This window comes from Chinchilla lanigera, unplaced genomic scaffold, assembly GCF_000276665.1.
Source record: "Chinchilla lanigera isolate Chin_1 unplaced genomic scaffold, ChiLan1.0 scaffold00014, whole genome shotgun sequence".
NCBI lineage: Eukaryota > Metazoa > Chordata > Mammalia > Rodentia > Chinchillidae > Chinchilla > Chinchilla lanigera.
In genome coordinates this window covers 30421579-30536290 of record NW_004955415.1, presented here as the reverse complement: position 1 = coordinate 30536290, position 114712 = coordinate 30421579, and the positions used below count along the sequence as shown (strand labels likewise).

Here is a 114712-nt window from a genome sequence, read left to right as displayed (position 1 = left end):
TTAATTCCCTACCACTCTGTTTGTAACTCCATACTGTCTGTACTGTTCCTTTGCTATTTTGTAAAATGTTGTCTGTCTGTTAATATTTTCCTCCTTTTATTTTTAAAATAAAAAAATAAAAACAAAAAAAACGAAAGAGCACAGGAAATCTGTCCACACACCAAGACCAAGGAATCCAGCTGAGGGCCTGGATCCCACGGAAATGTCCTATATGAGTCCAGCTTAAGACCTAGAGCTCATAACAATGCTTCCCATGAGTCCACCTGGAGGCCCAGAGCCCATAACAATATCCATGCAGGTCTCTTTCACAGATCTGCACTGTGAGGGCCCAAAGGTCAGTACTGGAATCTAGGAAGTCTGTGCCAGCGGGATGAAGGAGCTGTGCTAGCAGGCTGAGGGATCTGCACTGGAGCCAGGAGGTGATGCTCAGAAGAACCAGAGCTCCCCCATAAAGGTACCACAGCCATCCTCAACAACAGTGAGGTCCCAAGCTCCTCCTATGATCAAGATGGCCAAGTTCCCATTAGGGAAGCCAACATAGCAAGATTTTCTAGGAGACTGGCAGTGCACCATCTTCCCCTCCAGAGCCAGGAAGCGACACTCAAAGTGAGGACCAGAGCTCCCCCAAAGTGAACCAAAGCCATTCTGAGTGCCAACGAGGTTCCAAGCTCCTCAGAGGATGAAAACAGCTGAGTTCATCAGGAAAGCCAGCATGACGAGCTCCTCCAAAAAACCAACAGTTCCTTATAGCTTCCACAAGCTCCAACAGCCTTCCTCCTCTCCCAACATCCTTCTTCTCCTCCAATTCTGTCTGTTATGCCGCTGGCAACAATCCCGAGGGCTTCCTACACTCAGCACCATGCTTACTCAGTTCAGCTTGGGGCTATAAGTTGATTACCAGTTGTCAATCCACTACAGCTAAGATCTGTACATTTCAGGAGAGTTTCTCAACTAAGGCAAACTGTGGGAGCACTGCACTCCAGCCACTGTGGCACACACAGAGGTACCTGGAGGTCTATGGGGTCTGCAGCTTACACCAACCCATCCAACAACAGACAGGCTTGGGGAGACAGATGGACGGCAATAAGCAGAATCTGCTTTGAATGACCACTGAGCAGAGTGGGAGGCATAACATTTACTGCAAAGCTTGTGTATGTTTGAAAATTTTCACAATAAAACACCAGGGGCACATATCGTGCTCACACCTGCCCGCACCCCTGCACAGCGCCTGTCCCTCCTCCACTTCACCCGCTGCACCCTCATCTCCTGCACCCTCAATCCTGCCTCTCCATCTCCCCTCTGCCAGACCCTTTGCCTGCTTCCAGGCCCTCCAGGATAGAGGCTGCTGCTCTGTCTCTTTCAGAGAGACCACCGAGCCTGAGCTCTGCTGAGCTAAGCCCACACTTTGTGCTAACACCAGGCCTGAAGGCTCAACCCAGCGTGCTCAGAGTCCCAGCTCCTGCCCACTGCATCCAGCCTCTGACCCCTTCAGGTGATGTTTTATGTGCTTGCCCATTCTTATTGCAGTTTTACTTAATGTCCACTTACCACGATTATCATAAAGAATTCCTGTCCCCCAACTCCACTATCTAATTCCTCCCTCTACTAATTCAGACCAGGAGATCAACAGCCACACATGCAGACTGACAGCTCCTTCCTCCTTCCTCTGTTGGAGAAAGATGCTCACCTCCTGGGCTCCACCTGAAGACTGTGGCTCGGTCTGGGGTGCGAAGCTGTCCAGGGCATTAGTGGCTCCTCCCAAAGTTCAGAGTCCAGGCACCAGGGCAGAGCCATCACCTGTGGGGCCACATAGACCCAGACAGCCAGGTGAAGCAGCTGCTCTCTGGGAATCACGTCACAGTGGCAAGATATTTGCCAAGGCCACCCGACAGTGTGCAGAAGGCCCAGCCTTGCCCTAAGCCACCTAACCCTGCCACCGCAGCACATCCCAGTGTCCTGACACACAGGCCCTGCAGTCACGGCCACACAGCTGGCTCACATGCCTATAGCTCGCCCCAGCTGCTGGATGACCTGTGCCTTCTTCCTAACCACATGGAAAGGAGTGGCCCCAACAGCTGACCCATGGCACGCAACACCCTCCTAAGACAGCAGGCCTGGAGAGAAGCCAGTCCTGCCCTGGAGGTGACCAGACTGCCCAGCGCCACAACATCCATTAAACCAGGAGACTGTAGGCACAGCTTCCTTGACAGACCTCTGCCCGAGCACAGCTGCAAAGGACACCCCTCAAGAGCTGGTGTACCCCACAGGGGCTACATGTCCTTGTGGGTTCTCAACTCACAGTGTGGGATTGGAAGTAACTGTGCCCTGGTCAGCAGGGTCCCCATCCTATGATGACCTGAAAACACACTGGTAAACTGATCCCACCTGCTGATTCCTGCGATCCCTCTTCCCACCCCAGCCAAGTCCACAGCAGGCCTGGGTGCTGGTGGACATGGCCGCATCACTCCTAGCGCTGTCCTGCTGGGTGCAGGCAAGGGCCTAGGGTCCCAGAAAAGCTGGCCATCTTCACCCTAGTGTCACTGTCCTGGATCACTGTGAGGCAGAGAGGGATGGTTGGAGGAGAAAGGGTCCAGCTCTATGTCAAGAGTCCTGCACCTGTTCCACGTCCAGGTCCTATTCTAGCTGGACCTGAGCCCTGGCTTTGGCAGTCACATGGTTCCCAGCTACCTTCATCCTCTCTGTCCAGAGAGGAAGAGAACCAAACAGCAGGCTAAGGAAACTGCATGAGGGGAACTCAGAAAGGAAGCTGAGACAAGAATGCAATACAGGCGCTCTCCTGGCCAGCCCACCCCTGGGAAGCTCAGAAACAGGAACAGATCCCAGCCCAGGACAGACAGGGAACAGGGCCGGGTGGCTGTGAGCTCACACCCCAGCCCACCAGGGAGGTGGCCAGCTGGTTATGGCTCCGGATCTTGATGGAGGGGTCGCTCTGGGTGAGGTTTACTAAATCCCTCAGTCTAGACACAGACATGGGGTGTTGTCACCGTGTGCAAGCATCCATTCCAGATGTCCATCAGGGACAGAGGAGCAGCGCCCCAGTGTGGCTCCCCAAGAGGAGAAACAGGAGCAGCCTATGGGCTCTGATGTGCAGCCCTCAGCGGCCCCATCTGCCTGCCCATCCCTTGGTCCCCACAACAGGGTCATGTCCCTAGAGTCCAGATGACAGCAGATCATTCCTGCCATGCCAGAGACCCCTGGCTCCTGGATCCTAGCACAGCAAGCCCCTGCCCCAGGCCTGTCTCTGGCTGTACCCTCTGCTGGCTCTGAGTCCTGGTCTAGGCAGAACTCAGGTCTTCTCGGGTCCCAAGAGCCCTCCAGCCAGTGTCCAGTGTCCTGGCCTCTATCCCCAGTCTTTCCGTCTCCTTCCACCAGGTCTGCCATGATTCCCTGATCTGAGGTGTTGTCACCCATCCCCAAATCCCCTCCCTGAAGCTGGGGCTCAGCCACTATCACATGGGGCATGTGGGCTAGAAATGGGGACAGTCTGCTTGGACACCTACCCTGCAGGTCACAAACACCCAGATTCCAAAAACCACACACACACACACACACACACACACACACACACACACACAGTATAAAGCACCTCATTAAGATTCATCCTGAATCATGAAATGACATTTGGTATAAAGGTTAAGTAGACATCTTATTAAAATAGTGTCACCTAGCCGGGTGTGGTGGCACACACCTGTAATCCCAGAACTTGGGAGGCTGAGGCAGGAGGATTGATGCAAGTTTGAGACCAACCTGGGCTACAAAGTGAGCTCAAGTGCAGCCTGAACTGCATAGCAAGACCCTGCCTCAAAAAGACAAAATAAGTAAATAAATAAAAGTAAAATAAAATGATATCACTTGTTCTTTTTACTTTCTGGAAGTTTAAAACCACATATAGTTGGTGTCACCACTCTAGGGGTCCCCAACAGGTGCCCCTTCCAGGCTCAGCTGCCTGTGCCCGGCTCTGGCCTGGACCACCTGGCTGGGAGTAGTTGTTGGGAGATCTGTTGACTGACTGATCATGAGTCATTAAGGAGAACCCCTGTCCTTTCCCAAGTGAAAAAGAGTCACTCTTCCTTGGCAAAGGAGTTCCTCCAAGACAGGGTGGGGCCTGGGCTCCCCAGAACCTCTGGAATCACCTTCCTCCTCCCAGGAATCCCTGCCCTTGGCCCCGGAGGTCCCTGACCTCCAAGCCTCCTAGGAAGCCAAGACTTGTCTCTCCACTTTGCTGTAGAAGTAGAGTTCTGAGTCACAGGACTTAGGTACCAGAGACTTCTGGAGAACAGGGAGACAGAGCCTAGGTGAGCTGAGGATGGGGACAGGTAAAGGGGTCAGGAGGAGCTGGGGAGGTCATGGTAGGAGGAGAAGGGAGGAGGTGCCCAGCCTGGAGGAGAGAGGGACAGAGGAGCAGTGGCTAACAATGGAGTGGACAGCAGAGGGAGGAGCCAGAGGAAAGGAGGGGCTGGGCTGGTAGGCTGGGAGGACAGCAGGGAGGGAAGGGCCTAGGGCCTCAGAGCATAAAGCAGGGCCACCCCAGGCTAGCACTGCGGCCTCTGGATCGTTGCCGTCTGTGTTCTACAGCTCTGGCTTCGTGTCCTGCAGACATGGCCTCATCTCTGCGTGTCTCTCTGCTGCTCCTGGTTTCCCTGGTCTTGGGTCTGGCCATGACAAAGAGCTTGAGCCTAATGGAGGAAATTGAAGATGGAGACATTATGGACGAGGAGGTACAGTTTGTGGTGGACTTTGCCATCCAAAAGTACAACATGGACAGCAAAGACCAGTACCTCTTCCGTGTGGCACAGGTGGTACGCGTCCGTCAGCAGGTGCGTAGTCATGGGGCTGAGAAGGACTGCCCAGGAGGCTCTGTCCGCCTGCACACCCTGCCACTCCCCTCTCTCTGCTCCCTGTCCCCCGCCCTGCCCTGTCCCTATGCACATGGGCTGCATGCTGTGTAGCATATGGCCTTGTCCAGGGATCCTCCCCGGGATGGATGCCCCTGTATTTCTCACCCATCCAGTCCATGGTGTTTCTCTGTCCCTGCAGCCCTTGGTGGGCATGTCCCTGAATTCCACACATGAAGCCTGGCCTAGATTCTTACAAGCTATGTCTGACACCTGGCCCTTAGACCCGGTTCCCATCCCAGCTGGCAGGGACACCAGGTGCCAGACCAGGTCAGAGTCCCCTGGGTTAACACCAACCACCTCCTTCTCAACTGGGATGCATGTGAACTGTGAACCAAGTGACCACAGAGCAAGGACAAGGACCTGCTCCTGTTCCCTCTGTTCCTGACCTCCACACCCCTGTCCTTCGTATCCCACTGTCACAACCTCAGATCTGCAGAGCGGGTGCAGTGGATGCAGAAGGAGTGCTGTGCCCTGCGCCCGTCCCTCCTGTGGCCATCCTAGGCCACACAGACCCTGCTCCTGGCTCCCTATGGTGCGTGAAGCTGTGTCAGGATTGTGTGTATTCTCCTGATTCTTGGGATGCAGTCTGCAGTGGACAGTGCTCACTCACAAGGATCTGTTCTTCAGTCCCAGGACCAGGCTGATCTTAGGAAGCCACACTCACACCCAGTTGCCACAGAGCCTCATGCCATTTGGCCCATGTCCACTGAGGACATTCCCATGCACTGCAGCCCATCCTGACTCAACCTCCTCTCCCCTGGAACATCTGCTCTGTGCTCCTGACCTTGGCCTGTCAGGGTCCACCCACCTGGGGTCACAGTCCTGAGCCAAGGGGGATTCCTAACAAGGATTTTTGAGGTGTGAGGGTGCTTATAAAATAACATGGGCTGTTATTTTATTGATGTGGCCTCCCCTTGTGTGTGTTCCCTATGATGTCACACAGTGAACCACTAAGGACCCTAAAAGAGTCCAGAGAGTCTCCACTGTGAGCCTCAAGTGTCCCTGTTTGCAGCAGGTTTCCCCCTACTGCTGCACCAGGGAAGAGGACCCTGTGGGCGGTGGACCAGGTCCCTGAGGGATCAGCTGTGCTTAGTACTCAAGCCTCAGCTCTCCTGGAATAGCATCCAATGGGTCCTGTTGGTCACAGAGCCTGCTGGGGTGGACCCGCCCTGCCTCCTGGACAGGAAGTGCTGGCTCAGCACCCTGGCTGCTCCCCAAGGCAGCTTCCCTTCCAGGGCCCAGATCAGAGGGTGCAGCCCAGGCTCCTACCTGCCCGTTCCCTGTGTCTGTCTTGCTCTGCTGCATGAGACTCCTCTTTGAAGCTCCTTGGAAGGGAACAAGTTGAATATAGGACGGGGCCATCCCACAGGCAGATCTGGTGCAGTGTGGGCTGGGATGGGTTTGGCCCTGAGACCTGGCAAGCACCAGTAACTGCGGCAGTGAGGTGGATGGAGCAGAGCGCTGAGAGTCCTGCTCTTCCGCCCTAGGTGGGACTTGGCATGAACTACTACTTGGACTTGGAGATCGGCAGAACCACATGTGCCAAGGACCAGCCCACCCAGGATGACTGTCCCTTCAGTGAGGAGCAGGTATGAGCCTGAAGTGGGCAGGGGCAGCACAAGTACTGAGGCAGTGTGTGTGTGTGTGTGTTTGGGTGTGAGATGGTGTGTGCGTGGGTGTAGGTATATGTGGAAAGTTGCATGTGTGCGTACATGTGACTGATATGGAAGGTGAATATGTCCACATGTGTATATCATGTGCACATATATGTCAGTGGAGAAATACGTGTGTGTGTGTGTGTGTGTGTGTGTGTGTGTGTGTGTGTGTGTGGAGTGTGGTGGTCAGGTGAGTGTGTGGTGCCTGTGAGTGTATGTACAAGCACATCTGTACACACGTGGGGTACCAGAGCAGCACTGTGCACACAGGATTGATTTGAGTGCTGAGAGGCACCCTGGGAAGTGGGGTGCTGGGAGGTAACCCCTCTCTTTGGGGCGCTCCTTCTGGGTACAAGGGGCAGCAGCAGGGCTAGTGGGGAGGAGGAGGACTCTGGGAGTCCCAGCCTCGCCCCAGCCACAGCCAGGCTGAGCAGGTCAGGCCTGAGAGGGCCGAGACACCATGCTGCCCTCAACCTCAGCCTCTCCTGACAGCCGGGTCCCTGGAGGCCGCGCTCTGGGCACTGAGTTCCTGGCACCCTGCCCACCCCGCCTGTCCCTGGGTCCCAGGCCTGGTTCACCCCTGGGTGCCTCTCAGTGCCGCCCTGGGCTGAGGTTGGGGCACTGGGAGGAGTGAGTGCCTGCCCTGCCTGTGCCTGCTGGGCTCCTGGCCCTGCAGGGCCGCTCCCTGGAGGCTGTGGGGGATGAGCACCTGGGATTCCTGAGCTGGGGACAGCACCACACAGGGACTTCCCCTCCACCACTCCTGCTCTCTGATGTTCATGTCTGGGCATCCTCCCTCTCTCCTGAAGCCACACTCACCATCCCTCTCTCTTCCTTTGACAGATGCGGCTCTGCTCCTTTGTGGTCGGCTTTAGGGCCTGGGAGTACTACTTGGAACTGACAAGCTCCAGCTGTCACAATGCTTGAGGTTCTGTTTTGGCCAGGACACAACGACCACCCCTTACCCATGTCCCCTGCAGTATCCCCAACACAGCGATGGAGTGCAGCCCTGGTGCAGTCTCCTCGGTGCCTCAGTACCCAGGCTCCAGGACAGCAGGCTCCTCTGGGCAGCGTGGGCACCCACGAGCTGTCCTTTTCCTTTCTCCTGTGCTTCTCAACCATACCTGTGGGGGAGGGGTTGCACATGGCCACCCCTGCCTTGCTCAATAAAAACCTGTAGCATGGGGCTGGGGATTTAGCTCAGCGGCAAAGCGCCTGCCTGGCAAGCGCAAGGTCATGAGTTCAGTTCCCGGTACCAGAGGAAAAAAATAAAAAATAAAATAAATAAATAAATAAATAAATAAATAAAAACCTGTAGCAGCTCCCTTGCGTGGCATGGTCTCTGGTGCCAGGGAAGGGTTGGGGGAACTGTCCCCACTCTTTGGATCTGTCCCCATTGCTCAGTGCTGTCTGAATATCACATGGTCCTCGTGGACACTATCACAGATTGGAGGTGGGGCAGAGTCATGGTCACAGAGGGCCTGCACTTGTCACCATCACCCATTCGTGTGGGGTCTACCCTCCTGCCCACTCCTTCCAGCTGTCTGCAGGGCCATGGCTCTGCCCTGGGGACCAGGCTTGGAGAAAGTGACCTGGCCAGCCATCCAGGGTGTCCTCTCCATCCCAGCCTCAGTGACCATCTGAGCAGGGCCCCTTGCCAAGGTCTGGCCTTGGGGCTCCTGTGGCTCATAGTGGGGTTTTATTTGACTGCAGGCTGAGAGTCCCTTATCAAAGTGCTTGGGACCAGAGTGCTCCAGGTCTCAGAAATCTATGCGGTTGTGGGAAATCTCCACATACAATGGGACCCACGTCTGACCACCTTGTTCATGCACCCTGAAGCTAATTGTTGTAGTGTGATTCACTACAGGAATAAAGCTTAAATTGGAAGGTCAGAGGGAGGACAGGAAAGAATCCAGGTTGAGTGGTTGGAGGGGTCACCCTGATACGAGTGTTCAGACTGGCCCTCCACACAGGCAGGAGGCTGTTTTCAAGGACTGGCTGGCAGGCTGGAGTCCAGGTGGTCAACCATGTGTCATCATTTTGTTCATAGTTCTGGGATCTTGGTGGAGGAGGGATGGTTTCCTTTCCAGAAGAGGACTCTGATTCCATGAGGTCTCAGTCACATGGGGCTTTGCTTCCCTGGAATCCAGGTGATCACAGATTCAGAGCAGTGGCTGGAGCAGTGGAGGCTTCTGGGAGTAGCTGTACATCACTGTCAGCCTCTCACCTTGTGTCCTCAGATTTGAAGAGGATGAGACCTGAATTCAGGGATGATCAACCCTTTCCAGCCAGATCCTAAATGACCACCACTCCCCATGCAGAGCTGAAAGGAGCTCTGACCCCGGATTTACAGTGACAAGGACATGAAGGATGGTAGAGCTGTGTCCTGCTGTTAGTCACCTATCAGGCCTCTGCAGCCCAAGTGAAGGGCCATGGTTCAAACAAAAATGATGTTTAAGGCCCTGCCTGTCCCAGAGCAAAATGCAGATCATACTGGTAATGAGCAGGTAGCAAGCACCCAGAGATCTATCTGTCTGAGTCCCTATGGTGGCCTCTGACTCTGTCGTGACTGTATCTCTCCCCTCTGAGAGAGTTTATCCTCCTTAACCTCAAGGAGGAAGAGACAAAAGTTCTGTCATATTTTTTAATGTTCATAACTGCTGTACTCTCTGGTTATATTTTCCCATGAGTGTTTGAGATAGAGTGTGCAACTGAACTACCTTCCTTTTACTGTTAAGGCCAGTTAAGGTTTCTCAGGTGTTACCTCTGAGGACACATGAAGAGCCTTTTGGCTCCCTTAGACCCTTACCAGCTGTGTCAGCTGCCCAGGTGGACCATGGCCTTGCATGACCATTGTGCTTTCTTGGAAGCACTGGCACACTCCCCTCTGTGGTGAGTCCTTTAGCACAATGCACACTGGAGGACTCCTAGTCTCTGGAACTCAACACTCCTGGATCAGGAGGTTGGGTGACTCACTGCATGTGCAAGACCCTGGCAGAGGGGATCCATCATCCCTGTGTCCTGGATGACCTTGGAGGACCAGATTATCAGCTGTCCTCTTGTCCTTTCATCTCCTTTCACTTTGATCTCCAAGCCTCAGTTGCTGAACACCTACAAGGTCAATTGCACCAGTGTCCATGCAGGCAGCACAGCTTTTTTTGCTGTAATTCTCCCTGGACACTTGGAGTCTGTGTCAGATACCATCCACCTCACCAGAAATGGGCTGTCTCCCCAAAGTGCTCCTCAGATTGTCTGTTAGAAGTCATAACCCTGGGGAATGTGGACAGACCACACTTGCAAAGTATTTCATGGAAAATACAAAACAAAGACACCAAGAGCAAAACAGCATCATAGTTTCAGATACATAATGAATAAGTTTAGTTATGTAAAAATTAGAGTCCTTTTAGGTAGGATATATTTGCTTACACTTATGACTTTCAGGTCAATCATTTTGGAATGCCTGGGTTTAGCCATATTTAATTATTTTAATACAATTAGTAACACACAGCTGGGCATGGTGGCTCATGCCTATAATCCCAGCACTAGGGAGTCTGAGGCAGGAGGATTGCCGCAAGTTTGAGACCAGCCTGGGTTACAAAGTGAGCTCAAGGCCAGCCGGAACTGCATAGTGAGACCCTGTCTCAAAAAGACAAAAAAAATTCTAATTAGAAACACACCCTCACAAATGTCTACCTTTACAATGTTGGTCCTGGGGGTGGGAACCAATACATCAAGGTGTTTTTCCTCAATTCTATATTTTAGAAGGCTTGTACACTTAGGGAGTGACATGCATTTGACATACAAGGAAGTCACGAACAAACAGCAGCACAGTTATATAGAAAGATTTACATATCAACTTAACTTTTCACTTTTAAGGCAAAATTCAGAATGCCTCTGTAGTATAGCTGTAATCAAGTGATTTTGTACTTAAGACATCTTCAACAGTAGTAACAAAAATCAGAGAAGGGCTTTGGATCTCCTACAAGATCAAGAAGCAGTGTTAATGACCTCAAATATTATTATTATTATTATATTATTACCTGATATAGAAGTGACTCATTTGTGCAATAAACTATTGAGTGATAGCCAGTAGATGTAGACCATAGTTAAAATGACAGTACTGTCCACGTGGCAGTTTCCCTGCTGAATGGTACTGAATGGCATCAGAAATGTTAAGTTCCACTGACTATTTCATAAATTCAGGTCCAGATGCTGTAAGACATCACTTGTGTAAGACAGCACTTACTGGTTACTGTGCATGCATCACACTCATGCATCATTAGTTTCACAGCCTTTGCACATTCTCATAGCATGTGTGGTCCTTGCATTATACATCTCTAGTAAATATATAATAAGTGTCACATATCTAGTAATAACCTAAAATAATATTTGTTCACTTAATCAGAGTTATAAACTGAACATTTAAATAAACTCATATTCTATTAAGACTCAGTTTTCTTGGTAATCAAAAACCAAAAGAATAAAACAGAAGAAATTAACTTAATTTCTGTAAATTTAGATTAATTTCTGTAAATTTTTACTGAGTGTATTAATATTTTAAGCAAACATTGTTTTAAACAACAGTAATGTTATATATTTGGTTTTTAAAAAACGATATAAATAGTCAGTGAAATTATAAGCAGCCTTATCACACTTAGAAATTTTCTTTCAGAAATTTCATCACTGGCCAAGTTTTTATGATTTACATTCACTTTCTGACCTTTCCTCATCTTTCTTTTTACTTTCTGGCAGGTCAACTTCTTACCAGACAGATCTTATCTTGCCAAAAACACTCTTTTACTCATGTCCTTCTTTACTTCCCTCTCTTCTTTCTGCCTTTTCTTCATTTGCAAAATTTGCCTTTAAAATAAATTATAAAATTTCTGAATTTGGAAAAATTATTCTTATTTTCCTAAGATAAAATATGCTCGTTTGCTGGGCGGGTGGTGCATGCCTGTAAGCCCAGCAATCAGGAGGCTGAGGCAGAAGGATCATTGGAAGCTCGAGACCAGCCTGGCCTACAAAGTGAGCTCACGGTCAGCATGAACTACATAGTGAGACCCTGTCTCAAAAAAGACCAAAAAAATGTTCTTTTAAAATACAAGTGTATATACCCCTTTTATAGAATTATATATTAGAATTTTAACCCTTAGTGACCTTATGTTTAGTGAGACTCCAGGAATAAAGCAAGCCTAACCTCCTTTTTAAATTAAGTTTATTGGCACAATTTAGATATACATAATGATCACATTCAGTACAGGAAGTTTGTACCTGTACATGATATATCTTGATTCCTCTATTTCCCAGTACCCTCCCCTCCATTCAACCCCCCTTCCTCTCTTTATTTACAAAGCTTTATTTCCATTTTATCCTTATTTTTTCATTTTTTCTTTTCCTATCCTTCCTTTCCCTCTCTCCTCTCCCTAGTTCCCCTTTCCTTTTGCATATTTTCTTCCTATTTCGAATATCTACTATTCTTTCCCTTATTCCCTTTCTCACTTGAACATTTTCTTCCCATTTCCCAATATCTATTATACATTTTGGTCCTTATTTACACTTTCAGTTTCTCACACCAGAGAGATGATATAATATTCACACATGTGTGTCCGATTTATTTCATGTAAGAGTGTGGTCTCAGGTGCATCCATTTACTTAGAAATGCCTCAAGTTTAACCTTCTTTGTGACTGAACAGTACTCCATTGTATAAAAACCCTCTTTTTTTATCTGTTCATCAGTTGATGGGCATTTGGGTTGTTTCCAAGATTTAGCCATTATAAAATGTGCTCCTATAAACATGGGTGTTGCATATATCTTGGTGGTATGATGCTTTTACTTCTTTTGGGAAGATACCAAGAAGAGGAATAGCAGGAGCAAATGGAGCCTCCAGTCCTAGTCTTTTGAGGAATCTACACAACGATTGCACCAGTCTACAGTCCCACCAACAGAAGGGTCCCTTTTTCCCCTTTTTCCCCAGAACCCCTCTAGTACTTGTTACTGGTTGATTTCTTGATAATAGCCATTCTTTCTGGGATGAGATGAAATCTAAACATTGTTTTGATTTGCATTTCTTCAATGACCAATGACGTTGAACAATTTTTCACGTATTTATTTGCCATTGATATTTCTTCATCTGAGAAGTGTGTATTCATCTCAGATGCCCATTTAAAGATGTCTCTTTAAATTTGAGGGGCCTGTTTTTTTTTTTTTTTTTTAGTTCTTTATAGGTTCTATACATTAGTCTTTCATTTGAGGAACAAAGGGCTAAAAATCTCTCCCACTCTCTGTGTTGCCTTTCACTCTGTTGGAGATTTCATTTGCTGTGCAAAAGTTTTCAATGAGATCCCAATTGGTGATTCTTTGTATTTCCCATACAATCATGGTTTTTGTTCATGAACACTTTGCCTACTCCTATAGCTTCAGGAGTTCTACCTATTCTCTCTTCCATTCAGTTTTCCTATTTTATTATTTAGATGTTTAATCCATATTGATTTTAGTTTAGTGCATGGTGATAGACGTGGGCCTAATTTTAGTCTTCAGCATGTGGAAAGCCAGTTTGGCCAGCATCATTTATTAAAGATATCTTTGTTCCAGGGAATGTGCATGGCCTCTTTGCAAAGATAAGGTGGCTGAGTGTGTTTAGAGGTGTCTCTGCATCTTCTAATCTATTCCAATGATCCTCAGGGGTTTTTTTTGCCAATATCATGCTGTTTTTATCACAGTAGCTCTGTAGTATAATTTTAAGTTAGGGATGGTGATGACCCCTGTCTTGCCTTTATAACTTGAATTGTTTTTGCTATTCTAAGTCTCTTCTGGTCCCAGGTGAGTTTTAGGCATTTCTCTAGTTCTGTGATGTATGCTAATAGTATTTTGATGGGGATTGCATTAAATCTGTGTAACAATTTTGAAAGTATGGCCATTTTCACTGTGTTGGTTCTTACTACATAAGAGCAAGGAATATCTTTCCATTTTCTGATATTCTCTTTGATCTCCTTTTTCAGAATACTGTAGAGTTTTCAATACAGAGATTTTAAAAATTCCTTTGTTAGATCGATTCCTAAGTATTTCATTTTCTTGGGATGCTATTGTGAAAGGTGTAATTTCCCTAATTTCTCTCTCAGTGCATTTGTTATTTGTGCACAGAATTCTTTGGAGTTTTGAGTGTTGATTGTGTAACCAGCTATGCAACTGAATTTGGTTATTAAATCTAAAAGTCTTTTGGTATTTTTTTGATTTTCTATGTAGAGTATCATGTCATCTGGAAATAATTACAATTTAAATTTTTCCTTTCCTATCTATATTCCTTTTATTTCTTTCTCTTGTCAAATTGCTCTGGCTAATGTTTCCAGAACTATATTGAACAGGAGTGATGATAATGGACATCCTTGTCTTGCTCCTGATTTTAGAGTGAAAGCTTTCAGTTTTTGACCCCTTAGTATGATATTGGCTGTTTGTTTGTTATAGATGGCTTTCATCACATTGAGATAAAGATCATCTATTGCAAGTTTCATAGGGTTTTTATCATGAACAGGTGTGGACCTTGTCAAAAGCTTTTTCTGAGTCTATTGAGATGATCACATGGTTTTTGTCTTTGGCTCTGTTGTTATGGTGTATTACATTTATTGACTTGAGTATGTTGAACCATCCCTGCATCCTTGGGATAAACCCTACTTGATCACGCTGTATAATCTTCTTGATGATATGCTGCCTTCTCTTTGCCAGTGTCTTATTAAAGATTTTTGTGTCTATGTTCATTAGGGAGATTGGCCTGTAGTTCCCTTTTTTGTTTGGGTTGCAAGCCCTGAAGATCCAGAAGATGGTTGGCTGCAGCCCATAAATCAGCATATGGTTGCACATTTGGACACTTTTCTTCCAAGCAAAATGTGTGACCAAGTGCATTGCCCAAGGTTCTGCCTACTGTGAAGTAGTCCACTGTGGACCCCTTGTCCACTGTCCAGGGATGTCCTTGACAGGGGCTGTAACACTGCAACTGTTCACTTTCTGGTTGAGCCTGCATAACATGTAGAACCATTCGTAAGCCAGGCCCTAGTCACCTCTTCCTCTGTCGGCTGATCATACGGAGCACCCAAAGGCCAGAGAGGCATGCTGGGAGACAAAAGGCAATACACAGAAGGAACCAGGCCATTTAGGTAATTTCTTCATGTAACTTACTTGTACCTTCCTGATCTACCTTCCTGATCACATATATACCACTTCCATGGTATTTAGATGGGCTGTTACTGTGCATGTCCAGCTTTTTGATCTGGTGGGTCATCGAGCACCTAGCTCATGACAGGTAATTCAGGTCAGTCACATAGTAACCTCGTGTCCCATGCTCAAGTGTACAGTTTCCACTAAGGCCCAGTAGCAGACCAGGAGCTCTTTCTCTAAGATATGTAGCTACCTATAGATGATGCCAGAGTCTGCTCCAAACCTGTGATGGTCTCTGCTGTGATTCCCTTTATGGACCTGCCAGAGGCCCTAAACAGCAAAGGATACACCCACTAGGGAAACTAGAGTGCTTCAAAACAGGTATCCTTTCTACTTCTTTCCCTTTTTATTGTATCCAGGCTACAAGCCTATAAACTAGAGCTACGCACATCCAGGGTGGGTCTGCCCGCTAGGTTTGCCAGCTTCTGCGTCAGTCATCCATAGACACACCCAGAGCAGTGCTTTACTAAACTTCCACACTGTTCTTACTCCAATCAGGCTAATGCAACACAGTGAATGTCACATCGCCTTTCTTCATGGATCTCTAACAGAAAGGTGAACACTTGCCAGTGAGAACAGGATCCTGATGCATGCTGAGCTCACTATACCTCTCTCCACTGAGTACATGCATGAAGCCAGGCTCTACCCCACAGAGGGGAGAGCCCTGATAAGCTGAGATCCTGGGCAGGGCTGGGCAGGCAGGAGGTCTCAGTGAGGCCTGCTGCTCCTACTTGGTGATTCAGACCTTGTGATTGTTGCTGCAGTCTCCTCCACTGCACGATGTGGGAAACATGCATTATAAATTTTGCTGAAGGATGTGATTGTTCAATCCACAGATGACTGACCCAGCCCTGTGACATGGGCTGGAGCTACAGCAGGGAGGAAGCAGATAGTGTAAGGACCCAGGGAAGGATGTGGAGGTGCACAGAGTGATGATGCACACCCTAAACCCCTCAGGCCTGAGGTCTCAGGATGAAGGGTGCTTGGAGCTGGCAGCGTATCAGGCAAAGTGAGCCTGTGTGCAGTGTGATGGTCCCCGGGGTAAGACATGTGCTGCTGACAGCACAGGGACCAACCCAATGCCTCAGAAAAAGGCAGTGAGATGCTCCTGGGGACCTGGCTCTAAGGGAGGGGCAGCAGGAGCCCCTTGTGGCCTCCCACAGGTACTGCTGCCTGGTCATTCACCCAGGTGACGGACACAGTCACACTCCCCTAGGAGCACACACGACCCCCAGACAGAATCAGACACACATGCAATCACACACATGTACAGGCACACATATACACACACAGTCACAGCACACACACACACTCACACACATACACACACCTGCAGCACATACACAGCATCCCTTATGACAGAAGTGTACATTATTATGGAGTAAATTTGCTCTACAGGTATTTCCAGCTCTGAGCTTCCTCAAATGTACAAAACTCTTCATGTCTATGGCAAAATCCAGAACAACTCCTTGCAGGATGAGAAAAGTCAAAGGGGTTAAAGGGTGTTTTCCATACTGGTGCTTGCAATATACATGAGGCTCTGTGAATCAATACAAGCTACACTCCTAATTAAAGTATAGAGGATTCCTGAATGATTCCACTGGAAGTCTCCTCATGGAGATGGCAGTACACATTAAACAGGCATAAAACATGGAAAATACCTGCAATACAGAAGTTGATTAAATCTTTTTCAACTCTCACAGATGACTTTGATCTTTGGGCCCTTTGTTTTCAGGGAGAGGGCATAGCACCTGAGTGGCACCTTCAGAAATTGAGTCCTCTGCAGACAAATTGGGAGACACGGATCTAGATTAATTCTTCACTTCCTCTGGATTCTAGAATTGGGAACCTAAGGAAATGGATGGTGGTAATGGGATCAGGTTGACAGCTGAGGAAGGAAGGGCTGGACGGAAATTGATTGCTTTGGAATTGGTGTCGACATGAGCTCACAGTTTTCAGTGTAGAAACCAACAGACAGTTGTGGTCATGTGTGTATGTATGTCCCAGCTCTGTCACCTAAGAGGTTAAAACAAGGAGCCTCAGCTTCCCACTATGTACTTTTTGGAGGCTGGAAATTCTTTGTTCAGGAGCTGTTTGTGTTCTGCAGGATGTTGGTCAGCATCTCTGACCTCTGCCCACTAGATGGCACTAACATCTACTTCCTGACGGGGACAGCCAAACCTGTCTCCAGACAGAGCCAAATGAACCCTGGACACTAAAGCCCCTGGGATGAGCAGCGCTGATCTTATCAATGAGTAGCTCTGCACTCAAGGATGGTTCAAAATTTTACAGCTTCAGGGACTGGACCAAGGACAGGGAACTCTGAACCCGGACCCCTTGTTAAGTCACAGAATAGGGGCAGAGTACAAGAATGAGGGGACATGTCTACAGGACACTAGAGCCAGCTTAGGAGGCTCCTGGGACCAGCCCTGAGGTCATGTAAACATTGTAATAGATGATAATAAGAGTACAAGTCCATGAATAAAATGAGAAACTGAGTGTCAGTAGTGGAGAGACAGATGACTGATGGATAGGTAGGTGGATGACAGTTTTCTTTACTGTATAATGAAAGTCATTAATAAATATATATTTAAATGAAGACATTAGAAACACAACAATTTGATAATCATAACAGCAATTGACTCTGGCAAGAATTATCACTGTATGCTGACCTTAGAGAGTATAGGTTTAATAAGTATGAAATAACTATATGTAACAGTATAGCCCCATGAAGCACCTACTGATTATAAAAGGGAAAACAGTAGCTTTTCACTAGAGAAACTTGGAGGATCCAGTGGATCCTGGGTCAAAGTCAGCACATGGTAGCGCAGGGACAGACTGATGGCCTCCTACTTGTGGCCTCCTGCCATGATGACGTGAGGAGCCAACCTCCTTGCCACAGTTTCTCTAAAGGCCCAGCACAAACCCCAACTGGGGACATTCCACAAAGTGATTGCCCTGTGCACTTCCAAAAGATGAGGTAACAAAGACAAGGAACACCAAGGAGCTGTTCAGGATGGGAAGAGACTGAGGAGGCCCAACAACTAAATGCCCTGAACAAATTCACAAACGTGGTCAGACACCATGTGTGCTGTGATCCTGTCATGATGGCAGTCACTGGCCTGAGTTTGGCTAAGAGAATGCCCTTGACCTTAGTACATGCACATAAGAGTTTCCAGCTGGGGAAAACTGTATTCATCCCCTCTACATCTGTGTAACACAACATCCAGCAGGAAGGCGAACTATGTAGGCTCACAGTCTCAAGAATCCAATCCATGGTTGCTTGGCCCGCCCGCTTTGGGGCTTGTGACCAGGCAGCTCTTCATTGTGGGGAACAAAGCCACTCACCTCCTGCCAGTTGTGGGCTGTTACTGCAGGGGATGGGCCACGTGGACAGAGAGGTGTCAGGGCAGTAGGGGGTGGCAGTAGACAGCCCAGGAAGCAGAGAGGAGACCTCTGGTGCCATAGCTGTCCAACCTCCAACTCAGGCAGCACAGGAGTAGCCCAAGTTGGGCAGCAGCATCCAGTGCAGCCCTGCGGGTCCCAACCACCTGGTTCCCTGGGGAAGGGCAGGACTGCGGATGGGAGGGAGGTCACCGCTCTCCACCACAGTTGACTCCTCTGAAGACACAAGTTCTGTGTTCCAGGCCCAGCTCCCCTGGGCCATCGCTCTGGCTTCCTCTCAGACTCATTCAGACAAACCTACTCTCTACAGAGCTTCTCTTTTCCTCTAGTTTCAGAGACATTAGAAACTCTAAACTCAAATTCTACTGTCTGGATTTTTTCTTCTTTCTCAGTGTCCCTGGGCCAACCTCTCTTCCCTCTCTAACTGGAGCAATTAACTCCAATTATGTAAGACATGCTCTGCTGGGAGGAAATGCTGGCACTGTCTCAAAAAAAATAATAAAAGGAGCTGAAGTTTAAGAGCAGTAATCCTGATTCCACTGCCATTCAGCAGATGCCTGTGCCTGATCCGTGCCAGGCACCGGGAAGAGAAGCAGACAGACAACAGGCTGGAGCTTGCACTCGGTGGGTAGAAATGGCAAATATGAGAGCCGCACACACCAAAACTCAGGCGGTGCAGTGAAAACATAAACGTGGGGAAAGAGAGAGAGGAGGGCATGACTTTAAATGGTGAGGTCAAACAAGGCTCAGGGGAGGCGGACCTCCGTGCAGACTTCTGAAGGGGTGAGGAGGCAGCCACAGACCTGCAGGACGAGGACCCAGCTGGCCAAGCGCCCTGAGCAGCAGCACCCCAGCAGCCTTGGGAGCTTCCAGAGCTATCAGCCTAAGTAACCCTTAGTTACTGTGGGCTGATGAGGCCTGCAATCTCCCAAGCAAGTGGACAGGGAAGGGTTAAATAAATGGTACAAAGGAAATGATTTTAGGGCTCCAGGGGGAACTAACTCTCTTACAACTTTAATATTCTCTGAGTTTAGCCAAACACTTCTCTGGGCAGCCTGTATTTATTTGGTTTATGAAAAAAGGAGGGGGATACTCCTCAAGAAAACTCAGGAATCTGGGCAGGACTTCTCCAAGTAATACATTATGTTAATTTAGGAGAACTATGTTATCTCCAGGAAAGCCTTTACAGCAAGAGTGAGATGCCTGCAGCTATAGTCTCCTTTAAATTAACTGCGGTTGGAGCCAGACGTCTTTAGTTGTGGCCTTATCTTGTCCTTTGAGGTGTTATAGTTTTATAGGGCAACATAGGCTTCAATGGTGACCAGAGTGACTCACAGAGGTTTACTTATTATGAGTCCACTGCCTATCTTTAGACAAGATACCTAAGCTTTAGACAACTCACAAGTTAACCCAGAAAGCCAATTGGTTAATAATAAATCCAGCTCACAGCCACTTTGCAGTGGTCTCCAACACAGAGCAGCAGGGACAGCAGGAGAGGATGTCACAGCTGCGGCAGGCTGTGCTGGGCCTGGGAGCCACTGGAGCCTTCATCTTCTCCTCCTAGTGATCAGGCCCTCCTCCCCAGTTGGGCAGCCATGGCCACTGGGGACATGGAAGCTCAAGTGAGTGGAAATTCAGTGAGCTCACAGGAGCCTGGGTCAGAGCTAAGATCTCGAGGGAGTGTGAAGCATAGGTGGGGTCCTGGCTGAGGCTGAGGTTATGAAGGAGCTCCATCCCTAGAGGCGGGCTGAGTGGATGTTTCAGGGTCAGGAGGCCCCGCCATGGTCCAGGTGGCCAGGCCACAGTGAGCTGGGCAGACAGCAGGTTCTAGGTCTGTTCTGAAGGCACAGTGGAAGTTTCTCTGACACTGGGCGTAGGGTACAGAGAAGAGCAGTGACATGATGGGGATACCCAAGGTTTCAAGGGCAGTGCCCAGAAAGCTGCAGTGGCTGCCCTGATGTGGGGAAGCTACAGGCAGGAGGTGGAGGGGGACCCAGAATGCAGCGGGGTGTGGCAGTGGGGTGTGTAAAGTCACCAAGGGGAGCTATAGAGCAGAATGTAGGTGTGGCGCTTCCTGCTGGAGACCCTGGGAGACTCAGAGGACAGCTGGGTCTCAGTCCCTTCTCCGTGCTCTAAACCATGCCTGAGGCTGGTGACTTACAGGAGGAGCAGCTTATTCCAGGAAAAGCGGTTTAGGAGCGTGTTGGTTTGGAGCTTATTTTTGCAAGGTGAAACAATATAATACAGGGCACATATTTTATATGATTACTTAAAATAGTCACCCAAAGAACGATATACAAAAGAGTGCAGGAAATCTATCCACACACTATAGACCAGGCAGGTGCTTGTGTCGCTGAGCTATATCCCTTGCCAGGGATAAATCTGTCCACACACTATAGACCAGGCAGGTGCTTGTGTCGCTGAGCTATATCCCTTGCCAGGGATAAATCTGTCCACACACTATAGACCAGGCAGGTGCTTGTGTCGCTGAGCTACATCCCCGGCCAACACACTATAGACCAGGAATCTAGGGCAGAACTTGGATCCCACGGAAATGTCCTGCATGAGTCCAGCCAAAGACCCAGAGCTCATAACAATGCCTCCCACGAGTCCACCTGGAGGCCCAGAGCCCATAACAATATCTCATGCAGGCCTGTTTCGCGGATCTGCCCTGGGAAGGCCCAAAGGTCAATGGTAGAATCTAGGAAATCTGTGCCAGTGGGATGAAGGAGTTGTGCTAGTAGGTTGAGGGATCTGCACTGGAGCCAGGAAGTGATGCTCAGAAGAACCAGAGCTTCCCCAAAAGATACCACAGCCATCCTCAGCAACAGTGAGGTCCCGAGCTCCTCCAATGATCCCATCAGGGAAGCCAACGCAGCAAGCTTCTCAGGAGACCAGCCATGCACCAACTTCCCCTCCGAAGCCAGGAAGCGATGCTCAGAGTGAGGACCAGAGCTCCCCCAAAGTGAACCAAAGCTATTCTCAGTGCCAATGATGTCCTGAGCTCCTCGGAGGATGAAAACAGCCAAGTTCATCAGGAAAGCCAGTATGACGAGCTCCTCCAAAACAACCAACAGCTTCTACCTTTTCCAACAGCCTCTTTGGTTCCCAAAAGCCTCTCTTCTCCTTCTCCAGTTGTGCCTCTTATGCTGCGGGCAACAGTCCCCAGGTGAGCCTCCCACACCTAGCATCACACTTACTCAGTTTAGCTGGGGATTATAAATTGACCACCAGTTGTCAATCCACTACAAGGAAGTTGGAAGTCCAGGAGCCTCTGGGAAAAGAACAACAGCAACAAAAGATGGCACTGCATTCTCAAAATCTGCCCAGTCAGGCTCCCAGTGATACCCAGGATGCATCTGGAGCCAGGGTCCCTGCCCCTGTCCATATCCAGTGACACCCCCACCTCACGCTGGCTAAAGACCCGCTGTGTCTCTCCTCAGAGACCAAGAAACTCCTGAGGGCAGGACCCACTCCCACTTGGTCAGAGTCAGAATCTGACATCAGATGTACATTGCTGTGCAATGAATGGATGAATAGATAGACATAGAATCAAGAACACTTTTCATGAAGGACCAATAAATATGAGAGGCTTGCCTGAAGGGATCCGGCATAAAGCCTGTGAGAAGGAGATGCTGCCTATCAATCCAGTTCTCATTGCTATAAGAGAACAGCAGAGACTGAGTAATTTGCAAAGAAAAGCAATTTACTCAGTTCCTGGTCTGGATGCCAGAAGCCCAGGATCAGGCAGCCGCACCCAGTGAACACTTTGAGCTATAGTGTGATGAGGCCGCAAAGCAGCAGCTCGGTGAGCATGTATGGAGCAGGAAAGTGTTCGAACCACAGCACCACCTGTTAGGCAGCAGCGCTGAGGATCCCCAGCCTATGTGACAGTGCTGAGGACGACACCCACAAATATTCACACATCAGTGAAGCCCAGCATGTGCCAGGACCCCTCGGTCTTTGTCTGGACTCCCCAGGCCTGGCTGGGCCAGGCCTGCTGCTCTGGCATTCTGGATCAGGAAGCCTGAAAATGCCCCTCACCCACGCTTTGGTTCTAGGAAGAGAATTAACTGCATGAAGGTTTGTCCCATGGTGAAGTGCATCATGCCCAGAGCATTCATTACAGAACCCAGACAGAAGGAACTGAAAGTCCGGCATCAGAGGAAACTTCAACCAGGAGGAGCAGACAAACCTGGGATCAGAGGCTGTCACACCCCAGAGACAAAGCTCAGGAAGGGACAGGAGGGGAGGGGGCAGCAGTGTTACAAGCATGGCAAACAAGGTCGGGTTAAAGCACACGCGTGAACTTGTGCATGGGCACGCAGGCCCACCCACACATATGCACACGTAACTTACAGCCTTATGGTCCTTGTGTGTTCTTCTTTCTCTTCTGTTTTTTAAAGAAAGTACTGAACTGATCTTACTCTTTAAAAACCTCAACTTGTATTTTCACATATGTGGGAGAGTTGGGAAAAGCTGCTCTTTCTCTTATAAAATCTGGGTTTGCACCACTGACGGTGGAGCCTTTATTCCTTTCTGGGTTCTGCCTGAAAGAAAACACTAAACCCTAACCCTACGCAGGTTACAGTGGGGCACTCCTATAATCCCAGCATTCAGGGGGCTGAGGCAGGAGGATCGAGGATCGCAAGTTTGAGCCCAATCAGGTAATTTAGTAATTAGAGAAACCCTGCCTCAAAAATTTAAAAACTTTAAGAAACTGTTGGGTATGTAGTTTGGTGCAAAAACCCTCGGTTCAACCCCCAGTAACGGGGTGTGGTGACAAAAAGACTGGCTTTAGGGAAGAAGGAAGGAGAGGGTAGAGGAGGGGTGGGGTCCCAATTTAAAAGAAGAAAAAAGGGAAGGGAAGAGGGAGGGAAGAGAAGGGGGGAGGGAGGAGAAGTGCAAGGCAGCAGCAAAGGATGGAAGCCATGCAGAGCCGCCCTTCCCATGTGCTCTGTGTTTTGGGGCGCAGGCCAGAGCCCATCTAAGAGCCCCAGGGAAGCTGCATAGTCAGGGACAGAGCCCCGAGTACGCAGGAAAACGTTCCCACCTTTTGATTCCTGTGGATCCCACCTTCCCAACTCAGGCAGCACAGAGCAGATCTGGGGTCCAGGGACACAGGAAAGCTGGCCACCTTCACTCTGGAGTCACTGGCCTGGGTTACTGTCAGGCAGAGAGGGTGGGGTTGGTGGAGAAAGGGTCCAGCTCTCTGTCCGGAGCCCTGCACTCGCTCCTCTTCTGGGCCCGATTCCAGCCAGGCCTGCTCCGTCCTGAGCCCTGGCTTTGGCATGTGATTCCCTGCTGCCCGTGTCCTCTCTGTCCAGGGAGGAAGAGAACCAAACATCAGGCTAAAGAAACAACATGAGGGAGCTCAGAAAGGAAGCTGAAGCAAGGATGCAACACAGGCGCTCTCCTGGCGAGTCCACCCCTGGGAAGCTCAGGAACAGGAGCAGATCCCAGCCCAGGACAGACAGGGAACAGGGCCAGGTGGCTTTGAGCTTGAGCTCCAGGGTGCTGGTCGGTTGGCGACCGCTCTGGTTCTTGATGGAGGGGTCGCTCTGGGTGAGGTTTACTAAATCCCTCAGTCTAAATATCCAAAGCGCCTCATTAAGAATTGCCCTGTTTCATGAAATGATATTTGGTGTAAAGGTTAAATAGCCATTTTATTAACATGATTACACCAGTTTTTTCACTTTCCTGATACATCTACCAGAAGTTTAAAGCCACACATGCTCGGTATCCCAGCTCTGTGGGGGTCTCGCCCGTTGTCCCCTCCAGGCTCAGGTACCTGTGCCGGGCTGTGGCCTGGACTACCTGGCTGGGAGTAGTTGTTGGGAGATCTGTTGACTGACTGACTGATCACGAGGCCTTAAGGTGAACCCCTGTCCTTTCCCAAGTAAAGGGGAGTCACTCCTTCTTGGCAGAGGAGTTCCCCCAAGACAGGTCAGGGCCTGGGCTTCCCGGCACCCCTGCTCGGGGATTCCCTGACCTCCGACGACCCCTGGATGCCAGGACTGCGCTTTTCCCCTTTTCTGCTGAAACAGCGTTCAGCGGGCGGAGCGGCAGGGCAGCGGGGCGGGACCTGGGCGCGGCCGGAAGAGGCGGAGCGCGCCTGGATAAAGGCGCCGCGCAGCGCGGTGGTCCGCAGCTCCCGTCCCGTCGCAGCCATGGCCCGCGCCGCCCTGCTTCTGGCCGCTGTCCTGGTCGCCGTCCTGTCGCTGACGCTGGCCGCGGAGCCCAGGAAGCGCCCGCGCCTGCTGGGCGGCCTGGAGGAGGCGGATGTGAGCGAGGAGGGCGTGCAGCGCGCGCTGAACTTCGCTCTCAGCGAGTACAACAAGGCGAGCAACGACCGCTTCCACAGCCGCGCGCGCCAGGTGCTGCGCGCCCGCAAGCAGGTGCGTGTGTGCGCGGCCTGCCTCGGCCTCTGCCCCGCCGCCCGGCCTGCGGCCCAGCCGGAGGCGGATTCGGAACGCACGCGAGCCTCGGCAGGGGTCCTTGCTCTCCCTCCTCCGCCCTTCCTGCTGGCCCAGATGGTCCCTCCTGCAACCTGGCCTAGACCCTAGGGTGCACTGCAAGTGACACCTGAACCTTAGCCGTAGTCCAGTCCCAGAGGCACCAAGCTAGGATCGGGGTCCTTAGCTTTGCCCCACAGCCACCTCTCAGGCAGGAGCCCTTATAAACTGTGGACCAAGTGACCACACAGCAGGGACAAGGACGGGGACAGGCACCTGTACCCTCCTTTTCTGAGCTCCACCCCCTGAACTTTATCTCCCTGCTCTGACTTGACCTCAGGTCTGCAGAGCAGGCGCAGAAGGAGCAGAGGGCGTCCTGGGCCCTGTGCCCGCCTCTCCCGTGGTCACCCTTGGCCAAGTGGGCCCTGCTTCTGGCTCCCCATAGTGGGTGGAGCTGTGTATGGATTTGGGTGGATTCCCCTGATCCTTGGGGGCACTGCTTACCCACAAGGACCTGCTCTCCACATCCAGGACCAGGCTGACTTCAGGAAGCCACATTCACACTCAGTCGCCCACAGAGCCTCATGCAGGGTGGCTGATGCCCACTGAGGACATTTCTGTGCCCTGCAGCCTGTCCTGACTCAGCCTCCTCTTCCCTGGAGCAGCTGCTCTGTGCTCCTGACCTGTGCTTATTAGGGTCCGCCCAGCTGGGTGCAGTCCTGAGCCCCAAGGTGTTCCTGGCAAGGATGGACGGGGTGCACAGGCATCCCTAAGATGACAGGGTTGTGATGCTGATGCTGCCTCTGCTTGTGTATGTTCTCTATGACGTCACAGAGTGAACCCTTAAGGACCCCCCACTCAGATGTGTCCCAGTCACTAGGCAGGACATAACTATGCAGATGTCTGCTGACCCTGGGTGATGGGTGTGTCCTCGAGGGTGGACATAGCCAGCAGCCGGTCCTCCTCCTAGGCTCCAGCAGGGGTATAGCTCTGTCCCCAGGAGCCTGCTTCCCCTCTGTGCAGCAAGGCGGGGTCTCCTGAAGCAGTCCTCAGGAGTGGTCTGCAGGAGCAGGGTCCTTACCCTGAGACAGGCCTGGTGGCTGGGAGCTGTGGGCACCCAAGAGCTTGGGGGAGACAGGCCTCTGTTCCTGCTGGAGTTACCATGGGCAGTGAGGTTGCTGGACCTGGCTTGTCCTTAAGGAGGCTGGGTTTAGGCCCGTGTCCCCTGTCAGGTGGAACATAGGACAGTGCCAAAAGCACTGTGTGCACAGTAGTGTGTGGAGCTCGGTCCCCCCTCTGTGAACATCCAGGTGAGTGGAGAAGGGCCTGTCTCCTCACAGTGGCCCGCTGACCTCTGCCCTGGGCATGGCCTGCACTTCCTGCTGCCATGGTCCTTGCTGCCGTCACCCTCAGGGTGACGAGCCTTGGGGTGAAGTAAGGATATGAGACATCACAGGTCCCTGACCTTGACCTGCAGATGGGGAGGTCAGTCCTGAGGGGGCCTGGGGCCTCGCCCTGGCTGTGCGGGGTGTGGTGCAGAGCCCTGTCCTGCGTCCCTGCCTTCTGCCTCTCCTGGTGCTAAGGAGTCCTCTCTGGGCTCCCAGGCAGGGACGGCTGGGTTCTGTTCTCCAGTGCAAACTGAGACAGGCAGGGGAGCGACTGCCTGGCAAAGTGCCCCAGGAAGCCCTGAGCTGGTGCAGGGCATCTCTCCAGTGGGCCGGCACCGTCCCTGTGGGCAGCTGGCCGCCCCCTGCTGCCGAGCCAGGGAAGATGTGTCCTGTGGGTGGGGAACCAGGTACCTGAGGGGTCAGCTCTGCTTGATCCTCAGGTCTCAGCTCCTAGAAGAGCGTCCAGGGCGTGCTGTTGGGCACGAAGCCTGCTGGGGTGGACCCGCCCTGCCTCCTGGACAGGAAGTGCTGGCTCAGTGCCCGGGCTGCTCCCCAAGTCGGCCTCCCTCCCAGGACCCAGATAAGGGGATCCAGTCCTAGTGTCTGCCTGCTCTCTTCCTGTTTCCTCTGCTTGGCTGCAGGAGACACTTGGTTTCAGTTGCTCGGGAAGAAACAAGCTGTAAGCAGGGCCCAGCCGTCCTGCAGCAAGACTTGGCTTGCGCTTGATGGGTGATGCTTTTGGTAGCTCATCAATGCAGGCCTGAGCCCTGGGCAAACACACTGACCGGTTGGACAAGACAGTAGCTGTGGGTGTGTGAACCACACAGCTGTGAGTGAATCCTGCTCTTTCCCCTCTAGCTGGTGGCCGGCATGAATTACTTCCTGGAAGTGGAGATTGGCAGAACCACGTGCACCAAGTCCCAGCCCAACTTGGCTGACTGTCCCTTCCATGAAGAGCCGCACCTGAAGAGGGTAGGTTTCTGCTGTGGGCAGAGCCAGTCCAGAAGCAGGGATGTGTGAGTCTGTGTGTGCATGTGCACCTCTGGTGGTGCAGTTTTTGTGCAGGTAGGCGTGAAGAAGGTATGTTGTCGTGTGTATGTGAATGCTTGCCCTTGTGGGTTGTATGGGAAGTGAATGTGCACATGTGCGGGTTGTACAGGGAGATGAATGTGCACACCTGTTGGTCGTGTGTACAGGTGAGTGTGCACATTGGTGAGTGGTGTGGGAAGTAAATGCACATGTGTGTGTCATATGAATGGGTGTATGTTGTCTGAGGAAGTGCATGTGCACACCTTTGTGTCATGTGGGGAGGTGTGTGTGTGTGTGGAGTGTAGTAGTCGGGGGCAGATAACTTCAGGTGAGGTGTGTGTGTGAGGGTAACTACACATCTGTGCACATGTGGATAACAGAGCAGGGCTGTACACACAGGATTGATTGGGGTGCTGAGTGGTACCTTGGGAGGCAACCGCTGTCTTTGGGGCTCTCCTGCTGGGCCGGAGGGGTAGCAGCAGGGCTGGTGAGGCAAGAGAAGGCTCTGGGAGTCCCAGCCTCGCCCCTGCAAGAGCTAGGCTGAGCAGGTCAGGCCCGAGAGGGCCAAGACCCCACATTGCCCTCAACCTCAGCCTCTCCTGACAGCCGGTCCCTGGAGGCTGAGCTCTGGGCACTGAGTCCCTGTCACCCTGCCCACCCCGCCTGTCTCTGTGTCCCAGGCCTGGTTCACCCCTGGGTGCCTCTCAGTGCTGCCCTGGGCTGAGGTGAGGGTGCTGGGGCACTGAGCTTCCCTGCCCTGTGTCCCTGGGATCCTGGCCCTGCATAGCTGCTCCCTGGGGGCCATGGGGGACAAGGACCTCGGATCCCTGAGCTGGGGACTTTCCCTCCACCTTGCCCCATCACATGGCCAAGCCTCTTCCCTTTCTCCTGCAGCCCTACTGATTGTCTTTCCCTCTTCTTTTGTAGAACTCGGTCTGCTCTTTCCAGATCTACACCGTGCCCTGGGAAGGCAAAATCTTCCTCACCAAGTCCAGCTGTCGCGATGCGTAGGCTTTGTGCCAGGCCACGCCACACTTCCCACCTCTTACCTGTGTCCCCTTTGGTGTCCCCTTCCCGCAATGGAACCCGGCCCTGGCTCAGTCTCCTTGGTGTCCCAGCTCCTAGGGACCAGGACAGCAGGCCCCTCCGGGTAGTGTGGACACCATGAGCTGTCCCCTCTTCCTTCCTCGACCTAAACCACACCAGTGTGTGGGGCCTACAGCCACCCTTGCCTTGCTCAATAAAAACCTGCACCAGCTCCTGGTGGCGTGGTCTCAGGGGACAGGGGAAGGGTTGTGAGCAGATGGGAGCTGGGCCCACTTGGCCACACACACAGGTTGGGGCCAGGGTCGCCCTTTTGGGACCCCTGGGTCCTGGTGAGATGAAGAGGAGTTCGGGACCCAGTAGAGGTTTGGGCACAGAAACCTTCGCCTGTGATAATATGCACATCCAAACACCGACAGTAACAAAGATCCCTTTCATAGGTCACTGGGGCCCTTGAAAATGTTAGAAATATTATGGGAATCACCAGAATAGGACAGAGACGGGAAGTAAGCATGTGCTGCTGGAAAAATGTCACACATAGGCTTGATCAGCACAGGGTTGCTTCAAAGCCCTGATTTGTAAAATCTGTGGGTGAAAGGCAAGAAACAAGCAGGTCCGTGCCAGAACCCAGGGAGGAGACGCACGAGGCGTGGAGGCCACAGCTCTGTGCCGCCCAGAGCTTCCCTCTGTGCCTGTCTGTGTGCCCTGAGCCCTCTTCCTTTGGGTTTTTGGAGACTGGTTATGTAAGCGTGGTTGAAGCATGGCCAGCTGTGTGGAAATGGCATTGGCCCAAGGGGTCTGAGCCAGTGCAACAGACGGGGCTGGAGCCCAGCAGACACCCTCCAGGGTGTGGCTCAGCAGCAGGGTCTCACCATCTGCTCTCAGGCGGAGTCTGCTTGTGGCTGGCACTGGGACAGAAAGGTGGGGAAGGTGGATGTTCTGTGACTGCCCTAGGAAAGGAGAGTTCAGGTTTCTGTGAATCCGTGCCCAGGATGGGCAGCTCTTATAGATGCAGTTTGCGAAGCCAGCAGGATTCCTGTGCTGAGGTCTGAGGCACAGCTGCTGCTTTTCTTGGGAATCAGCCTGTGCTTTCCAGACCTTCGCCTAACGGGGCCGCAGGGCGTCTCCTGACCCCACAGCCCATGTATGGTGCTGTCCACAACTCCCGCCTCACCCCAGCACAGGGCCAACACGCAACACCGCCCAGCTGGCCCCTGCTCTAAAACAGTTGTGTCCTTCCCTACCCTGAAAGCATGCTTTCCAGAACATTCCTGCTCCTGCTGACTTCCCATAGATGCTCTTAGGGCAGAGTGCTCCAGGCACTTTTCTGGCCATCAGCTGTGCCACAGGAGCTGAGGAAACAGCTGATTTCTCTTCCCCACAACAGCAGGGTGCTCCGCGCTCTGGAGACCCATCCCCCACTCCCACCTCTGCCCAGACAGACCAGCTTGGCCACACCCCATGGATGCCCTGAGCAATCACCATGCAGGGTCTTATTTATAGAAGGGAATGGCTCATGGCCCAGCTCTTCTCCACTTTAAGAATAGGAGAGTGGCTCTACCTTCCCAGTTAGAAAATTGCACCTCACTGTCCCTGAAGTTAAACAGAATGGGCTCTGATGAAAACAGGAGATGCCCTGGCGCACTCACTGCAGTCCAGGAGGCTCTTGTGCCTCTGAGGCCTGCTCTCAGCTGCCTTGGGTCCGTTTCGTGGCCGAGTCTCTTCTTGCCTCCCCTCTGGGACCACATCTTGGAGGAGCCCAGCAGGCAGGGCATAGCAGAGGTCAGGAGGGTGGGTGCCCGTCCAGGGGACATCAGTGGCTGACACCTGGGGGAGAATCACTAAACCAGCCCAAGCTGGGGGTAAGAATTCAAGTTTGCATTGTGCCAGTGAGCGAAATACACACTACATTTAATAGCTCTGTCCCCTCTTTCCATGCTCCTTGGAGTGGAAGTGGGGAGGGATTTCTAGGCTAGCTGCTTCCTGGGGAAGGATAATACTTTGGGGCTATTTCTCACTAATAAATCACTCTGTACGGTAAATAGTGGAAGATGATAAATACACAGCTTACCATTTATGTACTAAGTAAATCTTTCATTATTATCAGCCCTGAAATGGCCAGGTTGCCTGATTCTAACTGCAGAGTGTGCTGGTGTACTGGGCTCCAGGTGGGCCAGGTTCTGGAAGGGAGCCCAGCGCTCACTGCATGGGCAGACTGCACCTTTGTCCTCCAGTGAGTACCACCTGCGGTAGCTTTGCACCCTGGAAGAGCCACAGCTCGCTTTCCTGTGGCCAGTTGTAAAATACATTTCCCATGAAAATACAAGCATCCAGTCCCATGCTGGAGTGCCTCAGGGGCTCCCTGGCAGGCCATGCTCTGCACATAAGCAGGCAGGAGACAGCAGGCAGACAGAGGTGGTGGGGTGATTGTTAGAGCTCTCAGATGAAAGCCAGCAACCCAGGGAGAAGGTGGGGGTCTCTCCAGGGGCGCACACAGTCCCATATTCCAGGCAGGGGCATCTGTCTTTGGTTGGCCTTTTTCAAACAAGACCTTTCCTCCTGAACCACAGATTAACTGAGCTGCGAGTGGCCGTATGTGCTGTACTCTTTACCCACGGTTCCCTCTGGCTAGCACAAGAAACCTTAAAGATAAGCACATTGCACTTTCTGTTTCCGTGGGAATAACCACAACATTTTTCCCCTAATTCCCTAAAGCTCCTTTACTTTATCTTTTCCATAATATGCTTACTATTGTCTAAAAATATTTGGGAGTAGCTGGGAATGGTGGCACACACCTGTAATCCCAGATTCCAAGGGCTGAGGCCTGAGGAGCACCTTGAGTTCAAGGCCGGCCTACACTATGTAGCATGATCCCGTCTCAAACAAACAAACAAATAAAAAAAATATATATATATATATATATATGACCCCTTGGGCCTGTAAAACTAACACATGACTGTCAGCTGAGTGTCTGTCCTCCACAACGCCTCTCCTCTTCCTGTTCCAGAGCTCTTTGGCCTCTGATTTTTGTTACTGCTCTTGGTAAACTGGTTGCTTGCTTGGTTGTTTGGTTGCTTGGTTGTAGCTGTTTTGCCTTCTCTCTCAGATTCCTTATTTGGGTGTAAAAATTCAAGTCTTTTTGAAAGAACTCTGACTCCACATTTCTAGCTCCCATCTTGTTCACCTAAAGTTTCCATGAGCAGTTCAGACATAACTGTTAAAGACAAGAATATTAGGTGACTGCAAAAGGAATAAACATTTACAAAAGAACTCTTAAAGATTCAAAAATCTTTTTCAGTAATGGATAACCTTAAGGACATGTCATGTTAAAGTAAGCAGTAGGTATTTATTAGGTAATTCAGGTCATTTCTAAATGAGTTGGACTGCTGAAACAATTATTAAAGTTTAAATACTTTGGTGTCTTGCTTTTACAGGGAATAAAGAATCAACCTAGCAGGGCCTGTTGATGAGCATGAGGAAACGGTGTTAGCGTACAGAACGCCGGCTCCCTGTTAGCAAGGGTTCCTGTTCTCACTCACATAGGAGCTAAAACTGAAGAGGAGAGGAAGGCAGGCTCTTTGAAGGGGGCTGGGGGAGGTGTGGATGTGTTTTTGTTGCCTGAGAGAGTGGTTTTGTGCAGGGTTTTGTGAAGGATGAATTTTGCAAGAAAATTTGTACGTTGGATCCAGTTCGCTAAAATTAGAAGTGCATTATTCTGAGTTTTATTTTTAATCTAACACTGATACTGGAAGGGTACTGGGTTTATCCAAGCTGCGCTCTGAGGGGCAGGCGGTTTGCTGGGGGATCTGCCCTCCCTGGGGACTCTGAGGGCAGACTTGGCTTTACCTCATCGGCAGCTGGCCCGGAAAACAGATGCTGTGATAACTTCTGTCCTTCATGCCTGGGAAATCTTTTGTCATTTTGAGGTTACTCCATAATGACCAGAGATCCTATTTTTAAATCTTATTTGATATTTTAAAAAAACTTCTCAAAATCAAATTCTAAAATTAAAGCTTAGCAAGGCATGGTGGCACATACCTGTAATCCCAGTACTCGGGAGGCTGAGTCAGGAGGATTGATGTGAATCCAAGGAGGACTGATGAGTCCAAAAGAGACATAGTAGGTTTGTTTTCATTCATTAATACAGAAAGTATTGTCAAACAAGAAATGGTGCGTAACTTTTGAGTTACATTTGTGTGAATATATTATTAAGATGCATCTAAAAAACTGTATGGAATTCCTAAGGTCTGCTGTGTCTCGGGATTACCATTGTTGGTCCCAATTCCTATTCTTATGTTAAAATTGTGACATCTGCAGAGAGAACAATTCTCATCAGATCTGTAACCAGGACTGTTTTGGATCTCAACATCCACAGTTCAGCTGCTTGACCCTGCTGCCTCCTAGAAGCTTAGCTTCAGCAGCAGCTCGGGAAGACAGAACTCCAGTCAGTACAGCGCCCAGAAGCTGAGGTTGGGGAGAAGGCCATCTACCAAGCTTGGGAAGAGCAGGAATTAATTATGTGAAACTGCATGAAATAATGAAGACCGATCACGGCTTTAATGCTTTTTAGTTAACCAGTGCTGACTGTTTATGTTTTATTTTGTAGACTTAAACTTTTTTTTTCCTCTTCACTATGTATAGTTTACACCAATTTGGTAAAATATGCTTTTTAAACAAAAATTGAAATATTTACTTCTACTTTTTCTCCCTATATTTTCTCAGTTTGGAAACTATTCCTGAGTATATTTTTATGGCAATATGGCCATTTTCATAAGGCCAATAAAAATCTGTTCTTTCTATAGTGCGACTCAGCTAGAAACACTGGCTCTCCCTGGAATCCCATCTGAGGAGCTCGTATGGAATGCTGACTCCCTGGTTTGACTTCTAACCTCAGGCTTGTGAGAACCTACTTGGGGCTTCCTTCTCAACTTTTCCACCAAAGCAAATTTTGTCTGTGGCTCTTCTGGTATACTTCTGTAAATAATTAAGAGTTTTGCAGCCAAGCTGGTCCTACTGTGATTGTCTTTGGTGGAATGCCCCAAAGAATACTAGAGACCCCTCTCCTCAGATCCTGGCCTTGTCGTTGTTCCTGAGTTCATGACCCACCTGTAAGCTGGACAGGATGCCTACTGTCTGACTACAGCTCCAGCAGGGATAGAACCTCTGCAGCTGCCAAGTCCTCCACACTGAGGCAGACAACTCAAAGAGAAGGGCAAGGCTGAGTCTGATGCCTGAGGAGTGGGCAGCACCGCGAGCTCACAGGACACCCGGTGCCACAACTGCAGGTGGGGCTGAGGAGGTGAGGACTCCACAGGGTGGGCAGATTTTCCCAAGGCCGTCAGAGCAAGACTGTCTATCATTGAGACTCCCACCCACCCGTCTGTCCTGGCGTAAGCCTGCTTCCTCACTGAGCGAGATAATGCTGTAGTTTTCATCCCATGATCAGTGGCTTCTGTGGATAACCTGATGGACCACTGGGTCCGTCCCATCAAACCACATCTTTCGAAGTCTTAGGAGAGCCTTGCTGACCTTAGTGGGGTTCCAGCAGCAGTCCTGGTACAGCCGTTGTTTCTTTCAGAATCAGCTCTCTGCTGTGATCCAAGCATTCCCAGGAGGCCGGGTGATAGAACTGTCGCCTACCATCAGAGAGGCACCTGCGGCTGCTGACAGTTCTTGCTGCACTACTTGAAATCACAGGTATCGGAGAGGCTCAGTGGCAGAAATTAACAGATTATTGGCTAAGAAATGCAGACTCCTTACCTGGCTGTTCATTTCATGTTAGCTGACTTGTTCATGGGGATCCTGGCTAAGAAGCAGACTCCATACTTGGCATTGCCTCCTGATCTAGTACAAGTCTTCCCAGACACCTGGATTTTTGACGGACCCTCCAGGTGATTCTGCTGCGTCAGACAGGGTGTTACCTGCAGGCTGGGCTTTGGAGACCACTGGGCTGCGGTCTCGAGGGCTCTTCCGAGCTCCCCAAGCCCAATGTCCTTGTTCAGTGGCTGCATCCCCAGCATGGGCAACACACCAACCAGAGCTGCTCGCCACGCCTAGCCCATCCTTGGGCCCTCACTGCACACACAGCTGTCCCTGCCAACCATCCTGCCAGCACTATGCTGCTCCTGGCAGGGTCTGCTTCCCAGCAGGGACAGAGTTCTCCTGAAAGAGCCCTGCAAGGCCCAGCAGGCAGAGAGCAAGCCTGCTGTGGGTTGGAGTTGCCTTGCTCCAAACCCTGCAGGTTCTATGGGAGGCTTTGCCCATCCAGCACTGGTGACTGTCCTAACTTTGCCCTTCAGAAAATCCTTTCAGGCATAACGTGAGGCTTCAGTGCCTGCAAATATGGGAGAAGACGTGCGAGATGCAAAAAACCCTCTGAGGGACAAGGCACGGTGAGCAAATGGAGAGATTTTAAAATTTGTTAAAGCCTGGGCTCCCAACCCCACCAGAGAGGTCTCATGTCCTTTGGGGAAGGCTCCCAGAGGGCCTGTGACAGGCAGTAGCCTTGAGCGTTGCTTCAAAGCTGAGAAGAGGTGAGCAGAGCCCATTGAAGTCATCCTATCTGGAGATGAAGGATCTGAGTTGGAGGCCTGGGTCCTGAGCCCCTCCTGATGCAGAGGAAGCTGCGACCCCAGAGTCCATGAAGGCCTTGAGGCCCACGCAGAGGTGGAGCCCAGGACTCGGTGCCCCTCCAAGGATGTTGCCAAGCAGCTTAGAGCCCATCCCAGGGCTGCATTCAGTGCTCAGTTTCACCAAAAATCTTGTGGAGTTCTGTGGCTTTGCTTTAAGGGTTTGATATTTGTTATCTTAATACTGCGTAGGTGATACCTTCATGGGAACCCCTGTAGAAGGTGTTGCAGGATGCATTCCAAATCTAATTCCCGGGCCTGAACTCACATGGACCATGGTAAGGCTTAAGAAGGCTGGGACTGAGTCAGGAGTAGCTGATGAGCCTGGAAAAGCAGAAGGGGTGGGAAAGAGGCCAGAGCCACAGGAAGCATGAGCTCCACCCTGGGTGTACTGCCTGGCATGTCCAAAACCAGAGTAGCTGCAGGAGCTCGGAGGTTGGTTCCTGAATAACACTGACAGCGGATGTGGGAATTGGCTGAGCTGATGGAAACTGCTTCAAGAAATCTAAAAAGGGCCCTGAATAGAATCATTTCCAGGAGAAAGCAGCCGTTGTCCAGGCTGGGACAGCCACTAAGGACAGAAAAAGCAGGTCTGTCCAACTGGCTAAGGGTAAAGAGGACATTTCCAAAGGAGGCGCCGTAAACATGGCCCAAAGTGGTCAACGTGAAGAGTGTCGGAACACTGGGCACAGCTTGTCCAAAGGGGTATGTGGCAGGGAAGTCCCCAGTGTCCTCCACAGAAAGGGCTGGGACAGAGTGCCTCTGTGAGCTAACACAGAGCAATGGAATGAAAGGTGGAGGGTCCCATCCATTGCTTGTGCTTTATTGTACTGTGAAATAAAACTTGCTCCCAGTAAAGATAAAGAAGAGTTTAGGCATTCAACTGAAGATGGAGCGGGGGGGACACAGTAGTTTTTAGCCAACGTTTCCTGGGGCTGTGAGCGTTCCCACAGCCCCGCTACTACACACAACCCTCCTGGATACCCGGCCCAGAGCCGTGCCTAGGGAGTGAGATACTTGGGAGGCTGAGCAAGTGCCACACCTCTCAGCTGTGAGGCCAGAACACAAAACCTGAATCCAAGTGCCTGACACCTCACTTAGCTGTCTCTTTTCATTTTGCTCTCAGTGGTGTTGGGGGTGGAAGCCCAGCCTCACACATGCCGGGCATGCACCAAGTTGCACTTCCAACCCTGCACAGGCTGACTGCAGCTCGGGAAAGAGAGTGTGATCTTCAGGGATGACGTGGATCTTAAATGTCACCAAAGGCTCCGGTGCTGAAGGTTCAATCCCCAAGCTGTGGAATTACTAGAGTTGGTGGGGCCTGGGGTGGAAGCCAAGTCCTAGCAAGGAATACTGAAACCCAGCACCTCCTCTCTGCTCCTCACCATGACGCACAGATCACCACAGCTCTGAGCCAGGGATGGCAAACCTTTCAGAGAGGAGCGCCCAAACTGCAACCCCCAAAATATTTACTTATCACAAAGGGCTCACACTGCAATTAAACCAGAGTGCTGAGGTTTTCATTTAGAAAAGACGACTCAGTTAGCATATTTTGTCTTCAAAGAAAAACACACATGTGTGCCACAGGTTCCGTCTGCTGCCCTGGGCTGAGGGGCCAAGTGACCAAGCACTGCCGGCACTTAGGCAGACCCAGAAGAAATGTCTTGCGCCTTTTCAGTTGTTTATTCAAGCATAGTCTGCAGCCTGGAAAGCTGACTAAAGTCTCTGGAAGACAACCACTGACTTAGTCACCTTCCCACTACCAGACCCAATACAAAGCCCCAGGGCTGAAAAGGAGAGGCTTCTTTTGGCTCCTGTTTCCAGTCTGTGGTCAGTGGCCAGCTCCTCCCCACACCCAGGGCCTGGCGGAGCACAGAAGTTCCTCCCCACCCCAAGGGGCGGGTTGTAGAGAGAGGGACAAGCACAGCCAGGAGATCCTCCACCCTGTGACTGCTTCCACCCCAAGGCCCCAGCTCAAACAATAAGTCGTCAACCGCACAAGAATCAGGGGACCTTCCAGACCCTCAGTGTAACAGCCATCATGCTTAATCATCCAGAATAGGTTTTCTTGAGCTCTGAGCTCAGCCTCAATCAGACCAGAAGTCTCACCACACAACCAAGTGACAACCAGCAGTTCTTTGCCTGTGGCTCCGATTGCACTGCCCCAGGGGACTGGTGAAGGGTGCCCGAGCCATGGAAACTTCTGTTCTCTGTCCCCATGCCCCTGGCTGCAGCTCCAGAGTTCAGGGCACTGCCTGGCACCTGCACGAGGGACCTTACTCCATAATCAACCCATCCTAAACACGCTGGCACCACTGAGGAGTGCCTGGTTCTGCAGACTCCTCCACTGTCCTCCACACTACATCTCATTCATTTCAGAACAGGCCCTCCCAGCGATGAGCACCTAACTCCACCTGAACTCTCTAGGGCAAGTGCTTGTCTGTGTCAACTCGAAAAGGTAACTCCAATGTCTAGGAAGACAGCTCCTGGAAGAATAAAACCAAAACAAAAGCCAAGTGTGGTGCCGTACGCCTATAATCCCAGCACTGGGGAGGCTGAGGCAAGAGGATTGCCACAAGTTTGAGGTCAGCCTGAGCTACATGGTGAGACTCCTTGTCTCAGAATAATAATAATGATAATAATTATTATTATTATCATTATTATTATTATACCAAAACATTCATGAAAGGATGAAAGAATACATTTCATGTGCTGTGGTTTCAATATTTGCTTCTCTCTGAAAAAAAAAAGAAAGAACTCGTGTGAAGGCATGGTCCTTGATGCAGGCAGGAGGTAGACCCTTCAGGGGGTAACTGGCTCTCAGGGAAGGTCCAGCCCCGTGAAAGGGTTCATGTCATTCTGGTGAGAGTGGATTAGGTCTCCATTGGGTTAGTGGCTGAGAAAGCAAGCTAATATCGCAGAGCTCCACCTCCCTGTCTCTCTGGCCATGTGACTGACCATGCAACCTTTCCTCTGCAGTCACCTGCTCCTGGCCTCCAAAGCTATGGGAGAAATAAACTCCTTTCTTCCTAGTTTTCCCAGCCCCAGGTGTTTTGTTGCAGCTACAGAAAATGGTCTAAGACACTGTTTCCAAATACTGGAGGACTGAGGTAGAGCTTGCAGCATTTGGGGCTAGACACAAACCAATGGTGTTGATTGGAATAACAATGCATAGAGCTCTTCCTCAGAGCTGAGACCCAAACCCAGACAATGTGCCCAGAGGAGACCTTTAACCCAGGCTACACAGCCCCAACAGCAGAAAGTGTGGCCCGCAGGGTGGGGCGGTGAGGGACAGGCACATCTGGCATCCAGGGCTGAGCATGTGTGCGCAGGCCCAAGATGTGCCCAACCACATCTCTCCTTTTCCTGGCCAAGGTCCAATGATGGCCTTCTTAGTGCTGCTCTGCAGTGAAGCAACCCACATGTGTTGGGAAACTGGCGTGACCAAAATGTTGGAGCCTTTTCCCCATTTTCTGTTGCTAATAGTCTGTGTGCAATACCATGGACTGTGGGAGTTATAAAGAAAAGAGACTAATTTTGGCTCATCATTCTGGCCCAAGATTGAAGGCCCACATCTGGTGCTGGCCCTCTAGCTGGCCCAGAACCTCCTATGGCAAGAGGTAGGCAATGAGGGAGAGACCTAGCTAAAGGAGCTTCTGTCAAAAACCCTGTGGAAATTACCCACAAGCTCATTAATTGTGCGAGTAGATTAATCCATTCCCAAGACCCTTACCACATCTTAAAAGTCTCACTGCTTCTGCATATCTCAAAAGGGGGTTCAGTTTCAGCACGAACTTCAGAGAGGACAAACCATCCTCAAACCATAGCAGAATCACAGGATAAAACTACACTGTTCCAAAGCAGTGCCAAAAAAGCAAGCCAAGCATGGAGGCTAGGGGCCCACACCCTCTACTGACAGATCCCTACCTCACACCATCCACCAATGTAGACCACAGCTGGATCACATGCCTCAGTGTGAAAAGCAGAAGAAAATAACACAGAAGGAAATGTAGGAGAACATAGGAAATAATTTTTAATGAAATGTGAGACAGTACAAATCCTAAACAACAGCCAAAAAAAAAATAGTTTTTATTTGTTTTTTAATCTGGATAGTATAATCATCAGCACAATGATCTCTAATAAAGTTGAATTAGGGACTACAGCCCACCTCCCAGCAGTTTTCTTTCTGGGCCCTACCATACAGAAGCTCCACATGTGTGCACATGAAACCCGGGCAAGTGTGCTTCTGCACTCAGTTTTGGTAGGAAAAGAACAGAATCGATTCCTTGTAGAATCAGGAAGAGTTAGCTGGCCTGCTTTTTAGGGAAGTGGGTAAGGAGCAGACCTGAGCAGTGCTACTAAGGAGCCAGATCTGCAAGCACTGGCTCTGACTCACAGGTGACTCCAGGACAAGTATCAAGTTGTAAGAAACACAATAGGATCACTCTCTGTACAAAATCTTCAAAGCATAAAACACAATGACATACAGGTTGGATATGCCTTATCCAAAATACTTGGGACCAGAAGTGTTGGATTAGGGATTTCTGGGGGGAAGTTGTGATGGAGACCTCTACAAAGTGGCTCTGAGCAGGATTTAAAATTGACCAACTGGCTTTCCATGTTTACTTGTGAGTCTATCTAAGCCCACAGCTGAGGATGCCTGGCTTCAACCCCAGTTAACTAAAAGGAGACTACAGCTGCAGGCTCCACACTCCTACAATAAATACCAACCTAAATATAAGGTAGTTCTCCTGATTGACATAATTTACTACTTGGGAAAATATCTCCCAAGGTCCTGCTGGATTCCTCTCAGATTCCCACGTTTTCTTCAGTATCCTCCTCCTTTGTTTCAAAACCAAATAAATATGGGGCCTCCCAGATAAGTTCTTTGTCTTAGCCCCCAGAGAATCTCAAATTCTGATAGAGGGTTTGGAACCTCCTGGAGCTCTACAATCGTATCACTTGTTTCATTTATTTAAGCCTTGGCTGTCCACGCGTTTGGGAAGATTGTGGGTCTGATCAGCTCGCACTAACTGAGGGATATTATTAACCCATTACAACTGGATATTTGCACGTACATAATGAGCTGTCCTGGGGTGGGACTGAGTCTAAACATGAAGTCCCTGTGCGTCACCTGCCCCACACACGCCTCACAGGCATGGCCCCAGGTCACTTTACCTAATTCCTCAGCACAGCCGCATTTGGACTTTGGCCACCAATAGGACAGAGGCAGAATCTTCCTCCTGTGGCATCAGGTCCTTGCTCAGGAAGTTTCAGGCGCCAGGCATTTGGAGGAGTGTGCTGGTTGGCTGTCCTCCAGCTGGCAGTCCTGGAGAGGCTCCCGGGCCGCTGCACACCGGAGCCAGGACAGCACGGGGCAGGGCTTTGCCAGTTCCAGCTCTCACACATATCCCAAGAAAAGAAAACTTCCTCACTTGCCAAGGCACCAACTGTTTGCATTTCCTGTCTTTTTTTTTTTTTTTGGAGGGGTGGGTTTTGGTTTTTCTCCGGTACCGGGAACCGAACTCACGACCTTGAGCTTGCCAGGCAGGCGCTTTTGCCACTGAGCTAAATCCCCAGCCCCTGCATTTCCTGTCATATTGAAACCTGCATTCCACCTAGGATAAGTGACAGGGCAATACTTTCATACTTTTTGGTTTTTTAAAATATTTTAAAAGTTTCACAAACAGGAAAGGAAATGGGGGTGCCGCCACTAGAGGAGCAGCAGAGACTGCTGGGCAAGGACTGGGGAGTGAGTCTCCAGAGGAGAAGCCAAGTTAACAGCTACATGGGTGGAGCGGGGTGTATCTGTACCAGAAAGCAGCCTTCTCTCCTCTCCTCCAAAAACCCAGGAAGCCACAGGTGACTGTGGAATCTGCAGGCCCAATGCCCCGGGCTGGGCACAACAAGGGGCAACTGGAGGATGGGGGTGGGGGAGCCCAGAGAGGCCGGTCCTGTATAGAGCCCTCGAGTGACAGTTTCCCAGCGTCGCTGCCTCACTTCCAGCCTGGCAGCTGGGGGCTGTGGCTTTGGCCTGGTCATTGTTGACCTTGTCAGATGGCTCACACTTCCAGGAATGCAGGGCCTTGGTTCCAGGACTTGGGTCTATTTCCAGGAGGAGTTAATGTGATCTGGACACTGGCAGCTGCGTGGGAGTCTGTGGAGATACAGGGGAGAGGTCACCCAGACAGAGGGCACCCAGGCAGGAGCAGGGGCCGTGCCTTCTGCTCGCTGGTGCTGTGTCCTTGGGGCCTCTGCTCCGGCTCATGTTCCCTTGTCCTGCAAGACTTGGGTCCCGAGATGTAGGTGCTCCCTCCCTGGGAAGGAACCCATGCCACCCTGCCAGGCAAGGGTCTGGACACACCAGCAGTCAACAGTGCCCACACACCCATGTCTCCATCTAGGCATGGTGACACCGTCTCCTGACTGCCTGGTGGGGACAGATCTGGACCTGCCCTAGGCGCCCATGGCATCTGCCTCCTGGGTGGGCTCTCCTCCAGCCTCGCTGCTAGTGATATAGGGGAAAGAAACTCCCAACCTGAAAGGTATCTGGGACGAGTTCGAGTTCTCTAAAATCAAAGAATGAATGTTAGGAACAATGGAGGTTAAGAGTAGAACATATTTATTGAAGGAAAGAAAGTTTCTGTCTGAGAGAGAGGGACAGAAGGGGAGCCAGAGTGGGTTGCCCAGGAACTTGTCTCTTTTAGGGGCTTTTATGAAGCAAAACCACAAGGTGACGCAGGTCCAAGGCAGAACACACTAGGTAGGCATGACCAGCCAATAAGATTGCAAGTATCATTGTTTAGGTAAAATTGATTAAATGGGGATCAAATGGGAAAGTGAGTCATGTAGCAAGTGGGCATGAATACAGAGCAGAGAGGCCTTTCCTGTAGGAGGTTGGGTCAGTGACTCTTCCTGGCTTTTTTTAAAGGTGATTGCTATCTATTTAGAATGTCAATCCCTGATGTCCATCCCTAAGGAAGTAGGTGGGTGCATTTGTTTCATCTTTTGTCTTGAGGTCTCACCCACAGCTGGAGGTGTCTGTCTCTCCCACTGTTGCAAGGTATCTCACCTTTCTCACTGGCTCCTTCAAGAGCCTGGCCCTGTCTGACTCCCTATAATACTTCTACCTAACTCCGCTGCCTATAACACTGACACTGGGGACGTTATCTCATGGACACCCACAATCCATGTGGGTGTGACAGAGATCTAATTGCACAGGATTCCCCAGCCTGCTCCCACAAGAGACCCATATTCAAATCCATAGTGGTCAATGCCCTCTTCCAGCCCCCAAACTGGCCCCACAGTTCTGAAGCTGAGAACTGTGCTCCTCGCGCTTCAGCTGCAGATTCAGGGACCTTAAGGACAGCGGGGAATGAAACCAGCTCTGGATGGCATTTTCCCCACTAACTGCTGCTCCCCTGGGCTACCTGAGCAGCTGAGAAATGCTGACTCATCCCAGCTTCCCCCCCATACACAGAAGGAGCTGCTGGAGGGCCCATAGAGCCTGCTTACGGAGGCAGGTGGGGCAGCTGGCTCCTGGAGCGGTGCCAGGGTCTCCCCAGGGTGCTCCGCATCCAGTCATGGGCGACCCTGGGGTAGGGGCTGCAGCTTCGGGTAGAGCCAGCCACTCACCCCCAAGGCCTCTTACGAGGTCAGTGGAGCTCGAGGCGATCCCTCCCCAGAGAGGCACCATTCTGGTGATTGATGCACATCCTGAACACTGTTCTCTCCCTTGTCACCAGGCAACATGTTCTCCCCTGACCCTGTGTGTCCCCTCCCCAGGAGCCACACTCACCCCACCCCAGTGCTGCCCATGTCCAGTGACTGCTTCAAGTAGTTTCATCCGCATCCACACCGGGGATGTATTCTGAACCTGGGCTAGGAAGTGTGGTGCTGTCCCAGGAAGCAGGTGGCAAATGCAAATTCCAGGCTGGTAGTCCTGCTGGGTCAGAACACAGGAAGGCGCTGTGGCCCAGGAGCTTGCCAGGGCTATAGTGAAAGCCTGGTTTCCCAGGCTGTCCCAGGGCAGACAGCAAGTGTACTTAGCCAGAGGCTGAAGCTCCCTATGCAGCCCGAGCTCCGTGAGGCTGCCGACCACAAGGGGGCAGCAGGGACCACAGATTGGTCCCTGGAATGCCTTCTCCTCACGGCCTCTCTACCTGTTTGCTCTAATGGTGAGTGCTCGCCCTGTGCAGTCCCAGACAGGACAGAGATTCAGGGACTGCTGCTCCCGGGTTCCACAGTCTGTGCACCAGTGGCCCCATCCATTCCAGACTAGGGGGCGGGCGGAGGGCGTCCAGTGAGCCGGACAGCTCGGGCCACCTGCCCACTCCTGTAGTTTGAGTTAGGGCAACTTCTCTCCACCTGCAGTTCCTGCTTCATCTTCCTGCCCCCTGTCCTCCTCTGCTTCACATCAGGGACCCCCTTCCAGCAGCACCCAAGCTTGGATTCCTGTGTCGGTGTCTGACTCTGGGGTGTGCTAGTCTGGGCTCCACCCATGGTGGTGGGGGGCAGGTGTGGCTGAGACTCAGGTTGGCCCGCCATCCCTGCTGGTCCTCCACAGCGTGCCAGCTCTTGCACAGGAAGTGAACTAGCAGCTTTGGCCGGATAGAGCAAGGTGGTGTGGGAAGGGACACAGTGTGATACAGAGAGGCGTCAGGGGAGGCGTTTGTGGCCCCACAGATTAATTTAAGGGCTGGATCCGTGGGAGCTGGCTGGAAAAGGCAAAGCAGAGGCCCAGCACCTGCACCATGCGGTGTCCCCCAGGGTGGTGGGCACTGCCCTGGGCCACACTGCTGCTCCTCTTGTGCATCCAGCCCTGGGTGACCCACGCCTGGTGTTCCGAGGAGAACCTTGGCTATCAGCAGCAAGTCAGCAATCCGGAGCTCCGTGCTGCAGTGCAGTTGGCCCTGGACACATTCAACCAGCAGAGCTGGAATGAGAATGCCTACCGGCTGGAGCGCCTCCTAAGTTTCCAGCCAGAGCTGGTGGGTGAAGCTCTCTCCTGCCCGCCACCTGCGCCTGGGGCTCAGCAAGGGCTGGGGCATCCATGGTCTAGGTTCAGCGTGAGTCCATGCCTGGGTTATCATTTGGTTGTGAGAAAAAAATGAACACAGAAATTCTTTTAAATTAGGTGAATTCCCACTCATGTGCAAGATGAATTTTGTAATCTTTGTGATTTTTATGATGTAGCTAACTGAAGAATAACTTCAAAATAGATACCAGTGACATGATTAAGCCACAGAACGAGAAAGTAAACATAGAGATATATTGAGAAATATTTGAAAGGTGTAAAATAAAAGCAATTAAAAAAGAGAGACAGAGACAGAGTATGAAGCTGTACCTAAGTTGCAGACTGTCCAGGTAGCTGGCACAGGCCTCACAGAAGGCTCCTTTGACGTAGACACTGGCACCTGTGTGTTCTGACCTTTGGGAAGAGATAGACATTAGCTATCTAATGTGGAGTAGGGAGAGGGTGGTTCTCTATTAACTTTTATCTTGTGCTGTTTTTAGCTTTCAATGCAGTCCTCTATGCCTGTCCAGTCCCTGCTGGACACAGTGTGTGGAACCCTTTTTTCACCATGAGAGGGAGGCTGCGTCCCACGGAGGTGCACTGGGCTGGCCCGAGCTGGGGATGTATGTATTCACGGCCTGCAGCTCCAGTGCGACTTCCCAGGCTTACCGAGCCACGCCTCTGTCCTCACTCCCACTGGAGAAGGTCCACAGCTGTCACCTCCCAGAGCTGATCCTGGCCCCCACGGAGCTCCCACGGGAGCAGAGTTGGGACTGTCCATACAGGAGCACAACTGCACAGTCAGTCCACACAGCAAGGCCGCATAAGCCCCCTCTCTCCTTTCTATCCAGGATAAGAGTCCTGGGAGAGTGCTGTCTATGCAGCTGCTGCTTCGCAGAACCGTGTGTAGGAAATCTGAGAGAGGCATCGACATCTGCCCTTTCCACAGCAGCCCGGAGCCCAGCAATGTAAGGAGCTTCCCACGTAGCCCTCATGGCCCTGGAGATGTGAGTCCACAGCAGGCTCCCCAGGCTGCCCTGTCGGAGCCCGGGGCCACCCAGCCACCTCCACTCTGGCTCCGCCCACTCCACCCTGCAGCTAAGTCCCAGACACACTGTCTCCCTGGAGTCTGGGGAGGAGCAGAGAATGTCCCTGTATGGTCCTCAGGCCTGTGTGCCCTGCCTTCAGGAGAGGAGTCTGGCCTCCGCCTCAGTGTGCCCATCTTGGGTCCCTCCCCTTCCTGCCCCGGAGCCCACAGTACAGGCTGAGCTGGGCCCCTCGACCTGCCCCAGGCCCAGCCCTGGCCTGCTGAGTTGCACCAGTGCTGCGGACAGGGTGAGGAGCAGCTGGACCTGGGCACCAGCCCTCCTAGGCTGGCAGGCCCTTTATTAGAGAGTCAACCAGTGGTTTAACACTGATTCATGTCTGTGCTCAGCAGCTCCCTGGAGATCCAGCGCCCCCTGCTGTCTGGGGCCAATCCTATGGCAGCCCCTGGCTGGGTGAGGGAGCTGACCCTGGCTCCTTGGTGTCTGGAGGAGCCCAGGACAGGGCACAGCTTGGGATTCACCCCGTTCAGGCCAGGTAGCTTCACCTAGGGCCTGAGCCTCTTCTACCACCACTGGCCCATGAGAGGAGGTAGAGGCAGATGCAGAGCTCCGAGTGCCCCCACTCACTGTGCCCCTCTGATCGCTCCCAGACCTTCACCTGCTCCTTCACCATCCGCTCCCAGCACCATGGAGCCCAGCTCAGCATCCTGAAGAAGATGTGCTCCCCAGGGCCCCCCAGCCAGTGACCCAGCACTCCCAGGACCCCGGCCATTCACAGGAGCTGGACTGTGGTAGCAGAGCATTTCCGGGCTGCTCTGTCCTCCTGGGTTCCATACACTGGTGTTTTAGAATTTGGTTTGTCTTGTTCATCAGTAAACACCAGCATCTGCACATGCTCTATGGGCCGTGATCATGCGGCAGAAGCTGGGTGGGGATGGGGTCGCCCTGAGGGTTCCTGGTACTCTTGGAAGGTGCAGTGCTCCCCACATCTAGGCCTCCTGGGGTGGCCACAGATGGCAGAAGTCTGGTGCATCAGAGCTGCAATCTCTAGGCCCATAGTCATGGCCCACGGTGGACAAAGGCAAAATGACTGCGGCTTCCCAGGCAGCCAGGGTGCCCTGGGAGGAGGACAGGCCCTTTCGCGTCCTCCCAGGTGGGTGAAGGGGACTCTGGACTCACTCCTAGGAGCAGGCCTGGCACCAGGAGTGCCACATGGCCCAGCCTTAGGCCTCCTTGCCTTGGCAGAAGGAGCCTGGCCCATGGAGTGAATATGTGAAATACACAGATAACCCAGCGGCTGCACAGCCTTAACCTGAATACCCCATGCCGGACAGCACACGATTCCCCCCCCCCCCCGTCAGATTGAGGTGCTCTGGCCTTAAAGGTGGATGTCCTCTTTCTTAATCATCCCATGGTGCCACGGACCCTGTGGAGAAGCACAAGTGCCTGTGCCTCAATGGGACTTTCTGGCGCCAGTGGGGCAGGCGGGGCCAGGGTCTGCATCACTGAGCCTTCCTGGAAGGGGATCTGGCCGTCCCCCGCACCTCACTGACAGCAGCCCAGGTTCTGGACCCCTCACAGGGCCGGCACAGACAGGACCACAGCAGGAGGCCACGTGGCCTGAAGCTGCTCTGCGAGTAGTCTGGGAGACACAGAAGGGAGGTCACCCTAACTGTGAGGGCTGCACCGCAGAGGAGGCCTGAGGCAGTCCTGCTGGAGGGAATAAGTTTGTCAGGGTGACTTACCGGGTGGTGGATGACTCGAGGGCGGCAGCACCACCCTGTGCTAAGCTGTCTCTGTGAGATGTAGCTAAAATGGCAAATGCAGGAGCAAAGCGGGAAGGGGGCTTGAGGCATGTGAGTGCCCCTCTCCCAGCTCTGCCCCCTTGGCTGCCCACCGGTTTCAACCCTGTCCAGCACAGTGGCCATGTCCTTGTGCCACGGTCAGCCCAGAGACTCAGCCCTGGGGGGCCATGGACAGCTAAATCGTGGCCACTGCCGGACAGAGCCACGCTGGCAAGGACTCAGAAGACTGAAGGGCACCAGTGGGACAGGACGACGCTTCTCGGTGCACACTGGCCAGGGCAGGAGCAAGAACACTTGCCTGGTGGTGAAGAGAGGGAGGCTTCTTGGCCTGCTCTGGCTTCCAGCGCGGCGCCTCCAGCCAGGACAGCATGGCACAGGGTCCGGCTCTACCCTGGTCTCTGCCCATGCAGTTGAGCTGGGACCGCTACAGCTGGGTTCTCACCAGGGTCCTGTAGGGGCAGCGGCGACCTCAAAGGTCCAGGGCAGTGGCAGCGAGCAGTGTCACCTTCTTCTGCCAGGAGCCTGGGGTGAAGGAGCCCCACACAGGTCGTGGAGGAGGGAAGGCCGCAGATGGCAGAGCACCTCCGAGGCCGAGCACTTCAGTCTGACTAGGGGAAATCGTGTGCTGTCCGGCATGGGGTATTCATGGCAGGACTGTGCAGCCGCTGGGTTATCTGTGCACCTCACATATTCACTGCATGTACCAGGCTCCTTCTGCCAAGGCAGGGAGGCCTGAGGCGGGGCCATGCTGCACTCCTGGTGCCAGGCCTGCTCCTTCCTAAGAGTGAGTCCAGAGTTCCCTTCACCCACCTGGAGGATGAGAAAGCTGCCTGGCTGGCTGGACTCAAGACCGTCGGCCTTGCTAGCTGGCAGCTGAGCAGGGCCCGCTCCTTTAGCAGCCTTATCTGTCTTGCCTGAGCCATAGAGAGATCTCGAGAGAAGGCAGTGACAACTCAGGTCATACACTTGAGAATCTCTGTGCAACTCCATCCTTCCGAGGATGAGACACACAGGGCAGCTGAGCTGGACGTCCTCCATCCACAAGGAAGGCAGGGCACACAGGGTACACAGAGGCAGCTAAACCCCAGCCCTACAGAACATGAGAGGGTGACCAGGATCCAGGAGCAGCAGAGGGCGCTGCATCTCGGGCCTGCTCTGGGAGAGTCCGGAGAGATTCCTGGGGCAGGGCAGCCCAGCCCACTCTCTGGGTCTGGGATCATGAGCTCCTATCAACTCAGGTGCCATGTGCCCAGCACCTTCAAGGTACTGAATGTCGAGCTGAGTCCACTCCATGGAAAGGGAGGAACAGGCGTCCACACCCTACCTTCTTCTCAGCCTAAACCCCAACTCCCAGACCTTCACCAGCTGCTCTTGCATGGTCTGTCATCGAGCCAGGTTGCCAGCCACCTCCCACACGGTCATTGTCCCTCTCATAGGCTACGATTCCTGTCTAGGACCCAACAACCTCTGGGCCCCCCAAATGCTGCACCCACTGGGCTTGGCATCACAAGCCCCTCTCAGCCGAGGTGCCAAGCTCTGGTCTTGGAGATTCACTCAAGGTCTTGACAGCTCCCCCTCCATCCGATGCCATATTACTGTACACCCACATCCCTCGGGCGCCTGTGAGGTCAGGCTCTTCTCTGCACCCTGCTCTGCCCAGCAGCTGAGATAAGACAGGGCATCCCGGTCACGCTCTCCCCCACCTCCGCCAGCAACAAGGAGCCCCATTGTTCAGGAAGAGAACCGCAACATTGCTCTATCCCTTCCTCTGGAGCTTGGCAATAGTCCATTCTATGATAAGAGGGAAAGATGGTCAAAACTGGCATCTTCCCAACCGTTTTGTCACCTCCTGGACACCAAGTCTAGAGAGGAGATGGAAGGAAGATGGGGACCCATGCTCTGGTGCCCAGCCTGGCACCTGCCCCAACCTCGTGTCCACACTTGTCCAGCCAGGTGGGAAGTAACCCTTCAGGGGACCTTGAGAACTGATGTGGGAATCGAAGGACGACAGCAGAGGTGACAGCACAACGGACACAGTCACAGGTGCATCCTTGGCTTTTAGACCAGGAGACGCTGAAGCTGAGGCTGTCCTGTGTCACTCTTACATTTCCTCAGCTTTGTTGTGTTAAAAAAAACCCAGGTCTCTGTCAAAAGCAGTTGGAGCAAATAATTTCCTTGAGGAAGAACTCAACAAAAAATGACTTGAGCGAGGGACATGGGTGAAATGGGGCACGGGGATGCCCAGTTCTGGAGTGCTGCAGAAACACCTGACACCAGGAAGGGGCACAGAGTCAGATGGTGAAGGTGAGTGGCCACAGATCAACAAAGGGAAACAGCTGAAGCCTCCAGGACACTCGGGGGCATCTCAGCATTCCCTGACACCCACACTCACCAACTCCGTGGCAGCACACACAGAATCCTGCACCTCCATGTGGCTCTTGGGACCACTGGAGCACAGGGACCTCTCTCAAACAAGGGTGGCTGTTCAGGGCCTATGAGACCCCCAAATCCTGCAAAGGCATCACCTTCTCCTTAATTCAGGACTGAGGCCTGGCTAGACAGCTGGCACTTCTCAGCAATGCCCAGAGGGCTGCGGCAGTGCCCCTGGTCCATCAGAGGCATCAGGTGGAGCAGATAGAGACGCCTCACATCCACAGAGGAAATCTGGGGAGAGGTATGGGTGGGTAGGACTTTTAAAAGCTCCTGCATGTGCCAGAGAATGTGCACAGCATGGTGTGCCCAGGAGTGGACACACACTCACAAAAGACCCCAGGGGACCCTAAGCTGGCATCACTGGCTGGGACGGCAGGGAGCAATGGCCAAGTCAGATCTGTGACCATCCTGCAGATGATTCAAGGGCTCGCACAATAAGGAACACAAAATAAATGTCTTACACACATGTACTAGTAAAATAATTCTGAAATAAAACATAAAAAGCATTTAAAATTCAAAACAAATTATAAAATGCTTCCTGTTTGTATATAAATGTGTCACACACAAAGGTTTTAGATCTCTCCATCCAACTCTTTCATTTTTGTGCAACACCTCTTCCCAAAATTGGATGTTAGTGGCTTAAAAGAACCCGAATTGTCTTTCATACTCTGCTGGAGCCACAATGCCTCTCTGGCTGTTCTGGAGACACAATGCCCCTTCTGTAGGCGACTGTGGAGGCTGCTGCCTGACCCCAGAGCACCAGGTCTCAGCCGGCCAGGAGCTGGTCCACAGGCAGCGGTGGGCCTTGGGGAATTGGTCCCCAAGGGGGTGCACATGGCTCCCAGCCAGTCCCCAGGGCAGGAGGCAGCTGACACCAGGGGAGGGACTGGGCTCCACCTCAGGCTGGGCACGCTGGTCCCCACACTTGTCCTCTCTTTGCAGCCCTTCCTGCCTGGGTGGCGTTGTTCCCCCTGCCATACAGGAGGTAAATGAGTGGCTCTGGCTGAGAGAGCAAGTTCAGGTGAGAGAGAGACAGTGTGATGCAGAAAGTCCAGGGAGGAGCCTGTGCCTGAGCAGAAGAGACTGTGGGCTGGACCTGAGCCGCAGGTGCAGAGGAGTGGCGGGGAAGGACAAGGACAACATGGCGCATCCCCTGGGAAGAGGCTACTGGCCTGGGCTTTGCTGCTGCTCCTCTGGCGTGTTCAAGTCCTGGGCACCAGGGCTTGGCTCTTCCAGCTGGAGCCGGTGGACAATGAGGTAGTGCTCTACTCCCCTGCTACACACACATCATGGAGTTCACACAGCACATGCTCAACCAGGAGCTCAAGGAAGAGTACGGCTTCCGGGTGGAGCGCATCCTGAGCATCAGGAGGGAGCAGGTGAGACACTACCGCATCATCCTTGTGCCTGCACTGAGCTGAGCAAGGGACACACCAGGCGCTCCTAAACCAGGGTCTTGTTCATTGACCGTCACCCAGGCTCAGGGCCATGCAGCCAGCAGTCTAGTCTCTGTGAAATATTCAAGTTTTAGAATGCCACCCGCTGCAGGTAGTATTCAACCCACATAATTTTTATGATATTACTTATTGAAAATGAGGACAATGAAGGCTGTGAACCCAGACAGTGGCAAAGTGCCAACAGTGTGTGTTTATAGTGGCACAATGAGAAGGGCGCCGAAGAAACGGCGTGACAGAGATGCTTAGAAAAGCCACAAGCCTGGGAGGCTCGGGGCCGCTGAGGATGAGGATGTGCGGCCCTGGCATCGGCTCTGACTGCCACTGTTCCCCTGCCCACAGAATGCACTCACTGCATCCTTCACTCCCTCTGCCCATCTTCTTAACCCTGAACTGTCCTGGAGTGACTGTGGGGGGCATGGGCGTGGCAGCGGGGTGGGCATTTCTCTTGCTGCAGCTCAGGTGACTGCACTGACCTGTCGTAGGTGCCACTCCAGCTCACAGGGCTGACGCATCCCATGCACACATGAACAGGTGCCAGGCATGTGCTGCTGTCCCCTGGGAATCCAGCTGTGGGTTCCAACACCTTCACAGGAGGAGGTTGGGGTCCCACCAAGATGGACTAGATCAGCCCGAGCTGGGGACACACTCACAGCCTATGGCTCTGCTGCAACTTCCCAGGCTCACCAGGCCACTGACCTCTGTCTTCACTTCCTCTGGGGAAGGTCCCCAGCTGTCACCTCCCAGAGCTGGTCCAGGCCCCCATGGAGCTCCCATGGGAGCAGCATCGGGTCTGTCTTTATGCTAGCACAATCACACAGCCAGTCCACACAGCAGTGCCACAGAAGTCTGATTTTCCTCTTCCTGTCCCCACCAGACTAACAACAAGGTATTCTTCATGATGCTGCAGCTGAGCAGAAGCAAGTGTAGGAAGTTCCAGGATGACCTCGACAACTGCCCCTTCCAGGACAGCCCCAAGCCCAGCAATGCAAGACAGAGAGCGCACTGGGTCTCTGCTCTCCCAGGTGTGGGTGCTGGGGTGGTGGGCACGAGCCTGCAACTGGGGACCCGCCGGGCAGATAGCAGGGTGGGTACAGGGCCTGTGTACCTCCATGCCAGCTCCACCCATGCCACACTTCAGGCCCCTGGGGTTCAGGGAAGAGCAGAGAATGTCCCTGTGTGGTCCTCAGGCCCGAGAGCCCTGCCTTCAGGAGAGGAGCCTGATGGGGTCAGGCCTGGCCTCTGCCTCAGTGTGGCCATCTCAGGTCCCTCCCCTGCCTGCCCCAGAACCCACGGTGCAAGCTGAACTGGGCCCCTCAACCTCCCCCAGGCCCAGCCCTGGCCTGCGGAGCTGCACTAGGTGTTGTGGGCAGGGCAAGGGAGAGATGGATGTGGGCACCACCCTCCTAGGCTGGCAGGCTGCATGAATGAGAGCAGCTCCTTCCAGGATAGAGTCCTACTGTAGGGAGCGTGGATCTCCCCAGAACAGACTGGGGCTCCTCGTGGAGGTTCAAGGGACAGCGCCCCAGGGCAGGGCTGTGTTAGCGTTAGAACTAGAAGATGGAAGTGCACACTGGGCCTGTGCTCCCGCTGTCCCCTTTGCCACCTCCCAGGTCATCATCTGTGCCTTCAACATGAGCACACTGCCCTGGACCACAGGGTTCCAACTCTTAAACAAAAACTGCTCCACAGGCTCCTCCTGACCCCCAGGCCTGGCCACAATGCTTGCCTCCCAGAACACCAGGGCTTCTCACACAGCTCCCCGGGGCCCAGCTGCTCCAAGGGTGCTTTTCTTACATTTTCCAAGAGTTTGGGCTCCTGTCCCAGTGTTTAAAATTCTTCCTTGCCCAAGGTCACCACAAAGAACTCATTAAAGTTTGCACATAGAGATTATCTGTATGCGCCTCTCCCTGAGCTCTCTCCTCAACACTCTGCAGAGGGGTCCCCCCACCTCAGCTCCTCAGCCGCCTCCAGGGACAGAGGCAAAGTGCCCCCAAGCACCTGTCACCCAGAGGCCTGCAGATGGCCCACGGTGCAGTGGTACCGTGACAGCGACCTCTCGAGCACCCTCGGTGCAAGGCAAGTCCAGAGAGGGTGGTGGATCCATAGCACACAGCAGGGTGGGGCCTCTGTGACCCCGGGGTGGTGACGCACTGGTTGCCAGGTGCCCTGACACCAGCCCCCTCCCCCAGGCTCACGCTCCCCACCGATTTCCTGTGCACGTTTAAAGAGCACAGCCGTAGTGCCTGCCCTGCTCACTACTTCAACCTTGCTGAATGTGGCGGCAGACTCCATGTCAGAAGAGAGCTATGTCCCATGCACACCGCACGCAGCAGGCAGTGGCTGGGCTGGCCCTCGGGCCATGGCTGCAGCCCTGACAGGACAACCCTGGGCATCAATCTCACCCTGAGCCACAGCTCAAGGGCAGCTACCACAGGCCTCTTGCGTGACCCACCAGGCTCAGGGCTCGCTCCATACATGGGGATTCCCTGCACCCACAGGGCTGCATTCCACTGTCTAGAGGGTGGGGGACATCACGGTCTCCTTGCCCAGGGGCCTGATTTGGAGATGAGTCCTGGTGACTTTCTGTTACCAGCAGGACCAACCCACGTGGCCAGCCACACCCCTCCAGCCAAATGGAATAATGGGAGAGTCAGGCGCCACAGCTCCAGTCTCAGACAAACAGGCCTGTCCACACGCTCACGCATGTGCAACCTGTCTGTCCACACACTCATGCACACACTGCCTTTACACATACCTATGCTCGCGTAACCTGCCTGTACACATGCCCAGGCACATGCCTCCTGCCTGTGCACACCTGCCCATGTCCACACAGCCTGCCTGTACACATGCCCAGGCACATGTACCTGCCTGTACACATACCCATGCTCACACAGCCTGCCTGTACACACGCCCAGGCACATGTAGCCTCCCTGTATACACACACCCTTACACTCACACAACCTGCCTGTACACGCACACACATATACACACATGCAGGTTGCTCTCTAAGTACCATTACTCTTGCACGTTTTCTACCTCAATTCAAAACAAACCCAAGCCTCTGAAAGGCCCGTCTGTATCTCTGATCAAGTCCGGGGTTTGGAACCACTGCTTCTCAACTGGGAGTGCAGCTCAGTGGTCAGCAGTGGCCTCCCATGGGCAAGGCCCAAGCTCCCATGCCCAGCCCTGGAAAAACCTGCTGTTTCCGAGCCACGGGCTGTGCCTTTCTAGGACTCCTGGAAGGCGGTGTCTGTGGAAACCCAGGCTGGACACATGAAGTAAAAAAGACTTCTCAGGCCCTATCGACAGCACCTACCATGCCCACAGGGTAGCATCCACATGAGCACAGGCCACCTTGGCGGGAGGCAGCACTCCTTGCCAGGGCTGCCTACCCTCGGCACCAGGCCCCAGCACCCAGAGACAGAGCAGAGCCTGAGTGCGGTTTGGGCATCTCAAAGGCCTTTACTCCTCGCCAAGCAGAATGTATATGCGGAGAACCAGAAACCCACTAGGCATCTGTGCAGTGCTTCTTCAGCATGGACAGCTCAAATTTCCATGGCTTAGATCTAACAATAAAAGTGCAAAAAAACACCTAAAAGAGAAGAAAGGAAGAATTAGCTTGTATGAAAGAAAAATGAAAAGAAGGAAAGCAAAAGCAGAAGTTCCCATTGCCAGGCTCCAGGACCTGGCTCCACAGGGGAAGACACTGCCAGACCCAGCCGTGTGCTCCGCAGCTCATGACCAGGCCTTGGGAGAGGTGCCAGCCTCTGATGGAGACCACTATGAAGCAGCTCTGAGCAGGACTTATACTTACCGATTGGCTTTCCATGTTTACTTGTGAGTCACTGGTCCCTACTGAAGTCTGTAATGGTGGGTGAAGCCATGAGGCCTCAAAGGACAACATAAGGTCACAGCTGAGAACGGTTGGCTCCACCCCCATTAGCTAAGAGGAGACGGTAGCTGCAGGCATCTCACTCCTGCAGTGAAGGCCTTCCTGGAGATAAATACTTCTCCTAAATTAACATAAGTCTCACTTGGGGAATTCCATAATGAGTTTCCCAAGTCCTGCCCAGTTTTCTGCATTTTCTTCAGTATCCCCCTCCTTTATTTGAAAACCTAATAAATACAGGCCCCTCAGGGAAGTCTTTTCCTCAACCTAGAGAAACTCCAAATCTGTAATAAGGTTGAGCCCTCCTGGAGCCCTAAAATCATTTCAACTGTCTCATCTATTTTTAAATTTCTTTTTATTTATAATTTTTAAAAATTTTTTGGTGTTTTTGAGACAGGGTCTTGCTATGCAATTCAGGTTGGCCTTGCGTTCACTTTGTAGCCCAGGCTGGTCTCGAACTCACAATGATCTTCCTGCCTCAGCCTCCCAAGTGCTGGGATTATAGGCGTGTGCCACCATGCCTGGCTGCCTGTCTCATTTATTTAAGCCTTCACCATCCACTCATTTGGGAGATTGTGGGCCTGATCAGCCCACAATAACTAAGGGATACTATTAACGTAAAACCTCATTCAGTGTTCACCGCCGAGGACCAGGCCACTGCCAACCCCTGCTCTGAGCCGCCATGCCTGCCCCTACCGCTCCATCATGTTGGAGGAAGCCCATGTACAGAACAGCAAATCCATTTGGTCCTGAAGGTCCGCATCCCAGGAAGACCTCTGTCTGTGACAAATCAGGACAATTGAGAACTTTAAAAGTTTAATGCAGTGATTCAGCAGGGGGCCAGGGTCTTCATTTTGTAAACACCCTCATCCTGTACAAGAGGACAGGGAGATGGTATGAGTGCTACATCCGCTCTGGTGGTGGTGGGGTAGCCTGCTTACACTATAAGGGAGGAAAAGTGTCTTGCTCTCCCCTGCTTTTCCTCTTGTTGCTTTTGCTGTCTTCTGCTGCCTTGAAGTGTTGCCCCTGTGCCTGCCACCCTGCCTTGGAGCCAGCTGATTATGGACTGAAACCTCCACAGACAGTGAGCTTTTAAATAAATCTTTCCTTTCCCTCCTTAATTTTGGGCATCAGGTATTTTGTCTCAGCAATGAGAGAAAAGTAATCAAGACAGGCCCTTAATGGGGTGAAAAAGATGGGTGGCCAGGTCTCCGCAGGACCAGCCAGGGACCAAGACCCAGATACAGTGCTAACTATCCAGACATCTGTATAACCCCACCCCAGTACGCACCCCCGGGGCAGAAACCTTGTCCAGGACAACACAGCCCTGAGTGCAAGGCAGTGAAAAATAATGGACTGGTTTTGCTTTAGGCCTGTGTGTGTGCATGGCGTGCACATGTGTGTGAGCGTGTTTGTTGCTGGGGTGAGGGCGTGGGTACCAACCACGGATAATAGAAACAGTGCTGTGAGTCCTGAACCTGGCCGTCCACAGCAACCAGACATGGGTGGAGAGGAAGTGAGAGACTCAGGTAGGTTTGACCTCAGACCTGCTCCAGCTGGCCACCCTCCATGCCTCAGGTCTCACCTTCTGCATGTTGGGATCCTTTTGAAACAAACAGTGTTCATTTTCTCCGGCAGCCTTCTTGCACATCGTTCGGGCAATTTTGGCTTCAATATAGTACTCCAGGCTGTCTGTGACCTGCCGGCGAAGAGTTGGAGAACAAAATATCATAAAGCACCGCTCAGCTGGGTGAACATGCCATCAGCCTTGGGGACAGGACCATCTCCCTGCCTGTTCCCTCCTCCACATCTTCTTGCCAGATGTTTTTGGATCACTGGGGGATTCTGACCTTGATGCTGATCCCCATCTCTCCTCCACTGTGATATGTAATTTAATGCGATGGCAGCTGTCCCAAGGATAAAGCCAGGACACTACTCCTGGAGAATGTCCCCTGGGAAAGCAAGGGACTTGAGAAATACATAGTGAAGTGGGGCACATCACCACAGCTGACCAACAAATACCAAGGGAGATGTGGGGTAGCGTTAGCATGCTCCAGAACCCTGGAACAAGCCCTCCAGCACTACCTGATCCTCCTCCCAAAACCTTCCACGTCTGTCAACCTCACTCTGTGTGATGCAGCCTGCACAAGCCTAGCCTCTGCTAACACAGGCCAGCCACATTTCCACGTGTGGGGACACAGTGGCACCAGAGGGAACCAGACTTTATGGTTAGGACAAGCACAAGAGAAAGCAAGATTTATAAGACATATCAAAGAGAATGGCCAAGTTAAACTGTAGGGGACGGCGACTCTTAGCATATCATTTTAAGATAGAATATTTCTAGTGTTAATGCAAACCTCAAAATGTGTGTTGAGAAACATCCCGGAGGGGTTGTAGAAAGTTAACTTTGCAGTTCTGACTTTGCCCTGGAATTCTTCTCCAAAGACAAAGAACACCCAGGCCCAGATAATCACGTATGACCCTGCCTGGGTTGTTTCATCCCTTCCCTAGCCCTAGATAAACATTATAGCCATAAAGGAAATGTATGGTTATCTAAAGGGGGACATACAGAACAGAACAGAAAGTATATATCATTGTGGTTGGGCTCATGACCAGAGCCTGACCCGGTTACATGGCACAAGGAAAACAGCATGTGGCCAGGGCTACAGCATTCCAATCTGTTACCATGGAAACAAAAAATGTATATAAGGTGGAAACAAAGGCAGGCAGGGGCCCCACGTTCCTGACCTGCTAGTTGGGGAGGTGTGGTGACCAGTCTAAAATTAATAAACTCTGTTTGTCCTAAATAGAGTCCTTCGGTCTTCTGTGGAATTCAGCCCATTTGCCGCTACAAAACAAGCAACTGCTTCCAGAAAAAGCAGAGATAAATGAGGAAATGTAATAGATGTTTTTGTTTTATTTTGTTTTGTTGTTTTGTCTTGTTTTGAATCAAAGTCTCACTGTATAGTGCACATTGGCCTTGAGTTTACTATGTAGCCCAGGCTGGCCTCAAATTCATGGTGATCCTCCTGCCTCAGCCTCCCAAGTGCTGGGATTATAGGTTTGAGCCACCACACCCAGCAATGTAATAAACATTTTAGAAACTCTAAAAAGATTGCCTGGGGACTGAAGAAAATGGGTGTTGCAGTGAATTCTCAGGTGCTCCTGAAGGTTACTGTCCCTCTGCGCCTGTCCAATAGATACCCAGGGCTGGGATCCTGCAGATTGCACTCACCTTTAAAGCACTGGGAGACAATCCTGTTGGGCCTGACACCTCATCACCCGAGAGCTGGAATCTGGGATAGAGGACAGGGGCAAGGATTTGTGTGCCCTCTGATCCAGCCTATCCACTTCTAGACTTACATATGTGTGCAAATAAGTGCATAGGGTCCCCATTCAGGACCCTCAGAACCTCAAAGCAACTCAAGAATCAAGATAGAAACACCAGGGGCTAGGGATTTAGTTCAGCGGGACAGCGCCTGCCTGGCAAGCACAAGGTCATGAGTTCAATTCCCGGTACTGGAAAGAAAAAAAAAAAGATAGAAACGCCAAGCAATTTTGGTGTTTTCATATAAAGTGCTTTGCAGCAGAGCCCAGTGAGCATCTCAGTATTCCACACACAAATAAGATCAGGCAGAATTTTTCTTTCTGGGCCCAGCTTATGTCACAGAGCATAAAGACCAACTGATAAAAACTAAATTTGCACAGTGAACACATCAAGGGACCAAATATGGAACATGAGGACTAGAATTAATAACACTGTATCATATTTGGAATTTTTGCTAAAAGAGTGGATTTTAGGTGTTCTAGCAACACACATGTAAAAAGGATAATAGATGGATATGCTAATTAGGGCTATTACAATAGCAATCACTTCACCATATGTATTTCAAAACATCATGGTATACACCTTAAATGAACACAATAACATCTTTCTAAAATAAAAATAAACACTCCTTTGGCCAGACATGATGGCACATACCTGTAACTGCAGCACTTGGTAGGCTGAGGCAGGAGGATTGCTGTGAGTTTGAGGCCAGCCTGGGCTACATAGTGAGTTTGAGGTCACCCTAAACTGCATAACGAGACCCTGTCTCTCAAAACAAAACCAAATAAAACACCTGTATGTAGGGGAGGGGGGTGACGCATGATTGCTGTGTGCAACCAAAAGCGTGAAGTTCACAAACCATGTAGAAAGAGACAATCAACCCAAAATAATGTATGAGGTAGGGCTCTTTCCAGGTCCAGGAGCAGAGGACAGCGTGGAGCTGAGGGGGTGGGGCTGGGCACTGACCGCAGTTAGGTCACTGCTCTGTCTACCTCTGCTGTTCTCCTTCCTCCAGGTCCAGCCGGGCTGACCTGACTTCCGCTCTCCCTGGCCCGGGGCTCCTACCTCATAAGGGCACAATGGTTTCTCTCAGAACTAGCAGTCCGCAGCCTCTCTCCCGTAGCACAGTCAGGACGCAAACCTCTCCGAGGGTTCTAGCAGCATCCTCTTTGGTTCTTTCTTTTAAATCTGGGGCTGAACCTGGGACTGCACTCTGGTTGTCAATTTCCTCAAGCTCCTTTGATGAAGAGCAGCTTCCCAGCTGTTTCCTTTCTCTTTCTTTCTTTTTCTTTGTACCCGGAATTGAACTCAAAATCTCACGCTTGCCAGGCAGGCACTATGCCACTGAGCTATGTCCCTGGCCCCCCAGCTGTTTTCCCTGTCATTTGTACTCCGTAGCCACTGTCTCACAGCCCATGCTAAGAGGTCACACTTACAGAGGTGGCTGATAGGCTCACAGTGAGGAAGAAGACTTCTGTCACCTGGCCATGTCTCAGCCCGGCAGGGTCCTGGACAGCCGCGCACAGTGCCTGGTGCTCAATGTTAATCATAGAGGACACCTGCTTATCAAAACATCCCCTGGGAAGCAACGCCGGATGGGGGTGACTGGCCTCTGCCACCAGGTCAGTAAGTACCAGCAAGGCCTTTCCCAGCGTGTGCCCCATCACTAACTGAAGGGGGATGGCCATGAGCATGCAGGCACTAGCCTTCGGATGCAGGTCTCACTGACCATCTCATGGCTGCAGATACATCCTCTCCGGGCTGCTGGGCTGTCTATCAAGCCCTTCCAGGTGCTTGATTCCTGCTGCACTGGCAGCTGGACGAGTGTCCTGGTTGTTCAGTGTCATCACGCATGCCGAGGTACACAACTGGCCCCATACATGGCCACCTCAAGCTGCCTTCCTGGACCCTCACCTCCATGTCTTGATGTGATGGTATCAATTTGAAATTATTTTAATGGATATTTTGTTTCATCTCCACCCCAGAATAATAACAAATGAAATATAATGTTGGGAGCCACTGGAGCTGGTTAGTGGTCAAGCAGTCAATCTACCTCAGTATTGAAAAAGGCATCCTGCCAGACAATTACAGTCGTTAGTCGCTAGGCAACATCACCCCCCATGATACTAACTTTGCAAGAGTATAAAATAAACGCCCCTACTGTTGAAGTCAGTTCTCCTGCTCATCAGGCAAGAGGTAACTCCACCTGACCCCAGCTCTTGTCTCTTTATTTTTCTCATACCCACCACTGTTTCTCTCTGGGGTACAACGAGAGACCAACGAGGTACACTACAATACAATTAATTTTCTTGCCAAACCCTCTAAAATGAAATCAGTACAGTCTGGCTGACAGTATCCTGTGGCCATTTCCCATTCTTAGTGGCAGTAGCTGCCCATAGATAAGGGTCCTGCCCCACCAGGACAGAAAGCAAGAGAGAAGGAGCGCGCTCGCCCACCTGCTCCTGGGACTTCAGAATCTCCAGCACGCGGAAGCTGTACTTGTCCTTGCTGGCCTTGTTGTAGTCCTTCATGGCGTACCAGACTGCCTGCTGCACATACACGTAGGACGAGGAGATGTCCTGGAACGGCCGCACCACCTTCGAGGAGCTCCAGGCTTGCACCACGCTGGACTCAAGGATTGCAGCCACCGTGAGGAGCAGCAGCAGGGCCCAGCAGAGTCTGGGCATGGCTCCGCAGCCACGGGCACAGGCCACACGCTCTGGCCTTCTGGGGCAGGGCCCTGCTGCCTCTGCAGGGTGGACACCCTCAGCCAGCTTCTGGAGGCAGTGCTGTGGGTTCAGAGCAAAGCACCTTGGTCGGCGTGGCCAGCAGCTTCTCACACTAATGCACATGTACTTGGTCCTCATCTCCGGCTGACACACAGCATGGAGGCCCCGGGGATTTGGTAGCACATTTGTTAACCACAGCAAACCCTTTCAGTCACCCTTGCATTTCAGCTAATGGGGTGGCTCTTGGGGGGGCCCCTACATAATTTCAAGGTAGGGGCTGGGTGCCAGGGGAACCAACTGACAGGTGATCACCTGGCACTTTCAGCCCCACCCGGATGACAGTGCAGAGAGGGTGGAGACTGAGCCAACCACCACCGGCCAGTGACTCAGTCACTCGTACCTACCTACGAGAGGAAACCTCCAGGGAACCTGAAAGACAGAGCCCCAGGGCCCTCCAGGTGCTGGATGCCTGGAGGAGGGGTGGACATGCCACAGAGAGAACAGTACTCCATGTCCTTACACAGCTCCAAAACCCACATGGACACTGAACTGCCCCTGTGACAGCATAAAGGATGGCCCTTCAGGAGGCCATCAGCTCAGGGTGGTGTCTCCACACCTTCATGAGGGCCTGGGCTCTCAATGGAGCGGGGAACCACTGTGGGTGGCTTTGCAGTAGGAGCCCTGTCTGTACCGCCAGCTACCGCCCCACGGTGATGCAGCACAGTAGCTCCTCAATCCTGGACTCCCCGGCCTTCACAGCCAAGAACCAAATCACCGTTTGCTTATAATTTGCCTACTCTGAGGTGTTCTGGGGACAGAAAATGGACGAAGACCACTCAATCCGAGGAAGAGATTGGGGAGCCTGGGCCAAGCAGAGGTGCTGGCAGTGAGGGCTGAGCCCCAGGCCTTTGGGGTTCTGGGCTCACTGTGGCAGCATCAAAATCCAGGGGAGCCACGGACACCCGTGGTGTCCACAGAGCCTGGAGAATCGCCTGGCAGCAGAGGGGCCGAGTGGTGAAAGCAGATCATGGTTGCCGTCGCCTCTCATGGTCCAGAAAGGAGACAAAGGAAAAGAGGAGAAATCTGCAGTCGGCGCCAGATGGGCTTGGCCACTTTCTCTCAGGAAGAACTCACTCCCTGCATTCTCTGCACCCTTTTGCTTCCCTGCCAAGGGTCCCCATCTCATCCTCAAGTCCCCCTGCATCCAAGGAAGAGTGTCAGATCCTCCTCAGCCTTCCTTACCCCTACTCCATGCCCATTCACCTCCTGCTGCCCAGCTCCCAGAAGCAGCCTCGAGTCCACTCTGGAGGCTCTCAGAGGCTGCTAGGTCTGTGGGGTTGGGTCCCGTTTAACTACTACCAGCCCCCACAGGAGCCTCGGTGTGAGTCACCCCTGCTTCCAGGAGGAAAATGAGAGAAGAAAGGCAGAGCAGGTGCCTCACACCACTGGATGGAAGGAGCTGTACCTGCCATCTCCCACACCTTCATTGCAGATCCCAGCTGGCACATTGCCTTAAGGACACACCACTCCAGTGCTGAAGATGAGCCCCGGAGGTGGGTCATAAGGCAAGGGCAAAGTGATTAGCAAGGGCTAAGCACAGACTATGAGCAAGCAAGTGGCTTGAGAGACACCAGCAGGGTCCATACAAGGTGAGTGAGAAGCAGAACGAGGCTGAGCAGGAAGAGAAAGCAGTGGCACAGCCAGGGATACAGGGAAACCAGAGGTGCCTGTGGCTCAGCGGCCTCTGCAGAGCCTCCCTCTGGCCTGTCCTCTCCAGGGAGCTGAGGACTCTCCCTGGACCGCACGTCCCATAGTCTCCGCCTCTGAAGGTTTGCACTGCCCGCCTCATTTACCCAGGGCCAAGCATGCATGGTCCAAAAGTATCAAGTGGGAAATTCCTAGTGGACTGTGATGATTGCTCTAGTTTACTATTAGTTGTTTTTTTATCAATAAACTCTTTCCCTGGCCTGTATACACAGGAAACATAGTATGTACCATGTTCCTGCTCTGGCACCCACAGGACTGGGATGCCCCACCTCAAGTAGGGCCTGCTGTACCACAAGCACCTCTGGGTGCTCTGCCCCAACCCAGGTGTCGCTGTGCTCCCTTTGTCCTCCATCAGCCCGAGCTGACAGCCAGGCAAGAGAGCACCCTAGGTCCCCACAGTCACCAGCTCCTCTGCCTGGCCTCCTGCTGTGGGCTCTCAGGTGCCCCCTAAGGTGGGCCCCAACCTTAGGGTGACACCGGGCCACACACAGCCCTGCCATGCAGTCACCACACAGACCCACCTCGGAACCAGGACTGGTACTGGTCCACTGTGAGGACTTGAGCCACTGGCTCTGGTCCCCACCGCTCCAGCCCCGGACAGGTGGTTCACACCCTGCCAGGCAGGCATCTGGTGGAGCCTGCACTCTGGGCTCCTGTGCACCACAGCCCAGCCTGACCACACCTGGCCACACCTGCAGCCCCTTTGTGAGGTCAGTCACCCTCTGCTGCTGCCCACTGCCCTCTGCCCAGGGAAGTGTGGGCTGGGGCCCTGAAGCCCCTCAGCTCCACCCCACACCTGCTGGGCTCCTGGGCTTCACCCTCCACAGAAATTTCCACCAGTCGCCCCATGTGACCCAGTGCTCAGGGGCAGGACAAGGCACCAAGACCATGCTAGGGAGGGGAGGCCACGGGGGCAGGGGGCCAACCACTGGCAGGAGCTGTGCCAGGAGCACAGCAGAAGGCATCAGTGGACCATGGACATACTTCTTGGTTGTCTGCCACTGGACCCCAGAGCCAGATGATCCCATGTGGCCTACCAGCCACACCTTTCTTCAAACCTCTTGGGCCTGACCTTGCTGTCCTGTTGCACTCTCGGTCCCAAGCCAGATCCACAAGGGATAGACTCCCAGCCACCCCGCAGCAAGGGCGGCTCCAGCAGAGGATGCCACCCCCGAATGCAGAGGGGGATGTGAAAAGGGCTCAACTAAAACACACCAAGTGGACAGAGATCAGATTTGGCAGTGGGACAGGTAGAGAATATGTACCCTTGAGCCAGAAGTCACACGGGGCCAGATCCGGTGAATAAGGCAGATGAGGACACCGGATCATGTTTGTATGAGCTAGCTGCCTTTCCATTGGATGCACTCAGCAGCAGCATTCACTGTATTTATTATCAAACCCCATAGATACAAATGAGGACTTTTCAGAACTACTTCAGAAATGGCGAGAGTATGGGATAAGTATGTTTGAAGTGAATGGAGTATTTTGAGGGAGGGTTAATGGAAAAGTCCTACTGCAATTTTTAAAAATTTAAATGTTTACCATTCTCTTGATCACACCTTGTATGCTTTATCTTCTCAATAATAAAAGTTCAAGTTGACCAACAATAAAATGTCAATATTCTCCCACACATTGGGAGAAAATTTAACCACAAGACCAGACTAATTAAAATCCCCAGGTCAGACTGATAAATCACCTTCCTGCCTCTTGGCTGAGGGGGATCCAGAGGTCTTTGTCAACAGCCATGGATTTAGCTGTCTCTGCTAAACATTTAAGAGCTATATATTTACAAACAGAAATCTTTGCTCACATGCATGAAGTTGGCAAAAAAGTACTTGCTGCAAAATAGTTTCTAGTACTTAAAAAACAAGACAGAAAATCAACCCAAATATGTATCAAGAGCAGAAGATTAAAATGTATGATATCTGTGTTGGGGAATGTAGCTCAGCGGCACAGCACCTGCCTGGCAAGTGCAAGGTTGTAAGTTCGATTCCTGGTACCAGGAAAAAATAAACAAAAAAACAAAACAAAACAAAAAAAATGTATGAGAGCAATGAAATGCAGTCTAAAGGAAATGAACCAGAATACATGCACGAGATGAACAGAGAGAGATCTGCTAATACACTGAGCAAAGAAGGAGCCCGATGTGCTGAGATTTAGGATAACGATTTATCCATCCCAAAGGACAGGAAAGCAGGCTATCCCGAACCATGCACAGGCAGGTTCCTGGGGGAAGGACTGCACAGGAATTTTACTTTTGAAGTTAATTATTTCCATAACACTGGCTCTCTTCCTAAGCAGGATTGCTTTCATTAAAAAGGTCAGAAGTCCAAATCAAGTGTAGAGTGAGCACCACAGCGTGAAATGCAGGAGCCCAGTCCCACTCATTCCCCACTCCAACACAGACGTCACCAGAGATAGATGGACAGAAGCCTCAGCTTACCACCAGCTCCACCTCCTCCTGCCTCCTCCTGCTGCTTCAGCAGGGGTGGAAGGATGGGTAGGTAGGTAGATAGAGGATAGATAGATGACTGATACATGACAGATGATGATGATGAAGATAGATAGATAATAGATAGATAGATAGATAGGTGATAGACAGATGGTCTGCTGGTTACTTCTGCCAGTTTAAAGTTTGAATCAGGCCTCTCCTCTGGTGTCCAACCCCAGGAGCCCCTCGGGAGTCTCTGTGCAGGCTAAGGTGTGGTCAGCTGGCATTTTGTCTGCCCCTCCTTCTGCCAATTCAGTGCATGCCTTCCTGCTCCTGTGACCAAACTTTGCCCATGGGATGCCCTACCACGTGAAAAGCCGACGCTGACTCACGGAGGTCTAGAGTAGGGTAAGGGTTTTTTTTTGTTTGAGATGTGACTCTCCGTTGGGTGGCAGAGGGTTGATTAAGTTTGGCGGAGGTGGTGTGGCCAGTTGCTTGGGTAAAGGCCTTGGGACCCTGCAGGTGTGGGCAGGTGGCTTCTGCTTGACATAAGCAGACAAGAGGGACAGAGGTGTCCAGCTGTGGGGCTGGCTGACTTCAGGAACCTGAGGAGGGAGGCAGAGGTGTCCGGAAGTCAGGAGGGGCCACTGTGGTTTGTACTGGAGTGGGATGGGGAGGGCAGCTGCAGGCAGGAACTGTCTTGTTCCATTGCTCTTCCCAGATCTGTTCTCTGTGCCGTGCTGTCCAGCTGAGCCGCCTAACCGGTCCATGAGGAACAGGCCAGCCCCTGCCTGCACACGCTGCTATGTCACATTGCTTGCCATGACCTCAAACAGCACAGCAGGGTGATCACCCTGCACACAGATCCTGTGCTGACCATTCCTGAGGTGGGGCAAACCCAGAAAAAACTTATACAGTTGACAGGTGTTCAAAGGGAATGAGCCCTGTGAGACAATGTATGCATGCATGTGTGTGTGCATGGGTGCATGTGTATAACAGGCAGAGAGAGAAACAGAGAGACAGAGGCAGCAGCAAGGACCTGGGGGAACAGAGCATGTCCCTGAGCAGAATGTTTGACCCTGATTCCTGGCATCAGCAACACAGTCAGCACGCATAGGAGTGATTGACTGAGGGGCAAGGAGAGGAGTGCAAGAGGGAAGACAGGGAGAAAGAAGAGGAGAAAGGGAGAAAAAAATGAAAGTCCCGTGGGCTGGGAGTATGAGCAAAGACAGCTTTGCCGTGAGATGGAACAAGGAGCTGGCTGGGAGGGAGAACAGAAAGGGAGGCACTGCTGTGCTCCTGGAGCTTTGCATTCCTCTTTCTCCTCTTCTTGCTCCTTCTGCTCTACCTGCTCCTCCTCCTGCTCCTCCTCGTCCTGCTCCTGTTCCTCTTGCTCCTCCCGCCCCTCCTCCTCCTCTACTTGCCCCTCCTTGTCCTGCTCCTCCTGCTCCTCTTACTCCTCCCTGCCCAGGTGACACAATCACTTCCCCAGGAATTACCTCTTGTCCCTTACACCTGCCTGGGGGAGAGCTACACCTGGTGCCAGAGTTCCCCAGCCCTCCTCAAACAGGCCAGGTGCTGCAAAGACACTGCACCGAGAATGTGTCCTTGTCCTTTGGCCATCGTGTTGGTGTCTGCTCCGTTTTGAAGAAGTGTCATAATTTGGGGTGCATTTAGGTCCAGGATTGCATCTTCCATATGACTTTCTGGTGACACTCTCAGGGCTCTCTTTAGTATGGCAGGAGGTATTGCTGGATCCTCTGTGTGGTGGGCACTGGGGTGAACGGCTGGCAGGGCAAGGTCACAGAGGGAAGTGGCAGTTGGCCTGCTTGAGGGACTCGGTGTGGATCCCCTGACTCTGCAGCCTCTTACCAGGGTCTCCACAGATCTGCAGGTTAGCAATGACACAAAAGTGCACGTGGTAGCTCCTCCCTAAGGATTTACTAGCTTTTCTACTTTTATGCTTTTGCATTTTCCCCAGTACCAGACACCATCATTTCTGGTTCCTGAGACTCACTTTCACCCCTCTGCTCACAGTCTTTCTTGATCATTGTTTTATAGTTGTTCTTTCTAAACTTTATCATATTGGACCTTGGTTCCTAAAAACATGGAATCAGCTGTCCAATAGTGGAGGATATAAGCCAATCACACTCCCGTGATCACTGTTTTCTTTGGAGACACACATGGCCCTGAGAGACACCAGGCACCCAGGATTGCTGTGCAGAGATGGCCTTGGGCTGCAGCAGCTGACACTCTGCAGCAGCACCCTGCACCCTGCACCCTGCCATCCTTGGCCTGTTGGAAGTTGTAACAATTGCTCAGCTAAGGAACAAATGTTCCCAAGGGCTGGCACATCTCCACTGCCTGGCAGGAGGAAATATGCTGGAAGTGGTGGGGAGGGGTGTCAGAGCCCAGCAATCCTTCTGCGCTGTGTCCCCAGCAACCAGGCCGACTCCACCAGTGCTCACAGATGCAGGTGTCCAGATGGATCTGTAGCTCAGACCAGGGGAGAAGTCACCCCAGCCCTGCCTCCACACCCTAGGAGCCAGGTTCAGGGTCCCCCAAGGTGTGAATGGGTGACATGGTGACAACCTTCAACTGGATCATGGTAGCACTGAGTCGAGATCTCAGTCTTGTGAGCTGGCCTGGTTCGATCCCCTTTCAGTGGCCTGGAGGTCCCCAAAACCCAACCCTGCTTTGGTCTTCATGTTCCCCTGGCCAGTTCAGCTCCCATGGCCCAGCCAACACATGACACCCATTTTACTTGTGCTCCAACAAGGCAGAGAACAGGGCCTGTCTGGGGGTAGAGGCCCTGCTGCCTGTGGAGCGTAAGAGGTGCGGGGAAACATCCCTCCCTCCTCGACACCCCCAGCCCAAGCTGGGCCACTGTGCACACCAAACCCCTCCGTCATCTATCCACACAGCTGGCCAGGCCCTGGCCTGCCAGGGACATAGAAGAGGAGGCAGGAAGCTGCAGCCCAGAGGCAGGGTGGGGACAACAGTGTGCCTGGCACCTGTGTATGATCAGGTTCTACAAGGGGTCCCACCCTAGGGGAGGAGACTCAGGCTCTGAAAGGATGAAGCAGCTGGGCAGAGCAGGGCAGAAAGTCCCAAGGCCCACTGAGGGGTGTCCTCGTACAGAAAGCACCTGTCCTCTTCCTGCAGGTATACATGGCCTGCCCAGAGTGGGACTTGCAGACCTCCAGTCACCCTGGGAGGGGTGATGAGAGCAAGTACAAAAACATGGTGAATGTGCACATTTGAAAACATTATTACAGTAAGAGACATATTACCATGAATCCCCTCGGAATCTGCCCTCTCACTTTGAACATCATCCTTGCCACTTTCTGCAGCAGTGCTGGAGTCCTCTTTCCTGAGTCTTAGTGGTGCTGTCCTGGCTGCCTCAATGTCCTGAAGTGATTCCAAATGTTTCCTTTCCATGGTCATTTTGACGTTGGGGAAGAGCCAGAGGTCACACAATACCAAGTCCAGTAAATAAGGTGGATTATGTTTTTAAGAGCCCGCCTTTCCCTTGAATGGTGCACAGCAGCAGCATTCACCATATTTTTGATCACACCTCATCAAGCTCCTCAGGAAAGAGACACTTAGACCTGCAGAAAGTGGCAAGAATGATGAGCTGAGTGTGTTTGAAGCAATGGGAAATATCTTGAGTGGGATTCATGGCAATGTGTCTTTTACTATAATAAATTATTTTAAGTTTCAACAGTCACTGTGTATTTCCATTACACTTCTGTGTACATGCATGCACACACATGCACATGTATGATTCTAGAGTTCAGAGGATATCGCACAACACCATAAAATATCTCTTGTAAAGATAAAAGTTTTAACTTCAGCCTAGCACCCTGAGGCAGAGCTCCTATGGTCAGAAAATGAATACAAAGGAAGCACCAAGTGGCCATAAAAGCACAGGCCAATTTCCCTCTGCATGTTTTGCTTCACAGAGTCACAGAACAAGTGTAGCTGGGGGACAGGGTGGATGTGGGCCCTCTCTAAGCCTTGCATTGGCTCCAAGGTGGGAGACTCAGCCCTCCGCCCCTGTCAGCCTCCACCACACAGAGGCCAGAGAGTGGAAGGCACTGTGATGCCGCAGTTCAAATCTCAAACGTCTCCCAAAGTCTTCTATGTCCAGGGGCAGGGCCTGGGAAGGTGGCCAGCCCATGGGGGGAGTGTGCTCAGCAGTGGATGCATCCATTGGTTAGCTCAGGGCTGACTGGGCTGTTAGGAAGTTTTGGGGCCTGAGAAGAGGGGTCACTGGGTGGCTGACCTTGTAGGATGCATCTCCAACCCTTCTCCTTCCTCTGTCTGTGCCTGGCTGCCATGGGCTGAGCAGCTCTCCTTCCCCTGCCAGACCCTCCACCATGCCGCTTCTTCCTGGGTCCAGCCAGCTTGGGGCTGAAATCCCCAGTGCACGAGCCTAATCAAACCTCTCCTTTAGTGGATATTTTGTCCCAGTGACCAGAAGGCCAGACTTGGGCCTCTCCTCACACCCCAGACTCTGAATGCAGCACACAGAGAAAAATGAGGTTTCCCAGAGCGCTCTCAGCACCAGCAGCACCCAGACAGGCAGTCCTCAGGAGGCTGGGGGTGCGCAGGGGATAGTGAGGTGCTACAGGGCCACACTTCTGGGTCTGGTGGCCTCAGTACAAAGACTGAGCTCCTCCCTGTCTGCCTGGCCAGACTGTGAGACGTGGCTCTGGGCTGTGCATACCTTTGTTACACATGGTCTTGTGATTTACACCCAACACTATGCCTGAAACAGGTCTGTTATCTGAGGCTGCAGCAGTGCAGAAGTAACAAAAACATTAAAAAAAAAAGTAATCATGGTGAAGTACACAGAATACGAAGAGCCTTGCTCTTCAAGTCTGTTCTGGAGTGTCAAGTGCATTCACCTGTCCTGCACCTGCTCACCTCGGGAACCAAGCTGCTCCACCCATGGAACAGCTCCCCTTAAACACAGCCAAGCTCGATGATGACTTTCTTCAAAGGGATCTCACCTCCCACCACCATCCTTGTTGCCTGCTTCCTCCTCCACACCCCTCCCCTCACACATACACACATGCACACATATGTACACACACGCACACAGGCACTGACAGCACAGCTTCTCCCGCTCTACCACGCTCATTATTCTCTCTTTATGATCACCTTCCGCATTCACAGGAGCAACCCCCCCACAACCCTCAAGGATACCAGGGGAGGCTGCTGGTGGTGGCACGTGGGTCTCCCACCAGGGGCCGGTTCATCAGTACTCTCAGAGAGAAAGGAGCCCTTGGCCCCAGGAGGCATAGAGAAGACATTGCTGAGTTGGGCCAGTCCTCTGTACAGATTATTACCCAACCCAAGGAGATGCCTCCCGACTCTGCCCTACACTGTGGACCAGAACCTCATTAGATCTTCGAACCCAGAGGGGCATGGAGCAGACCGCAGGGGAGACTATGCTCCCATCCCCATATGAACCTAACATTGAGACAGCAGGCAGAGAGAAACCGGAGAGTACATGGTGATGGCTGGCACTGTCCTTTCTTTTATCTCAGGAAAAGGCAGGGTAGGGTGCTCTTCACTCTCCAGACCTTCCTTAGATTTCAGTGTCTGAGCACTCCTTCTTCAACACCGAGAAATTGCCGTTCCAGGGAAGCGCTCCCACCAAAAAGTTGCAACTCACTCTCTGCAAAAGACAGTGCCACTGAAAATCAGCAATATGCTGAAGAAAAAGAAAAACTCATCCTGTTGCTGGGTGTCAGCTTAGGACTATGCTGGCAGATGGGTCCCCACCCACCAGGGATTGTGCCTAGGAGGCTGTTGGTCACAGGAGTTGCAGCTCAGCCATCAACAGCTGCCCAGAGGAAGCTCCAGTGACACTAGCCCAGGGAGAGGACAAGTGGGCCCGGTGACACCTGCCACAGGGCGATGGCAAGCATGAGCACACTTAGGATCCTGCAGAAGATTAGATATAAACTCAAAGGCTTTATTTAATGCATCCTATAAAGAAAATAAAGCATCTCTATTAGACACCCTGGTGCATGCTATTTCAAGGACTAGATAATCCCTTTTGTGCTAATAACAGGTCAGCAGCGACAAGAGCAAAGAGAAGCCGGGAATCTGACAAGGAACCCTCCTTCCCCTGTCCAGTGTGCAGAAATGGCCAAACAGTGCATGGGTGGAGGGCTGGCTAGAGGGACAGGTGGATGGGCAGATGGACAGGCAAGTGGGCAGGTGGGCAGCTGAGCTGGAAAATGGTAAAGCCATTGGAGATGGAGTCTTTAAGTCTCCCTGGAGCTGAGAAAGAAAGCTTGGTCTCCACTGAGTAGGGGACACAGGCAATAAAAAACATTAAGAGTGTGATTTTAATGCAAATTACTTCAAATTTGAGGACCAAAAACTCCTTCTATCTGTAAAGGAATCCAGAACACAGAAAAAAGGGAAACTGCCCATCCTTATACCAGCAGATCAGCAAAACCCTGAAATCACATGTAACTGAGATTAATTCCAACCCACACATACCCAGTAAACAGCAAAAATCCTAAACAAAAACTAGGAAACTAAAGTCAGTTGCATATGAAACACTGTCCCTAAGCAATTACTTTTCTGGAAATTCTGGTTCCACAGATTTGAGATAAGGCCTGGCCTGCATGTGTGCATCAGTGTGCATATCTATGTGCACATGAGCAATGTGCATGTACCACGTCTTCCATGTGACTGGGGAAGGGGGTATGGGGAATAGCTAATGCACACAGAAGTGAATTTCCTACATAAGAGCTGGCACCTTGAGCCACCTGTGCTCTTCAGGAACAGATGGACACAGTCCTTCCCACTCCACTTTCCAGCTATGGACCTGGCTTCTGCAAAGCACCACGGCAGTAAGGCCACTCCACTGTCCGTGAGGGCATGGCCAGAGAGCACACACACCACAGGCCACCTGGAAAGTGGCCCACAGGAGCTGAGGCCCTCAGCCAGTGAAAGAGACCCACAGCTTGCAAAGCTGCCAGGCGGAACCACAGACTCCCCACACATATCTGTGTGCAGATGCCCAGAAAACCGCAAAGACCACCCTGTGGCAGACAAGTGTGCAGAGAGAGGCACAGATTTGTCAGTGTGACTGGACCTAGCCCCTGCCAGTGAAATAGAGCCACAAAAGTGCTCTGCCACAAGAAAGACAAGTGCTCCCATGTCCCACCTGGAGGAATGGCTCAACCTTAGTGAGTCTATTGTTTTGATTTAGAATACCAGGAGAGCGAAGGAGAAAAATTATTCAATGTACTTGGGTAGAGATTGAAAGAATATTTGATAGCAGAAAACCTTCTTAATTGAAAAAGTAACTGCAGCCTGGAGAGAATTGGCAGTACTTCGTGTAATATTTAATAATAGGATCTGGATCTGGAGACTTGCACTTGAGCCAGGAGCAAGAAGGGCTCAGGGTTGCCACTTGCAGCATTATCCCCAACGCTTGCAGAGACAGGGAGTTTTGACTGTTGATGTGAGCTCAAAACATGCACCTGAAACCCTGCAGAGCCTCAGAAACTTCCAGGGCTACAGAGCTCCTTGAAGGCTTGAACTCTCCTTGGTGTTTTCTACAAACAGCCAAAAGCAACCACTTCCCTAAAACTCCAAAGAGCCCGGGAGAAAATATAAATGCAAAACAGGAAAAGATTAAGAAGAAAGGTAAGGAGGCACCAGGACAGGCACAGCCTGACAGCTTCCTCCTGATGAGTGTCCAGGGCCACCCGGAAAGGGCAGAGCAGTTTTAGTCCGGTTTAATTTGAGCAGTTTTAGTCCGGTGTCACTAGTGTGCATGTTGTAATCCTACTTGGTATTTCCTGCCTCTGTGTGAAGCAGTGGTTCTCAACACACGGTCCCACTGCCAGTGCCAACAATGTCCAGAACTTGTTAGGAATCTTCTTACCTGATTTCTGACCCACTGAGGCAGAAGCACCAAAGGGGGCACACAACCTCCTACAGGTAGACCTCCAGGTGATTCTGATGCTGGCCACACCGGAGCCATGAAGCAGGGAAAGGCGTAAGGACACAGAACAGCTAGGGCCTTCGTTATACCAACCTCACACCCTGCTTCTAGGCAAGATCAGTCCAGGGCTCCCACAAACTCTGAGATCAAGAAGTACAGGCTTAGCCAGGCATGCAGGTGTATATCTGTAATCCCAGCACTCTGGGAGGCTAAGGCAGGAGGATCACAAGTTCAAATCCAACCTGGGCAACTTAGTGACTTAGTAAGACTGTCTCAAATTTAAAAATGGGGGAGCCTGGGGATGTAGCTCAGTGATGGCTCTGGGTTCAATCCAAAGTAGTATCAAAAAATGGAGGATGAAAAGGAGGAAAGGAGGGAGAAGTGGAGGCTAAAGCCCCTGGATAACATCATGTCTTTGAACCTATTTGCTCCCTGACCTCCGTGGAAGCCATGGCTGGGCCAGGAGAATGGGACACTGTCTGGTCTCCAGCACCTGGAGCACACCCAGTGCAGGAAAGCAGCTTCTGATATCAGTGAGGACATTCAAGGGGCTGAGTGAGTGGCTATGGCCCCTGCATCTGGCTAGCTGGGCTTGTCAGGAGGACAGATGTCCCCTGAAGACATGTCAGCAATGTTTCTGCTCCAAGATCCAGGTCAACCAGCTCTCAAGATAGGAGTGGCCCAGTGGACACCCTGTCCCAGGAGGAGAAATGGGGGAAGGCCACTCCCTGGAAAGCCAAAGGCCAGACCTTCTGGGACTGAACACATGGAGAGAGATGGGCTTCTACCAGGGGTCTGGGGGCTTGAGTTTCCCAGTCCCCGGGAGGCCTTGGCTCAGGGCTGCTAGGGCTGTTACACATGAGGGATTTGTCACCTACCTTTTCCAGTATGGAGTTTTCTTCAATGACACAGCTCTCATCATTAGTTAGAGGCTTTTTACAATTGCTGCGGGCAATTTCGACATCAATCATGAACTCCATGAGCCACTCTGTGAGCTGTCAGTCAGCAGAAGTTATATTTTAATTTTTTAAAGTTTGGCAAACACAAAAATCTCCCTGACTACCCTCCCTTCTACCTCCACACATCTTTAGGGGACAGATGGTACTCGCAGCTAGATCTCCTTCACACACTGAGACTGGTTCAGGGTCGCCCAGGACAGGCACTGGGGAAAGGTTTCTCTCCAATGTGGGCTTTCTCAAAGCAGAGACCTTCTGACCCATTTTCTGCCCAAACTCCAGAATGGGCAAGTTGCGTGCAGTGGGCGTGAGAGGAGAAGCCAGCTCCTTTGCCTGGCCCAGCACCTCTCTCCCACTCAGCTAAGAGGTGGAACAGCTGTAGGCTTAGGGTCAGAAATCAGTGTTGACGGAAGTCCTGTCCTCTGATGCAAAGGGCACCACGGGAGAGGCAGAGGGTCTGATTCTCCCTCACTCCATTGCTCATGGCAGCCTCCAAATATTTGAATTCAATTTTAGCTGAGCTCCAGGGAATTAGAAAGGTGGCTCTGGCCTGTCATGAAGGGGACACTGCAGGGACACCAGGAGTGGCCACAAAGCTAACCTTCAAATGATGCAGGGCGAACCTGACTGTCTTCAGGACACTAGTGTAGGCAAAGCATCCTCTAAAACCCCAAATGCTCCAAACTCTGAAATGTCAGAGCACCAGCAGGACACCAGAGCAAGACATCACCACTGACCTTGCCTGGAGGCCGTGGCCACAGCAGCACTGAAGGTGTAGCAGCTATACTGAGGATTGTGTATATCTGTCTTCATTCTATGAGTGTGAGGCGCATGTGAAACATGTGTGAGCTAAGTGTTTACACAAGCTGCCCATCCCCCAGACATCGAATTAGATTCGTGTAACTGTTCCAATGGCATCCGAAACACCTCTGGCCCAACGTGTTTCTGGCTCTCCCACAGTGCACCATTGTCCGGCTGACAGGCAACCATGCTCTTAACCGCATGCGTTCAGAATGCTGTGTGCCAGCACCTCCTCACTTCCTGTTTCTCCAGCAAAGCCCTGCCCAGGTCAGACCCCTTACCTGCATCTGGGCCTGCAAGATCTGGCTCACAAGGAAGATGTATTCGTCCTCACTCTCTTTGTTGTATTCCTGCATGGCAAACCACAGGCACTGCCTCATGTTTGCGTCTGAGATCTCGACAGATTTGAATGGCCTCAAAACCTTCAACGTGTTCTTGGCTGAGTATGTGCTGGCCACTAGGGCCACCTGGATGGTGAGGAGAAGCAGGGACAGTCCCCAGGGTCTGGTCATGGTCTCTGAATCCAGCACTGCCTCGTCCCTGGGGTGGCACTGTGGCTGGGTGGTTGCTCCTGCTACTCTGCTACAAAAGAGGATTAGCATGAGTCAGCTATAGGAGAAGGGTACACCTTGAGATCATAATGCCAAGTGAAATAAACCAAATAAGCATCCTTAAATATGGCATGATTTCTCTCATATGAGAAACCCAAAGAATAAATAAATCAAAAGGCAGAATAAAAGACAGATAATAAGAAATGGGGAGATAGAACTTTTGCAAATGGGAAGGAGGTGGGAGAGACGGAAGGGGAAGTAAAAAGCATGAGGAATGTAATCCCATGAGGAATGTGATCATTATGTACGGCAAATATGCACTAATAAAAATTTAAAATTTTAAAAATGTCAAATAAATATGGATTGGGATTATTCAGGAATACCAGGGCCTTGCAATGGGAATTGATCCTAGTAAACTACATGCATATTCTAGGAGGCTGAGACAGGGGCTATTCTTAAGGCAAAATGAGGGGCTCACAGTAGGCATTTTGAAGCAAAACCTCGGCTGCAAAAATCAACAGGGAGGTGGGATCTCCACAGTCACGGGCTTCCCTGCGAAGTACTTCCTGGGTAAGGTCATGGCAGCCTCTGCCCAGGGCAAGAGCTGTGGAAATTCTTCTGTGAATGGTTCTTTCCCCAGGTGCATGAGCTCAAGACCCCCTCCTTCAGAGTCGCCTGACTTTACCAACTTATTCCTTCATTTTGGTTGGGGCAGACATGTCCTACTCACAGCCATGGCTGCATGCAGCAATGCAGCCCTGCAAAGGTGTGAACGTCTAGCACGGCCATGCAGTTTTGAGTGATATATTTCATGGCCCTTTGCAGTGCTCGGTGTGCAAGTGTGGGCTGCATGGGGCCAGGGTTAGGCTGGGCAGGGGAAGGGATGGGGCAGGCAGTGCTAACCCTGCCTGCTGCACTGGCCACACAAGATAGGTTGATGGAAACCTTGTAGCAGACCTTACACATATGTGTGCAACTTGGTGAGCAATACACAGTGACTACTATAGGGGCTCAGTGACAAAAGCACATGCCCGGTAAGTGCAAGGTCCTGAGTTCAATTCTGGCTGCCCACCCCCCCAAAAACTACACAGTGATTACCAGTAACAGAGTCTCAGCCTATCTACATAGGCTACAGCCTATCTACATATCTACAGCCTGTGTGTGTACCAATGAAGCATAATAATTTATTGTTATTAAGCAGATGTGTAAACTTTCTAATTCAGTTATTAAACTCTGGCTTGTTTATTGATTTGGTAAAATAATTCAGAAAGTTAAAATGCTTTCTTAGCTCTGATATAGAAAGCTCAAAACAGCATCAGGTCATTATTTGCTCATGATGTTGTCATAGTTATGCATACATCATCACTAGTACTAGAAAATAAGTGACTGTTGATTTATCAGCTTTTGTAAAGCACAGTGTTGCAATCAGACATCCGACCCAAAGGAAAAGCTGATGAAATCTCAATTTTTACCAGACTTCTCTCTAGAGAGAAAAATCCCATGCATCCCACTCACTCCTCCTTGAGTCACCACTTTTTGGCAATGTGCACGTTTGTGGAAGATGATTTTCCAGAGTGGACTCCATAGAGTGTGAAATTCGAGTGAGCTTTCTGACAGCACCTGGGAGCACACTAAGAATCACAACCCCTCCCATGGAACAGCTAATGTGTTGATGTAACAAAGTGTAGCAGATAACCCACTGGTATTAGGTTTATTTTGCCTTCTCTAATGCTATAACAAAAATATCGAAGAATAAAGGAAGTTGGTGACTTATACTCACTAACCATGTTATCCATTTTAGGTTTGACCCAAGGTACTCCCTCTCCACTAAGTGTGGCCAGGGCCAACATGGAGGCCACACAGCCACCGGCTGGAACTGGACTGAGGCCCCCATGCAGATTCTGGCAGCCCCTACAGCCCGAGCCTCTCCTAAGGCCGCCCCATTGGCACCACCTGGCTGGGCTCATCCTTAGAGGGTTCCCTCCCGGCTCAAGAATCCCCACCAAGGGCACCTCAGGCAATCTCACCTACCTCCCCTCCTGTCCTGGGAATCTGTGCTCCAGAGCTGCCCCTGTCCAGTCAGGGGCAGGCAAGGGATAAGGGATGGGGCAAGCAGTGCCTGTGCCCCAGCCTGTGCCTGCCACCTCCCCCGTGGTCACCTGTACCTTAGCCCTGTATAAAGGGACTGTGAAAACTGTGGCCCGAGTGTCCCTTTCCTACCTGTCCTGCCACGGGCCTCTTCCTCCTGTGAGCTGGGTTCCAGCCAATGATCTGTGCTTCTCTGGTCCCCAGCACACTCAGCGCCTGGTCAAGGGCTCTGTCCTGCTTTTTGATCTGTCCCTCTCTGAGCCTAGGCCCTGCAGGGAGGTCACACATTGTGATGTGATCCAGCACCTATGACCTGCTTGGGAGGGGGCCTCAAACCCACTGACCTCTGCCCCTCAGAGGGCCACAGACAGCAGTAAGGAGTAACAGAAAGAGCTGCCTGGGATCTGTGGTCTGCCTGTGCGAGGAGCCAGCTGTTCAGCCACCAGCACCTCCCTCCCCTCTCTGTCACGCAGCCCACCTCATGTCAGCATCTGGGCCTTAGAGGACAGGACCCACAACCCCAGGCCCTCAGAGACTGCTTTTCTGTGCAAATCCTGCACCAGCATCCAACAAGTTCCAGGAAGGGTGGAGAGGTGGGCATCTGTCCTGGCTATAGGGATGAGAAGCTCCTGACCACGAGGAGGGTGATGGTGCCGACACCCTGGCAGCCTGCAGCGCACAAATGCACAGTTAACACAAGAGCTGTCTTGTGAGGCCACTGTGAAAGCTCCAGACACCATGCAAAGGACGTAGGGGGGAATTAAGATGAAAGCTTTACACAAATTCAAGCGCATGTTTAGAAACATACTGCAAGCATTACTTACTACTAACACGGTTGTGCTTTGTAACCATGTGGCATGTGAACAGCACTTGGAGTTTCAAGCACCTGGGCCGCACCACACCATCAGACCCAGAATCTCCTATGCAAGCTCGGGGTTTCTCACGCTCCCTGAGAGTACCCAGGTCCCTCTGCCTCTGCACCGTGTACATACTGGCACCTCTGGAACTGGTAGGCACCGGCTTACAGATGGTTTTTGGGTCACAGTTGGAGGAGAGAGGGATCAAATCATGACAGTTCTTGCCTCTCTGCCTCTTGGCCTTCTGACTGGTTATTCCTCAGCTCAGTAGAAGAAAACTTGAGTTGTGTGAGTTTGATTTGTGTTCTCAGTCAACAATAAGCATATTTTTCTTAGGATTTCTTCTGTTAGTGGCTCACTGGCTTAGGGTACCTGAACAATAGGTATGTGTTAAATGAATAATAGACATGACATCCATGAACAATGATGTTGGAGTACATTGACAAAGAGTATGGGGCCCATGAAGAATGGGCATGGGATCCTTGAAAATGGACATTGGTGCAGGAAAATGGACATCAGGTACATGTAAATGGACACTGGGTGCATGGACATGAGATACACGAATATGCCTGAGGACCATGAACAATGAAAATGGACATGAAGTCCATGAATAGGGTCTGGGTACATGTGTACTGAGCATGTGCTTCATGGAAATAAGCATAGAGTCTGTGGGCAGTCAGCATGGAGTCCATTTAAATGAACACAGAGTTCACAAAATTGGTATGAGGGTCATGAGCAAAGAACACAGGGCTTATGAAACAACAGCCCATGGAGCCCAGGAACAATAGGGTCTTGGGGAAAAGGCACGGGGCTCAGGAACAAGATCTCCCCATCCCAGGCCTGAGCACTTTCATGGCCAAGGACGAGTAGCAAATTAGCTTTGCTAAATACACAGATGCAACTTAGGGAAGTCAGCAATACCCTAACACATGGGAGGAGATGTCACACATCTTGCACACAGGTTAATCAAAGGACCAAGGCTGGTCAGGTCACCAACCTTGTGATTTACCCAGGGGCCACCCAGAGCTACTTCCAAGAACCCTCTGCCACCTGCACTATGACATAGGCACGGGATGGGTCAGTCAGGGGAAGGGCAGATATCTGCCAGAAGTTACTCAAATCAAAGTTCCCAAAGACCCAAGGTGGAGGAGGGAAGACCACTGGCCCTTCATTTTGGGTATTCCTGGCGTCTCTTCCCACAGGATCCAGGAGAGGTTTGTCTTTGGAGGTTTGTCATTACAATGCCCTTCTCCAGGGTAGTAGGACTGGCAGCCATGGAGGGGGGGGGCATATAGAGAGGAGGTAGGGATCATAGAGAGGAGGTAGAGATCATAGAGAGGAGATGGGAATCATAGAGAGGAGGTAGGGATCATAGAGAGGAGGTAGAGATCATAGAGAGGAGATGGGAATCATAGAGAGGAGGTGGGGTCCTGTGGTTTCTGAGGTTACCTTCCCACCCTGGAAGGTAAGTCAATCAGGCAGCCACAGTATCCATGAGGGTGTGACACCTACAGTCCCCCACCCATAGGAGTTGCCATTAGGAGCCCAGTCTCTAAGATGGGAGTAGAGGGGAAACAGGTGGCTGCTCCCCGGCAAACTTTTGCTTTCCTTTGAGTGGTGGGGTGAAGGGCATGGAGAAGCAGAGATGAATGAAGAAGTCATACATTCAGGGAAGAATGAATGAATGAGCACAGCAAGCAAAGAGCATACTGCTTCACAAAGCTTATTGAGCACTCCATAGCCACAGCTGACATGACAGTCGACCATGATGACAGATGATCCTGACAATGACATCCATAGCAAATAGCAACACGAGAGGGCACAGAGACTTGGTGAACTTTAAGTGTTATGAGAGGCTTTTAATTGTGCTGGACACCCCGAACTAGAACACAGGACTGTCACGCTCCAGAGGATAAGGATGTTTGTAAGGTTGACCAGGCCCTCCCCGCCTAGATCTGATCACAGGTGCTGTTCACGATGGAGAACTGGGTGATCCACTCCAGGGTCCGCACAAAGTAAGTGCAGCGCACCTGAAAGGAAGACAGAGAGCACAGTGTTAGAAAATGGGGGTGCTCTCCACTCCCGTAGAGCAGAGGTGTCAGAACCACATGTAAAAGAGGAGGAAGGAAAAAGAAAAAAGCAGGGCTGGGAATATAGCTCAGCAGAATCGCCCCTGCCTGGCAAGCAGGAGGTCCTGAGTTTGATTCCCAGTACCAAAAAAGAAAGAAAGAAAAAAGCTGAAACCAATATCAACCAGAGCCCCACAGCGGACAGAGGCTGCTGTTCCACCTGCTGAGCCCAGGTCCCAAGAGGGACTTTGGGCTGTCACTGGTCCCTGGGGCATCCTGTCCTCTCCAGCCTCCCCCACACCCATGCTGCTGCACAGACTGTCCCCACCAAGGGCCTTAATAGAGCCAGGAGCTGTCCTGTGGGTGCCCCCTGTAAGCAAGGCACACCCTCCCCCCAGAAGCTGCCCCTGATGGATGCTCTCCCTTGGGTTCCAAATTCACAACCAGATGCAGTCCGAGCACTCCAAGAGGCTGAGGCAGGAGAGTTGCAAGTTCAACCCTAGCCTGAGCCACTTAGCAATTTAGCAAGACCCCATCTTAAAAATTTCTTTTTAATTAAAAATATAAACGAGCTGGGGAATGTGGCTCAGTGCAAAGGCCCTGGGTTTAATTTCCAGTACCAGAGAAAAATATAAAGTAGAATAAAGTTCCCAGATCCTGTGGACCAGATGCCTGTCGCAGGATGGCACTGTCAGAACTCCGCCCAACAGGAAACGCGCTTGAGACCCCAAACTGGAGGGAGAGGCTGGAGCTCAAGGTCTTAAACAGCCCCCCAGCCCCAAGCATGAAGGGACCCCCAGGGACATCAGGGTCTGCTGCACTCGAGAGCATCAGGAAGGCCAGGTCTGTGGCCAGGAGCCAGGCTGCCTATGGACGGACGTTGTGCCCAGCATGGAGCACTGCAGCTGTGAGAGCAGGGTCAGGCCCTTGCTGCCCAATCCAGGGCCCCCCACCCTGGGCCTTCCTCACTGTCACTTCCAGTCTCAGAAGACCCGCTGCTTGGGGTGATTTCACCCTTGTACCTTCCTCCGTCCTATCTCCTGCTGCAGCAGGCAGTTGTCTAAGTCATCGTCTTGTTTCTTGCACATTGTACGGCCCATCTCCAGATCTATTAAATATGTCTCAGTAGAGAACTGCAAAGAAGAATGGGAGAGCCTGCTGTGAAACAATTTGTTGAAATGTGTCATACCAGCAGAACCAAAAAAAAAATGAGAGGGATCGAATGCGCCTATCAGTAAAGTGAGCATGTCAGGAGCAATGCCTCTCTTTGATTTCTATTTTTCCTTTTAATTCTCCATTCCTCTAAGGAAGGCTGTCCTGTGACTTGGTCATGTCACTCAGTGGCAGAGCATGGCTTTAGCATGAGTTTGGTGTGTAGCTCGGTGGTAGAGCATGGCTTTAGCATGTGCAAAGCCCTAGGTTAGACCCCAGCCCCAACAACAGCAATCATTCATCTAGGGCACCAAACACACGTGGGAGCCTGTCAGCCATGTCCCCACTGAGTCCTGTTGTGTGGGGTGACCTAGAGATGTTTGGGTGACACATCTGCACCGCCATACCCCACATGGCACAGGCACTGATGCTGCTCCTGCTCATCCTTCCATCCAAGGAAGTGGGGTGCTGATGGAGGCTATCTGCAGGAGCCTGGCTTCCCCTCCAGTGAGGCTTCACCACCCCCCATTGTGTGGGTGCTGCCCAGGCTGCTCCAGGGCCCAGTGTGACCAGCTGGCTGTCCTCACCCACCTTCACCTATCCCTCAGTTGGCCGAATCCCCACCCTCCCCCCCATGCTGGGACAAACTCCTAGGTCCCTCCTTGAGTCTACTGTGCCTCACGCTCACAGCAGCTGCCCTTGCCTGCCCCTGACCAAGGACCCCCCCTTGTCCTGGTCTCCAGCTTCTTTGGGCAGCATGGGCTGCTACAGACAGCAACATCTAGTGAGCAGCATGCTGCTCATCCAAGGACCTCATTCAGTGGAGTCCCTGCACCCTGAGCTCAGCCTCCCCTTCAGCACAGCTCCCCCTCACTGTGCCACCTCCTTCCTGTGCTTGCCATTGTCCCCTGAATACACCACTGGCCCAGCCCACGGGCATCTCCTGCTGGCCACTGCTGTTCCCAACCCTCCCATGGCTGGACTCTTCCAGCCCACGAGGCAGGGAGGGCTTCCCCCAACCACCCCCAAAACGGCCCTCGCTTCCCTCTGCCTCCTGTTTGTGACCCTGCTGTTCCTTTCTTTCCTGTTTTCTCACTCTGGGGCTGGGTCTGCTTGGCTCCTGCCTGCCTGGGGTTGTAGCCTAAGATGAGGTTTCCATCTGTTCCTATCCATGTGCTGCTGACTTCTTAGCAGCAATGCTGCCGCCCTCGGCCCACTCCCCTGCACCCCAGCACTGCTAGTCATTGTCCTACAGGTGCTAAACCTCTCCCTCTGTGTGGGCTCTGTCTGTGAGTGCCAGTGCCTCTGTGCCTGTCTCCTACCAGCTTCCTCTGCCTGCCCTTCTGCAACCCTGAGCACCGGGTGTCCCTCCCCTGGCTTCCATCTGCTTCCATTCCTCCTCTTGCCCTGCCTTCGCGGCTGTGCTCTTGCAAAATCAAAGCAGAACCTTAGTTCCTCTCATTAGACCTTGGCTTTCATTTTAAACGTGTGTCCAACTCAAAACTTAGAATCTTGCCCCACCTGGTTCCAGGCAAAGGTGGATCCCCAGAGACTTGGTCCACTCACCTGACGCTTGCTCCGCCAGATCCGCAGGACCTTGTAAAGAAACGGGTCCTCTTGGGCCTCATTGAACTTGAACACAACGTGCTCCACAGACATGACAAAGGCCTTCAAGTTCTTGTCGACGTACACGAATTTGTCAAGGCTGGAAAAGGTCCCCCACATAAGGAGCCCCACAAGCAGTGACACCTTCCGCAGCATGGCTGGCCCCTGTGCAAGCACCCAGCTGGGTCGTGCAGCTAAGGGCAGTAGTGGTGCGGACAGATAGCTCTTGACTCTGGGTGCAGGATTCCGCCCAGCCCCGCCTACCAGAGCTCTGTACTGCTGGCCACCTCCCTCTGCCACTCCCTGGCCTGAGCCAAGGCCATTGGCCATCGGTCATCAGCCATCACCAGGCAGCTCAGAGCAGGAAGAGGCAGCTCCCCCGCCCCGGGCTCAGGGACACTTGCACTGCATGCCTGGCACTACCAGCTCCAGCTCCAGCCCCTCGAAAGCACAGCGTGCAAGCCAGCAGCAAGCTCAACTCTGCTGCCTCCTGCCCTAAGCTGGGCCTCACCTATGTGCAGAGCAGGTGGGTGGTGGGACTCTGGGACCTGAGGGAGAACAAGTTCCAGGCTGGAGCTCTGCAGGGTAGGGAGTGGATGGCAGCCAGCCTGAAGGTGAGGGGCTGGGGACAGAAGACCTGCCAAGAGTGACCCTGGCATCCTCCCCCTCACTCCGCAGTGCCATGGCCTTTGTGCACACTGCATCCCAGTCTGTAGGGCCCAGCCCTGCCTGCCTCCTACTGAAGCTTTCCAGCAAGAGAACAACCACAGGGCTAGCAAGCTGGGGACCTGGGCAGATGCTCCCGGCCGAGGGTGTCAGGACGCCCTATGCCCTGGCCAAGCCTTGGGGACAGGCCACAGGCATAGCAGGGATGCCCCAGGAAGAGACAGGAGTAGGGATGGAGGGACTGGCAGTCCTGGAAGCCATCCTGCAGCTTCCAAGAGGAGGAAGACATTTTGAGATTGCTGACATTGTGGGGCCCCAGAAACACAGCCTATCAGGGTGCGTGCCACCCCAAGCTGTGTGGGCTTCCACCCTCGTCATCGCGTCTTGCCATGGCCTTTGTGCACACTCCATCCCAGTCTCTAATGAGGCAGGAGTCGGCTCAGGGAAAGGCTGGGAAGGCAGGGAGGGCTTGGCCACCTTGGAGCCAAAATTCAGGACTGGATCTGCCTTCTGAGTTAAGCATTTGCCTGGCCCAGGGCACTCAGGTCGGAACACAGTGGGAAAAGATGGCCAGATAACTTAGCTTACATACAGTGAATCCTGGGCAGGTGCCCAGGGGTCTTCTGCAACCCTGGCTGACCCCAACCTTGATGATCATGTCATTGACCGTGAAGATTTGGTCCTCAGGAGTCATAGCCATGACAGTGCCTCCAAGGGCCTCCAAGGGCCAAGAAAGGTCAGAAACTCCACTGATGACAGAGAGGCCCACTCAAACTGCCAATGGCCATATTCCTACCTAAGTCCATGCCCTCCATCCCTCCCCAAACCCCAGGTTTAAAACTCTCAGCACCAAGCCCTTTAGGCCAAGAGTTCCTGGCCATTCCCACCCTGTAAGGAAGACTTGTCTTTTCTCTTTCAGATAAATCACTGATCCTACTGCTGTCTGGGGCATTTGCTCAGGTCTTTGTTCAGCTTCGGCAACCTAGACAGGATCTTGACCCGGGAACAGTGGTTCATCGGGTTGGGAGGATGGGGTTGGTGACCTTTGAGGAGGAGGTGGCAGCAGTAATGGCTTCTCACAGAAGCTCCCAGGATGCTGGCCACACACCCCACATTCCATGAGCCCAGCTGGCGTGTGGCTCCGACCAAGGTCACAGGCGGCTTGGCTGCTGCTTCTCCACCCGAGGAGATGCTCAAGGACATTTCTAGGCGTTGCTGGGGATGTGAGGGCAGCAAGTGTGCAGCACGTGTGTCCTTAGGGTCAGGGCTTTTGTCACCAGGCAGATGGGGACAGGGAGCGGTGAAGAAGGCGGTCAGTAGCACAGGACTCAGTGGGCAAGGCCAGTGGGTCTGGAGCCTGAGGGGCTTGCTAACCACAGTGGGAACCCCTCCCCAGCCCTGGGTGCCTACTGTGTCAGGTGGCGATGCGGAGACAGCCGTGCTATGGACAGCACCCCTGCTGGGGTGCTGCTCATGCTGGGTGCCTGCCTCTGGACCATGGAAAAGGTGTTTGTGGATGCCAGTGAGGATACTGCGTCTCTGTGGCTCAGCTCAGCAAGGTCAGCTCTGAAGCCAACAAGTTCAGGATACCAGAGGGCATGTGGGCTGGGGGAACAGTGAGCACTATCCCTGTGTCCTGAGGACAGCCCTGAGCCTGAGCCTAGCAGGAATGACACTGGATACCAGTGGTGCCACAGATTGCAGTCCAAGGATGTGACTGGAAGGGCTTTCTGCCCTTGAGGCCCCTCCTGTGGCTGAGCAGTCCTGTCCGGGCGCAGAGCCTTTGGCACTGACCACTGTACCCTTCTATCCCTGCCACCTCTGCCACTGCCGTGCAGCCATGCAGCCCTCCACTCCGTGTAGGAGGGAGAGTGGAAGGGGACACCGGGGGAGAGAAAGGAGGGAGAGTGGAAGGTGACACAGGGGAAAAATATGTAACTCTCCACGGCTAGACATCAGATACAATGAGTTCGTGTTCCCGAAGTCAGAGAATGAATTGTAAGGAACAGTGAAGGTCAAGAGTAGGAAAATTTATTGGAGAATAGGAACGGGGAGCAGGAATGGCTCCTGAGAGATAGGAGGAGTCCCAAATGGGCTGCCAAGGAGCCTACTTCTCTGAGAAACTTTATAGAGCAAAATCACAGTGTGGGTACAGGGTGGGTCAAAACTACAATCAACCAATAATATTACAAGTGTAGCCACTTGGGTAATGTTGACCCCGCTGTCCCTGGAGTCCTCTCATGCTTGGGGCTGGGGACTGTTTGGTGCTTTTGTGCTCTAGCCTCTCCCTCTAGTTTGGGGTCCCCAAGGTGTTTCCTGTTGGGTGGGGTTCTGACAGTGCCATCCCCAGATCCTGGAGCCTGAGAATGGGGGTCCGTGCGCCTGGTGACAAAAGCCCTGACCCTAAGGACACACGTGCTGCACACTTGCTGCCCTCACATCCCCGCAGTCCCAGCAACACCTAGAAATGTCCTTGAGCATCTCCTCGGGTGGAGAAGCAGCAGCCAAGCCGCCTGTGACCTTGGTCGGAGCCACACGCCAGCTGGGCTCATGGAATGTGGGGTGTGTGGCCAGCATCCTGGGAGCTTCTGTGAGAAGCCATTACTGCTGCCACCTCCTCCTCAAAGGTCACCAACCCCGTCCTCCCAACCCGATGAACCACTGTTCCCGGGTCAAGATCCTGTCTAGGTTGCCGAAGCTGAACAAAGACCTGAGCAAATGCCCCAGACAGCAGTAGGATCAGTGATTTATCTGAAAGAGAAAAGACAAGTCTTCCTTACAGGGTGGGAATGGCCAGGAACTCTTGGCTTAAAGGGCTTGGTGCTGAGAGTTTTAAACCTGGGGTTTGGGGAGGGATGGAGGGCATGGACTTAGGTAGGAATATGGCCATTGGCAGTTTGAGTGGGCCGCTCTGTCATCAGTGGAGTTTCTGACCTTTCTTGGCCCTTGGAGCCCTTGGAGGCACTGTCATGGCTATGACTCCTGAGGACCAAATCTTCACGGTCAATGACATGATCATCAAGGTTGGGGTCAGCCAGGGTTGCAGAAGACCCCTGGGCACCTGCCCAGGATTCACTGTATGTAAGCTAAGTTATCTGGCCATCTTTTCCCACTGTGTTCCGACCTGAGTGCCCTGGGCCAGGCAAATGCTTAACTCAGAAGGCAGATCCAGTCCTGAATTTTGGCTCCAAGGTGGCCAAGGCCTCCCTGCCTTCCCAGCCTTTCCCTGAGCTGACTCCTGCCTCATTAGAAGCTGAGCATGGGGAAAGGGGTTCTTAACACAGGGCCTATGGCACTAGGTTGGACTCAGGGGTCTCTCACCCTTAAAACTATACACAGTATTTTATGTAAATCTTACTGAGCATTAAAATGGGACTGTTTATTAACACTGGTTTCCATGGGAGTCAGAGGAGAATGCAAAATTTTCCACAGTAGGCAAAGAAGCCACTAAAACATTCTCACTGAGGTTGGGGAACCAAACTGGTGAGGAGCAGAGGACTTGGGGAAGTAGTGCACACTTCCTGCTCTCCTGGCCTGGCAGCCAAGAAGCAGGGCAAAGACAGCCTGGGGTGGCAGGGATACCTGCAAGCCTAGGTCGAAGCCATGATGAGGAGCCCGTGAGTCTAGGCCAAAGCCACAATGTTGCTGTGCAGGCAGCGTCACCCCCACATGAGACACCTCTTCCTGCCTCACAGGTGCTTCTGACCTTGGCTTTGACCCCTGCAATGGTGAGGTTCTGGGTTGGAGCCACGCTGAGCCGCTGGCCATGGTCACTCACTAGAGCTGTGAGGGCAGCTCTGGTGTGGAGCCCAGGGCTACAGAACCCAGCCTGGCAGCTCTGCCCCACCAGGAGGCCCGCGGTGCCCACTTTCTCCTCTCCCGCTTCCATACCAGAAAGGCCTGGCAGCACGGTGGGTGGATGAGGTGGCACAGTCCGTGTGCTGCGGTCAGGCTGGGAAGGAGGTGCATGGGGTGAGTGTTCCCCCAAGGCTGGTGTGGAAGTCTGGGGACCAGGCTTGCCCTGCCACGCAGTCCCTGCAGTGCAGTTCCCTCTTGCTACCACCAAGGCAGTGGGGGCACCAACCACAACCAAGGCTGAGCAGACGCCCTCCTCCTCCAACTGTGTGTCTCTGTGTCTGTTGCAGGACGGGAAGCTGGCAGCACAGCAGCTCTAATACATCCCACGAGACCAGCGAGTCCTAGAGGGGACGGAGACTGAGTGTTGGCTCGGAGTCATTTGAAAGCTGGCCCAGGATGGAGGGCACAGTGGAGTTCACTGGAGAGCCCCAAGTGCCCCTGTAGCCCCTGTGCTAGGTAGGGGCCAGGGCTGCCCCCGTCACTCCAAGGTTGAGCACTGTTACTGCAGAGGGGAGGCCAGGTCTGGGCGTGCAGGGAGGAGGTGCCGGCAGAAAGATCAGAGGGAGGAAAGGGCATCAGAACCCAGAACTAGGGAGGATGTGGCACTGCCCACTGCTCAGTGGCCAGGCAGGAAGGCGAGTGGGTGGCAGGAAAAGAACCCACAGTCCCTGGCAGGAGCCGCAGGGAGTACTGGGGGCTACTTCCCTGGGCTTGGCACCTCAAAGGGAGGAGCTGGGCCACCCACTAGGGCCGGAATTGAAAATCACCAGATCTGCACGCAGAAAGGCACACAGAGTGCCCCATGATTAAACTGCAGGCATGCACTGCGAGGGATCTGTCTGAGTCCCTCCTGCCCCAATAGCCCACTGCTGGATGCTTACATCAGGATTTCCAGTGCAGTGACCCAGCAGCCAGGAGAGGGCAGAGAGGGCACACAGCCTCATCCCTCCCGGGTGGCTGTCAGCTCCACCTCCTGGGTCCCAACATGCCCCCTCTCTTGGCCCTGGACCTGCATCACCCTGGTCCATCCACCAGCACCATATCCTCCTGAGTGTGCATGTGTGTAAGTATATGTGTGTGGGTGTGTCTGTGGGTGCACGGTGTGCACATGAGTGTTCCTGAGCATGTGTGTGCCTGTGTGTGTAATGAACACTGTCTTCTGGGGAAGTGTGAGGTGGGAGTGAGCTGGTGTTGCTGGGGAGAAGCAGGGTGGGAGCCAGATGGGAGGAGGGGACAGCGTGGGTGCCACTGGCCGCACTTAAATCCCTGCGCAGGCAGGTGGCCTGGCACAATCACACTCCTGGGAGGTGAGAGGGTTGAGGGACAATGACCAAGTCCTGGCAGGCCCCACAGCTCCTGCTGGCCATTCTGATGGTGCTGGTGGCCTTCAGTGACCAATACAGGAGGAGGACCTTTGTTAGTGTGAATGAAGAGACGGCGGTGGACAATTTCGTTCCCGAGACCCTGTACTTCCTCAATGACCAGTACAACCGAGACAGCAAGGATGCATACAGCTTCCGGATCATCCGGGTGCTGCAGGTGCAGAGCCAGGTGGGTGTCTCACTCCCATCCTTTGCCAACCCTGCACCAGAAGAGGCCCTGGAGGCCCCCTGGCCCTCAAGATGCAGAGTTTTAGGAGAAACACACTCAAGGGGCTGGTGAAGCCGGCATTGCAGGGGTCCCCAAGGTGAAGAGCATGCAGTCACTTGCCCAGGGCCAGATGTAGCTGTGGTCTCCAGCAGCCCACAGAACTAGTGGGCCACGAGTGTGCACACCGTCTGCTGCCAGTCACACTCCCTGGTACAGGCACAGATGGTAAGAGACTACATGGCCCCCAGAGCCTAGAATGTGCATCATCTGCTCTTTCAAAGAAAGTCTGCAGGCCTGGAGCCCTTAGCATGGTTCATGCTACCCTAGGTAGCCTCAGCCTTGAGCAAGATGGTTCCTGGTGAATTCTCAGGTAGTGGTGGTCGTTATTGGCGAGAAAAGGTTTTGCTGAGTTGTCTGGCCTTGAACTCACAAGCTCACTTTTTTTATTTTTGAGACAGGATCTCACTATGTTGCCAAGCTAGCTTTGAACTTGAGGTCCTCTTACCTCAACCTCCTGAGTAGGTGAATTCTCTTTGAATAGCAAAAAAAGAGGCATAGAAACAGGCAAGAAGAAGAAAGACACCCACCTAGCTGTCCAGAACTGGGACCCTGTGCTGGGTACAGTGTAGAGCAAGCCCCCACGGGCAGCAGCCACAGAGAAGGGAGAAGAGGGCATGCTACACCTCTGGGCCTCCTCTGCCCACAGGTGACTGACCACCTGGAGTATCACATCAAGGTGGAGATGCGGAGAACCACATGCCTGAAGCCAAAGTTCAGCAGCTGCCCCCCTCAGGATGGGGAGCAGTACAAGGTACTGGGCCGACCTCGTTCGCGCTGCACTGCTCAGTGGGGTTCTCTTGAGATCCACAAGACAGCACTGTGTGGGTTTGCTCAAGCTTACTTGGAAGGACTGTGGCCTGCACCTCTTTCCTAGGAGAGGTGACACAGAGATGGGGATGACCAAGGCAGGGAACACTGGGAGTCAGCAGCCAGTGGATTCATCTGAGCATCCAAGTGACAGGGACAGACAGTCCTTGTGCTCCTGCCCCCAGGTCCTCCCAGGCAGAGCTGGAGCAGGGACAGGAAAAGAAATGCAGGGAGGACTCAACTCGTGGGGGCAAGCTGGGGAAAACAAATCCTGTGAATGGCCCTCAGGGAGAGTGCCAGAAAGGCAGCTCATCCCTCAGCATGCTGAGTGCTGACCACAGACATTTTCTAGAATGGCCCCAGCAATGTTCTATCAAGTGACTGAAAGTAAATGAATATCCAGACAGCTCTGGGTTGGAGGAGCAGAGAATAGGCATCATTTCCAGGCCTGACATCTCTGCTTTCTACCCCATGTGTAAATTTCACCTTGCATGTGGATCTTCTTAACTTGACTGTTTGTCTTTTAGTGAATCCAATGCTGCTCCTCTGATCTTTTTAATGGGGAGTTGTTCTCATGTTCTAGCAAATCAATTGCTACTTCTCGGTGCATGTGAACCCCTGGGCTGAAAAGTACAAGATCTTGAAGAAGGAATGCAAGGATCACACCTCTCCTGTGGCCACCACCAAGAAGGATCCCACAGCCCTCAGTGCAGATGATAAACAGGCCCGACCTCTCCCCTGACGACCTTCATGCTGTAGTTCCATTCTTTTTCTTTTCCCTCAATTCTTCAGTTTATAATATTATAATACAGGTGTATGCTGGGCCAACACAGTTTAGGGGGTCCAGATGAGTCTTTAGAGTTCAAAATAAGGCAGAAGAGAGAAGAATGAAGCATGCACAAAACACCTTAACAAGGCAACAACCCAAGAGTATCCACAGGGGAGTCTCAGGAACCTATGAGACTCCCCACTTCATCTCAAGTAGAAAACAAGGAGAATTACGCACACACACACACACACACACACACACACACACACACACACACCAAGGAAGAGAGACCCCCTTCTACAGCTCATCTTAACAAAGAAACAAGGTCACTACTTGGAATAGCTACAAAGGTTAAACACGATCCTGTATGTAAGTTGCTTAACCCCACACCTGCCCAGGGCAGGGATTCAAAAAATGCCAATTGCAGCAGGAAAACTGGTGAGAACAGTGTGGCAATGGTAGTCACTTAACATTAATCAGCAATCAACGCGTTACCCTTGGGTAGGAAAAAAAAAAAAAGAGATCTACCATTCTACCATTTGAGGCCATGAATAGCCTCTACTTTTGAGCCAAGGTTTGGGATTGTTTTCCCTTTGGTTTTGAAGTAATTACATTTTTGCAGGAATTTGCGAGGGCAGTGCAGAGAAGTCCCCTGTGTGCTTCCTCTGTTTCCCCTGATGGCTCTGTCTTATTTTTACAGTCCAAACCTGGCTGCTGTCTCGCATAGTCAAAGACGAAAATTGTGGACAAAGGAGGGGGTTAAAGGGGGTGTGCATTGGGAAAAAAAAGAACACAGAAAGCTCGTGGTAGTTGGGAGAAGTCCCAAAATGGGGCTCCAGAGTGGGTTCTTTGTCCAGGCTCTTTTATGGATAAGCAGAGCAAATCTGCTTAGTGTCCTGTGCTCATTGTCACAGGTAGCCTCTTGGGTTTTCTGTAATTCAGAGTTCAGAAGAAAAGCAAGTTACTCAGTATCTTTTAAATTCTTGGAAACCTGACCTGGGTGTATAGAGATGTGATTAATTCAGGGCATTCCATTCCACTTAAAGAATTCTTTTCCCAAGGGCAGAGTCCTCACTGCCTGCCCTTATCTTAACACTTACCGTTGATCTTATATTTCTGAGTTTAGCTATCTCAATGGCTTGAGTTAGTGTTTAATCTGAGGTACCTGCTGGTTTCTTCGTAAGGCTGACCATCTTGGGCCCTGTCCCTTGCTAGCTATCTATTCATAAGGTAAATGGCTAAACTGTCTTGTAAATTATGGAATTATAGAAAAACATCACAACCAAGAAGTCAGCCTTGGAATATGTGCTAGACAGCTCCCTGTTGCTGAATACCTAAAATCCATAATCTAGAGCAGGAAAGGTTTATTTGGCTCTTGGTTTTAGAGGCTGCAGTCTGTGGCTGGCTGGCTCTGAGGGAGAAACATAATGGCAGAAATGTATGATGGAGGAAGCTGCTTGATGCATGACAGCCAGGAAGCACAGAGAGGAAGAAGAACCAGTGAGGAAGGGATAGGGGACAGGCATATTCAAAGTCACATCCTGTGACCCACCCAGACGCAACTGGAAGTGTACTCTACCAATCTCCTGGGTGTCTCTCCAGCCAACTGAGTTGTCAAGATAAGCATCACTGTACAGTGTGTGCTTGTGTGACTTTGTCACAGATATGCATAGCCAGTCCATCTCAGGAGCCCCATTGTGCTGTCCCAGCCAGGCTTTTGCATGACCTGTGCATCACAGCTACCAGCTGACTCCAACCTTGCCTTATGTCAATAATAAAAAGCAAGATGGATGGGGTGAGCAAAGTTCTCAGAGTAATGTCATAAAGTTTAGTAAAAATTATGAAAAGTGTAAAATGACATTAAATAGAAATAGAACAATTAGCCTGACCACATAAATAAAGGATGTAAATTAAATAAATTAGAATAAGCCTTAACGAGGCTTAAATCAGTGAGTACTTAATATTAAAAAGGCAAGTTAAGGAAAAAAGTGTGAAAATGCCAATTCTATCACTAACCAGTTCTCTCAGTGTGAACCCAGCAGTCACATGCGTGTGTGTCTGAGACAGACAAGAAGCACCTGACTCATTTTTCCCATGTAGGTTGCGGGGAGGTTGGCTCACCCTGTGCTTGTCATGCCCCTTCCCCTCACGCTGCTTTGTTTCCCCTCATACCCCAGTGGACTGGGATTGTGTGGGCTCACTGGAGGGCCCAAGGGAGATTTTTGCATGTGAGGTTCCCAGGTTAAAGAACACACATGTGCAAGACATCAGCAACAACAGCAGGCAGCATGGCTCAGAACAAAGCACAAGAGTGCAAGGGTGCAAGAGCTGCCTGTGTCTTTATTTTGTAATTCTTACACATGTTGTTATCTCATACTTACATTCTTACATAGTGGTGTAACCAACACACGCATGTTTTTCTGTGCTAAGTCATGGTTACAGAACTCTGTCCCACTGTGCGCTTGTGCCAGACAAGTTGGGTCATGTCCTCAGGTATCTTTAGATGCCCCTGAGCTTTGAAGCAGTCTGATAGAACCCAGTAGAATCCACCTATAGTGTCCAGCAGCTTGGCTGTGTCAACTGTTGGCATCCAGCATTGTCCAGTGTTATCTGGTGACATTAGGACTGCTGGCAGAGCTGTGCTTTGACAATTTACAGTTTCCATCTGAATCAAGCAAAAGAATCCTAGGCTGATGGGCAGCGTGCCCACCATTAGATACACATGCACAGACAGCACAAATAGGCTGAGGGGAGGAAGCCAGATACGGAGAATCTCCCCAACTCAGATGGACGCTGGAATCTGGATCTGCCTCCCTCAGCAGCTCCTGTCCTGCACTGCGGAGGAGAAAGCTGTCTTCCCACTGGGCTACTGGGATGGTGGTGAAGACCCAGGGGCAGGAAGTGTGCAGGACCAGAGACCCAGCATTGGGCAGTGATGTCACCAGCCCTGTGCCTCCCTACATCCCTCCTCAGGCTTTCTAACAAACTCAGGGTCTTGTGGGTTATACATTCTGGAGGTGCCCAGTATTGGCAGGGGAGTAGCCTGGGGCTGGGGAGGACAGGAATGGTCTGTGGTACACAAGCCCCCTACTCAGTGACACCTGAGCCCCACAGTGGCCAGGCTGAAACTTTACCCCTCATCTCTGAAGTCATGGGAGGGGAGCACCCAGGATCAAGAGATGTCAGCTCAGTGACCCACTGTGTAGAAAGGAGATCACTCAGGCAGACTGGAGTCAGGACCCCACACTGATGGAGACCCCCAGCAGCAGACCTTGGGGCCCTGTACAAAACAGAGGGCCCTTGCTGAACCATGCTGTAGCTCTGGAGAGTGGAGTCTGCCACGTGCCAGGCAGAGATGTCCATACCTCCAACCCCAGCAAGGACCTGGGTCCAGAGTCTCAGATCTGTGTCCTCTCCAGACTACACAGCATCAGTGTTATCAGTGTTGTTAAAGCTCCATACGGAGACCAGGCACTGCCGGCGCCTGCACTGAGAGACTTCCCCATGCTCCACTTCCTGTGCCTGGCTGTGTCACTCTCAGCCCCAAAATCAACTGTGCATTGGGGCCTGTGTGACCTCTAGGGACTCTCTTGCCTACGTTTGGTTCAGGGACCCCAGACATGCTCGCCACGACATGTGCAAGTCACAGTATTGTGTGTGTGGACAGCACACAGGGCTGCCCTGCAAGTGGGCCGAGGCCAGGATGTGCCTGAATCCAGAAAAGCTCAGAGACCTGCTTAGGTGAGAGACAACCAGGGATCCCCGGGGTCGCACCCCAACTGCTGAGTGCGCCACATGTATGAGGTGGGAATGTGTGTGTGCATGCCTAGAGTGAGTGAGCATAAGAGTAGGGGTGTGAGGGTGTGAGGCTGCGAATGTGTGCACTGAGGGTGTCCCTGGTGAGGGTGTGGCGTGTCTGGTTTGTGAGGGTGAGGAGCAGTGGCTGTGCATGTGAGTGCATGTGTGTGTGCATCAAGACCCCAGCGAGCTGTCTGACATGGTTGTGCAGAGCTTTATCTCGGCTGGTGCCCAGTTCTGCCATCTGAGGTTCCACTCAGTCCTCCAGGCAGGAGTTGTTCCATAGCTCAAAATAATCTAACCAGGGCACCGTGTAGATCAGCGACTTGCAGACCAGGCTCTGAGGAAGGGAAGGAAAGCAGGCCCTGAGCTTAGGGAGGGACACATTTGGAGGCAAGGCCACCCTGCTACTTGCCGGGACAGGAGGTAGGGCTCAGGGATGGCAGCCAGCAGAGTGACTCTGTCTTTCCCCACTGCACACCCACTAAGGTGGTGCCACCAAGGGCCAAGAAAGGCAGAGGAAGGGCAGGACTGAAAGGAGGGAGGAGGGGGACGATAATACATCATCAGCCTCTGGGAGCGGGAGCATGAGGCCAGGTAAGGCCTGGGAGGGAGCAGAAAGGAGGGCAGCTGTGACTAGGCCAGGGCAAGGCTGCTCCAGCCCGCCGTGCTCTTGAGGAGCCTGCAGCCCGGTCTCAGGGTGGTGGGAAAAGCAGTCATCCAGGAGCGAGGTTCCAACACCCACTCCCTCCCAGCCTGAATCCCCTAGGGTGGCCTCACCTTCTTCAGCTTCTTGCTCTGCAGGGGGCAGGAGAGGCTGCTCTGGACCATGCCAGTCCTCTTGCACATGGTCCTGCCGATCCTCACGGTGACCAGGTACTCCACACCTGTTGTCAGCTGCCCGGAGGAGCAACATGCTGTGCTGAATTTCCTGCCTCCCAAGGGAGGCTGGACTGGGACTGAACCCCCAGAACCACAGCCCTGCACCCAGTGCACCAGGCTTAGCTCTTCCCTCCCTGCCAGTGGGTGTGGTGGGATAGACTCTGAGAGGCAATCAAGATACTGCATTCTGGATTGGTTTTGTCTGGGCAGCCACAGAGGCTTCTCACTGGTCTCCATCTGTCCTGGGGACAAGGAAGTCACCTAACAACTACAGACCACCTCCAGGGGACACAGGCTGCTCACAATGCCAGGACCCACCCTGCTGCTCTCCTCCTGCCAGCTTGAGGGTACCACACTGATGGGCACACATGCCACCCATTGACTCTGACCCTGAGCAAGTTACTTGCCTACCTCAGTTTCCCCATCACAGTCCCATGATCGTTGGGTTTGCTGGAGGCATTATTCTGTGGGCTAAGGGGTATGTGCCTTTCACTTAATGCACAAAAGTGTATAAATTAGTCAGTGTTTCAGCAGTTTCTGGACTGCTCCTTCAGAGTAGATGTGGGTTAGTGGTGCTACAGGGAGAAGACAGACCCTGTCCTCCGAGGTGTGCAGGAAGGAATAAGGCAGCTCAGGACCTTACCCATACTGAGCTGTGTCTCCTGTTCCTTGTCTAGGAGGAGGAAGTTGGGAAGGGCAGTCACTGACCAGAGTGACCTCTATAGGCAGGGCCGTGGTTACTGTCCTGGGGGACAGAGCTGGGCCATCTGGGTGAATATGTGGGTCAGGAGCTTTGCACTGCAAGGGCAGCTCCTGGGGCCCCTGGCCCCTGCTCAGTCTCAGTGGTCAGTGGTCAAGCAGTACACAGTAGCTCAGTCCTCCCTGGGATGGGTGATAGCTTGGTGCCCACCCTACTCTTTCAGGAGACACCCTGGAAACTCAGCTCCAGCCCCTGGGGATTTGGCCCAAGGGCAGTGCCAGGACCCAAATCCAGCTCCAGCCAGAAGCCCCCCAACACCTGCCCTCCCATAAAAGCCCCAACCCCAACCCATACCCTACATCTTGAGGGGCTGTGCCCAGCCCTGTCACACCTGTGCCTGCTTGCTTTGTCAGGGAGAGACCCAAGGCAGTGGCTACATAACCAGCACTCCAGAGTGTGAGGTACTGTCCTGTTCCTTACTGGACCTGACTGTTAGGTGAGAGTAGGAATGACCCTAAGAAAGCAAACACCAAAGCAATCTTATAGGTTCCTCTAGATAACAGTGCTAGGCTCAGCTCTTCCTCCTTATCTTGTTGTCCTTGGCAGGTGAGGAGACTTCAGCTCACAGAGTATGGGTGACATTTTCTCAAGGTCCTCCAATGGGGAAGAGCTGGGCATCTGACCCCAGCCCCCATACCAGCCTATAGGACCTGCTGGGAGGCACTGGACACTTGCTAAGGGTCTGGGTGTAGGGTGCTGCCCTGGGACAGCCCCCCTCTGTCTGCCTGTCATCAAACTGGTGTCAGGAGTGATAAGCCACTTCCCATGTTAGCCATTAATGAGGACGGATGATTTCTCCTGGCAGCCCCTTTGGGAGTTTGCGCAGGGAGTCTGCGCAGCCCTGGAAGCCAATCAGGAAAGAGCGGGGAGGAGGACTCCTGCCCCCTGGTGGTAAAGGTACAAAATGGGGACGGGGAAGAGCACTGTCACCAGCCCTGCCCTCCTCCTGGTATCTGCTCCTACAGTGCCTGCCCAGCTCAGCTTTAAGCTCTCGCTGGTCTTTGCCCCAATCAGTTACTTCCCCAAATCTAGCTCAATCAAGCATGACCTGTCTGTGTCCTAACTCCCGTCCTGTACTATCTGACCTTGAAGGGAGGCTGGGCCAACAAGAGCAGTTTCCAGGCAGCTCTTCCCTCCTCTGTCATCCTTCACTTTCCATTTTTCAGTGAAATGATGTGAAACAAAAGAGGAGGTGATGTGGTTGCGGTCTCTACCGCACTCCCTACCCGAGCCTCCCCTCAAAGCCCCTCTGGAATCCCGGGTGTCTGCAGAACACAGAAATTCAGTCTGGATTCTGCAACCCTGGACACTGGAAAAACATTGCTGGGAAGGGAGAACCATGTTTGCCTTTTGCCAAATGAGACCTTTAGAGAAAGCAAACCATCTAGGGTGCTGGGATCCTGGTGAGACCTGGCTCCAGGATGGCAGGCAGCCGTCCTCATGGGGCTGCAGCAGGGACAAGGACCCCACTTCTGACTGCCAAGTCAGGCCAGCAGGTCAGTGTACAGCGACGGAGGCTCTGGGCTGAACGACTCCATGCAACCCTTCCTCATGAAACTGCACCCCGCCCCACCCTGTGTGGAGTCTCTGTCACCTTGCTCTCTCTGGAGTCCACCAGGAGCCCTGAGTCTAAGATGGCAGGAGCATGGGCGCTGCCCCCCAGGGGAACCCCACTAACCTGCACCTGAGTGCGGAGGAGGTTCTGCACCCGGAATAGGTAGGTGTCATTGCTGGCATTGTTGTAGGACTGGATGAAGAAGTTCAGGGTCGAGTTCACATTCTCTTGGCTCATGGGCTTCTCCTGGAAGCCGGGCCACCCATCAAAGTGGCCCTGCCTCACCAGGACCAGGGCCAGCAGCAGCAGCCAGGGGCTCCTCCCACCTCCAGCCTCCATCTCTGCAGCCTCGAAGACTCCTCACCCAAGACTCAGGCTGTCCAAACAGAGACCCGGGCCCTGGCCGCTCTTTCCACGGTCCAGTGCAGACCCCCAGGGAGCCTCCCTGCATGGCCACCACTCTGCCTGGGCAGCAGCCACCCACTTAAACACTGTACTATCTTTCCATGGCCCCACAAGGGGCATCTCTGACACCTGCCTGGGTACATGAGTCCTTCCTTACCTGCTGCCTGGCAGGGAGGGAAGCTGCAGAACAGCCAGACCATGCTGCAAGAGAGGTTGCTGGGTGGACAGAGGGGCACGGTGCATGGGAAAGGGCAAAGGCCCTTGGGCAAGGTGCATTTGAGCCTAGCTGGACGGACTCAGAAGTGCGGGGCTCAACTGGGTGAAGACTGTACCTAGCTTCCCTTGGCTTCCTGTGACAGGCTGTCTGCACTCACCTGCCCTGTGTGCCTCAGAGGTCTGCCTGCTGGATCCCACTGCACCTGAGGGCAGCCCGCTTCCTTGTTGTGACCTAGTGAGCTTTGTGAGGTAATCCTAGCCTCCCATGGCAGAGGAGGAGGCTGAAGCTGATGCAGAAATTCACCCAGCAACCCCTGGAGTTGGAAGCCCACAAGAGCCCCTTGTATAAAGCACTTGCTGAGGTGGCATTCTGCTCCAGGAACAGCACTGTGGATGCTGATGGAATGAGAGTGACACTGCATGCCAGCTGGTGCTGCATGAAGGTGACATTCCTGCCCCACCACTGTGTTCACAAGAGAGGACTCTAAAGCTGCTTCAGGAAGTGGCAGGGGCCATGGGGTTGAAGTGAGGGGAGGCGTTGGAACGGGATTGGTGGCAATGCATCCTTACTGGAGTAAATTTTTTAAAATTGAAACATCTCCGGATATTTCCACCCACCATGCATTTATATCAACATCATATCCTGGCTTGAGTCTATTTATACACAGGTCACTTCAGGGGAAAGGAAGCCTGAACCTGTTGGGGGGAGCCTAAGGCAGCCCTGGGGCTCCACACTGCTTCCTGGGAACCCACCCTTACCCATCCATTGTCACCGTGCCCCTTGTAGGGGCACATGACACACAGTCACCTGTGAGCCCTGCATCTATAAGCCAACCACCTGCAGACAGAAAGTATTTCAGCAACGAAGAAAGTCCTGTGCTTCCTGGACATGTAGAGACCCTTTCCCTGTCATTCCCTAAGCAACACGGAAAGACAACTGTTCATACAGCGTGGGGGTCGCACTGGGCACTGTGAGGGAGATGGGTACTCAGGTCTGGGGAGGACTGTGTAGGTGCCACGCAGTGCCACACCCTTCCTGTAAGGGACATGAGCACCAAAGCAGGGCTGTCAGCAGGGGCCCTGGAAGTCAGCCTCACAGATACCAGGGACAGCTGTACCCCACTGGCAGGCAGGCTGTAGCAGCTAAGAGAGGATCATGGTGTCACTGCTCCTTATCATAAGCCTACATTGGCTTCTGGAATCTTCTTTTCACCTTAGGGGGCAAATGAGCCCTGCAAACAACAAGGCTGACTTCAATTGGTTTCTTTTCTGTTTTTCTTTTTTTGGGAGGTAGGGGTTGTTTATTGAGATAGAGTTTCAATATGTAGCCAGGCTGACCTTGAACTCCCAGTGATCCTCCTGCTTCAACCTCCCAAATGCTTGGATTACAAGCGTGTGCCACCATACTCAGCCTCAGCTGTTTTCGTGTCCTCACACTTTCTTTAATCATCCTTAATCATTATCTCCCCCAAATACTCCTGCTCCTCCCTGGCTGCTGACCTAGAGCCAACCCAGGCAAGAGGCCAATCTATTTGAGACCAACTTACTGCCAGGTACCTTCCTGGACGACCCTTCTGGAGCAGTCAGGAGTGGGTGACCTGCCCTAGCACTCCAGGTGTGGCCTGGCCTCTCCTCCCGGGCCTGCTGCAGGGGTTGCAGACGACCTTGGCTGGACAGACCCTATGGCCCCAAGAAGCAGGCTGCAGCCGGAGTGCAGAATGCCAGCGCCACATGTGCTGCAGGTGGCCCAGGCTGCATCATCCAGAGGGCTTGGGTTGAGGAAGCCGAGATGTTGCCAGCCAGGGAGGCAGAGCAGCCTCATTGCTGCTTGGGCTTCCCCTGGGGACCCGAGATAGACACGGGCAGCCACCCTATTCCTCTGAGACATAGGAAGGCTCCCTAGCTCCTGGACAGCTATACCATCTAGGGAGCCACCCCATGCCGTCTTTCCTTTTCCTTTTTTATTAAAAAAAAAAAAAATCAACACATACAAATTCCCTATGATGAATGTGATTATTATGTATCTCTGAAATGCACCAATAAATGTAACTTTAAAAATCAACACATAATCATTGTACATGCCTTGGGGCACAGTGTGATATCTTGATATAATTTGTAACATTCAAATCAGAGCATTAAGCATTTATCTCAAACTTAGCCTTTCTGTGTGTTGGGAACCTTTGAAATACAGAGGACCAAGTGTGAGCTGAAGTAAGCCAGCCGCCAGGAGGAGCTCGCGGTCTCACTTGCATGTGGAAGCGGAAAATATGGGCTTGTAGAGAAGAGAAAAAAGGAGAGCAGGGAATGACTGGATTGCAAGCGCTAAACTACAGGGAATAAACAAACAATGTGTGGGCGAGGATGTCGGTAAAGGGGAATAGGCCAACCAGGGGCCCCCACTGTCCCATCCTGGCATAAATCCAAAAGAAGTGACATCTGCACACACCTGTGTGCTACCTCCCTGTCCACAGTAGCCATGGTATGCAATCAACTGTGTCCACCAGGGAAGTGGACAATGAAAAATTGGTGCATATCCACAGTGCAACAGTACTCAGCCATAAAAAGGAATCATACCTATTGCTTGCAGCAAAATAGATGAAATCAGAGGATGTTATATTAAGCAACGTAAGTCAGATGCTGAAAGACAAATACTATGTGGACGCTCTTTAAAAAGTAGGTCTGCATGTGGCACCGTGAGCACCAGAGCTTGGGGAGGGTGGGAAGAGGGATAAAAGGAGACAGGATGATGTGTACCTGCACACGGTTATGATAGAAGAAGCAAGTTCTCATGTTCTACAGCACAGCAGCTGGCTACAGTCCCAATGGCTTATTATATATTTTATGGATAACTGGAAGAAAGTTAGAGTACACCAGGGAAATGTGAGAGGAAGTTGAGTCACTGGGATGAGCCCTACAGGGGATCCTTTGGCCTCAGAATCCTGGCTGCTTTCTTCCTGACTACCTGCAGTTGAAAAGGCCTCCGTCACCATGCACTCCTCCATGATACGCTAAGAGTACCACCTCAGGGCAGGCTCTCCGGGGCGAGGCTACCATGGGCCAAAACTTTGAAGTCCTCAGGCCCCCTCTTTGAAAGCAGATGAAAAGCAGGTGCATTCTGTAGGCCGCCTCTGCATCTCTGTGAGCAGATGAACGTCCTGCCAAGGACAGCCCAACCCTACTGGAATGCTCTAAACCTGAACATTCAAGGCCTTGGTCCATTTTTTCAGCATGGTTCTCTGGGTTGCATTGATTTGTAGGATTTCTTCATCCTTCACAAACTCCTTTCAAGTATATATGTGGCAAATATCTTTCTCTGAGTTTTGGCTTGTCCTTCATTTTATTTAAGGCACAGTGGTGAACAGAAATTCTTAACCTCAGTGAAGTGAAGATATTGATTGTCTCTCTTCTGGTTTGCATTTTGGATGTCTTACTTAGGAACTCAAGGTCACAAAGCTACTTAAATGCTTTAATAAAGCTACTTTCCTGGATTTTCTTCCAAAGATATCAAAGTTTAGCATTACCCATGTATGTCCAAAATCCACCTGGATTTTGTGCATGATGTGTTTGCCAGTGTTTAGTTCAGATGTGTTTTACCTCTGGTCGCAAGTAAGACTGGCTGCGGTTGTCATGTCCGACACTGTCCCTTCCTGGTTTGGGTTTGGGGTCATGCTGGCTTCACCCCACAGGTGGGTGCATGTAAGTCATGGTCTCCACTGTGACAGACACATGGGCAATAGACACCCAGGGAGGGTTTGTGCACAGGACATCTGCAATGGCATAGGCACAGGGCAGTCATCTGCAGTGAGTGGCAGCTGCCATACTAGTAGTTTTAGGCCCAAAAGGGAGGGGAGCTGGGGCCTGGAAAGAGTCAGGACTCATCAGCTGGCCACTGTGTGGAGCAGTCAGGGAACAATTATTGGGACCTCTCCCTTTCTGTCCTTCACCCACGTCTGGGCACCTCAGTGGACAAGCACAGTGAGACGTGACAAGACTCAGGAGCCCCAGTGACAGAAACCAAGCTGCCGGTATTCAGAGGTGTGTTACTCAGGGTTCTGCAGAGACACCCAGCCACCAAAGATGAGCCTGAGTGTGAGTGTGTGTGTGTGTGTGTGTGTGTGTGTGTGTACACATGTACAGAGTTATTGTGGGTGACTGGCACAATAACAAAGGCTGAGAAATCTACAGTCGCCATTTGCAAGCTGGAAATCCGGGAAAGCCCCTAATGTAAAGTCACAACAGCACAGAAGCAGGGTGCCAAATGGGCTGTGGAAGGGATACCCTGCACAGTGAGCTGGGACAGGCAGGACCTTGGCTGGGAAAGTGAAGTTAGAACCCTCATCGTTCTTCTTGAGTGTCCACGCAGATGTGCAAAGGACTGCACAGGTGTTGCTTCTGGGATTACAAATAAACTTGGAGGTAAGTGAATTTACACTCATGGAACCCACAGATAGTAGGGATTGGCTGTATTCTCAAAGCCTGTCCTGTGGTGCAAGCTTTCCTGACCATGGAGAGTTGCGAGCACTGACTTTACCTGAGCCCGGGCAGTGTGGTCAGCTGTGAGCAAACCCTCTTGCTCCTCAGGACAGACACAGCATTCCACATGAGCCAAACTTGACACAACTCACACCCACTACAGTGGAAAAGGGTTGTGCAAAATATGATGCATTCACCTGTTTGCAATCAACAGTTACTGCTGTGTCAGGTCAGTCTGGATCTGAAATGTTCTCCAGCACTCATGTGCTAAACAAGGCTCCGTCCAGCGCTTGGGATGCTTTGGGGAGAGGGTGGAATTTCAAGAGGTGAGGTCTGGTGAGAAGAGGGCATAGGGTCACTAGGGGTGAACCCTTCAAGGGGGGATCCTGGGGCCCCAGATCCTTCCTTGCTGCTTTCTTTTGGGCCACCAAGAACCGAACAGGTCTCTGTCACCACACGCTCATCCAAGATGTGCCGTGCCACTTCCAGCCCAATGCAATGGGACGATATGACCATGCGCTGAAGGCTCTCAAATCGTCACCAAAAATAAACATCTCCTAGCTTTTCTCAGGCATTTTGTAATAGCAATGGAAAGCTAATACAGGTCATTTAACACTAGGAACACATTCTGAGAAATCACATTCTAGGTGATTTTGTCCTTGTGAGATTATCACAGAGTATACTTACACAGACTAAGGCTTATTTGTATTTACTTGAGCTACTGGCTACTACACCACTGTGCAGGACAGTCCAATGGGACCACTGTATATATGTGCACCATCACTGGACAGATTGTCATCATGTTGGTCAGCAAAATACTCAGGACAATCAATTCACAGAGAGACAAGGTTTCTCTTGGCTCATATTTTTGAAGTTTTAACACATGGTTGATCTGGTCCATCTGTTGATTTTGGGTCCGTGGTCAGGTCACCTCTGACAAACAGGAAGCAAAGGGAAGAAGGAGAGGGGTCCCAATATCTCCTTCAAAGAGGCCTTAATCTCAAAGACCTGAAGTCTCCCACTGAGCCACATCTTTTAAAGTTTCTCTCCCTCACCCCCTGCCTGAAGAGTGCCGTGCTGAGGAATAAGCCTGTTATGGTTTTCTTGATTTGGGTTTTTTCTCTTTTTGTCTTTTTGAGACAGGGTCTCACTATGTAGTTCAGGCTGGGCTTGAGCTCACTTTGTAGCCCAGGCTGGTCTTGAACTTGCAACGATCCTCCTGCCTCAGCCTCCTGAGCACTGGGATTACAGGCGTGTGCCACCACACCTAGCCTGCTATGGTTTAGATCTAAAGTGTTGCCTCAAAAGTCTCATGTTCAGATAAAGGTGGGGTCAGAAGGGTGGGGCCCTGGGGCTGTGACCTGAAGGGTGTATTCTTGTGCTCAGCTCCTTTCTTTCTCTCTGCTTCCTGGATGCCATGGAGTGAGCAGCTTTCCTTCACCAGGCCCTTCCACCAAGCCTTCCTCCAACCCCTTACTGTGTTGGAGCCAATAATGGACTGAACCCACTGGAATCATAAGCCAAGTAAATAAATCTCTCCTCCTTTAAGTTATAGGCACTGGGTATTTTGTCCCAGCCATGAGAAGCGACTAAGACAAAAACTTTAACACACAGGTCCTGGTGGGTGGTGGTGGTGGGGTGTTATTTCAGATCCAATTATAGCAGTTGTTAGGTGGTCTTTGATGAAAAGTACAAAGATTTGCAGCAATACAGAAAATGTGTTCATAAGCAAGCAGAAGAGGGGCATAGTGGTGCAAGCCTGCAACCCCAGCACTTGGGGAGGCTGAGGCTAGAGGACAGTAAATTTGAATTACACCTGAGCAACTTAGAGAGACCTCATCTCAAAATTTTAAAAAGGGCTGTGGATGTAGTGCAGTGGTAGAGTACCCCTGGGTTTGAGCCCCAGTGCCAAGAAAATAAAACCACTCCAAGCCTACACCTTGAATATATATATGAACTTGAGAATGACATTAGATAGGAACATACGTTTTAAAAACAAAATAACCTTGTTAGGTATGTAGAATTATGATGAACAGATTTTTCCCATGATATTTTTGAATATAACATTTAAAAATAACAACAATAACACAAAAGGTAATCAAAGGGAGTGGGGAAATAAAGCATTTGTCCTCTAAGCAATTGTGTGTCTGCAGCTCAGAACCATAGCTTTGAGAAGACCTATTTTAAGCATAGCAGAAAAAGGTCTTAGACTATATCATATGAAGGCGTTGCCTTTGTTATTCCCTATTTTCCATAATTAAAGCATCCACTTAATTTTAAAACTTGATGGTAGACTTTCTTGCCAACTGATAAAAAGCATCACATTCACTACTAATACTAATATAAATAATTTGTATTTTCTCATCAGCATTTCTTTTTTAAATTTTTTATTTTTTTCTGGTACCAGGAATCGAACTCATGACCTCGTGCTTGCCAGGCAGGTGCTGTGCCGCTGAGCTTAAACCCCCAGCCTCTGTCTTTTTTTTTTTTTCCATATCAGCATTTATTTTAACTTACTGCTTATTGTTTCCCCTAGCAGATACTTGAGCATATTTAATTTTACCACTTCTAACTTTTTTGGTGTAAATTTTATAATTTCTTTGTTTGTTTATTTTTTGTTTTGTTTTTGTTTTTTTCCGGTACCAGGAATCGAACTCATGACCTCGCACTTGCCAGGAAGGCACTGTGCCACTGAGCCACTGAGCTAAATCCCCAGCCCCAATTTTATAATTTCTTGAGAAAATATTTAATTACATTTTAAAATCTGTATTTGGGGTTATCTATAGCCACTTTGACACGGTGTGAAATGTCATCTGCACACAAACACATACACACACATATAAACTACTACTGTTGCTTTGAAAATCTTCTGAATAATGAAAGAGAGACACATCTGAAATGTGCTGCTCAAATGTTCTTGGCTTTGCAAGTCCATGAGGACAACGAGAAGAATCACTGTGAACAGAAGCTAAATTCCATGCCTAAGGGTGCTGAACTTCCTGTCAGGAACAGAGGTTCCGGATGGAGAGCCTTCCAGAAAAGAAAGCACAGAAGGCCATCGTTTGTCCCCACCTGGTGATGCTCTGGTTCAGTGCTCCAGGGCACCTGGTCTGGTGTCACTAGGCCACTCATATGGCCACAGGCAGCAGGCCAGAGTGGCCGTGAGGGCTCTGCCTCACAACTCAGTGTGACCCCGGCAAACCAGGGTGGGGACTGAGAGTTCAAACTGTCTGGGAATCTGCAAGAGACCTCCTATCAAGAGGGGGCTCCAACACTGCCCAAATGTGGACGAGCCTCTTCCATTTGCTTCAGTGTGGAAAAGCATGCACATAAATTTGCAGACTGGATCATGACAGGTGATCCCACCATCACTGATGCACTCTTCTGTCCCGAGAAGACCCTTTCATCAACCTTTTGTTGTCTTCTAAACCTGGGAGCAGGGGGTCCTCAGACGACTTTCACCCGGCCTTTGGTAGGTGGACTCTGTCCCTTCCAGCCCAGCCCCCCTGAGTGCTAACTCAGTCTCAGTATCCATGGAGCCCAAGATTTGCTCTCCAGGAGAGGCCAGCAGGCCTTCAACTGGTCAGGGTCAGGCTTCTCCTTTCAGCTAGGGTTTCACGTTTAACGCCACACTTGCTTTCCTCTTTACTGCAGAGCCTGGTCCCAGCGAGCTGCTATTGGAAGAAATAGGGCCTAGCGATGGCTTCCTGGACTACTGGAGCTTGCCGTGGACAAGTCGGGGTGGGGAGCTGCCAGCCCCTCCTGTCACGCTCTGCTTCTTGGCCCACAGTGCAGACAGGTCACTCTGGCGAGCTCTCCTCATGATCCACTGTCCTCCCCAGAGACCCCAAACTACCAGCCACCTGAGCGTGAGCTACAATAAACCTATTTCTGAGTTACTACCTCACATATTCCACTATGGCAATGCAAAGTTGACTGATATGCAAGGGGAACATGGGCCGTGCTTACTCTGTGAAAATAGATACATCCTAATCTGTGCAGTCCACCCCGGTAGCCACAGCTATGCCCACTGCAACTGAGAAACAGGATTTTGCATTGTATTTGATATTACTTATTTAAATGTAAATTCAACACATGCCGGTGCTTGCATCTTAGTCAGTAATGCTTGGGCAATGGTGACCTGGGCCTGCTCCAGGGCAGCTTCCTGGCCCACAGTGGGGTGGTTCTTCTTTTCTCTTCCACTCTGAGGATTCATCTGTCCCCCAGTGGGTCCTCATTCTGGAGGCTTGTCCCTCAACCTTGCTCTGTCCTCTCCTCTAGCCCCTGGAAGAAAACCCTTGCTCCAGGCAGCAGCTAAGTTTCATTTTTCTGCTACTTTGGTGTGGACAGGCAAGGTGTGTGAGACTGTCCAGGTTTTCCTGTGAGAGAGAAAGGAACGAGGTAAATAACTAGAAACAACCCAAACTATACAGGCATGTCCCTGCCACCCTCTGCTGCAAGTTCTAGCTTAGGCAGCTGACCATTCTGGGTCCCTTTTAGCTGACTACAGATTTGATAATCTGCAATTGTGAGCATTAGAACAGGGGTGGAGGGTTCTTTTAAAAACGCACACTTTCTGGATCCTGACACAAAAAGCTAGTGTTTTAGGTGTCAGTATTCTTGAGCCTCTAAAAGCTAGCTCTGAGAGATGCTCTGATCAGCATGCTGAAGTGCCTGGGAGCTAAGCTGGCCCACTCGGCCCAGTCCCCTAGATGGTTCTGCTCCTGTCTACCTCTGCAGCTTTTCTCTCTTCACACCTGCATTTACTGCCACTTCCAGTTTCCTGCCTCCTTCTTCCCCCCAACAATGCTCCCAAACACAGTAGCTCTTCAGAGTCAAAATAGTGCACCTAGTAATTGTAGGTAAGCCTTGTGAGTGAGCTGAGAGTTCCACTCACCTATGCAGTGTCCGGTAAAGATACTCTGCGATGCACATATCTTTCCAGGAGCTTGGCCCCTCCAGCCTTGCTCTCTAAGGACAGGCTGCACTTCCTTTGGCGTGTTTTGCTTGCCAGTGCCCACAGCTATTAATAGTGCAAAACTGCCATAAATCCTCATTTGGCAGTGATTCTCGTATCTGCTCCAGCACCTCTGCCTTAGCACTGACAGCATAAACGGTCTAGACATCGCATTGGAAAGAACTCCCCCAGGAACAGGCCTGGGCCTCGCTGGCACAGGACGGCCTATATCTATGCATACTTATGAGATTAGAAGGCTTCCTGGCAGACAAGAATTTTGTCCCAGGAGATCTAGCTCTGTGGCCAGCATTATGTAAAGAACAAGAAAGCTTGATGGCTCGCATTCATTTAATAGCATTTAGTCAATTTAAAGAGCGGATCCTGCACACAAGCAGCTCATTTCTTGTTCTCTTCTTTTTTCTTTTGGCGGTAATGGGGATCGATGTGTAACTCACTTCTGACCAAGGAAGAGACCCAATAGAGAGCTCCAGTTTAGGGGAATTTAGAAACAACCCTGAGTTTACATCCGGGAGGATGATGCATTCGCAAACGTCTAGGAGAGGAGATGGAGATGAAAATAGCTCTTTCCGCCAGCTGCTGCTCCTTTCGCAGAGTAGGGTGGGCGTCGGCGGCTGAGCAGACTGCTGTCACCCGCGGGCTGCTGTGGGCGGAGCTCCCATCCCTCGCCCGCCGGTAGTCTTGTAGAGCGCGGGTTTACTGGAAACCACTGGCCGTTTTCCTGTCCTAACACTAGGTTCCAATAGGGGCCAGAGCCCCGCCCCAGAGGGGTGCCGCCCCGCCCTGCCCCGCAAGGCTCCGCCCAGCGGCCTCCCCGAGCGGGCGTCTGCAACCTCTGCCCCCACCGCCGAGTCCAGCCGAGGACTCCAGGTCCCGGCGGGCTCTGCGCAACGCCCGCGCACCCGCCCTCTCCGCTCCGCCGCTCTGTGGGATCCACGAACTACAAGTCCCGGCAGGTCCCGCGCCGCGCCTGCGCACCCATCCCTCGCTCCCGGCTGAGCGCCTGCGCACCGCGCCCAACCCGCTAGAGGGAGAAGAGGATCAGGCTGGTCGCAAGCCAGCCAGGAGTCTGTGGCGGCGGCAGGCGACATGGACAACGCGGGGAAGGAACGCGAGGCGGTGCAGCTGATGGCGGAGGCCGAGAAGCGAGTCAAGGCCTCGCATTCCTTCCTCCGAGGGCTGTTCGGGTGAGCACCGGTGTGCGTGCCTGGGGGTCCCCGCAGAATCCCCACACTCTGGACCCGAAACGCGCCGAGGCGCCCGCCGCCCTCCAGGGACCCTTCTGAGCACCCCCGCAGCGCCCGGGCCCGCGCGCACTCCCGAGCCCCCAGGCCCCGGCCCCGCGAACCCTGGCGCGCACCCGGGACCCAGAGCCTCTCGGGTGTCCTAGCGTCGCCGACACGCTGGGGTGCGGGGTCCCCGTGGGACCAGCCGATGGCCCCACGCCTGGCTCACGGCCCATCGGGTGCTCCGCACGGCTTCTGGGTGGAGGGTGCGGCTCCTCCTGGCTCCGTGTTCTTCCTGTGGCAGAGACTGATCCATGGCCGGGCCTGCTGTCCGGTGGGGGAGAACGCAGCTCCTGGCTCGAGTCGGCAGCGTTAGGGAATCCCGTTAATGCCCTGAAGGCTTCGCGGGAAGCAGAGCCTCAGGGACAGCTTGTGGAGGAAATCTTGGCCGTTGATTATGTGAATGATTCAGCTCTTTAGGATGAGAAAGGCAGAAATAGCGTGTGTTTTCTTTTTCCTTTGGGAAATGAAGGATCCTCTGCTGTCACTGAGCAGATTTTTATTCTTGAGATGGACCAGCGATAGGTACTTAGCAAACATGGCATTATTAGACAGTTTTTTCTGTACACAATTCATCTTGGACTCGTAGTTCAGAAAACACACTCTTCGAACTTTGGCTTGTTTTGCAAACATAGTTCTTTAACTACTAATTAGGATGTTGTACTGTTACTGGTAACCCTCCAGGAAGTGGTTACAGGCCGGTTTCATGCAGTGCATGGTAGTGTGGCTGCTAAGATGTATGAAGAGGAGGGTCCCTGTCCCCAGCGACCTCTCAGAGGACGCTTATCACAGCTAGTTCCGAAATTTCTCGTGTGATATGTAGTTGGAAGATACAGCTAGTTATAAGGAGTACTGTCTAGTATTGCTGGTGCCAAGCAGTAACTCCTTTATTTCACAAAACATTTACAATTCATTCAGATGAAATTGAATGTCATAGCGGCTCACACCGGGGGTGATTTTAATGTCATGCGTATTCAATCAGGATGTGCTTCCCTGGGGGAAGGAACTGGCAGAGGAAAAAAAGGCAGGCAGGCAGCCGTGAGGGGGTTTAGGCCAGGAGGTGCTTTGTTGTTTTTAGGAAACTAGGTCAAATCTTGAGCCAGTAGTCCTAAAAGGATTTTGAAGAAAACCTTTTAAAGAAACATCACTGACTGTTGCTGGTCTGTCATTAACAGGTCATGTAGGAAGACTGTTTCTTCATTCACTAAAGTTGTGCAAAAGGCACTGCATCGAAGTTACTTTCTCATCGCTGGGACTGAATACTCAGCGCCCACGGCTGAGAGGTTTATTTTGTTTTGGTTTTTTTTTTGAGGGGGGGTGCGGTTTTCCAGTACCAAGAATCAAACTCACAACCTCGCCCTTGCCAGGCAGGCGTTGTGCCGCTGAGCCAAATCCCCAGCCCCTGATAGGTTTATTTTGGCTCACGTTTTCAGTCCGTGGTTGGCTGGCTCCAGGGCGGAAGCAGGGTGGCAAAGGAGCGTCTAGGAAGGGGCGGGGAGCGGGATAGCTGTTCATCCTTGGGCAGCCAAGGAGCAGAGAGCAGGAAAGAGGTGCAGAATGGGATGAGAACGTAGCTTTCCAGGTCACGGCCCTGAGACCCCACTCCAGCCAGGCCCCCCCTCTTCACAGCAGTCAGCTATAGCATCCCCAGGGTCCAGTCACCTCCGGAAGCCCCACCTCTGAACACAAGAGGCATTGGACAAGAGCCTAGATCTGAACCATAATAGTAACTTAGGTGTAATAGATTAGTTTATGATCCCAGGTTTGGGACCAGAGACAAGTTAACTTTGCTTTTTTGTGGCTCAGTCTCCTTTCCTACTAAATAAAGATAACTAACTATGCCTTTTATAATTTGTGAGGACAGGTGTGGTGGTGCATGTCTGTAATCCCAGCACTCAGGAGGCTGATGCAGGAAGATCACCAGGAGTTCCAGGCCAGCCTTGGCTACATAGTGAATTCAAGGTTACCTTGAACAATATAGCAAGATCCTGTCCCTAAAAACAAACAAACAAAAAAATACCTTGTGAGGGTTTAGTGAGTTTATGTAAAACATTCCAGAACCGTGGGTGTTGTCAATGATAATTATGAGATAATTCTGTTAGTCATCGAAATTGTCAGCTTTTTTCTTGTCGAGGAGGCAGGGGGCCAGATGGAGTAAATGACTTTTGTAGGACCTCAGAGTGAAAGACTTGATCACTGGTATTTTAATGCAATAAATACCTGAGAGAGCTTTTAGCAGTTAAAGAACCGTGCAAGCATTACTTATTCTGTAAAAACTGTGGTTTTTTTTTTCCAGCAAAACTTGGCTCCTAAAAAGCTTGGGAAAAGAAGGGTACTTAGAGTTCTAAGTCTTAATAATATTACGTAATTACTCAAAGCAAAAAACCAGGTTTAGTTCCTCTGTGAAGCTAACACTTTGTATCAGTTTTGGGCTGTTAGAATCCTGGGTTATGTGTGACATCGAATGCATGCACTTGTCTTCATCTTTCTAGACTGGGATATGTGTTACTTGGCCCTTCCCCTTCCTGTTACTCTTTATTTAAAATAGTACAGTCTGTCTCCATGTCCGCCTCCTAAATTAACACAGAATTAACAAAACAAACATACTGACCTGAGTGTCACTGGAGCTGTGATACTTAGGGCTGACCCTCTCGTGCTTTCAATGGGACATACCGTGTTTTGAGGATGTGGCAACCATTAGAAGGTGCTCGATGCATTGCAGATGTTTCTTGCCACAGATAATATCCTCACTGCAGGTTAAAGCCAGTTGTGAGTGTACCTCGTACCCCCCTTGGTGTGTGTGCCTCACCCACACTGGTTTTGTGACAGTACTGTATTATCGGGCCTGTTCCAGAGCTCTTGTTTTGTTGCTGTCAGTAGAGTAGAGGAAAATAGGCGTGGGGATTCGCAGAAGCGGGCCAGGCAGACTTCTGTGCCTTGTCTGCTCAGTAGGCGGCATTCCTTCCCACAGGACTCACCTGTGCCCCCTCCCGCCAGGCAGCAAAGCCTTGTGACTGGAGTGCTGTTACTCTGCCTACTGAGCAGTTAGTTAAATAATGGCGTATTTTTACAGCTGTGGAAACAAATTAATTCTTCCCTTTTCTGAAGGGCATAGTGTAGTATAGGAAAACTGCCAGAAGAGTTTTGTTGTTTAGTTGGTCACAGAGATGAATTTTTTTATTTGCAATTCTGATTATAGTCTTTAGGAACTGCCAGTATGATCTCAGACTGGCCAGAGTGTGACAGTGAGAGTTTTGAATTGCAGAGACCTCCTTACTAACTTCTCCACCTTGTTAGGAGACCAAGACCAGATTGAGGATAACCTGCACAGTGCCTGTCGGGTACAGTGGTGTTTAAGAATGACAAGAAGGATGTTCCTGAGGGCCAGTGCTTGATTTTCATCACTCCTCTATCTCAGAGCTTAGGGAAGAACAAGAAATTGGCAGTGTTAGGCTGGGCGTAATGGCACATACCTGTGATCTCAGTTCTTGGGAGGCTGAGGCAGGAGGATTACTATGAGTTGGAGGCAGTCTGAGCTACATAGTGAGTTCAAGTTTAAACTGAACTACATAGCAAGAGCCTGTCTCAAAAAAAAAAAAAGAAAAAGAAAAAGAAATTGGCAGTGTCAGTATGAATGTAATGGAGGGCCCTATTGAGATTTTTAAGTAATGACAAGTCTATAATTTACTAGCTGTCGGTAAAAATGGGGGATATTTCTTAAGCATTGTATATTCTTCACTTGGCTTTACTTCAGTGAAGATCATGTCTCTTAAGTTTTGCCATCATGTGATGGAGCCATGTGATGGCCTTTGTAAAGCGCTTAGATCTTAATTATAATGTCTGGCTGGCCGGCCTGCCTGCCTGCCTTCTTTCTTTTCCCATTACTAGCTATTGAACTCAGGACCATGACACTTGGCTACATTCTCAGCCCTTTTTATTTTTTGTTTTGAGACAGTCTGGCTAAGTTGCCCAGATGGGACTTGAACTTGCAATTCTCCTGCTTCAGTGCTGGGATCACAGGTGTGTGCACTGTACCTGGCCACAGTTGATATCCAAGTATAGATTGAATTTTTAAAAATCATTAGGCTCAGATTTACTTACAGAGGCAAGTGGTATAATGTAATAAATATATGTGATACAATTTTTTTTTTCTTTTGGTCCTGGGAATCGAACTTACAACCTTGCACTTGCCAGGCAGACATTATGCTGCTGAGCTATGTCCCCAGCTAAATAGATGCATATAATTCTTATTAGAACTAAGATAATCTATACTGGATAAAATAATATCTGTCATTATATATGGGTAGACAGCATAGACTATGGTTCTCCTGGTTTTTTTTATTTTTTTTATTTTTTTTTTGTGGTATTGGAAATAAAACTCATGACCTCATGCTTACAAGGCAAGCTCTGTGCCTTGAGCTATATCCCCAGCCCTCATCCTTGTGTTTACTGTTCTGGAGACCATAGCCAGGTAAGTCATTCTTGGCACTTTTCCCTTTTTTAAGCTTTCAGAGGACAGAGCCTGCTTTTCAGAGTTGTCAGGATTAAGTGAGGTGTTACGGTGCTTATTCAGCTGCACAAAAGTACAGTATTGTTAATTTTCTAATTTTGCATTGTTAAGTTTGGATGACCGGTGATGCGCTGTGCAGCCTGGCTTCCTGTGCTAGAGAGCAGATTGGAGGAGGCGGGGGTGCTTGGGGTGGCTGTGGCGTGGCCCTGCATCTCACCCTGCCGGTGGTACTCAGGAGACGCCTGGTGGATCGTGGTGGGGAGACTGAGTAGATTTAAGCTAATACAAATCCTGATTCTTTTATTTTCCTTCTATCAAATTTTTAAGAGCAAAGATGTACCAAGTGAGGGGAAATTGATATGGCTACTATAAACATAGCTACACAACTGGTAGAAAAGTGCAGGACGTATAGCCAGCTTCTGTGGAATAGTAAACTCTCCCAGAGTCTTCTCTCTCCATACTCTCACTCCCAGAAGGAACCATTTTAAACTCTTCTTAGTTCCTATGGTGGTTACCTTCGTAGTTCTAAATAATTTCAGAATACTTCTGCTTGGGATTTCTGAATTAATCAGTGTCTGTTGATTCAGGTGGAAATGAGGAAGAATTTTCCAGAGCGTACATGACCTTGCATTTGGCTCTTGACCTTCTGATTTTACTTAGGTTTTCCCCAACCCTCAATAGTACCTTCTATACATAAATATCAGGTTTGAACCTATAATTCTGGATCTATGCTCAGTCTGTCTCTTAGCTAATCAGAATGATTGTTTTGTACCATAACATTTTTGTAAGTATTTCTCTTTATATGAAGTGAGTGACTATGGATGTTTCATCCATTGGGATATTTTTGAGATACTAAGGAAATGGGTGTGGACGGCATATCCACCCCTGGGGACCCAGGCCCACTCTAGGTAGAAGAGGCCATGCCCTTCTCAGACTTACCCACCATGCCCATGTCACTAGATGGTAGAATCAGAAAGCCATTGTACCTTCAAGGCATTTTCAGGGAATTTGGAAGTAGAATTGCAGAATAACTATTTCAGTATTTAAATACAGCTTAGTGTAAACAATGATAATTGAAGTCTAATAAATTAATGTTTTCTAATTTTAAGTTATTTTCATAATTAAGGAAGTGTCTGTCAGTTCCTGCTTTATGGGATATTTTTAGTAGGGGTTAGTGTTGTATTTTGTTTTGTTTTATCTTTTCCATACCTGAGATTTTTAAATTTTTTTTTTTATTTAAAGAAAATAGCCTGCTTGGCAAGCGCAAGGTCGTGAGTTCAGTTCCCGGTACCAGAGAAAAACCAAAACCAAAAAAAAAAAAAAAAAAAGAGATATAAAGTACATTACTGTTTACCTAGGGCTGGTCATAGGGAATCAGGGTCAGAGTGACTACTAAGACATAAAG

At 51.5% G+C, this 114712-nt stretch overlaps 8 protein-coding genes and 2 long non-coding RNA genes across 14 annotated transcripts in view; 4 read left to right on the top strand and 6 right to left on the bottom strand.

Annotated features, from left to right (window-relative positions):
• Nucleotides 1-10279: 10279 nt before the first annotated feature.
• Nucleotides 10280-25951, bottom strand: LOC102006658. Of its 4 annotated transcripts, none has more exons than XR_001233256.1 (5): nt 25148-25951; nt 23242-23507; nt 16445-16632; nt 11295-11434; nt 10280-10553 (listed from the first exon to the last, which is right to left on the bottom strand). It is a non-coding gene; the product is annotated as an uncharacterized LOC102006658 (long non-coding RNA). The 4 variants fall into 4 exon arrangements; XR_001233255.1 differs by having other exon boundaries at nt 11340-11434; XR_001233258.1 differs by having other exon boundaries at nt 11340-11434; nt 16445-16563.
• Cst3 (cystatin C) lies at nt 24182-28319 on the top strand. Its single transcript, XM_005380975.2, has 3 exons — nt 24182-24586; nt 26890-27003; nt 27988-28319. Exons 1-3 carry the CDS (start codon nt 24197-24199, stop codon nt 28069-28071), a joined length of 588 nt encoding a protein of 195 aa, XP_005381032.1. The 5' UTR covers nt 24182-24196; the 3' UTR covers nt 28072-28319.
• A 15165-nt stretch (nt 28320-43484) lies between these two features.
• On the top strand, nt 43485-45691 carry LOC102011983 (cystatin-9-like). The gene is made up of 3 exons (XM_013512168.1): nt 43485-43723; nt 44601-44717; nt 45446-45691. The coding sequence occupies exons 1-3, from the start codon at nt 43487-43489 to the stop codon at nt 45539-45541; spliced, it is 450 nt and encodes a 149-aa protein (XP_013367622.1). The 5' UTR covers nt 43485-43486; the 3' UTR covers nt 45542-45691.
• Nucleotides 45692-53932: 8241 nt separating this feature from the next.
• Nucleotides 53933-62786, bottom strand: LOC102006026 (cystatin-13-like). The gene is made up of 4 exons (XM_005380973.2): nt 62725-62786; nt 60164-60496; nt 55965-56078; nt 53933-54082 (listed from the first exon to the last, which is right to left on the bottom strand). Exons 2-4 carry the CDS (start codon nt 60392-60394, stop codon nt 53999-54001), a joined length of 429 nt encoding a protein of 142 aa, XP_005381030.1. The 5' UTR covers nt 60395-60496; nt 62725-62786; the 3' UTR covers nt 53933-53998.
• Nucleotides 62787-70162: 7376 nt separating this feature from the next.
• Nucleotides 70163-77283, bottom strand: Cst8 (cystatin 8 (cystatin-related epididymal specific)). 2 transcript variants are annotated; one of them, XM_005380971.1, is made up of 4 exons: nt 77147-77283; nt 74657-74957; nt 73497-73613; nt 70163-70323 (listed from the first exon to the last, which is right to left on the bottom strand). In XM_005380971.1, exons 2-4 carry the CDS (start codon nt 74885-74887, stop codon nt 70234-70236), a joined length of 438 nt encoding a protein of 145 aa, XP_005381028.1. In that variant the 5' UTR covers nt 74888-74957; nt 77147-77283; the 3' UTR covers nt 70163-70233. The 2 variants fall into 2 exon arrangements, with proteins under 2 accessions (XP_005381028.1, XP_005381029.1); XM_005380972.1 differs by having other exon boundaries at nt 74657-74954.
• Nucleotides 77284-79704: 2421 nt separating this feature from the next.
• On the bottom strand, nt 79705-82968 carry LOC102004805 (cystatin-12-like). The gene is made up of 3 exons (XM_005380969.1): nt 82659-82968; nt 80963-81073; nt 79705-79901 (listed from the first exon to the last, which is right to left on the bottom strand). Exons 1-3 carry the CDS (start codon nt 82851-82853, stop codon nt 79821-79823), a joined length of 387 nt encoding a protein of 128 aa, XP_005381026.1. The 5' UTR covers nt 82854-82968; the 3' UTR covers nt 79705-79820.
• Nucleotides 82852-90735, top strand: Cst11 (cystatin 11). The gene is made up of 5 exons (XM_005381138.2): nt 82852-82906; nt 83016-83223; nt 88613-88772; nt 89518-89622; nt 90262-90735. Exons 1-5 carry the CDS (start codon nt 82852-82854, stop codon nt 90418-90420), a joined length of 687 nt encoding a protein of 228 aa, XP_005381195.1. The 3' UTR covers nt 90421-90735.
• A 3710-nt stretch (nt 90736-94445) lies between these two features.
• On the bottom strand, nt 94446-98278 carry Cstl1 (cystatin-like 1). The gene is made up of 4 exons (XM_005380970.1): nt 98222-98278; nt 97566-97818; nt 95026-95142; nt 94446-94585 (listed from the first exon to the last, which is right to left on the bottom strand). Exons 2-4 carry the CDS (start codon nt 97779-97781, stop codon nt 94502-94504), a joined length of 417 nt encoding a protein of 138 aa, XP_005381027.1. The 5' UTR covers nt 97782-97818; nt 98222-98278; the 3' UTR covers nt 94446-94501.
• Nucleotides 98279-106580: 8302 nt separating this feature from the next.
• Nucleotides 106581-108443, bottom strand: LOC102004599. The gene is made up of 2 exons (XR_260328.1): nt 107434-108443; nt 106581-106915 (listed from the first exon to the last, which is right to left on the bottom strand). It is a non-coding gene; the product is annotated as an uncharacterized LOC102004599 (long non-coding RNA).
• A 74-nt stretch (nt 108444-108517) lies between these two features.
• The window catches only part of Napb (N-ethylmaleimide-sensitive factor attachment protein, beta), a 35082-nt gene continuing 28887 nt past the window's right edge, over nt 108518-114712 (top strand). Inside the window, exon 1 of the mRNA XM_005380968.2 lies at nt 108518-108698. Coding sequence (XP_005381025.1) covers nt 108601-108698 — 98 coding nt within the window. The 5' untranslated portion in view covers nt 108518-108600. The remainder of the gene's footprint in view (nt 108699-114712) is intronic.

What these genes read in the sequence shown, in the direction of transcription:
- Cst3 (XM_005380975.2), top strand. Translation starts at nt 24,197, where the DNA reads ATGCCAGGACTGCGCTTTTCCCCTTTTCTGCTGAAACAGCGTTCAGCG. An exon ending in TGCTGCGCGCCCGCAAGCAG is followed by an intron (nt 24,587 to 26,889) that starts GTGCGTGTGTGC and finishes TTTCCCCTCTAG; the next exon opens with CTGGTGGCCGGCATGAATTA. An exon ending in AAGAGCCGCACCTGAAGAGG is followed by an intron (nt 27,004 to 27,987) that starts GTAGGTTTCTGC and finishes CTTCTTTTGTAG; the next exon opens with AACTCGGTCTGCTCTTTCCA.
- LOC102011983 (XM_013512168.1), top strand. Translation starts at nt 43,487, where the DNA reads ATGCGGTGTCCCCCAGGGTGGTGGGCACTGCCCTGGGCCACACTGCTG. An exon ending in TAAGTTTCCAGCCAGAGCTG is followed by an intron (nt 43,724 to 44,600) that starts GTGGGTGAAGCT and finishes CTTTCTATCCAG; the next exon opens with GATAAGAGTCCTGGGAGAGT. An exon ending in GCAGCCCGGAGCCCAGCAAT is followed by an intron (nt 44,718 to 45,445) that starts GTAAGGAGCTTC and finishes GATCGCTCCCAG; the next exon opens with ACCTTCACCTGCTCCTTCAC.
- LOC102006026 (XM_005380973.2), bottom strand. Translation starts at nt 60,394, where the DNA reads ATGCCCAGACTCTGCTGGGCCCTGCTGCTGCTCCTCACGGTGGCTGCA. An exon ending in TTCTGAAGTCCCAGGAGCAG is followed by an intron (nt 56,079 to 60,163) that starts GTGGGCGAGCGC and finishes CTTCGCCGGCAG; the next exon opens with GTCACAGACAGCCTGGAGTA. An exon ending in AGGATCCCAACATGCAGAAG is followed by an intron (nt 54,083 to 55,964) that starts GTGAGACCTGAG and finishes CTTCTCTTTTAG; the next exon opens with GTGTTTTTTTGCACTTTTAT.
- Cst8 (XM_005380971.1), bottom strand. Translation starts at nt 74,887, where the DNA reads ATGACCAGACCCTGGGGACTGTCCCTGCTTCTCCTCACCATCCAGGTG. An exon ending in TCTTGCAGGCCCAGATGCAG is followed by an intron (nt 73,614 to 74,656) that starts GTAAGGGGTCTG and finishes GCTGACTGACAG; the next exon opens with CTCACAGAGTGGCTCATGGA. An exon ending in AAAACTCCATACTGGAAAAG is followed by an intron (nt 70,324 to 73,496) that starts GTAGGTGACAAA and finishes TGTCTTTTGCAG; the next exon opens with AGAGTGAGTTGCAACTTTTT.
- Cst11 (XM_005381138.2), top strand. Translation starts at nt 82,852, where the DNA reads ATGGCTGGCCCCTGTGCAAGCACCCAGCTGGGTCGTGCAGCTAAGGGC. An exon ending in TGCAGCTAAGGGCAGTAGTG is followed by an intron (nt 82,907 to 83,015) that starts GTGCGGACAGAT and finishes GCCTGAGCCAAG; the next exon opens with GCCATTGGCCATCGGTCATC. An exon ending in TGCTGCAGGTGCAGAGCCAG is followed by an intron (nt 88,773 to 89,517) that starts GTGGGTGTCTCA and finishes CTCTGCCCACAG; the next exon opens with GTGACTGACCACCTGGAGTA.
- LOC102004805 (XM_005380969.1), bottom strand. Translation starts at nt 82,853, where the DNA reads ATGCTGCGGAAGGTGTCACTGCTTGTGGGGCTCCTTATGTGGGGGACC. An exon ending in TCTGGCGGAGCAAGCGTCAG is followed by an intron (nt 81,074 to 82,658) that starts GTGAGTGGACCA and finishes TCTTCTTTGCAG; the next exon opens with TTCTCTACTGAGACATATTT. An exon ending in AGGAGATAGGACGGAGGAAG is followed by an intron (nt 79,902 to 80,962) that starts GTACAAGGGTGA and finishes TCTTCCTTTCAG; the next exon opens with GTGCGCTGCACTTACTTTGT.
- Cstl1 (XM_005380970.1), bottom strand. Translation starts at nt 97,781, where the DNA reads ATGGAGGCTGGAGGTGGGAGGAGCCCCTGGCTGCTGCTGCTGGCCCTG. An exon ending in TCCTCCGCACTCAGGTGCAG is followed by an intron (nt 95,143 to 97,565) that starts GTTAGTGGGGTT and finishes TCCTCCGGGCAG; the next exon opens with CTGACAACAGGTGTGGAGTA. An exon ending in AGAGCAAGAAGCTGAAGAAG is followed by an intron (nt 94,586 to 95,025) that starts GTGAGGCCACCC and finishes TCCCTTCCTCAG; the next exon opens with AGCCTGGTCTGCAAGTCGCT.